Below are 144,179 nucleotides of genomic sequence, written 5' to 3' on the forward strand. Positions count from 1 at the left end.
CATGCAACAATGATTCAATTTAAGATTTCTATTTTCAAACATTGCTTGAAACCTTCACTGTGTTAGTAGTAAAATTGCCAAAATGTGTAATAAGATTTATTATAGATGAGTAGCATTTTATTTAGTATTTCATGTTAACACGCTTTTAGGGTTACCTGGTTTAGCAGGAGAATTCATCTTTCCTTTCTAATCAGAGATAACATTTTATTGTATTTTAAAAAATACTCTTCCCATACACATATATATTGTGGCACAAACTGAATTTTCTCTTGCTGGCAACACAAACCCAAACATTGCTCATGTCAAAGCTCAGTGTACCCTCACACAAAGACGCTCTGATTTAAAAAAAAAGAGAGAGAGAAGAAGAAAGACTTCCCTTTCTCTCTTGTAATCACTGTCCCTTCTCTCCAGAATAGCTGGTAAGCCCTTTTGCTGTATATCCTTAAAATGGGTTCAGACTTTTGCTGCAGATTTGCCCCTTTATAGGGGTCTTGTTGCATTCTGGTTTATACTGTGTAGATGCTTCATGGTGTAGCAGCATAAAAATGTCTAACATTATAAGTTTCCTAGAAGCCACGTCATGCATATGTTACAGGCACAAGAAGTATAGGTTTGGCGGGAGCTCTTACTTGAGGGGCTGTGTTTTTGAAAGAGGCTTGCACAGATGGAAGGGATGTATGGAAACGTGCTTACCTGTGGGCTTATGGATGAGCGACCGGGCAGGTGTGTAACTGTTCCATGACTATACCTGGGATTGTCACAGGGGAGGTGTGAGAAGGTATAAACTCTTACTATTTCTGTGTTCATTATGTGGCTTAGGCCCTTAAGTCTTCTTTCCATTCCAGATTTTCAGTCATTTCAGCAGTGAAAGAGGGAGCCTTCCGCAGACCCATTATGTAGGCATTAAAGGAATGTTCTTCCTCCCCAGGTGTATTGATAAAGGGTACATGTACACACACATGCAGTCAGGGAATTACACACACAGAACAAGGCTCTGAGAAGGTGGGTTAGCTTATATATGAAATACAAAAACAAAAAACCACTTATGCACAAAGCGCATAGTTCTCCATCCAGGAAGGAAATACTAACTTGATTTTCATTTAGCAGAGACCTGTAGTTGTTAACAACCAACCCCATTTGTTGGTGCAGAGCCACTCACAGATGACACATACATACAAATGGGATTTTTTTTTTTTTTTTTTTTTTTTGGTTACCTTAAATTTTATAGCTGAAAATGTTACTGGCAACTGGAAATGCAACATGCTGGTTAGAAGCTTGTTCTGCATTTTGGGGAGGGAAAGAGAGTGGTGATCTTATTAGGCCCCTGGGTGGGCCAAATTTTCCTAATTACATGGAAATCAGAGGCAGCCCCTAGACCGGTCTCTTACCTGCATGGAGTAAACACTCCCCTGCTGTCACTAATGTCCTATAAATCATGTTAAAGAGAAGCATAATTAACATTTTTTATCAAATCAGGTTTCAAAGTCATGAGGTGCTTGAGTGAATAAAGCCCCATTTCAGCATCAGCAGGGAACAGATTCTCCAGAGAAGGCTGAGGATGGTCTGCACTCATCTACCCTACCCTTTGGATACTCATCCGAGGCAAAGGAAGTCTGGAGGAGAAAATCCTAGCAACATATGACATTCAGTTTCATGGGTCGGAGTTCATCAAGAAGGCAAAGGGCATGGGGTAGAGAGGGGATAAGGCAACCCTATGTCTGAGAAAAGTGAGCAAATTTATTTTTCCAGTCCGATAAAAGGGTATTCTTTCATGGCCAAATTGATTCTGCTTGTCTATTAAACCGTTTAAAGAGGATAATATTCCTAGTTAATGGACAGGTGGTTTTGCAAAAATCATTTCCATCTTCACTTTTTATGTATTTTGAGAAATTTTCTAACCGGTTGCCAAAGGCTAATTAGAACTCAAGCTCATCTGGAGGTGGGTGCCCAAGTGGAAGAGTTGGAATGTATTTCAAAAATTTCTAGCCTCCAGGATAGCATCCATATAGAACCCTAGAACTCTTGTCACAGGAGAAGGTGTTTTTCTTTTTTTCAATGGCAAGAGACTTTAGTTGCAAATCTCCATGGAAGTTACTAGTAAACTTGCATTCACACCAAGTTATAAGCGGTTGATAGCAATGTCTTGGTGAAGGGAGTAAACAAGGGATGGAAAAAAAAGAAAAAAAAGTTGCTCAGGATGCCCAACTAGGGCAGTGCAAGGAAGCAGAGTGGAATAGAGGAGATTGTGTGACATGTAATCTTCTACCTAAATGTCATAGTTTTAATCTGGGTTTGGCTCTGGCTCTGCAAAGATCTCAGTAAGCCTCAGTGACAGCAGAAGCAGAGGTGGTAATGGAGGGCCCCTGCTCCCGAGACCAGTGTCCGCACGACAACATGTCCCATGTAACTGGAGAAAGAAATTTTCCCCCAGTCCCCCCATTGGCTTTGGTACTCAGGGAGAAATGGGCTCTGGCACCAGCGGTGGTGGGAGCCTGGGATTAGGGTCTATGGCTTTTCCAGCATTCCTGCTGGCTCCTCCCATCAGAATGATCCCTGGGTTTGCCTCCTCCCAATATCCCATCAGTAAATGCTGGCTTTATTCCTGCTGCATTGGGTAGCTTCTGAGAGGAAGTGATCCTCTCCACTTCCAACTCCATCAGCTGGGTGTGTGGGCTTGGGGAGGAGGGAGGATGGATATGCCTGAAGCTAGGTTATGCTAAAATTCCTTATTTAAATAAACAAATACAGTAGTAAGAGTCCAGGAGCTATGTGTTCTCCAGGAAAGAAGTGCATTTTCTACTAAGGTAATACAGATTACATTGGTGTTGAGGTATACGCATAAGAACCGTGGGTTCTGGATATTCTTTTCAAGAAAATGAATTTTTTAATAGATTTTCTTTATTTTATTTTAGAGAGGAAGAGTGATGGGTGGGGGCAGAGGGAGAGGGAGAGAGAGGATCTCAGGCAGACTCCCTGCTGAGTGTGAAGCCAGAGAGGGTCTGGATCTTATGACCCTGAGATCAAGACCAGAGCCGAAATCAAGAGTCAGATGCTTAACTGACTAAGCCACCCAGGTGCCCCTCAAGAAAGTAATTTTTTTTTAAGACTTTATTTATTTATTTGAGAGACAGAGATCACAAGTAGGCAGAGAGGCAGGCAGAGAGAGAGGAGGAAGCATGCTCCCTGCTGAGCAGAGAGCCCGATGCGGAGTTCGATCCCAGGACCCTGAGACCATGACCTGATCCGAAGGCAGAGGCTTTGACCCACTGAGCCACCCAGGCACCCCAAGTAAGTAATTTTGAAAACTAACAACCAAACATGGTTTAAATTATATAAACTGGAAAATCTTTTTATATAAATGCGCTTACAAATCACAAAAGGGATTCTTCATTAGGTCCCGAGTTCTAAATTATGACTCAGGAAATACGGGCTGTAGAGATACGCATACTGCCCTTTTTTTTCTTGGGTCTAAATGCTTGGAAAGCAAATGACTTAAAAGGTGAATGCAGACTAATTGGTTACTTGGCTGCTCATGAAGACCAGCTCGTGCACTTCCCTCCCTCCTACCCGGTGCAGAGGGCCCACCACAGTTCTTCTTTCTTCATTTTGCTCCATGTTGTTTTACTTTGCTGAATGTAGACAAACTGATCTGTATTTAGAACAAATGAGAGACAGACAACTTGAATTAATCTGAGAAAAAAGTGTTTTCTCTTTGTAAGTGTTCTGTTAACTTGAGTTGTGCTGTGGCACAGGAACCGAAGTCTGTGCAAATCTTCCTTGGTATCCTGTGAGTGGTTTCCTGAGGCTATGCTTGCAAGGGGTTGCTGGATCAGTTTGATCACCTCTGTCCCTAAAGATGAAAAGTTCATTCAGCCAGATAGTTTGACTATGTTTCTATCCGGATAGGCCTACGGTTGTGGCTTACATGTTATCCTCTCAGGGAGGTCATTACTGACCTCTTTTTTGTGTTTTGTCTCCACGGTACCTACTACCATCTAAACTACTATATAGTTTAATTATGCGTCTGTTGTTGGTCTCCCTTCCTCAACCCCCAGCCACGCTCGTCACAAATAACATAAACCCTGAGAGAGCGAGGATTTCTGTGTGTTTTGTCCACCATATCCACAGGGCCCAGAATATAGTGTCTGACACACGGTGGGCACTCAAGAAATGATTGTCAAGTAAGCAAATGCAATAAGTAGATTGGATTTATCAACTCAACTGGTTTGAATTTAAATATATGACACAAATTTAAGTTTTATAATTGAGCTAAATTGATTTTTCATTTTTGCATTTTCTTTTTGTATTTACTGTTTTGGTCATTTTCTTTCTAGGTCTTGTTCTCTTGACAATTTATGTGACACCTAAGTGTGGCGAAAGGAAACAAAATATCCATCATAAAAGTTATTTTACCTCATGTAGACCAAGAAAACTGGCTATGTCAGCAAATTTTTCACCTTCCGACGGGTTGTTTTGACACTTTGAGGACACCACTTCTGTTTTATGCAGTGTCATTTAGTCTTCGTGGTTTCATAGTACAGGAATTTGATCATAGTTCACTTGACACATTCCCCACGTACCAGACCTGGAATGGGTAGCTTGGGGCTGCCAAACAGGAGTATTAAAGCCTAAAGATTGAACGTGCTGAATTGTATGAACCTTTATATCCTTTGACCCTTGATGACACAGATACAATTTGTATCATACATAAAACAGTCATTAAAACCGTCATTAAAAACCTGGTTACCTTATCGTATCCTTTTTGTATTTCTGGGGATGGATATATGTGTGTGCGTGTGTTTTTGTGTGTGTATGCATATATACACACTACTTATATGTAATATGACCATATATATATATATATATATATATATATATACACACACACACACACACAGAAATTATACATTTATGTGTATATGTATGAGGGGAGGAGAAAGAGAGGAAGAGATAGAGGGAATGAAGAAATGGTATGTTGAATAATGCTTGAATCAGCAAAACTGCATAGTTCTGCTTTTCACTTTAGGCTGCTTTTACCCTGCATGAGGAATCCACACCTCTTTACTTTCTGTCCCTCTTAGGCTTTCTTCTGGATAAAGAAATATGCCCTACACCTGCTAGTGTGTTTTTATGAGACGTTTGGTATTTTCTGGGGTCTTCCCCAGAGGTGACTGTGTTTCGGTGGTGAGTGAATAATGCAAAACAGTCTACAGGTCGTATGTATTGAGTAATCACTGGGAATTCTTCAAAACAATCTCAGGTTGGTAAAAATTTCCACAGAAAATAATAGTAACAGTCACAATGGCATACCAGTAACAATAAACATGATATGCCCTGAATGCTTCCACCCAATTATTAGCTAATAATGCATAATTATGATGAATTCCACTCTTTAAATGTAGACTCTAAATAGCAATAACCGTTTATTTTATGTTTTCACGTTATTTTCCTGCACGTCCTTTATGTCAATTATGTGTTTTCAGGCACATCTGATTGTGCTCTACTGTGGTTTCGATGGTTTGGTAATTGTACATTAAAAAAAAAAATAACAACACGTGTTTAGTATAAAAATTAATTACGTTAAGCATTCCTACTAATTTTGCTAGGCAAAAAATGGCATCCCACAAATTTTCAGCATAAAGCTGGTGGCCAGCCCACTTAGGAGCTTTATGATCTGTGGCCGGGTTTTGTGAGTGAGCTCTGTCAAGGCAGTTTTTCTCAAAGCTGGAGACAGAATGCCTTGGATGGCAGCATGGCCCTGCTCTGGTCCCCGTGTTCCCTTAAAATTCGTCTCTGGTCTCCATCTAATCAACCACTTCCTAATTACAATTATAATAACAGCGCTGAAAATATCATTTTGAAATGTTGCTGCAGTCCAAATCGACAGAGCTTCTGCCAGCAAGCTGGACGGTCGGGAATATGGCTTCCTTCTTTTGGTTTGGTCACATTTATAAGGGGTTGGTCCCTGGTAATAATGAAGAAGAACATTAGATATGCTGTATACCCAGAAAATCCATGGGAGCAGGGGAGCAGTCAGTAATGGAGGGGAGAAAGGAAAAGGAGGGACAGGACCACAAGGAATTAGATGAAGAAAGTCTGCTCGATACTGCAATCTTTGAGGAATATTTTCTTATAATGCATTCAAAATATCTGATTCTTAAGACAATTTTCTGCTTCTGTAACTCAAAATAGGGCTCAGTTAGGGGGAAAGGAAATGTAACAATTAGTTGGCTTTATTTCTGAGGTTTTATTACTTTGATTCTTTTTGATTTAATCAGCCACGAATGCAGCTACTAGCAGACGGTGACTTTTCCCTGAAATGTGCTTCCTGCCCAGAACAGTGGCTTGTGATTGTGGGTTAATGTTAATGAAACATGAAAAGGCAGACCCTTTTTAGGAAAATTTGTTATTAACAAATAAAGACTGGGTAACATTTAGAATCACACCAGAAATCACACCGTCGAAAATATGGCCGGAGCAGATTCGGGAGCCAGCCCGCCATGCTCAAGTGATAAATTTGTTTACATCCTTTAAAAGTTCTAACTCGGTACAGACGAGGTGACGTCCTACTTTTCACATTCATGTTCAATTCACAAACATAAAGAGACTCTGAGCCATTAGGGAAGCTTTCATTTTGGCTGGGGAAGGATGAAATGATAGTGATAGTGGCTTTCATAGCAGAAAATAATTGTATACTTTTCTTATTATTATTTTTGGCAAGGCGTGCACATTTCGGCTTTCCGGTGTATTACATCATTACATTGTATAATGCATCATAATGATAGAGTGAATAGAGATGAAGAAATGCCAGCGTCTGCTGCAAGTTAAAAGAGAGAGACATTGCATGCATTTTCAGCTGGGGAGGCTGCTGTTCAGCGAAGTGTTCTCTGAGATGAAACAAAGCTGCCTTCCCACTTGGCATTCACATTAATTGTGGACTTGCCAACCGGCCAGTTTCATTGGTGTATAAATTAGTGGGGAATAATTCCACTTGTCTCAAAAACCAGAATATCTGAGGAATGCTTCCTGAGATGGTGACTTATCTGCTTTTCTGTGGTTTGTGCCCAGCTCCCAGCAAACCTCCAGGATCTGCTAAACACAAAAAAAGCTCTGTGTCCTACCCTGGCATACCTGTGTGAGAGGTAATGGCTGTCATTAGGACAAATACAAGTTTTATTATTTTCGGCGGCATGTTTTGCAGATGTAGTAAAATAAATCATTTCGCAAATCCTCATTATTGAAAAATGAAAATCCATTGACATCTCCTGAGAGGAAATTTAAAGATGCTGGTTGTTATTAATAATAATACTAGTAAATGCTAATTGAGAGTTGATGATCGTCTAGGAGCTGCCAATCAGGACGTGTCAACGGATGCTAAGATAGCCAGTTACAAAGGAAAAGAAAATTCTAGTCAGCTCATTTGTTTTGTTATGTTTGTTTGCCATTGTGTTGCAAAATAGATTCTTCTTCAGTGACTAAAACATATTTTTTAATAATCTAGATTTAGCCAGATGTATTTGACACTGCCTCCTAAAGGGTCCTGTTTTTCTTAGTTCCTGCCTCAGACGATTATAGTGAGGATAAATATATGACCCAGGACTTTCAATGTCCCTTGAACATTTTACATTAAAATTAACGGAATCTTAAACATTCACTCTTTCATTCCTTAACTGCTTATGTAGTGGGTGCTTTCTGCTGTGCTGGTGGCCGAGAGATAAAGGTTAACAACAGACTTGGAGCCTCTGTTCTTGGAGCTTGTGGTCCAGAGATCTAGATGTCCTTATGCCAGAGCGGCTGGACGATTCTGGCCATACCGGGCTTTGTCCACTTGCATCGAATCTGTTCTGAGAGTCAGTCTTGGACCAGTTAGCCTTGAATTTCCAGAGAGAGGCCACATTGGTCTTAATATTTATTCAGTCTCCTTAAGCCTTAGTGGAAAGGAAAAAAAAAAAGTGTTAAACCATTTAGTTGGAAACAAAGTGCATGGGTGTTTCCATTGTTAACTGTTTATATGTAGGCATCAAGGAGGCTCACATTTTTTGTCCTTCAGGTAGGAGAACATTTTGGATTTTTACCAGCCCCGCAAGGCAAGGCTTACATAACCCAGTAAAATAGAGATGTATTTAGTTATTAAGAAATTTGAATTTCTTAGCTAGCCAGCCAGTCAGTCTGTTACCTGGGTATTTGACCATATCCGCACACATTGTAGCTATCAAGTGCTTTACAATTTATTAAACGTTTTTGAATGCAGTACCTCATTTGCTTACTGGTGAAGATCATGGGCATTGGAGTCATTTAGATGAATAGGGCTGGGTTCAAATAGTGGTTCTGCCATATATTTATGAAATGACCTTAAATTCTATAAGCTTTGGTCTCCTTGTAAAATAAGGATAATAGCTATTTCACCGGGTTGCTATGAGAGACAATGAGATAATCCATTAAATTAGCTTATGGGAAACACTCGATAGATGGTAGCTGTTTTGTTTCTTTTTTTTTTTTTTTTAATAATTTCCAATCCTTATTAAACAACTTCATGAAGAAGCCTACTAATGATCCCACAATATCCTCCCATTTATTTTCATCTTCATGTGGCTGTTCAGGCAGACTTCTTTCCAGGAAGCTTCCCTTTTCTTCCTTTAAGTATTTCCTGCCCATTCCTGAGGGCTCAGTTGGAGGTTTTCCCCCTGACTTCAGCACTTGAGTTCAGTACTCCACAAATACTTATCTAGCTTCACTGTATGGAAGTCACTACATTAAGTGCTGCAAACACAGTAACAAAAATGGGAGAGATCATTGTCCCTGCCTCCATAGAGCTTATGTTCAATCAGAGAAGGCAGCCTCTCAACAACTATTGCAAAGATAAGTGTTTACATGGGTTGGATGAAATGCTCACAAGGTGAGGGGTATTAAGGAGGCAAATCCCTGGGGACTGACATAGTCTGGGGTTGGAAAGATTTCCCTGAGGAGGAGGTATTGGGTTAAGATCCAGAAGGTGATGATTAATCCAAGGAAGAGGGTCAGGTAACATGCGGAGATAATCTACCACATTCTTTACCTGTACAGAGCCTTGAGGAGGATGTAACCTGCCTTGTAAGAGCTTCTAATTTAGGGGAACACCTTTTCTGGCCACCAGTGAACAGTGAGCTGCTTTTTCTTGGAAGCCCAGGAATGCTTACTGTTGGAAGCATTTTTTTTTAAACTTCTTTCCAGATATGCATTGTTTATCCATTCATTCATTTATTTGAAAAATATTTATAGGATATCTAGAGAGATTGTCCAGTATAGAAATGTCCTCGCTTTACATGCATTTATGTAACCAACTACCTTTAAGGTATATGTTTATACCTCTAGATCTGTCTTGTTTACTCCATTACAGTCCTGACTGCAGAATCCAGGTCTCTCATCACTTTCTGTCCCATTCAGTACCTTGCACACAGTAGGCACTCAGTTGATATCGATGACCTCAGGTGAGCCCTGGGCCGATCTTTCACATGGCAATTTTCTGCCATACTTTAAAAATCCCTGGCAACATGTTGTGATGTTGAATGTTTCTAGCCTAACAAAAAACATAATTAGGAAGGTAAATCTGCTGAAGCTGAAACAAATCATTTAATTCATTCCACAAGCCAAATGGAAAATGATTTTGAGATTATCCACCGTATTGGGTTATCTGCTCTACTGCTCCGTACCATTAGCTCAGGCAGTTGGGAATTGCTTGCAATTCACAAAGAAGCAGATTGTGTTTGGTTTGCGTTGGCTGTGTACCCTCTTCTGAAGTGGCTGTAAGTCCTCTCCAATTCGGCGAAGGCAGCCAGTCTGGATGGCCAGTAGGCTGAGTAGGGTTCTCCCATGTTGGTGTTTCTAAGTAATGTGGGGCTCGTGTGCGCAAGTCTATGCCTGCCTCATTCCGTTCTAGTTCCCCATCAGCTGAAGGTGGAGCCTCGTCCATGCTTCATCATCTGAATTTCTAGATGACCCATCGCTTCCTATTAACATTTCATCTTTCTTAGGGGCAAAAGTGACCCGATACTATGTTATCCAGGTCATTTTCCTTTTGCCTCTGGTTCCAAGAGGCTCTTGAAAGATATCCAACCATATAGAAGCCCCCTTGCCTGTGGGAGGGTTTGGGATGCTGAGCTTTTTGCACAGTTGAATCCAGTTACGTACTTTAACCTAGTTCACAGTGTTCTGAGATGTCTTCCTGCTTCCTTAGCTTTTGAAAGCTCACATGTCTAATATGGCAAGGTAGGGTAGCGCCATCATGGGACACTTATTCCAAGCTTGGTGGAAACCTGCCTTAGACCAGCTTGCTTTATTCAGAAAGAGAAGAGTGGATAGAAGCTGTACTTCTGAAAGGTGCAGTTTTTAGGCATGAACTTTTAAGGGCCCTGGGGCCCAACACTGCAGTTTTAAAGAAAGTTCAGATGTCTATTCACAAAACCTGGGAGTGGACCCTTCAGTAACTGATTGACGGAGAAGATGGGGAACACATAGATGGAAAGGTAGAGAGCAGATAGCTGATTATTAGAAACATACATCACTGAGCCCTTTTTGGACTTCTCCCTGTCTCACTAGGGATTTACTTAGGTGGTCTTAAGAAATTTTCTTTTCGGCTCTGCTCAATAAATTTGGGGGCCCTTCCCATCCTTTGGAGCTGTGAAGAGCACAGTGACACTGGTACTTTGTGGACCCAGAGGCTCCTGCAGGGCTAATATGGGCCATTCTGGCCAGGCTTCTGTGAGGCCAAGACAGGCAGACCCAGGCATTGGCAGGTGTCACACTCTATTAGAAAAGCTGCTTATGAGTTTGGCTGCATGTCCTCAGAATGTGGGAAGGCTGAAATCTTGGGGGAAATAAGTTAATAAAAAGAAAACACCTGACTCAAAGCAGGTTACTTAAATAGATTAGGCAGTTTGCTAATATCACACTACAAATGATGCTTTTCTTTTGTGAACCCAGATAGAATAAAAGACAACTGAGACTGTCTCATAAAAAGTATCATAACTTTTGTATCAAAAATGCTGTTGTAATCCAAATGCTTGGTTCCATCTACATTAGCATGAGAAAGACCATGGACTTCTAGATCTAGCATGATGGTAGTGTGGCTCTCCACAATAGAGACTTTTGCCTAGATTTTTTTTTTTTTTTTGCTCAGGTAGAACTCCCAAGCTATTAAAAAAAAGAAAAAAAGGACAAGATCATCTTAATCTGTAACAGCACTGAAGGACACTGGCTCCCGAACTGTGGTAGCAGTTCCGCCTGGATTTCTGTCCCCTTTGTGTGTTCTCATTACCTATGCCTCTGCTTGGAAGTTGACTAAAAAGGTAAATTAGGGCATCATTCTTATGGTGACGACTCTTGGTCATACAATCACAAGGAATTGAATTTGGCCAACAACCACATGAGCTTAGAAGAGGATCCCAAGATCTAGAAAGGGCCACAGCCCTGATGGACTCTGTGATTGCACTGCGATCGAGTAGAGAGCCCTGCTGAGCCAGAGCCAGACCCCTGCTCTGCATGCAAGCAGAAACTGGGAGATAATAAATGCATGTCGTTTTAAGTCATGAAATTTGTGGTCATTTGTTCTATGGCAATAGAAAACCAGTACAGTGATTCTCTTCAGAAAATATCCCATCATAATACTTAAGTAACAAAATCACTGGGTGTGCATCTAGGAGGCAGCGTGTAAAACTGCAGTGGACACACAACTTTTAGCCTGTAGGCTAACGTGTGAAGTCAAGTGCGTCTGTGCTTCTGCTGCCTCCAAGGGAGGAATACCTTCAGTGTGCCTGGGAGACTGGCCTGTCCCCTGTGCCCCTGCTGTCACAGACTTCTTTTCAACTCTCTTTGCAGGCACATACATTTGATCCGAGTGGGGATTATTAGTCCTGAGGGGCCTGGAGGGAGGGGTTGGTGGTGACAAGTCTCTTTCCTCTCCTACCAGTCCTCACCCTCCTGGAATTTCAACGAAAGCCGTTCACTGAGAATCCACAGGGTTATCCAGATAGACTTTCATGCTGGTCCTTTTGTGTTTCGCCCCAGGGAGAATCTGGCCAACTATATATTCATTGATATTTTCCCCATTATTTATTACCTAGACAGAATAGCATGATTAATTATTGATCATAGACTAGTAACTGATTAAAGTGTGGTTCTGATCAGCAGTCAAAAGTCATTTGTTTCCAGACATTCATGGTTCCTGCATAGAGAGTGGCAAAACAATACTCTCTTTTCAGTGCATAAAATATGACACCTGTAGGCAGGCTGTAGTTATAAGCCAGCAACGGAGCTCTTCGCCTGTACTTTGTCTTAATAAATGGGAAATAATGATTTGCAGAAAGAGAGAAACTGTTTGGAAGATTTACATGTAGAGAATACAATGTGAAGTATAATTGGAGGATTCTAATTAGAATTGTTTCTCATGGACTGAATGCTTTGCTGAAGAGAAACTCACTAGGAATAGCTCTTTACCATCTGGGAAGCATATCAAATTTTGCTTCATTCTGACTTTATTTCTGGGTTTATTCTCCTTCTCCACCTCATCTTCAATCTCCCCTTCTCTTCCTCTCCTCCTTCCTTCCTGGTTGCCTCCCTCCCTCCCATCTTTATACCTTTCATTGGATAGTCTGCATCAGGGGTTGGCAGACTGGGGCCTGTGGGTCAAATCTGGCCACCACCTGTTTTTGTAAATAAAGTTTTGGAGCACGGCCAGGCCCCTTTGTTCTCATACTGTGTGTAGGTGCCTTTGGACTACAATGGCAGCTACACAGTTGTGACGGGGACCATGTTGCCACAAAGCCTAAAATGTTTACTTTCTGGCCATTTACAAAAGAGAGTATGCTGACCCCTATTTTATGTTCCAGGCACTGGGGACACAGTCCCTACCATCCATGGTTTCTGTTATGTGACCGTCTAATTATACTATGTTGTGGAGGGTAGGGTGATAGACCTCTGAATGAAGTACCGTGGGAACCAGGGGATATATTTAAGAAGTGGGATGAGAAGATGACATCTGCAGTGAAGGTAATATTTGAGCTGGGGGTTTCCTGGCAGTTTGGAAGTGGAGAAAAAGAGTCAGGACTTGAATCTTACAGCTCAGGTATTTTATTTCAGCCCCACAAAACACCCAACCCAATGCTGCATTTCCTTCTTTGGATGATATACTTTTTTTTCTGGACAGTTATTAGTGGGTCTCCAACATAGAGATATCTCAAGATGTGGATGGTTTTGTGGAATCTAAGTTTTCTCTTGGATATTAGAAGCTAGTGAATTGATAAAGAGTCGAGCTTCCAATGGTGGAGAGTGGCAGGAGGTCCTGATTGGCCAAACTGTTTCAGACCTCCAGGGTTGCTTACAGAAGACACAGCTTTTGTCTTGAAAATTTTAAGGGCATGGCTTCATTACTCTGTTAATTGCAAATGGAGTCAGTTGGCACCAGATGAGGAGGAGACTCCCACATGCCCACAGACAGAGGTGGCCTTAGGGTTTGTAGCAGTCTTTTCTGCAAGAGAGAGGTGTCCCTGAAGTTTTAACAGTGAGGTCCCTCCACCCCCTGCTATGAACTTGGCTGGAAGCTAAGTTCATTCCAGAAACAAGCAAACAGTATAATTTTTCTTCTGTCTTCTAGAAAAGTGTTCAAACCCAGAGTGGGGTTCATTTTAGGAATCTAGTTTCAGTCCACCTAGGATTCTTTCCAGGCCAAGCAAAGACAGAAACCCAATTATAAAAATCAAGTAAAGACCAGAAGCCAAGTTCAGATTTAGGAAATCTTTTTCCATCAGAGTAAAATGTAGAATTGGTACAAGTTTGCTTTCTAGAAAAAAGGAAATAGTGGAAGAATTCTAGAAATTACTTGAAATTGAATTTTTAAAATATTGGGCAAGCAAGCCTTTGCCAAAGAAAGAAAATAAACTGACTAGAATGGGTGAAACCATCCCACTTCATCTCCTAGTTCCCAAGATGTCAATTCCTGCATGAGAAGATTTTAATCCAAGATTTCTAAGGCAAAAGGAACTCCCCTTTATTGAATGTGGATTGAATGACAGTTGAGTGACATGACATGTGCTGACTTTTCAACTTACACATAAACCCCTGGATTTTGTCCCTGGAGCTGTTAGGTTCTCTTCTCTAGAAACTGTAGAGACTTCTGGCATACCTAGGAAAGGTAATGGTGTCAAGTTAGGAACCTAAAAATTGAGCCAATTTTTTTTTTTTTTTTTTAGTAAAATTTCAACTTTATTTGGCCAATGTATTCAATTCCAATATCGTGGTAGAAGCGGCTGCAGAACAGCCCGCACGTGGTTCGGCTCAAGCACCCTTGGCCATCGCCGAGCCTGGAAATGGAGGGTTCTGGTTGTGCCTGCCGCAGGCCTCAGGCGGTGCTGGAAGTCACAGAGCACCGGGGAGCCTGGCTCAGGGAGGAAGGGAGGCCACCCGGGTCTGCCCTGGGCTCAGCCAGCATCCACCCCCCGCCCCTCCCAGACTTGCTTTTGAATCTCAGCTCTCCATTTCTTAGCCCGAGGCCTTGGTCAAGTCACCTGATTTCTCTGAACCCTGATTTCTTCATCTGTAAAAGGGGGGGGTAGTAATAGTGATATGATGTAGCAATTGTGAGATTTTTATGAAGTAGTTAGCATCATGACCAGCATATAGTGGGTGATTAATAAATCCTTGCTATTCTTATTTTTAGTTCGACGTACAGTAATTTGATTTCCTAGAAGGTTTGGAATATTCAAGAGTGACATGGACTTTCAAGTTCATTCTCTTGCCCACATGCATTTGGAATGTGCTCGCCACATCAATTTAAATCACTATGGTGCTTACCAAGCAATTTATGAGCACAGATTTCTGAATGTCTGCTTGAAGAATGGACAACAGAAAGGACAATGGCGTCTTTAGGAGACAAGTCTATTTACTCAACAGCCATTGAAAAGGCATTATGCGTCAGACACTGGGCAATGGCTCAGGAGACAAAGATAAATAAAATATTGTTCTTGGCTCATAGTTTTATGGTCTAGTTACTCTATGGACATGTTAACAGAAGATTATAATTCTGTATAAAAAGTGCCATGGTGGAATCTGTGGGATTCAGATGGCAGCAAGCGGATAGGAAAGGCCTCATGGAAGAAGCTTTTGAGTTGAAATTCAAAGAACAAGCAGGTGTTTTTCAGGCAGGCAGGTGAGGGGAAGACATGCCAGGCAGAAGGAACGATGCAGAAAGACACCGCGGTAGTTCAGCACTGCTGGGGTAGAAAGCACATCTAGGATAGAGTGGAGGGAACTGCAGCTGGACAGGTTGGCTGAGCCCTATGTGCCCCACAAAGGCATTCTATTTTAATCCTGTAGGTGGGAGGGAGCCATTGAGAACTTCTGAGCAGGTGAGTCACATGATCCAATATGCTTTCTAGAAAGATAATCTGGTTGGCAATGTGTAGGACCAATTGGAGAAAGGGAGGCAGGGAGATAGATGAGTTATGAGGCCTTTGCTGCAAGTACCTGGGCAAGAGATGATGATGTGCCAACCCAGGATTGTGGCAGTTACGAAGGGAGGGCATGTGAGTGATGTGGCAGAGATAGGAACTGATTCAGATGGACATTATTGGAGTAAAGTCTGTTTCAGGTACACAGGTCATCTGAGATCTCCTGTGATTTGTGGTGGGATCTAGACCACAGAATGGGCTCTCGCTGGTTTCATCTGGAAGACCACTATTGGCCTGCTTACGTTAGCTCCTTGAAATTATAAATGGGACCAGAGACTCATTCCTCCAAGGTCAATTCTTGCTGATTGATGTGAAGTTGCATATTTCACAATGGGTCAGTCTAAGTACAGATTCAGTGCCCACGGTCTGTGGGTCTTCATTTATCATCAAAAGGAAGTAGTCTATCAAAAATGGACAATTCACATTTTCCCTACAAATTCTGGGTTTTTGGAAGGCAGCTATGCTTACAACTATACCACCAATGTAAATTCTGGGTTTTTGGAAACTGAATAAAACTCTACTCTCTCAAAGATTATATTTAAATATTATACTATTTACCACCCACCCATATATCTGTCCATCCATCACTTAATATTGGTGAAGAGCCAGAATAACTACCTGTGAATTATAACAGGTAGATGAATCCATTTACCAACTGTTACTAGCATGAAAGAATCAGGAAAATTCAAAATATAGATATGGAAACATCTTTTGTCAAATCTAAAATCCACAAAGCCTCTTTGTTTGCTTGCTCTCATAATGCAAATTTTATGTTTGTTAATATCCAGTATAATTTTGTAAACATGACATAAGCATTTTGCACATATAAGATTGTGTGTGTGTATGAGTGAATAGAATGTTTCTTTTTCAAAAAGTACTTGCTAATGAAGTAATTAGTAGGGACATATTTTTTTGCTTTGTGTGTATATGTGTATATAAATATGTGTGTGTATATATATGATTATGTGTGTGTGTATACATACACACATATATATTCATATATATACACACATATATATTCAGTCTGATTCTTAATATATGCTAATCTTCATAGCACATGTAATATTAAAAGAAAATTTGGTAATACTTTAAATGTCCTATCATTGTGAATTCATTTTATATTCATTGTAATAGCATTGATCAAAATGAATTCATTTGGTATTCATGTAGATGTCACATGTACTTCCATAGGTGTTTCATTGTAAATTAGCATTTCTCAGAGGACACTTAAAATAAGTGTTACTGAAAGTCCTCATTACACATATTGCCGAGATTAGTACATTAAGGATCATGTACTTACATAGTACTAATGCATTTCTGCCACTTAAAATACTGCATTACCCATTTCTGATATCTAGCAAATATCTAAGGCAATTTTGAGAATTACTGATATCCTAAAGGAAGTGGTACTTTTATGATTAAGCAGGTTACCTATATTTTGCTCTGACTTTTTTAAAAACTAAAGTTCTGTTAGATATAAAAAAGAATTAAAAATGAAATTTATGTGATAACAGTGGTTTTTAAGTAATTTTCATATAGTCAGGCATACAAAGAAAGTAGAACCATATGTAATCTTATTTTTGATCAATAACCTTGCTTAAAAAAATCAAGTGAAATGTAAATTTTGTGGACCAGACTGTAGATGTGTCAAGGAAACACTGAATTTTTGGATGTACCAGTTTTGAGCTTGACTTATCTCAAATACAACAAACATAAACAAATTAAGGGCCACTCATCTTTGTGATTTATGCTGTCTTTGTAACTCTCCCATTGCTCTTTTTGGTAAAAATATGTGTTGTGATTATCATGGATAATGATAATCCATGGAGGATATAAGTGGTGGCTCACCTGGGTGGAGTTTGGCTGCGGGGGAGTACATCAGTAAGTCAGAAGTGTGGTTGGCTCTTCTCAGCTTCCTGAGAATTCTGACAGACAAAGGGGGAAGGTTCTGATGACTGACATGGTGGTAGCCACAGGCTTGCAGATCAACCAGGTACAGTTGGGATAAATTTGGGATTTATCACAATATTCAGAGTATTGGTTGGGATGTCTGTCTTAAAGTCACACTCAAAAGATGTAATATATGCTTTGAAGAAAAGCATTTCCTAGTACACTGTTAGTGGGAATAAAAAATGGTGCAGCTGCTACGGAAAACAGTATGGAGGTTCCACAAAAAATTAAAAAGAGAACGACCATATGATCCGGCAATCCAACTTCTGGTATTTACTCAAAAGAATTAAAATCAGCATCTCAAATATTATTTATTTATTTAGCCTTGATAAAGAGGGAACTTCTGTGATATTTGACAATATAGATGAATCTTGAGGATATTATGCTAAGTGTAATAAGCCAGTCACAGAAAGATAAATGCATGATTCCACTTCTATGGAATATCTAAAATTGTCATGTTCATAGACCTAAAGAGTGGAATGATGTTTTCCAGGAGCCAGGGGAGGGAGGAAATGGGGAGTTACTACTCAAGGAATATACAGTTTTAGTGAAGCAAGGTAAGTTCTAGAGATCTTCTGTACAACATTATATCTATAGTAGACAATACAATATTGTAAACTTAAAAAAATCTGTTGAAAAGGTAGACATACTATTAAATGTTCTTACCAAAATAAAATTAAAATCAAGTAAAATAAAATTAAGAATGCACTAGGTTTTAGGATCATGCAAGGGAAAACCTATAGATAGTGCTTCTAGGACATACCCAGTCATCAAATGTAGGTCCCAAGTTCTTTTCCTTTTTAGATTCTTTTGTTTTTGTCTTCCTCTCTGCATGGGCAGTTTGCTGTCTACACCTGGTACTGCACTGAAGGACTGCCCTGAGAAGGACTTTCCCCCCTTAGCCGCACCAACACTGTGGGGAGACAGCACCTTATTTGGCGCTGACTCAGGGGGAGCCAAGTTTCCAGCAGGCTACCAACTCACACCTGCAGAATTTGCCGCACATCCGTTTTGCAAACACACAAAATGGGTAATTGGGCACACAAATGCCTATTTGCATTGCAATTTGGCATTTGTATACACAGTGATGGATTTTTTTTCATGTGCAAATGTGGGGGATGCAAGTGCAAAATGGATGTCCTCAAGAAGGGGCGCCTTTAAAAACATATATATCTTTTCAGAATCCTGCTAGAAATTTGAGGAGTGCCAGGGAAATAGGTAGACACATGGGTGGATGTCTTTTACTTTTTTTTTCCCCTCCATCCGGGAAAAGCCCTGATAGCATTTGTTCTTTTTTGAGGAAGGGGCTACTTTTTCCCAAGTAGGCAGAGGGACATTCAGGCTTTTTTCACCATAATAAAAGATTTATCTAAGGTATTACAGAATCAGCTAATAGATAGTAATTACTTTAGCTCTAATGAAATGTGAGGAGTTTTTACATTCTTCAGGTGGTTGGCATTTTATCAAACGTGCCATACACTTGTTTTGAGGTGCCTGGCTCTGTGTTTATGTTACACTCCCAAACACGGAAATGTTCGGAACCATAGATTTTTTTTTTTTTTAAACAACTAATCAGAATGATGCAGAAAAAAATAAGGGTGGCCCTTTGTACAAAGAATGGAGGCAGTGTGGAGGTGTTCCACATGTTTCAGCTCATTTTCTGGTTTCTGTTTGTTTTGTCTGGCCCTGTCCCTTTATGCTGCAGTGCTGCTCATTCAAATCTCATCATGTCTGGAGGGGCTCAGGAAAAGAAGCTGTTGAGTACGCACCTGAGGGAACCTAGGCTACGGCCCAGGACTCTGCTTTGCTGGTCACTGACCTGTATCTGTCTGCTGTCCCTGGCTCTTGTCCCTGGTACCACTTGAGTCCATATTTTCCTCAAATCTCTTCTGCTTTTAGCAATTTGCAAGACCATATCTTGGCTCTTTTGGGTGCTGGCTTTCCTGCTTGGTTGGGCCTCTACTTTCTTTGCTTTGGCAGTGCCTGTGACACTTTGTGGAATGTGCTTCTAGGAGATCTTGACCTAAGGCCAAGAGATGGTTCAGACTTGAACTTCTGCCTGACAACTACGGGTATCGATCAAGGCTTTGGCCCTGGCTCTCCACTTCTTTCTCTGCATGTTCTTACTCTTTGTGAGCTGGGGCACACTCATGCCTTCCATTACCACCTGTAGTCTGATCTGCACCGCCAGCCCATTTTCTTCCAGCTTCATTGTGCAGTCCTTTTCTCTCATTTAACATGCCTACAACCAGATCTGGTTTCCTCCGCTTAATTTCCTCTTACTATAGTACTTGACTTGCTGTCTCAATCTTTTCCTCTTCCAGGCTTTTTATCCTCATTGGTGTCTGTCTTTTCTTGCTGCGTCTCATCCCAAGGGCCATCAAGTCTCATCGAGACCCCTTTTGAAATGTCTCTTAGGTTCTAAGCCTTTCTCTTTACTACAGCCTCCACCATCTGGTGATATTTACTGCCTGAGATGTCTTCTTGCTTCACTGTTGTTTCATTAAATACTCTGGTTACTATGGCTTTCATCTGATTATGAACTAAAGAGCTCCGTATTGTCTGATCAAGTTCCCACTACCCATTGTGATCTTCAAGGCACATATTCAACATTATTTCCCACAGTAATCGTGGTAAATTCCTTAACAGCTCTCACTTCAGACTTTTCTCTTCATTTGCCCCCATATGTGTCTCTCCCACCCACCTCTGTTTTTTTCCGTGTGGATTTCTCAACTAGGAATGTTTTTCCTTCCTCTTATTTATCTGACCCCCAAACAACCCTTGAAGTCTCCACAAATCCTAGTTCCTTATTAAAAAAACAAAAAACAAAACAAAAAAAACTCTACTTTTAATTATCTCAGACCAATACAATTTTCCTGACTCTGCATAAGGATAGTTATTCTGCTTTATAATTTCATGCCCTTTGCAGTACTTAGCACAGTGCTAGTCATATGGAAAAATGCTCATTTAATACTTCTTGACTTTGTCTTCATATTTCATAGGGCTAGAGGTTAGAAGAGGAGGTTGAGGAGTTGGTAGCGGGGGATGTCCTAAAGCTCTGCTAAAAATTCTCTATTTACAGTGCTGCAGGCACACCAGGTTGTTGTTATTGTTTTAAATTTAAACTCTGGTTCCTCCCCTTTCCTCCCCCTCCAGAGTAACAAGGGCCTAATAGGTTTCATGAGTAAGTGCCTATTTTTATTAAAGACAAGTGTAATCTTTTGTAGACCAAATGTCCCTATCATAAATGCTAACGGAGAAAAATATTAGGACTCATTTATTTATGAACCTGTTAATAATGAGGTGCAGTTATGAAAAAAGGCTTCCTCAGCAAAAGCTCCTGAACAAACAATGCACACTGGGGAGAAAGTAGCTAGTTAGCCTTCTTGACTTAGATAAAGCTATGGAGAAATGACAAGTGCCAGTAATTAGCCCAGCCTCTTCAACAAGATAACCCTATACATCTTTGTCTATTTCAATCACCAAAGACTCCGATTCAGTGTAAAATTAAACCTTGGATGCCATCAATTTCTGTTAACCTCTTTATATTGTTCTGTGTTCATGCCTATGTGATAGATTTTGTCATTTTATTAAATGGTGACATCTCTACAGACACGTGACCTAAAAAATCTGTTTGCTCCTTAGCAAAGTATTCCTGATCTTCTCCTAGTGTGTTTTACAACCAGGAGACTAGGTTTATTCCCACATCCCATTGGTGAACTCCTAGTCTTTAGGAACTTGACACTTTTGTTTGTTTGAGCTACGCTGCTCTTTTTTGGCTATTAACCCCAAACCTGTCCTTCCCCGAATACTAACAGCTTCTGGATCAAGCTGTTATATTCACATACCTATCAAGAAAACTCTGATTTGAAGCATCTTCTCCCTTCATGTTTATTTCCTTCTTCCCACTCAATGCCAGTCTCTAGGCTACTTTAAAGGCTCCTGATTACCTATGACTTCAACTGTTCACTTTAATCTGGGCTATTTTGAAGTTGTAATGTCTAGTATTCTTTGTTGCCAATAGACTTTTATTAATTTATTTTTTTATTGTTGTAAGGAGTAGCAGTAAGCTATATCCAAATAGGGAAATAACCGGAAATGATACAAAACCACAGTTTGACTTCAGGGTCCAGGTTTATCTACAGTGTCTTGGGTAGACTCATGTTGAAGCCAGTGGAACCAATGAGCATTGAATATTTTCAGTTGTTCCCCCAGGCCCAGCTTAAGGTCAGTGTGTTGCTTATGTCTGAGGCACCTCTGTGTCCCGGCACAAGGGAACGTCATGCAGTTTAGAGGAAAAGTACACAGAGCTGTTTCCTTCTAATGTGTGCTAAATTCCCTACTCTTCTTCACTAACTTTCTTCTGAAGTTTATTTCATTAAAGTGTTTATTACCATTTAATTTGGCTCAGATCTGCAGTCCCTCCTGTCCTTTTCCTAGGGACCTCACTTTTCTGGTTGAGTAATATTTGAGTTTTAATGTGCTTACCCCACCTTTTCTTAACTATGTTGTGATCTTTTCTCTTTCCGTTCCATAGACAGTATCGCAGGCTTGCTCCGTCATGGTGAGAAAGGTGCCAAAATTTAACTCCTGTAGACTCCTTTCCCTTTGATCCCTGATTGCAGGGGGTTGTGGGGAAATATTACAAGCTATCATTTACATATGTATTTACGCAGTATTTTAAGATACACGTTATCTACCCAGTAGAGCAAAACAGCTTACAACAATAAATGGAATAAAACACACTTAGTGTTTAAAAGCACGGGTTGCTTTATGGTAAATGCTGAGGGAGCCTTTGCAACAGAGCCGCTTATCAAGGACACGTTGTTCAGGGTCTTCACCTTGTAGTGATTGTTTGCTGTGACCTGCAGCTTGGCCCTATGGCTTAGTTAGAGAGGAACTTTGAGTAAAAAAGCCATTATATTTTACATTTGCCAAGTTTTAGGTAGTTGAAGAAAGAGATAGTGATGGGAAAAGAAAGGCAGAAAGGAAATTAGAAAGGGGAAAAGATTCAGAGAAAAGAACATTGATACTTTGGAAACAAAGAAAACCCACCTAGAGAGCTCTTCTGTGTGAAAAAGACATCACCATGGGAATGACATACAAAATGCACCTTTTGCTTGTAAGTGACTGTGATGGAATATTTGGATGATTAGCCAGCCTCCTGAAAAACCATCTCCAACAAACTTAGGAGAGGACACCCTGAATCAGCACAAATAAGAATTCTGTCTGAGAGCTCCACCAGAAAAACAAACAGTACAGCCACAAAAGGAGTAATTTTTAGAGGGGGAGTGGCTGTCCAGTTTGTATCTCTAAATGTTGAAAAGTTTATGGAATGCAGTGCTCCAAGTCATATTCACATTTTTCTTCACTCTGTTCTGGCTCCTCTGATTTCTGATTATTTTGTTTCCCCTCTAAAATGTCCAGGGCTAGACAAGACTCTTTGATGTGACTGCCATTTCTCCCCTAGCCCTCCCACCTGCACTCATCCTCCCTATCTTTTCCCTGTGTGGCCTGAGCTTTAATTCTCTTCTCCAGACACTTCTCAACTTTTCATGTGTTCCTCCCCTATTTAAAAAAAAAAAAAAAAGAAAGAAAAGAAAGAGAAAGAAAGAAAGAAGAAAAAAAAAGCTCGTGTGGTTTAATTTTCATTATTTTTAGGTGTTAAGTTTTAGATTAGCACACTATGTCTTAAACCACTGTATTAGAATGCTGCTTGACTCACTTCCAAATTGAAGACCTTTTAAAAAAATTGAAGCAGTCCAATAATTTTAAATCACTCTACACTGTGCATTGCAATTTAAAATTATTGGAGTGCTTCAAATTTTTATAAGCCCTTGAATTTGGAAGTGATCAAGGTTCTAGGCATACTCAGTGTAGAGCAATTTAAAATTATAAGAGCTGTCAAATTTTTATATAAGCACTTCAGTTAGAAAAGGGATTTGGGTTCTGGGCATGTGCAGAGAAGAGCCATTTAAATTATTAAAAGTACTTCAATTTTTTTTTCCCCAAGCACCTGATTTTGGAAGAGTTTTGGTTTGTGCAGCCTAAAGTGACAACTTCTTTGAGAGAATCTGTGTAAAGAGACTTTCAATCTTTCAAATAAGGCCAGCACTGTGGGGATGTGAAGTAGGTAGCTGCCTTTCTGGGGTGAGCTGGAGGACACAAGGAGAGTATCTCTGTGGCTTGGCTTCTTGTCACTTTTGAAGTCCTTTGTTTGGTAAAGGCATTGCTAATTTCTATTAACTCACTGATACACTAAGAGCATGGCTCTGGGGGACTCAAGACTCACAAATATTTTGGTAGAGAGGGGAGGGAGACAGGTCTCTCGATATGAGCCCTGTTTCTGGGGATGATGTTTCTGGTCATCTCGCATGGGGTCTCTCAGACCCTGAAGCTCTGGCTGAGAAAATACCAGGTGGCCTCAGAGGTAGGGCAAGAACGTAAAACTGACTTTGCGTGTCAAGATTTTATTGAGAATTGATCCCCTCCCCCACTTAAGCTAATCATTAAAAAAGGTAGATTCCATGGTACTTTTAATGTTCATTTGCATTACGGCTTGCCCAGGATATCAATTTTCTCTTTTCTGAGAAGTGAAATATTATTCATCTGAAGCATTTTAAGGAGAAAATTGAAAGGAAGTAGAATCGATAGGTTCAGCTTTAAGGTTGATTTTCCTTATTTCAGCTTTTGGTTGGGAGGTTCAATGACGTGAAGGAAAAAGAAGGGAAAAAATTTAACAAAATGAAAATAATATTTCTCTTTCAAAGGTTTACTTACAACAAAGGAAAGGGAAGATAAACAATGTAAAATTTAGGTACTTTGCAATTGTGATTTTTATTAATTTCTCACCTCAGCAAGATTTAGATGACCATTTCAAATATTTACCTTTATAAGAAATATGTCAGTCGTGTTGCCATATATGACTATGCCATTTGGAAAATGTTTGTGGGTCCTTGAATTTCTTAAAGGGGAAATGGCTTTAAATCAGGAAACCCGAACATGAAAAAAACATTCAGTCTTCCGAACTTCTTCAGAGGGACACAGGTTCTTTTTGAAAGTTGAAATGCTCATTGTTGTGGAGTGTGAAGTATTCAGTTATCCAAAGTTCTTATAAAGGCACAAAATGAAACTTCCTATCATCTTCTCTCTCAGGAACATACAGCTGTGACAGCAAGCCAGCAACTACACTGGCCTCACACAGAGCTCTGGGCCTCCTTGTCCTTGCCTGCAGGTAAAAGGGATGCCGGTCCTTCCTTTTTCTTTGAGCTGGGGACTGAGCTAGTGTTTGGAAAATGGAAACCACTTAACTTGGTAATCTGCCCTTCCTTTAAGAGTTGTCCAGAGTGTAGCTTACGTCCGTGCCTTTGCCAGCAAACTCATGTGGGCCCTGTGGAAGTTCGATTCAGAGGTCAGCAGGCTTTCCTCTATCCAGGCCATGGGCATGGGTCAGTGTTGCGCCTCACCAGTCTTTGTCCCTCAGACAATGGCATGAGACACTGTTTTAGAGTCAGCAGTGCAAGAACAACTTCCTGTGTCTCTCAGGCCCAATGAGTTTGGAGTTAAAATGTCATTTTGTTAATCTAAAAGTTAACATACTAAAAAAAGAAACCAATAAAAGTTAACACATTAATAAATATATTAATTAATTAAATTACCATCTGTTTATCAAATATGAGTCATTGTATCAGGTGCTAAAAGATACAAAGATAAATGAGAAATAGTCTTTCTCAAGGAAAAGCAATAGAAAGACATGAACACAAAAGGCTAGAATATAAGGTATTATATTTTATTATTTTTTTAAAGATTTATTTATTTTAGAGGGAGAGAGAGTGTGAGGATGGGTGGGGGAGGGGCAGAGGGAAAGAATCTCAAACAGACTCTGGCTGAGGGTGGAGCCCAATGCAGAGCTGGATCTTATGACCCATGAGATTAAGACCTGAGCCCATATCACAAGTCACATGCTTAACTGACTGAGCCACCCAGGTGCCCCAGTATTATGATGTATTTTTTTTAATATTTTGTTTATTTATTTGACAGAGATCACAAGTAGGCAGAGAGGCAGGCAGAGAGAGAGAAGGAAGCAGGCTCCCTGCCGAGTAGAGAGCCAATGCGGAGCTTGATTCTAGGACCATGGGACCCTCATGACCTGAGCTGAAGGCAGAGGCTTTAACCCACTGAGCCACCCAGGCGCCCCTTATGATGTATTTTTATTATAGATTATAAAACATGATAAAATATAATGCCTATTCAATATTATTATTGCTTTTTATTTTGGGGGCCTGACTCATTGCAGTATTCCTATATAGAGCAGCTATGTTGTTGTTCATGGTATTTTTAGTCAATAAATAAATACTAATTAGGTGTAAAAAGTAGATGGGATACAAACCAAATACTTGAACAAGTCTTCTCAAATCTGGGCAATATGAAAATAACCTGGGGGGGGGTGAAGAGGGGGTTTGAAAATGATGACTCCCCAGGACCTCATTCCTAGGGATTTTGATTGAATTAGAATGGGAAGTTACCTTTTTAAAAAGCTCCCCAGCTTTGAGACACACCATTCTAGGGACCTCATGGGGGAGAATAGTGAACCACACTTGGAAAGCAAGCAGAGGTAGTTTTTAGGGGATGTTGGAACCTGATGGATGGGTATCCTTTATTTAGACAAGGTTTGATGGAGGTTGGGAATAGAGAAAATGGCATTCTCGGGAGCAGGAACATCACAGGTAAAGGCAGGAGCCAGAAAGTACAGAGTATGTTCTGGAAGAGTGAAACCTAGAATGCGCCTACCATCTGCTGTGTGAATGGGTGTAGTGGAAAAAAAGAAGGGGCTGAAACAGTAGGTTGGGTTAGGCTGCAGAGGAACAACATGCCTTTGCCAAGAGTTTGAACTCATTCTACACCTGCTGGAGAACCATCGGAAGTTTGGAAGCCAACAAGTGGCATGAACATACCATTGCTTTAGAAGAACATGGGTACGTGGTGGAGAATGAACCAGAGACGGAAAGCTGGCACAAAGAGAAGCAATGTGGAAGCCAGAGCTTCCAGTAGACCAGGTTAGGGAGGAGGAAAACCTGTGCTAGACCAGCTTGGACAGAGTATAGAGAGGAGAGGGAATTTGGGAGACATTTATGAGACTGTGTTGAATAGATTTTTTTGGATAATTGTGTACTGAGATTGAAGACCATTGTGCAGTCAGTGAACATCCAGAGGGAATACAAAAATACTGAAAGAGACAGTTACATTAGCTGGACTATCATATAGAAAGGCCTAACAGACACTTGGTAATAATGGTTCAGAGCCCAGGGTAAGATTCAGCCTAATATTCAGTGTCATGACCCAGAACCCCTTCTCTCTCATCATTTGGGCCTTTGTTTTGGTTTTCCTTTTATCTACATTACTTGAAATAAGTACACATTTTAACAGCATGCATCAAAATGCCAGTGCTCTGTTTTTGATCAGCAGAACTGCAGTTTCACTCAGGGCTTCTAGAAGAAGGCCATTTGCGCTCTTACACCTTCCTCAAAAATGAAAGTTTTGAATAAAAGCCAGTCATAGAATTAAGTCAGGGCAAAGTGGTGTCAGGGGTGAAATTCAAAAGACAATACGTAATAATTGGTTTTAAAACAGGAGCCAGATGAATCATAAGGTCAGACATATGAAAGGAAAAAGCTTTCTCGAGAAGACTTCAGGGCTAAGGCTGCAAGGACCTGTTAGAAAACAAAATGGCACCGGCTGTGATGGGGCCTACACGTGAGACCTGCGCAGGAAAAGCACTCACCATTTCCAGCATGTCTGAGAACAGTTGATGAGAAGAAGGAGATCTTTCTCTCCCAATTGTCTGTGGCTTCCATAGAAAGCTATTTTCCACCATGTCTACAGGCACTGCTTTGTTTCCTCCAGAGAACCCATGAATCAGGAAAAAGGAAGAGAGGCCCTGAGGAAGTCAAAACATTACTGTTTCTGCTGGAAATCCTTGGCCACCCAGGAGAGTAGCTCTAGGACTCAAGTACGGAGTCTTTTAAGGGGGGCACAGATACTTAGAGCTGAGAGGGAGAAAAGATACTAATGCTACAGCTTGGAGTGGTGGGCACTGAGGCCAGAACATGCAGTGATTGGCTCAGAGTCAGGAGGCTAAGGAGTAGTGGGGTCATATATAGAACTAAGGCCTCCTGGCTTCACCGTCAGGTATGGTTCAGCTCACCACTGCACCAGAGGCAGGCTGCCCCAGGACCCTGCACCAGGGTGAGTGACTTTCGGTTGAGGAGGATGAGGAATCCCATCCATTCAAAGATCTTTTTTGTTGTGTTGCTCTTTTGTGTCACTCACTGATAGCTTTTCCTCATTGCTGCATTAAACCGAAGAGAAAATTTGAGATGACCTTTGGAGTTGGGGTTCAAGAGGTTAAAACGTGATCCTACAAGAAACCTCTAGTCCTGTGGCTACCCAGACTTCTCTCTTTGAGCCTTTTGTTATGTTCGTAGAGTCCTGATTTGAAAGATTTTTTTCAGTGAAAATGCATAAACAATGTTTACCTCTTAGGGCTCCTCACACTCACATCCGGCCGTCACCCCTACAGCACGACATATAACCTGACACAATGCCCCTGACCTTGCTGAAGAGTGTCGGGGGTGCTCCACACCTCAAGCTGCCCCATTTATTCCCTCTTACAGACTGGCAGCTGGGACACAGCAGTTCTCCTCTGCTGGATCTGTAAGGTCATGGGAACCAGCGGGTTCTGGGCAATCTAATGTGGCTGGTGGAGCACAGTTTGTGGGACTAGCCTGCCAGGGCCCCCGTGCCAGCCCCACCACTTCCCAGCTGGCAGCCTTGGGCATGTCAGCTCTCTGCGTCGGCGTTTACAATTTACAATTGGAGATAGTGATACATAATAATAAGATAATAATAAATAATAAATGAATAATATAAATGAGGGAACTAAAAAATAATAAAGGATAAAAATAATAAGGTTGTGGGCGCCTGGGTGGCTCAGTGGGTTAAGCCGCTGCCTTCGGCTCAGGTCATGATCTCAGGGTCCTGGGATCGAGTCCCGCATCGGGCTCTCTGCTCAGCAGGGAGCCTGCTTCCCTCTCTCTCTCTCTCTCTGCCTGCCTCTCCATCTACTTGTGATTTCTCTCTGTCAAATGAAAAAAAAAAAAAATTAAAAAAAAATAATAAGGTTGTTATATTCAGTGAGTTAATATGTGTTATGTGCATGGAACAGTGCTGATAATTCTTCAGTTCCTTGCTATTGTTACTAGTAGTAACAGGACAACCGTCATCATGGTACCTTCAACATGGGCTATAAGGAAAGTCAGCAAAGGACGTGAGGTTGCAGCGAGAGATGGGGAATACACAGATCTAAAGAGAGAAGCATGGTCCTTATCTCGTGTGCTCCCTGAGCAAGACAGAGATATAAATACGGAGACAATGAGAGATTGGAGTTTGACGCCTCTCCAGGCCACAGTTCAGTTATCTCTTGAGGTCCAAATGTACTTCTCCCTTTTGGGTTCTCTGAGTGCCTCCCACAATAAAACTTCTCCCTTGAGTTTCTTTGAATGTCCCACGTGATCAAAGGATTCCTAAAGAAGAAGGACATAGGTAAATCATGAGAGGTTGAAAGCAGACAAATTTCCCCTGTATCTTTTGCCTTCTCAAGGACGGTGTCCTGGCTTAGCTCCGCCTCCACGCTCAGATGGATCTCTGGCTAAGCCTCATTTTGGGTGATTCATTCCAAATAAGCAAGGCTTGATTCCAGGGCAGCAAGTTCAGCCTTGGCCACTGAAGTGAACACTACAAGCTCTAGGACATGTTCACAAGGAGCTGGTTATCTCCTGGAAAGCAATGTCAGCCTGCCCGGAAAAAGTGTGTCTTGCTTAATTTTGTATCCCCATCCCCTTGCAGAGAATCTGGCATGCAGAAGGGCTCGAGGAATATTGACCGTGAAATACATGAAAAAAGCTTGTGGCTGTGGCTGAGTGGTCAGGCAGTCAGAGGAGGAAGAGACAGGGCTGGGGCTGAGGGGAGGGAGTGGGGACTGTATTTTGGGGTTTTAATCTCCCCAATGGGAGTATATTGTGAAACAACTTCTGGGTATCCATTTGGCCCATTTTTATCCCCACTCCTAGACCCCCTTCATTCTCCCAGTCATTCACTATTTCAAAGATTTCCAAAATATTCAAAATGAGAAAATCAGGATTTGCACATAGATTTACTTTAGATTTTATTTTATTACTTGTTATTTATTTATTTTTTTAAAGATTTTATTTATTTGAGAGAGGGTGAGGGAGCACAAGTGGGGGAGAGGCAGAGGGAGAAGCAGACTCCCCACCTTGATCCAGGGCCTCTGGGATCTGGACCAAGCCAAAGGCAGAGGCCACCCAGGCACCCTATATTTGATCATTTATTTATTTATTTATTTTTTTAAAGATTTTATTTATTTATTTGACAGAGAGATCACAAGTAGGCAAAGAGGCAGGCAGAGAGAGAGGGGGAAGCAGGCTCCCTGCTGAGCAGAGAGCCTGATGCGGGGCTCGATCCCAGGACCCTGAGACCATGACCTGAGCAGAAGGCAGAGGCTTTAACCCACTGAGCCACCCAGGTGCCCCTGATCATTTATTTTTTAATTAATTAATTGCATTTTGGATTTCATGGTGGGTCAGGGTTTTACTATAATCTTTAAAGTGCTTGGAGGCCCTCTGTGCTATGGAGAATTTTTTATTCTCCTTACCTTCACACCCTGCTGAGAATGGTGGGCCTGTGTGGAGAAAATCTTGATCTAGACATCAGCTTCATTTCTGGACTTTTCAAAGGGGTGCTATTTAAAATATTTAGCTAGCAGTACCATGCAGGCCCCAACACATGAGGACATTTGTTACTGCCGTCAGAAGGGAGCTGGCTGTGAGCAGCCTGTCTGGTGAGTTCCCCCTGAGTACCAACCTAGCTATCTCTAGATACGTTTTGCAAGAATTTGGAAGTTTTTTCCTTCTAGAAAGCCACATGTCCCAGTGCTGGACTTCTTAGCCCGAGATATTTGAACACCACGAGTGCACCTCGCATAACAGGAGGGGCCGACCGGCCTGCATGCAAGGGTCACCGAGAGAAAGCCCCTTCTCCTAATGGAATACAATCCTTCGGATACTTTGTATCTCTTCTGGTCAGGAAAATGGAGGCAATTTTCAAGACTTGCCTCCATTTCCTTACGTTGAGATTTTTGGAATGTGACTCCTGGCCTGTGGCTTTTTGAGTCCCTCTCCACCTGCCTTTGTACAGTGGTCCTGTCATACGCCCGACACAGATGCACACATCTAACCGGACCGAGGGGGAGGACGCAGGCCTTTTCGCAGCCCATCTCCGGCATGAACAATGAGAGTGGTCCGACTCCGGTCCCCACCTCCTGTGGTGCGCTCCACACAGAGACACATGCATCTGCCGGCCGGCTCCCTTTCCCCTTTAACTGAAACTTCCCTCCTTGATGATTTCACTTCAGACACTGCTTTCCCTAAACCTTTCCTTGACTAGAATCATGCTAATGTTGACAGTTCTTCCCCCCACCCCCACCCGCTTTGTTACAGCGTGCAACCCAGAGAGAATGTGAGGTGAGCTTGTCGGAGGAGATGAAAGATGGCAAGAAATGGGTGTTTGGGGACCAGTTCTTTGGTGACATCGACTCTGCAATCCTTTTTTCACTCTCAGTACCTTACTCCCTGTCTGCCTTCTCCCTCTCCCTCGCTCCCCCTGCCTGCTCTCCCTCTCATTCTCTCTGAAATGGTGTGTGCCTCCAGTAATTTACATAATACTCTTCTGACACCTTTACTTTAGTCATCAATCACGGTACCTTCTCTCAGTCTATCTTTTGTCTGAGCATGTCTCTTCTTTATCAGGCCATGCACAAAAGATTAATTTCACAGTTTTTCTCCCTTCTTTCTTTCCTCGCAAGATACAAAGCTCATGAAATGACAGAAGCAAGATAATGAAAACAACAATGCAAGCAATTTTTTTTTGTTCTTGCAGGTTGGATCTCAAGATACTTTTTCTAACCTCATTGTGTGCCATCTGTCTTAGAAAAGGTCTGCTCTGTATTTTTTTAATACCTTTCTGATGCTGCTCAGTAGACTACCTGGGGGGGGGGATTATATATTTAAATCAGGTCAGAGGCTTTGGTTTTCAAAATCTTTGGAACAATTAAAGCAAGGGCCCCATCTCTAATGGAGGCATGGACTACTGCACAATGCCCACGCCCCAATTAATATTAATGAGCTCTTATGCATAGCCAATTTATGACATTTGATTGACTCACCCAACCACCCTTCAACCTGTCTTATAAAGTGAAATATATGGCAAAGAGGGACTTATTTGCATATGCATATGTTCTTAATATTAATTAAGCTAATGGATCTAAGGACTTGGAGATGATTTGGGACTGGTGAGGAAGAAAAAAAATCTACCACCCACAAAACAGAAAAGTGTTCCATGTCCTGTGTCTGTACTTGAACAAAAGAAGTTGAAGTGGAAGGTAAAAATAACTCGTGCCAGTATGTCCCCTTTTCCTTGTATTCCACAGGAGTGATAGTTTTCAAAAAAAAAAAAAAATACTAACCACAGGCATTAGTATTACTAATGTATAAGTATTACTATCTTCTTTCTTCCATTTAAATGGGGAAAGTTTAAATAGATTATGGAAAAGCATGAAAAGAAAAGCCTCGTTCAACCGTATGCCGGTGGCTGTAGGTCAGCTCTCTCCCGTCCGCTCGGGATGCTGCAGCTGCAGGGGGATGTGGTATCTCGCAGGGACACATGTCAGATACAGGACGGGGGGTTATGTCAGGAGGAAGTGTTCCCAAGGATGTCTGCGTTAGCAGGGTCATTAGTGGAATTTATCCCCGCAGTGGAGTGGCTGAGAAGAGCTCTTTTGATGTAGTCTAGTTAAGCCTAGAGAAGAGAGTCCAACTTCATGGATTTTGTTGTTGAGACCGGGTAGGGGGGTTAACACACACCCTGATTTTTCTTTCAAACCATCCTTTAAAGCCCAACTGTGATTATTTTTGACACCAGTGATAACAGGAAAAACATTCAAGTGTCTGCTCACCCTCTGTATTTAAAGGTCACTAGCAGGCCTTGGACAGCAGAATAGCATATGGCCTATGAGCTTCTCTATGGTACCATAAGTAAAAATCATCATAAAAAATGATAGGGACTGTTACTTGAATGCTTTTTCTGTACCAGATGTTATGGAAAGCACATTCTGTGTTCTTTCTATCTCATCCCAGTTGTGTAGAGTATGGCTTTTGGAAGTGCTAAGGCCAGGGTTACGCCTAGGGGGACCGTGACTGAAGTCGAATCTCTTTCCCTTGGTTTGACAAGGTCAGGACCATTTAAGGATATTGTAAACTGGAGATAGCCTAGCTTGGAGTCAGCACAAATGGCAACTGGCACAACAGGAAGAGGGGCCTGCCACATCCTCCTAAGATAGCCAGTGGCTTGGCTAACTCCATGATGTCCAAGTAAATAGTTACATTCAGAGGTAGAAAGGCTCGTTTGTTGCCATACAGATAAAAGAAAGTGAAATATGGAAAGAAACTTGATTAACTGGCAGTTCAGTAATGAGCTTAGGAATAAAAAACACTTGTATTTAACATTTATGAATGAAAACTCTTCATGAGATAAAATCTTACTGGATAGAAATCTTCCAGAGGTTGCTAGAATGGTTACATCCATGGAAAGAAGATTGAGGCAAATAGATGGGGACTGGATGAGGCCTGTGCTGGGAACCCAAGGTGGTGACGTTAGAGATAAGCAAAGAATGGAGGCCTCCAGTACCAGGGATGGCTTCATGGATTCTTCTTATCTTGAGTCCCCATCTGCTGTCGAAAACCTGGTGGCTGGGCACAGCTGGATGCTGAAACTCTGCTGGGGGTTTTGCCTTCTAATGAAATTCCTAATGAACTTCTTGGGCTGTCACACTTCTTTGCCTCTTCTTTAGTCCAAGTGTATGTGTGTGTGTGTGTCTCTTGTGAGTGTGCATTTGATGGGAGGGATGTGGGAGGACCAGGGAATGGTGAGGAGATGCTTTCAAGGAGAAAGGAGGACACCCCTTCTTTCCAGAGGTCCCAGGCCTGAGTTGGGCACTCACAGGACTGGTGGGGACAAATATCAGAGAGTCCTCCTCTCTGATAACCATTTGTTCTGCCCAAACTTGCTACTTTTTTTTTTTAATTATCTCTGCTGCTGAAAATGCTTTGACTATTTTATGAAGATGTGACAGGTAGTGAAAGAGTGTGTACGAAGTGATTAAGGAGCTGATATGCTTTATTCTCTTCTCCCATTAAATATATGTTCATTACAGCTAGGTTTATTCGCAGAAAGACAGTAGGAGAAGGAGAGAAAGGACTGGGGTGGGCCTGAAGTCCTTTATTCTCATCCATGTCCAGCTCAGCAAGAGGCAGCCTAGCAGAATGGTTCCAAGTGTGAGCTCTGGATCCAACTGCTTGGAATTGTGCCATAGTCCCACCCCTTATGAGTTGGGCACCCTTAGACATACTGCTTACCCTTCCTTCACCTCAGTTTTCTTCTTCTTTAAGAAAGGTATAATAAGAAACCTAACTCATATCATATTGTTGTGAAATGTAAAGGTATGCACAGTGTTTGGCTATCGTGAGGGCTCAGTGTGTATCAACTCTCATTATTATTATTACCAGGTTTCTCCATTCAGTTGATAACTGAACTGCCTACTTTTTTCACTAAGCACTTTTGGGATTCACTCAAGAATGCTTTCTTTCACTAAACATGTCATTGCCATTGGCATGGCAAAACCATTGGGCCACACTTTGTTTCTGGGAATGAGCAGGGTAGATGTGATCTAGGCCCTCACAGAGCTTCTGTTTTAGCTGAGCAGAAAGGCAATTAACAGCTGAATACCACAGTGTATGATGAGTGTTGGGAGTGAGGACTTATGTGAGTCATCGGAGGGGTCAAGAAAGGGAACTGCCCATGTTCTAGATGTCTGAGAAGGTCCCTGAACTGGGATCCGAAGGACAAACAGCTCGGAGAGAGCCACGGGAAGGAGGTCAGAGAGGAGTGGGTTGGGGAAGGCGGTAGGAGCAGGATAAGTAAATTCCTCAAAGTGGGAAAGGTCAGAAGGCGGCTCAGGGGACTAATCGGAGGCCCATGTGGCGGGACCTTAAAAACTGCAGGACAGATAATGCTGAGGGGAGGTAGGGGGAGCAGGCAGAGCCCAGCTGTGTGAGGTGTGGTTAGCCATTCAAGGGAATGGGACCTATGCCATGAGTAATGGGTAACCACTAGTGGATTGAAAGCAAGACCCTTAGATGTGCCAAGATACCCATTTTACAAAGATGGGGAGGGTGGGAAGCTGGGAGAGGGGGGGTACACTGGCTGGTGAGGAGTCAGCTATGCCATAGCAATTAAGGAGAGGGCCAGGGCAATGTGAAAGTCCAGGGTAAGTACCCTCCAGTGCCCACTGGCCAAGCCCTTGTCACTTGAGCCATCACTGGGGCCCATTTTAAGCCAGTCCCAAGGAGGGCAGGTCATGTGTTTCGGTGTAGGAGTGGCCCCCTAAAAACTGGACACCCATCTGTGAGCCCATGGGCCATTTTTACTTAAACCTTCCAGTTGTAGGTTTTTGTCACCACCTGCCAAAAGGAAATGTATTAAGAGCACTTTAGGAGAAAATACACTAGCAGTTTCTCCCCCTTCAGCTCCTCTGTCTCTGCTCCCCTGTCAGTGAAAAGGCTGAGGCATGGAATCCTTTGCAGTAGAAGAAAGCATGCGCTTAGAAATGCCAGCCATTTCCCCTTTCCAACTGTGCCAGCCTCAGGGCTAGACACACAGTAGGTGCTCATTCAGTGCACGTTGACTCACCTGGTCTCTGATCATTTTCTCTCCTCCTGAGGAGCGGCCTTAGTCAAGGGACAATGATGCTTCTGTGATTGCCAGATTCTCCTGTTCCATCTGCTCAGCATTTATCAAGGTAATAGCGGTCAGGCTTCTGTGGAGGGGAGGACATCGCGAGAGGAAGCTGCATCTGACTAGCCCAAGATGCTCGGCTGCAGTCAGAGGACAAAAATGCGGTCTGATCCTAAGCCTGTCATTCAGCTCAACTGCCTGTCAGGCCCCTAGGGGTTCCCAGACCTGCAGGCTGCCATTTGGACCAACATTTGGGAAGCAGGATACTTATGGAATCCATTTTGGGTTTGGCAGCCAGAACAAAGAGTGAGGCTGGAATGGCGCGAAGAGGTGTAAATGTAGCCCAGAGCAGGGGGCTATCTGGTGTCACATAGCTGACCCTTCTGTGGCGAGGGCGGGGTGTTGGGGGAGAGAGTATGTAAGGAGACCATTTAAGCTCTCCTCATGAGCCAGAAGAGGGGGAGCCAGATTGCAAATGAGGTCTCTCCGACAGCTGCCTCCCAGAGACGAGCAGACCTAATCTTTGTTCATCGATAGGTCTAAGGGTTTTTTGTTCGGTGCTGTACCATTCGGCACGCTGGAGGTGAGGTGGGCATCATGCATTTCGGTGGGAGTCCCCGGGATCTCTCTAGCTCCTGAGAACAGGGCGTGCTACTTCCTGGAGCGGTTACAGCGCTCCGCTGCTGGGCGCTCCTATGGCCCCACATCTGAGAAAACATGGGCATTTGCAGGCAGATTTCTGGGTCCCATCTTCCCAGCCCCCACCCCACACGCACACTCGCATACACACCCCAGTGAGCCCTGTTCTGCTTGAAAAAACTCTAAAATAGTCTGTGTCCTTCATATACGGGGAAAACCCTTTAGGCGTTAGATACTGCAGTAATTACTATATAATGGAGTAAATACTATACTATAATAATTAACTTGTAAACCTTGAAATAACATTTACTGTAATTTAGACCAAATATGAACTGTGAGTAATGAAGCTCGATCCAACATGAAATCATTTGCAGGGCGCTTTAAACATATGCCTAGGAAAGAGAGAGTAGCGGTTTCCTGTCGTTACCAAAATGGGCCCAAACAAGGCCCTCACATACTAGGAGTGCATGCAGCTGCCTTTATTTTGAAATATCTTGTTAGCATCTCCCCTCCCCCCCCCCACCCCTTTAATAAATCACTTCTCTCTTGTGTTTTCCTAAACTGTCCTTTTGGGCCGTCAGAAAGAGCCTACGATTTGGTTTTGTTTTGAATTCAGTTTTCACCCAAACGATTGCAAACACTCTATGCAAAGGTACTGTTTAAAGCCTGGGTGAGAATTGGGAGGGGTTAAGAAAGTTCTTGGGTTGTTGACGTCAGCAGTCAACTATGGATACTTCTGGAAAGTGGGTCTATGAGACAATGCTGCTTCTGACCACTATGGTGTCAAGGGGTCTGGGAGACCTAGAAAGGGACAACACCTTTGGTTTACTTGACAGGTCATACCTGTGCCTCCAGATCTCTTTTACACGGGCTTGCTCACCTTCTGAGGAAGCCTGGGGGAGGGGGAAGTACAGAAGGCAGATTTGCCTCCCTCTACTCCCCCACTCTCCCTACGCACCTGACACCTTAAAGGTAGGGAAGGACTTGTATGAGGTTGAACCAAATGAAACTGTTGTTATTCCAAGTTAAAAGCAGTGCAATGTCAACAACAGCGTATGGTTCAAGCTAATAGACCACGCGTCCATGCCCTATGACTAAGAGCCCCATGCTGTCCTCTGAGCCACTGTTTGGGCTCGAAATTCAGTTAAAATGGTGCCTAGGCAGGTATCGTGTTGCCCACCTACCCACCCTCCCTTCTCATAGTCATACTGTTGGGAAACATAATCTAGCCTTCACTTACCTTTCTAGGTTTTTCTCTGACTGGTTTGCACACCTTCTACTCTAGTCCGACCGAACCATTTATTGTTTTCTATTTCAGCATTTCCAGCTCCATTCCTTTGTGCTGTCAGGTCCTAGTCCCGAGAATGCTCTCTTGGCTATCTTGTATTCTGTCTCTCCTTTTGAAATGAAAAATTTACCTTTTCTCTGATGCCTTTTCTCGAACAAAGCATGTTGAAGTGGGGAATAATAACAGGCGGCATCGGCTGAGCACTCACTGTGTGTCGTCAAGCGTTGACTCAGGGCATCATATGGATTATTTTATCTGATCATCACACAATTCATGAGATAGGTACAGTCCCTTATCCTGTTTTAGAGGCGAGAAAACTGTCTAAACCGAAGTTTAGTAACTTGTGTAACGTGGCCAAGGTCACACAACTAGTCTGAGAGAGGATTTCTCTTTGGTGATCATGGCCTAGAGCTGACGATCATATCCTTGCAAAGGACAGTCCAGTTTAAGAGCAACCACAGTAGCCATCTCCAGGTACCTGAAGGACTGAATAGAGAAAAGTAAGGGATGTTTGCTCATATTACCGAGAGACCTAGAACCACTGCAAGGTGTCCGCTTGGCACAACATGCAAATCATTCTAAGTCTTTCAAATGGACTAACTACTGAAAGCAGAATGGTTGCCCTGTGAGAATGAATGAGGTGTCTGTCATTGGAGATACCTTTAGTAGAGACTAGGATTCACCATAGAAATGGTCTCTGAGGCCGAACAGCTTGGCGGCTAGGAGCATGGGTTCTAGAATAACTGGATGGTTTCAAAATCTCAATTCCACATTCACACTCTGCACCTGACACTTTTTTTTCCTTTAGCACATACCCCCTCACACATATCCACACCGTGCCCCTCCCCCAACACACACACACACACACACACACACACACACACTCCCACACCCACCTTCAGTTTCTTAAATCCAAGTATACTACTTATGCTTCTCAAACCTTAGTAAAGTTATAGATCACTTCAACCTAGACTTCGTTATAATGCAGATTCTGATTTAGTAAGCCTGGGTGGAACCTGATACTCTTCATTCCTAACAGGCTTCCAAGTGATGCTGAGATGCTTGGGTCTAAGGCCACACTGGGTGGTGGGGCCTTATACTGGATGCATTATCTCTACCTCCAAAAAATTGTAACATTCACTATTTTGCCTATTAGGTTCAGGTAGATGATCGTGACTGGTTGATTACGTGCTTGCTTGAACTCTCTAATCTAAGAAGGCCAAGTTTTGGTGATGAGAAATATAACCCTTTAAGTACCCACACCCCTGTAGGGTCCCCCCACATCCTTCCTTGCCTTCGTGCCAACTAATCAATTGTTTAAAAATCTGTGTGATTTTCTTCTTTCACTCTTTTATAAAAATTGCTCTGACATCTCTCGTGGTATTTGCCAGCGGAGATTTTAATTGGGACATGGATAAGGTTTTGAGCAAATGGCAAACAATGGGAATTTAGATCCGTTAGGCTAGCAGTTTCAGTGATGGTTGTCTCTTCAGAGATAAATTATTTTCGGACAAAACACACATTCAAATCTGTCAAGTTATTCCAATACATTTTTATCGGTTTTTGTTTTCAAGTAACTCTGCCCATATATATCAGATCTTTTTTCCACTTATGTATTTAGAACAAGTGACCACTGAACTCTTAACTTCTCAAGAGACTGGAAAGTGTTAATGTCCTCTTTCTGTCTGTTGTAAGTAGTTGGCATCACAGATGGGCTTTTGCTCAATGCTGGATCCAGAGACTTCTGTGTGTGCATCCTGATATTAACACAATGGATTGAAATCATATTTATTGTTTTCTTTTTCAGAGAAGGATCAGAGATGGGGGAGTTGAATGCTTTTAAGCAGTTTTTCAGGAAACAAAAGGCTACATTTTTGAAATGCCAGCTATTACGAGTCCACAGTTCAGACTCTAGGAAGACTCGTTAGCACTTGCTCGGGTCCCTCCCTCCCTGGAAACAGTGCAGGAATTACACTCTGAGATGTGACTGTTGAAACAGACTCAAAGTCAGTGTGCATAATTACTTACCACAACAGTGGTTAATGTGCCCTGAAATATTCTCAGCTCCCCTCGGCCTAGGGCTTGATGGTTGATATTCAGATTTTCTTGATAAATGTCTTAGATTCTTTGCTTATACCATTTCTCAAAATGCTTTTGGATTCTAATGTGTGCACTTTCCCTGTCCATCTCAATGTTGGCCTGGATGGAGGAAAGGAAGCCCCAAAGGCTGTCAGGTTTCTGCTGTGATGGGGAGTGAGTGACATTTTAGAATGTTGGGGCTAAAAAGGGCTGTATAGTAAGTTAACCGTCTCTGTCTGGCTCAACCCACTCATTCTGTAAATGAGCAAATGGAGGCCCAGAGAGGTTGAGTGACTTTCCCAGGGTCACACAGCTACTTAGTGGCCCAGTCAAAATGAAAGCCCAGTTCCCCTGAATGGAAGTCCCATGCTCTTTCTGTATGAGGCTGCTGCTTGTGTGCATGCCCCTGGTGTAGTGAGAAGGACTGAGTTTTTTGTCTGGACTCACGAGAAGGCCTGCTTCTCTTGCATTACCTTAGGCTGTGCCCAACTGCTGCTCAAATCCTCTGCCTCAGGGAGGAGGAGATTTTCTGCATCTGCCGCTCCTTTTTTGGTGATATTTCCCTCTTCTGTTTTGAAACTCTGAGCTATAATGCTTCTTCACATGCTCTGAGGCCTTCCAGAGTGGTGCTAGCCCACAGCTGCCCTCGTTACTCTGATCCTATCTCCTACAATTGGGTTGGTTTTTACTCCTTCTATGTCAAGGCTTCTCCCTCCCCTGTCTCATTCCCTTGGGTCATGCTGTCTGTTGTGACACTAGAGAAAATGGACGAGTGTTGTCCCCTGCCCAAGTAATGTACTTGCCCTTGAGCAGCCTCTCCAGCAATAACCCAGAGAAATGACCAGGAGAGGTACTGAGGGTTGGCTGCACCATGGAAAGAGGTGGGCAGGGCTGAGGTTTGAAGGTGACCTGATATTCATAAGACATCCTGACATTCCCTCTTGTGTGCAGGGTGGCCCTGCCCTACCCCAGCTCTGCTGTCTTCATCTGAGGAGTATTTGTCTTCTCAGATGTTCCGGACACTATGAGGTTCCCAGGGTGAAAGCAAACCATTACAAAGTACACAGGGCAACAAGAAAAGTTACTAAATCACAGTTCAGCAGAGAGTTGTGTGACCACAGGGGAAAGAGGGTTGGGTCCCCTGAGGGGGTCAGGGCAAGCTTTGCATAGGAGGTGGTAGTTGGAGTAACCCTTTTTGACAGTGGGAATCTTGTTGGTTATCTCTGGGGGTAGGGGTGAAGGTGGGGGATGCTGAACGGGGTTGGGGTATGTATACAGAGAAGAGGTTATACAAGGATGAAAGCATGGACAGAGCCAAGAGGCAGGAAGGCATGAGTGCTTGGTAGGGATCAGGATGATCCCCAGTGTTCTTGGCTCAGAGTAACTCTTGATAACATACTGACACAGCAGGCTGGCAAAGCAGGCCTTAGTGGGGAGGGGGCCGAAAGGCAAGCCTGTGCCCCTGATCCTAGAGACACAGCCTCCGCACACTCTCTCTCTCTACAGGCTTGATTCCCCCACCCTCATTCTAGCCTGGGCTGCTCTTGGTCTCTGCTTAGGATACGTGCTTCCAATCTGTCCTTACAGGTGACACCTTTCTGGCATCTGCCCAGATGCTCCTGTCCTTCCTTCTGCTTCTCTAACCTTGACTCTTTCTGGAAGTGCCCAAGTTCCTCCCTTCTCTGCTGTGAAATCTCTAAACATTTCTTAAGGAGTAGAAGACTCACTACCAAGTCAGGTCTGCAAAAATGACCCATTTCATAAATTTCCTTAAGTCAAATAAAATTTGACTATAAACCCCTGACTGCCGAGAATGATAGTAGTTCAAATTTCAGAGATTGTTAGGGAGATCCTGGGGGTTATAGGCCTCCCTGTAGCTGGACAATGGAGGAAGGGCCTCTGGTTTTCAGTCTGTGTTGTTTATTTTAGATCTCTTTCTCTCAAATTCCATGTCCTCGATGAAGGTGGCAGACTCTGTGTCACTCTCAGGGCCTGCCCTATTGCTCAGCTCAGACCTTCCAGGGAGACAACACAGATATTGGCCTCTGGGGTCTTGCACTGCCGAGGCGTGGGGCCTGGGTCTCTGCCTTCCCAGCACCTGTGCGTTATCTTCCTTGTCCCCATCATAGAGCCGTCTCTCTTCTCTCTAGCCCTGTCAAAACGGTTCACTTCTCTCTGTGCCCCCCAGGACTTTGGCATAACCTCTTTAGTGAATTTAGGCTTTCATGGAAGTCAGAAAGAGGGGGCCCTTCTGAATCTTCGGCTTCCAACCTGCTCCACAAACCTTGCAGAGCCGAGGGGTCACCGAGAGCTTGGCTTCCTTCTTAAAAGAGGTAGGATTGTGCAACAAGGTAGAGAATACATAGAGAATGAAATTCAAATTCTAATTATTATGTCAATAAATTACCTGAATCAAAATCCCATCCATCCTTTGAATTCTGGGTTTAGATGAGTTATCCACTTAGACAAACTCTCCCTGCCCTAGTTTCATTATCTATAAAATGGCAATAATATTAATAATTACTTCCTAGGGTTGTTATAAGAATTAAATTACCGAATACCTGCAAGTTACGTAGAATAGTACCTTGATCAGAGTTAAGCTCTTAAAAACTCTGAGCTGCTTCATTAGTTCTTATCCGTTTGACCATTAACACGCCGTGGAGGACTGTTAATGATTTTATTACGAGTGTGGCAGTAAGCATGCACACATGATTAAAACCCCTTGCGTATTTCAGTGCTCAATACATTCTTGGTGATTCCGACTTGACAGAAGGAGCAAGATTTGTCCCATGGATCCCAGAGGAGAGTCTGCGCCCTGAATAACCATTCCAACTATTGCTCACCATATGTCCACAACCCCCCCAAAAAAATAGTTTCGGAGGGCAGGAAATGAGCACACATGTGCACATCTGCAGAGAGTCGCCTGCTGAAATCGACACGTAAGACATATTTACCACTGAGGCAAATGCCTTCATGTGTTTGTAAGTGGCTATTTCTGAACACCCAAAAGGGAAGAAGAGAGAAGCTAAATTCAAATGGCATCATGTGTTTGTTATTTTGGAGCAAGGTTATGTGGAAGGAGAGCTTCCCTTATGCCTGGAACACTTTAAGGGGGAGAAATGAAGTATTTAAAGGTATTTTAATGATCATGAAAGGCACTGGCTTAATAGGGCAGGAAACTACAGTTCTCTTTTTAATCCCAGAAGGAAAATAATAAGGCTGGAGCTTAGACTTCCCTGAAGAGTCATAAACTGGACTGCAAAGAGGCAGCCCCTTGAGACGTCCTCTCTGGGTCTCTGCGGCCCCTTAACTGTGGGTCTGTCTGCCCAGGTTTTCAATGTGCTTTTTAATTAATGATCATAGCACTGTGCTTAGGTAGCAGCAACCTGCACAGGGTTCTGGGAGAAGCTGTTGTTTCCTGGCATGCTGGGCTAGGGACCTTTCTGAACAAGCCAGTGTATTTAGTTCCATGTTTCCTGCTCCCCAGCCCTCTATGGTCAGGTCCCCCACTTACCTACTCTGTCTTCTCTCTTTTCCCTGCTGAAGCAGGGAAGTCCCCTATGCTGGTCCCTACTTACTCACCATCAGCATCACGTGACTCCTGTTATTTACAGCAGTTATGTTCTGTAAAGTCCCTGGGAATGCTGAATTAAGTGACTAGTTGACCACTGCTCCTAGGGGAAATACAGCGTTAGGTTCCTGTGAGCCTCTGGTCATAACATTTCAGCAATGAATACATAATCCTAGTGTGTGTGTTTCAATTCAAAGACATCTTAAAAGCAGCCAGCTAAGTACTCTGGGATTATCAGTGACATAGGACTTCACGGGAGAGACACCTTAGGATGTGCAGGCTCTGGACTCTCTCCGCTTTGACCTGAACTGCCACAAGCCTGATGCTTTCCTTCCTGGAACCCTGGATCTTACAGATTTTACCTCCTCTGAATACATTTTCTCACACTTCATATCTGTGTCACAGACCATTGATAAGCAGACCCTCAAAACTGGTTCTTTGACTTTGCTCAAGGCATCCACTGCCATTCTGCCTACTGTCCCAAAGCCTATGACAGCAGACCCTGTCCATCGTATTGCCCCAAGCACTTCCTGTTGACCTTTCTCATTGCGGGATGGAATTATTTTTTGAAAGTGCTAATAGTGTATTTTTCATCTCCTGAATTCCTTTCATCTCCAGAATCACTTGCCTCTCCTCATTAAACAGAAACATGCGTTGGAACTGCTGTGGGGCTTTCCAGCCAACATGTTAAGGACACGTGTTGCAGATATCATGTGGAGGTCGTCAGCAGGCAGTGAGCCTGGCTAGCATCAGCTTTTTTCCTGACAACATCCCCAGTGACCATTCCGTGGAAGGTGTTATGAGAGAGAGGAGAGACCAAATAGTACAATTCCAAATGAGATGACCTAATTGTGGAAGGCTAACATGGGCTTATAGAAGACTGGGCATCTTAAAGAAACCAGGTCTTGACATAGAATATGGAGAACACTTGGCAGATGACAGGAAGGCTGTAAACATGATTGTGTTTTAACAGTCATCACCTTTCATGGCAGGATTTGTCTCCAGATTCTTAGAAATGACCATACCATAGTCACTGGTGGCTTCTCTGAGAGAAATCACAGCACGTGTCCAGGTGAGTTCCTCCACTCTGATTTCTTGAGTTTAACCCCATTTGTAGTTTTAGTTGCTTTATCTCCAGCTGGCTTTTGTCTCTATTTCCATTCCTCATTTTACTTTTTAGCCCTTCCCCTTCCATTCCACCATTCCTCCTTCCTTGTTCTTCATGCACACAGGGGCATGTCCATGTTTTAGATTAGAACCCAAAGCTGATCACCCTCCAAATATGTGAGAAATCAGTTGTCACTAATGACCTTGGGTAGTGCTTTCTTTGGGGCTACATTTGTGAATGTTCATGGCTTATTCTTTAGCTTGAGAGGAAATACTGGGAAAGTTTTGTTGTAGCCCAGGAAGAAACCCTCCTTGTAGGAATGGCACCATCTTCACAGGGAAGTTTGAAGAATATCCTTATCGTTACCCCCAGAGGGTGAATTTGGGGGCAGAACTTATGTCCCTCATTGGACAGATAGAGAAATAGAAGTGTAAATATTCAGTGACTTTTCAGACTCACAGAGTGGCAGAATAAGGGCGAGGATCTAGGACTCTTGTCTCAAAACCAGGTCTGACCAAACACAGCTTAACTTGCATGTGTCACTGTGCCATCGACCACCTTCCTGCCTGGATGGAGCTGCCTTTGCTCTTTGCCAATCCCAGACCAACTAACTGTGCTCTGCCCAGAGAACCTCACATGTTCCCCCCATTTACATGGTATATAGGCCATGTAAAGTGCCCCTTCTCTTCCTAGTGCCAGGCTACCCAGATAGATGAAGAGATCAAATTATGGCTCAGTAAATGGAGTCTTAGCATGCATCGTGCCTGGTGGGAAATTGGCTGGTGGAGGAGGTGATGTAGCTGGATTAGAGAGCACGCAGCTCTTTAAGTCACGTTACAGTAAATACAGTTTCATGCTGCCGGAAACTTTCCTCTGACAGAGTGCTTGCCTCATCTCATTTTTGCACCCTCCTCCCTCCCAGTTCCATTCCCAGCCTCTGTTTTCTTAACTTTACATTGAAGGATCAGCATACCCAGGATACATCCCCCTCTCCTTTTTGTCTCATCTGCTTGAAGGCAATGAGGTCTCCTTCCTGCAGGGGCGGTAGAAAAAAAGGAGGTACACACACTGATTTATCTCAGCCTGTCAGTTGTTTTGAGGACATCAGCGATGGAGGGCGCCTGCCCCTCCTCAGTCATCCCGGGCTCCAAGGCAGAGCGCCACCTTTCATTAAAAGTGTGCGCAGCGCCTCTTGAGAATGGCCGCCATGCTCATTCCTTGTCTGCTTTCCAGTGCAGCACCAGCATGAGGTCTGGTGCCCCTGATTCCAGGCAGCCTCCTATCAGAGCTGAGCAGAGAGGTAGCGGAAAGCAAATCCTTCTCTTCTGGAGGGGTACTTGATGGTATTGGTGCCATGCCGGAGAGTTTGATTTTGGGTATAAATGAGAAGCAAGCATTGCAAGTGACAGTTATAGCAAATCAGAGTACAGTGGGGATGGTTCCAACCTTTATTCACATTATGTGTCATAATAAATGTCTTTTTAAGAAAGACAGCACACTCAGAATCCGAGAGAATCGCCCAGGCGGCAGCTCTGCAGGGAGTCACAGCAGAGTGTGGCCAGAGGATGGGATCACACCTCCAGCTGGAGCCCTCTAGTCCCCTTCCCCTGTCCTCTAGGAAACATACCATAGCGCAACACACCACATCCATTATTTATAATGTCAGAGTTAGGGAAGATGGAGTTTCATACCCGATTGTAGCTTTGGAACAGAGATGGATGGGGAAGGTACTGCCGAGCCTGGATGTGGTAGTTAGCACCTTTAGAGTGAGAAGCTCAAGGCTTACATAGGTGGTGTCTTGCAGTCTCCTGGGGGCCAGGAGGAAGGCTGGTCACACACCATCTTTGGTTTTGAAGAAGCCAAACATGGAAGGTTCCATGCATACCTCATGTTCTTAGCTAAGAGACCCACAAAGCCTGATTTTTGAATATGGGGGCACTCAGAAGAAAAAGCTAGGCTTCTCATGAGTAGAGGATGTACTCCGTACCAACACATGCCTGCGCGTTGTCCCGAAAGAGTCTGTCTTCTGATTCCACTTATGCAGTAATACTTGTGGCTATATATTCCTGTGTTTGTCTTCTGGGTTTGCTGAGCTCAGAAGAATTTAGTGACTGGAGAGCTCTCTTGACATGAGACCAGAATGGTGTCACATGGCATAGTCATAAAGATGTGGGGCTCGATTGTGTCTCTGAGACAGACAGATGGAGAAGGGAAGATAATTTATGCGGCTCCCAGAGGAAGCACGCCCTTAGAAATGAGTTAAAATAGCAGTGACTATATACTTGGCCATTATTGATCATATCAACAGGCCCAGAGGTGTTAGGTAGCTGCTGGTCCAGAGCTTCATGGCTAGCTGGACTCTGTGCCTGCTTGAGAGGTCAATAGCTTGCCTTCAGCATTTGAACTAGTTGAGGGAAAAGTTAGCTCCTCCACCCAAAATATGGGCCACAGAAGAAAGAACATCCCAGTAGCTTTCCAGGGAAAAGCTGCCCTTGACCTTGACTTCTGAGTTGAAACTGAGCACCTCGTTCTCTGCTCCATCGTGTCCATTTCAGTCTTGGTGAGATGACTAGCAGGGAGCATGGAGGTGGGGTTATGTCTCGAAAAGGCAAGGCCAGTCTCTGGGGGTGTGCAAACTTTCCAACAACCATGCCAGATAGTGGGGTCCGTATGGTCCCTGTTGCAGCTGCTCACCTCTCCCATCGTCGGAAGGAAAAGGTGAGCTGGATTGTCTGACTCTTGATTTATAACTCTAAGGGAGATCATGCTCTGATTCCCTTTCAAAACCAGTACGTTTTCGCCATTGAACAGGGAGTCGGGGTTTCTCGAGGTGAATTGAAAGGGGTGCGAAAGAAGGTGGGACTGAGAGAGCAGCGCTTAAAGCTTTGGAAAGCACCGCCGTTGCTTGCTACGAAAGCTGCGCTCCTCTCCCTCGGTTAATTGAACACACCTACAGGGGTAGGCACTGACACCAGCCCCTCATAAAACCCATGAGTGCAAACACAACGCACACACAGATACGGAAATACTTGTGCAACACCAGATGTTTGTCCTCAAACATCTGGGCGCACATGAACATTTGCACAGGAAAAGTCTCAGGAATTCATCTGATTTGATGCCCACCTTAGGTGTTTCATCCAACTCTTTAAAATCACAGCTATGCTTGGAAGGTTCTCAGGTACCCAAACTTTTCTTCTGGTCCCCTTTGTCACTTACGTCTTCATGCAAAGGAACCGAAATGGTGACACTGGTAGTAGTGTCATTCTGTATGAAAAGGTAAAAATTCCTTCCCATTCCACCCCTGTTTCCCACCCTGCTTCTCTCTCTCTCTCTCTGTCTCTCTCAATCTCTCTCTCTCTCCCCTACAGGCTGTCTTGAGTTACGGCCAAAATGCAGCAGCTTTTCCTCTTCACCCTCTGTGTATGGGGCTGAGGTCCTGGCACGGAGCACTTTTCCTTCTGTGGGCTCAGGAAATTGATTTTCAGGCTCCAGCACAAGGTTTTCTACTTGTGTGGGCTGCTACATTGTGTCCCTTTTCGGTGGAAAGGGCTGGGGTGAGCCTAAGAGTCCAAAGCGCTCATTCTGTTTCCAAACACATTTCACACTTGCTTAGGACAGGAAGCACCAATAGCACCAGAGCCTGCCTGGTCTCTCTTCTGGGTTGTACAGGTGAGGAGGAAGCACAGTGGACAGGATTAAATGATTTTTATTCCAGAATTCATTTAAGGATTTGCATCCAATCTCCTGGCCATCCCAGGAATACAGAATGTGAGTCTGCAAGGATGTGGTTGGACATGGTGATGTCCTTGAAGGGTCAAATGCGCTGGAAGGGAGGGTGGACCGGGATGGGGTGGAGGCATAGTTTCCTAGCAGAAGTCTCCCTCTCCCTTTGTCGTGGGGGAGGGGAGAGTAGGAAGAGCTCTCTTGGCCCAGGTAGATATAGCAGCAGGGTCCTATGTGATTCCCAGGTGACTCTTAGGGATGCTGGCCAAGGAGTGAAGAAAGCTCCCAAATTTAGTTAGAGAGCTACTCATTTAGGGCATTGCCCTCAGGTCAGGGTTTGCTAAACTGGGCCGGGCTTTACAAAGTCTCTGAATGTCCTGAAACAGCATGCCAAATGAAAAGCGAATTTTCCTTTGTGTGTCTGGGAAATGCTGTTGAGTGTGGGTGTGGTGGCTCCACACCTTCTGTCCAATTCTCAGGAGATCTGTGATGTCTACAAGGTTAAAAACTATTATCTGAAGCCGAAGAAATCTTGTCCCAGTGGTTGAATTTCAGGTGCCGTGGTGGGTGGGCGAAGACTGAACTCCTCACTTGCCCTGCATGGACACTGTCACCCTCTGACCCGCAGGAAAGTCACAAATGGTTGATAGGATATCCAAGTCACCGAGCAATGTGGCACTTTGTAGCATGGAAGGGGCTGATCTAACTCTCCAGGTCTTTGGTCTGTGATGGCAGAGCTAGAACGAAATGTGTACTTCTGCTGGATATGGAGTAACTTCACCATATGGCAAGATTTAGAACCAATGACAGTTTTAGCTCTAAGTACCTTGCATGTATTAATCCATATAATCCTCATAACCACCTTACAAACTCACTTGTGAGTTTATAGCTATAGGAACCACTTTATAACTATAGGAACCAAGGCCCAGGGAGAGAGGTGACTTGCTCAAGTTCACTCCACTAGAGATAAAAGGTCCCTTTCATGTGGTCGGACAGGCTGTTGGCATGGGAAGGGCTTTTTGTGTAGGTCCTAGGTAGAGTGTCCCAGGGAAGCTGGCTGCCTCCCCTGTCTCTGTGCTCCCAGGTTGGGCACACATTCCCACAGTTGGGACACTCCCACTGCCTCTCATGTGAGCGTGCCTTTCAAGAGCCCACAGCTCCTCTTTTCCTGACCTTCCCACCTGTGGCTGCATCCCCAGTGGTGTAGCCCAGTGGTCTCTGGCCCAGATAATTCAGCAAGGACACACTTTGTGCTGCCTGCCAGAGTCCCTGTTTGGACCTGCTGGTTCCTGTTTGGAATGCCAAGTCGAAACTGGGACCTGGCTCGCCCTGCCCACTGCTTCTGCTCTGGCTTATTTCTCTCCTTCATGCGACCGTAGCGTAAGAGGACATCTTTCTGATAACTGTCTCATTGGTATTAGATTTCTTTCTTCTTTCAGAACTCATAATAAGTGGAATTTCGAGAGAAGACAACAGATTATGTGTCTCGGGCAGTATGAGTGTGTTGGGGAGAGCAGATTGTGATGTTGGCAAGTTGCTTTACCTCTCTGAGGCTCAATTTTCATTTCTTTAAAAGGAAAGTAATAGTAATAATAGATACTCTATAGATTATTGTGAAGATTAAATGAGATCATGCAGATGAAAAACGATTGGCATATACATGCTTAGCACACAATTCCTGAGGTGCTGTCAGGACTCAGTCCAAGATTGCTGTTAGTGATTGAGGTGCCTGAGAATGAGAGGTCCCTGGAGGCTGGAGAGTTAAGGGGGGGTGGATTTGTAGGTTTTGGTATTCATAGAGGTAGAGGAAAGGCTTATAGCACTGGGAGGAGCCAGAGCCAAAGACACAGAGGCAGGGGGAGGGGTGTGAGTGGCAGTGAAAGTTGCTTCAGTGCCTGGGCTCATTAAGGCTGCAGGGCCAGGTGAAGTGGGAAGGACAGGTGCAGCCGTGTCATTGGTGATGCAGTCTGGGTCTTTATTCAGTAAATAATGGGGAATAATTCAACAAGTTTTTTTTTTTTTAACAAGTTTTTGAATCGAATGGAAATGTGGCAAAATGTTACTAAATGGTATTTGAGAAAGATAAAAATAACAGGAGTCTACAGAAAAAATGGATGGTAGAGACTGTCATGAAGTTGCCAAAGCCAGTTTACTTTTCCTGCTGTGTATATGATGACACTACATTTCCCAGTTTCTCCTCTGGCAAGGTGAGGCCATGTGACTGAGTCCGAGCCAGTTAAATGCCAGTGGAAGAGATGTGCACTGCTCCCAGACCTGCCCTTTCGCTGTGATCCTGTGCATTCTCTTCCCCGTCTGCTAGTCAGAGCAAAAGATCTGACAGAGAACTTCAAAATTCTGAGGCCACAAGTTGTCAGGAGCCTGGATCACTGAATGACCACGTGGATCAGAGCCACCCCCCCCCCCACTTTGTTACTCACTGGGCTTTTTACCAATAAGAAATAAATATCAGCTTTATTAAGTTATCAAGAGTTTGGGATTATCACAGCAGGTAACCTACCCTGTTACAGGTTGGAATAGAGAGAGACCAGAAGGAGAATCAGGAGGCTGGTGATTCAGAAATGAAACGAAAAGCTCTAATTTGGTAGAGGCTGAAGTGAGAATAAGTGAAAGATATTCTCTTGGGCAGATTCACATGACTAACTGACTAATTAGGTGGGGGCTGTGTGTGTGTGTTGGGGGGGTAGGGAGAGTTGAAGACGAGAAATGAGAAAAAAATGCTTGTGATTTTCTAGTCTAGTGACTAAGAAAATGGTAATACCATTGACATAAATTAAGATATCAGAAGATGAGATAGGTCTAGGAAAAATAATGATGAGATTTATTCAGTTTGTGGTGGATTTGAGGTGATGGTACAAAAGGAAATCTCTAGACAAGACCTTCTTAACCTTAGCACTTTCATATTTTGGGCCCAGTAGTTCTTTGTTGTGAGGGGACCTTCTGTGGTTTGGAGGACGTTTAGCAACAGCCTTGTTCTCTACCCACTAGATGGTCCTCTCCATCCCCTGCCAGTTAGGATAGCCCATAATGTCACCATGTCATACTGTCTTCAGAAATTGCCACATGCCCCCCATTTAAAGACCACTGGTTCAGAGGAAATTAGAGATGTTGGTTAATTTGAGTGGCTGGGGTCCTCTGAAGGGGACCATATGTAATTAGGACACTTCTAGTTCTGCAAGCTCAGATTTCTCCTGATTACCAGAAGTTAGCAGGCTCCATTGGAAGGTGTTCAGGCCCCATTGGAAGGTGTCTGCCCCGTTTTGATAAACCTTCCTGTGTTCTGTGCTCTGGGCTTTGGAGAAGACAAAGGTTGTGGAGATCATGACTGGGCACACATGACTGGACACAGGGACCCAGAAGAGCCACGGTGGGGACCAAACCTGGCTTCCCTTCCAACATCTCAAGGCAGGGGCAGGGTGGCCTCTCTCAAACCCAAGACTGGCCCAGGATCTCTGAGGCATGTGTGTTTACTTGAACATATTACCAGCCGAGCCTGTAACAAAGCTTTCCAAACTGCATGAGCAGATCTCTTGGACAGCAACTGGCAGTATGGTTTGGGAGGATTCCCTTTTCATTTCCTAGGTTTTATGATTTTTTTTCTTCCACTTTTCAAAGAGCATTTTTACAAGCTAGTGTTCTATATTGCTCTGCCTGTACTCTGAAAAAAGATAAATATTTTCAATGTGTTTTCTGAGGCATAAGCTCCCATTGAGAAAATGTATCCCTTATGGACGTAGCTATTTTGACCTCATTAGCTGGGTAGATCAGAGGGAATTTGACAAAGAGGCCCCTGTATGCCCAGGAAGCCTCTGCTAGTTTCCAGGGGAGCTGGGGGAGTGGTACCACTGGGGGTACACCTTTGCATTTCCCAGAGGGCCGCAGCAGGAAGTGAACAGGTTCATCAATGAAAGAGGCCTAGGAGAGTAACCCTGCTCCCGGTTCCCAACTCCAGGGTCCCACTTAGCAGGAGTGGTGAGGAGAGCCTGGATAGCTGGCTCAGAATTCTACAGAGGCTCCGGGACCACCCCAGGGAAGCTCACACAGAATGTAAAACCTCCTAACAGGTAACTATGGCTGCTTTCTTCCTGAAAGGTTTCACTTGATGGAGTGTAACCAGCTTGTCATAGTCTGACCAAAACGTCCCCCGTTTCCTCTCTGCAGGTGCATCTTGGGAAAGTCCCCTGTCCCTGGCTGACCGCAGATAGTTGGTCACCCTTGCAGTTGTTTGTGCCCTGAGGAAGGAGAGCAGAGCCTCCTCCCATCTCCTTCACTGTCCCCCAGATGTTAAACGTCCAGCCCTTTGGGTCTTTTGGTAACTCTGCATTATATTTTGGTTCTAGAATCAATCCCAGTTTCAGACTTGCTAAGTGGCGGGTGACTTCAGGTATGTCCCATAAGCTTTTTGTACCTAAAATTCCTCATCTGTGATTTTGGGTAACTGTACCTACCTCCACAGTTGTTGTATGCACCCAGTTAGATGGGTGTATGTAAAACACTTGGCACATAAAAGCTGTCCCAATGTAGAAAGTAAGCAATTGTTACTGCTTCATAGTTAACATCTAGTTCTGGGGATCTTTTAGTAATAGCTGATAACTCCAGAGAAGGGTGATCCTGTCAGCCACCATCAGCTAACAAGCCAGGTCAGTTTCAATCCTCATCTCCTTGAATTACCTGCAGCTTTTGCACAGGTGCTAATGCTGTCCTGACTATGTCCTGAAATGCTTCTGCTCCTTGAACTGCAAGTCTACTCGGTTTCTTCTTTTTTCTGTCTCCTTTAATAAATCTTCCTCCAATTCCAAATGTCTACATGTTGGGGGCCCCCACATTTTAGTCCTTGGACGTTCTTGTTTCTGTCCATCCTCATTTTATAGATGATCTCAACCCATCTCATGGCTTTAAATACCATCTTGACACTGAAACTTCTGAATGTACATCTTAATCCCCAACCTCTGCCCTCATGTGTAGTGTCATGCACTTGAGATATTCTCACCAGCAGATGATAAAAGCCCCCTTTGTTTCACATCTTTGGTGGAACTTACATTGTCAGACTTGTGTTTTTCTCTCCTCTGATGCAAGCGGATCGGCGCTGCATTATTTACTCTTTGTCCATCGTTTGTCACCTAACCCTGCTTCTGGTCCTTGAAGGCATTCTCACTCCCAAGCCTCCTTGCTATGAGACGATGTTATGGATTGATGTGTTCAAGACTCCAGGATCCTTGGGGGCAACTTTGCAGTATTTCCTTGAAACGCAAAGGACGGAGGCAAAAAGAAACAGGCTTCCTGTGGATGAGAAGCCGGGGCTGGGTCCGTTAGGTGTACTCCAGTTCTGTCCAGGGACATCACCTGTCTGCATTTATTTAACCTTTCTTTTTCCTTTTTTTAAAAATTTCTTTTCGAAATTAAAGTGTGTTATGAAGTCAAGTAGCTGTTAGATTAATATACAAGGATTTAATCTAAATCATGGGACATTTCTCCACATTTTATCATTATCATTGTACTCATCATCTTACATGCCTTTTTTGCACATTCCTTTCTAAGTATCTTAAGTTATTTATGGAACAAGGTGGGGATGTAAATAACAAAAGATGCCTCTTTTACTTGTGACCAATTCTTTTGGATAATGGAAATAGTAACCATTGTTTCTTTGAAGGTGGATATGATATTTGGAAATAACTGAAAGTTGATACATAATTATTAATTTAATTTGCTGTGTGACCTTGGACAAATTATTTAACTTCCCTGCACCATTTTTTTTTACTGATTTGTAAAATAAAGGGGTCATGTTTTCTAATCATAAAAGGTCTTTCTGTTATGCTCTGTGGTCTAAAGGATCATTTGGTTATCTGACAACTCAGAGATTTATACTGACCCCATCTTGTTATTTGGGGATTTCTTTGGTGGATGTACGTGTATATGCAATCTGTGTAAAGTGGGTATGGGTGAATATGTGTTTATGGGGGCTGGGGATTCCAGGCTTACATAGTCAAAGACCAACTGTGACTTTGAGATACCATTTTATCCAGTCTCTGTCCTTAGACCAAACCATATCCACAATTACATAAACTGATTGACCAATCTACTTTGAAAATTACAACTCCTTAGTTTTTTGTTTTTATTTTTGTTTTTAAGAAATTCTTTTTCAAGATTAAACAAAATCTCTCATGCAGTCATCTAGTCAAGGTCACCCTTATTCTCCAGGGAGATAGGCACACCCCAGAACACACACGAAACTTGAAAATGAGAACTTGCATCCAAAGCTTGAATATGAAACTTGAAAATGACAAACTTGAAAATGAGAACTCTATAATTAGAGGCCAACATGAGGTGCCTGGGTTGCTCGGTCAGTTAAGTGTCTGCCTTCGGCTCTGGTGATGATCCCAGGGTCTTGGATCTAGCCTGACATTGGGCTCCCTGCTCAGCTGGGGGTCTGCTTCTCCCTCTCCCCTGCCCCTTCCCCCAGCTTGTGCGTTCTTTCTCTCAAATAAATAAATAAAATCTTAAAAAAAAGGAGGCCAACATGAAGGAACAATTGACATCTGATAAATATGAGCACACCAAAAACTCCCCTTGCAAAGAAAAAAAAAGTCTGTCTATCCATCCTGCCATCCACCCATCCACCTGTCTTTCTCTATCATACATCTACATATGCATCTATATCAGCATAAAGGATAAATAGGTAGCGTTCTCTGGTGTGTCTGTCCCATTGTTAGGTTAGTGCTTTCTGTCTTCAGAGGCAAAGAGATGTCAGAGGCAGTCATCCGTGCTAATAGTAGACACACCACTAAACAAAAACTCACACAGAAGTGTGAATTTGAGGGCCATTTAACACTGTAAATTTCCCCCTTGTATAACAATTATGGAAACACGCCTGCTAATTGACAATGTAGCGTGGCAGTGTGTGAATGTGAGCAGTATTCACTCGGCCTCATAATTCCTCTCTTTGTGGCTGGTGGTGAGGCCTGTCCAGAGAATGGGGTGCCCAGCCCACTTATGCAGGAAACTTTCTCCTAGCTGTATATTATCTAATATTCCTATTAGAATCTTCTAATATTCCACATGTTTATACTCCTACTGTTTGCACCAATATCTGGCTCATTGTACTGACAACTTCAGTTTGAGTCTACAAATGCATGCTGCCTTATTTTTTGGTTTGGGGGTTGGTTGTTATTTTGTTTTACTTCTTCCATTTAGTTATTCCCACCTTGGGTAATTAAGGCATATTATTATACTCAAGAGTATAAGCCTGTGGCCTTAAGTAATTGGTTCCCTAGCAGTATTGGGAGTAGACTACTTTTGTATAAAAATCACTTATTGGAGTCTGGGTATCTACAAAGGCAGATTTAAAAAAAAAAAAAAAACCCTAAATTAATCCTGGGTATATACTCCCCAGGATACTAACCCCTGCTAAAGAACTGTGTCTTCTCTGGGGAGTCTGGAAGAGAGGTGAGGCTGAAGGCTGTTTGCTGCAAGCTGACCACCTGAGTGTAAATCTTTTTTCTGCCCTAATGACCACATGTGTGACCTTGAGAAATGTGCTCAAATCACTTTGCATATCACTTTTCTCATCTGTAAAATGGGAAGATGGTTAGAGCTCTTGTGAAGACTCAATGAGATACTCCATGCAGAACACTTTACAAGGTGCCTGGCATATACTGAGTACTTATAAGAGATGTTAAGTTGTCTTGCAGGAGTCTGGAAAGTGAAAGGAGGACTGGCGTCAGCGAGGTGGTCCTGAATCCCAATTTTAGGCAAAGAGCAGACAAGTTATCTCATTTGATCCTGCATCACACCTGAGATTGCATCTCATGTCTGTGACACAGAAGACTCCAGCCCTCAATGCTGGCGTGGTCTCACCTGAGTCCCTTATATCCACGAGCACCCACTCTGCCAACACCATTCAGTTGTTCTGAGTATGTATCAGTGACAAGCAGAAGAATATGCGTGAAATTTTAAGTGCTATAAATGCACCATTCATATTTTAATCTAGGCATTGGGTATTGCATCTTATTTCCTTTTAAGTTATATCAGGGTACAGAATGTGGGCTTGAAGATTATGTGTGTGAACCCATGGTGTGCACAGGCCTTTGAACTTGATCTTGTGTCCATGTTGACAGGAAAAGAAGTAGCAAAGATAGAGGCTGGCCATCGGAATCCAGATTCTCTAGTTCTCTAGATAGGTTCCCCATATGCTTGGGATACTCCTAAGGCCATGACCTTATGAAGTAATTAGCACTTTTTTTTTTTTTTTTTTAAGATTAATGTCCTACAGACAATAAAAATAAAGGAGGGCTCAAACTGAGGGCGAAGAAAAGGAAAAGAGCCATCATGTTTGCTAATGGTATTTCACACTGATCTTAGTTGCTATTAAATTAAAATTATACCTGGATATGAACTGACAGTTTCTCCCCCTGAAAGTGTTTTGGTACCCGTAATAAAAACTGAATTTAGTAGATTGAGAAGTTCTTGGTGGCACGTCATTCGCAGGCCTGTCCTCACAGCCACGTGCTTTGGGGGTACGTATGAGTGCGTAGGCAGCTCAGTGGCATTTGGTGTGGTGGTTTTCCTGTTTTCTCCTGTGCTTTTGTTTACTTGTTTTGTGTGTATAATCTCTCAAATCCAGCCACAGCTTGTTCTTTTTAACATCAGTCTTGTCTCCCCAGTTCTCTTTTTTTTTTTGCACAATGAAGTCTCGGGGGTATGGAGGGTGGGGTATGGCAGAAAAACTATTAGATTATAACATTTTATGGATTGTCAAGGCTCTAATGACATTAGCCACCTAACTGCAAGGTAAAAAACCTTTGTGATGTCACCTAACAGGTTGCCGTGGGTCTGACAAACCTTTGTGAAGGAAACCCGAGAAAAGAGCTGAAATGCCCACAACACGGATCTTTCCCCCACTCCCCGAGAGTCTGTCGCCACCCATGGACATTCCCTTCTAACTTATCAGCCCCTGAAGGGCACATTTAGTATAAAATATATATAAAGTCTTCCAAAATCAGAAAGGTCTCGAAGTCTCCAATTTAATTGGAATGGAAAATGCTAACTAATTGGCATCAAAATTTGATTTGTGGGAGAAACCTCCTTTTCGTTGGAAACACAACAGTGTGTCTGGGAACACAAGCCCAGTCCTTCAAAAATCATCCGTGAGCGCCGCCGAGGAATCAATTAAAGTTGATCTGGCATATCTGCTTTTGACAAATATAAAGAAATTTCTGATTAGGCAGAGAAGAAAAGCAGCTTTCCCTTTCTTGCTCTCTCTTCCTCTCTCTTTCCGGTGCCTCTTCCTCTCCTCTCCTCATTCCCCTTTAAAGGCAGTAGGTGTCAGAAGGGGGTGGGTAGTGATATGCAAAACACGGCCTCCATAACCAAAGTAGCCTGCAAAATTAGGTGTCAGCATGCAAAGCTTATTGATGTATGAATGCGGAAAATGAAAGGCGGCAGTAGACAGCCAGGGCTAAAGGTGAGACAGGCACAGCGAGAGCAGCTGTAGATCCACGTCAAGGTGTTGCTATATGAGCTCGGGTTTTTTCTGGAGGGCCACAGCCTAACAAGGTAAGCCTGGCCATGAAATGATGGAACAATACAATATAGGCACACACAGTGTGAATACCAAATAAATTGACATGGTGTCCACACCCCCCCCACCCCGCCACGCACATACCTCTCCTCCCCCTGCACTGCCACCCCCCTTCAAAGTACGCCTGTGTATTCATTAATAAATTCATATTCTTGAGTTTTCAATAAAAGAAGAAAATGCAGTGTAAACTGGAGTTACTTAGTGACACCCAGCTCATTGCTTTTTATTGTTGCTTGCAGCTACGAAGCCTTCACAGTGCACTAGTAGAATTTATTACTGTCTGTCTCTGTAGCAAGTTGGCGAAGTGCGCCTTTTGAAGAAAATTGACCCACACTTCATGAATATGATGAAAAATGCCAATAACACTACAAAGACGAAGCTCTTGACATTACTCTGCAAAGAGCTAAAAGACAGTAATGAAAGTATTGCAATTACAAATCATTACCCCCTCTCCAGCCAATCGCCCCCTTCCCTCCTCTTTTCGTTCTTTCTTTCCTTTTTCTTTCCTTCCTTCTTCTTTTTTTTCCTCTCTTTCTTTTCTTTTTCTTTCTTTCTTTCTTTCTTTTTTTTTTTTTTTTTGACCACTCTCAGGCTCTGTGGCTGCCCCAGGTGCTGTTTTGCACAGGATGATGGGAGATGGAGGGTGGATGAAAGCTCCAACGGGCTTCTCAAAGAAGGAAAAAGGAAACAAGAAGAAAAGGATGGAAAGGTTGGAGGGAGTGTGATAAAATTGCCCCTCCTGTTGCACCTGGGAAAAGAAGGTATTTGTGAAAAGTTCAAGACAGTGGTCAGAAGGTCTTGTCCAACTGAAAAGTGGGACTCGGAACACCCACCTATTTTGCTAGAACTGTTCCCTCTTGGCAGGTTCCTTTTTAGCCTGGCTTTAGGGAGAGTACCTAAAGATTAGTCCCTAATCTTTTCTTATTTGCTAAAACTCCAATTTAGGCATTGGCAAATGAATGATCAAAAACATATATTGGTGTGTTTTCAAGGTAAGAAACTAGCCTATCTTCTTATCCTAAAGCTGCTGCTGAAAAAGTCAAAGCAAGAAGAGAGAACTAACTTTAGACCATAACTTTAGACTTGAGCATATTAAGAGGATGGAGGCCCTTGTCCTTATTATTTAGACATCTTTCCAATATGGGTCTTCTGTTGCATATGTTTACACTGTTGATCTTCAGAGTTTTGTGTTTTGTTTTGTTTTTAATTTGGTGGGCGGGCAGCTGTGTGTGCAGGGAGTGTGTGAATACATGAATTTCTTGACTCCTTTATGGCTTACCTAGAAGATAGAATTATCTTCTACTTATGGTATGATACAGGGTATTAAAAATCTCAAAACTTTGTACAGAGTGTATGAAGTCAGAAACAGGAGCAGGGCAGAAGTTATGAGGGAAAGAAAATAGCTGCTTCAGAGATCTGCTTTGGGAAGATGAGAAATAGAACAAAGACAGATACTGTGACATAATTATTTGACTTTGAGGTCGTTGTCTGGCCTCCAGGGAGCCCCTCTCAGGTCTTTCTGAAAGGCTCATTTTGCTCTCTGATGCTGTTAAAAAGTCAACTAATTGGACATTCAGTTTTGTTCCACAGTACTCCATTAGAAATGCAAATTCCTCTGGGAAAGATAGATTACAAACCATTTACACTTTAGTATGAACTAGCTACATTAGATTTATTTCCCTTCTAAAATGTAGCTAAACTTTTAACTGGCCATACAACACAGAGTGTTTTGCATCATGAAACACTGAAGTAACGAGAGGGTGGTGACTAAGTCTAGATGATATGGGGCTTAGGATACCCTGGAAGAATTGATTTTTAGGGAGAACAGCAACAGTTAGTGGAAGATATATCTAGAAGAGAAGGTAAAAGTGGGGGTATAATAGCTTAGCCCACATCAAAGTGTTTGAGGCTAGCCCTTTGACCAGAAAATAGGCTGAAGGCACATTTTTTTTTTCCCTCTCTTTCCTCCTGTGTTAGATGTTCCTTTGCCTTTTTCTAAGACCCAGAATTTAGGTTAATTGAAATATTGTTATGAATCAGCTTTTGTGGACTAGCCTGGGAGTCTGGGGACCAAAGTCATTAAAAAAACCCAAATCATTGTTTACATGTCAAAATGCATTGTGGGATCTCCACACCCAATTTATTAATTGCAACTCATTCTCCCAGCATGGTGTGGGTACCATGAGCTGTGGGAGCTGATTGGTTATAAGTGCCTAATGCCTGCCAGATTCTCTTGAGATAAGCAACCATGGCCATTTAATCCATTGTCCTTCCTTTAAGCATAAAATGCTTAAACACCAACAATACTGAACTTTATTTTTAGTAATCTCTTATGTTTATTAGCTCATTTGCTTACCTGATAATCTCACAGCTGACAATATCCAGGTCCAGCAGTCCCTGCCTGTGGACCAGATTGCCAGCTAAGGATCTGTGGCAGGAATGACATTAGCTGACATGCACATCGCCACACTTCATCTGCCTATCCAAGGCATCATTACCAATAGACTAGATAGTCCCTTTTACTAAGCCTCAGAATCCTTCTCCTGCTATGTTCCAGAGAACTCCTACTTGTTGATCAAAGTTGGCATACTAGAGTAGATCTTTTTGTTGTTCTTGGGCTTTACCAGGTCATTTAATGTCAATATCCCTAGCAAAATTGCGTAGGAGTAGTGATTGCCAGTGCATCTCCAAATGAGGAAACCAGATCTCTGGTTGGTCAAGCCAGTGACATAAGGTACTCATCTCTCATTCATTCAATTCTTTCATTCTGTATAAATCCAATGGATTCCTATTAAACTTGCCTGGAGCTCTTAGGGCATGTAGCTACATCAGTGAAACTCTCTACGATTTGACCATGGAGCAGGATCTAGGGGCTAAGCTTTCTGATACACGACTGGAAACTGGCCTATGAAAGAGCAAAGCCTTCTGGGTGGAAGATAGCATTAGATGGAACCACCTTTCTTTGCAGGGCAGCAGTGCCGTGGGCGGAGCCTCCAGAAGCAAGTACAAATGAACACTGGGGTTCCTGTCTAGGACCTGGACTGGTACTGAGAGGAAGCTCTATTTTACATTTTAAAGATGAGATTTGCAATCAGTTGCTAGAAAAGGACAGAAATGACTAGGAGAGTAGCAACCACTAAGCAACAGAGCTGAGATGCATATATAAATACGAATCTGACACAAACTGCATATCTACAAGTATCCATGTCGCTAAATTTGCCCTACCATCAGAAGATTTTGCATATGCTCTTCTACTTTCTGTGTGAGTCAAAACATGCCAAATCCTCTCTTTCTTACAGCAAGAGTGGTAGATGAGGCTGGAAATGGAAGCTGAATGGGCTCCTTGAGGGAGAGGACTGTGTTTGTGTCACCAGGCCTAGGATGGTTGCTGGCACAAAGTGGTTGAATCAAGCTGTTCAGAAGGTCAAAGGCAATGGGAGTCCCCCGAAGGGTTGATTTTTTAGGGGTAGTCCATTAGGCATTCTGCAAAAGTTTGATAAATCGAATTGAATTTGTTACTGATACTAGAGAACTTGCATGAAAGCCCATGGACAGAGGAAGTATTACAGACCTAGACACTCAATAACTATTAGTAGATACTTAGGAATATAGGGTCTCCTCCCGCTTTCTTTCATACATACTCTCATGACGTGGTTTGTGAATTAGACTAACACCAGCTTAGGCTGCTGTGACAACTCACCAAATTTCTTTCTAGCGTAAAAGGTCTGTGTGGGCATTCCTGGCTGTCAATAAGCTTTCCTTTGTCTTATGGTTTTGCTATCCCTTAGGGCCTTGGAATCTCCATAACCAGCCAGCAGACAGGGGAAGAAAGTGTTTGAGGGACACAAACTGAACTGCTTACATTCCTTTAGGAACAGCCCCTTCATTCCACACCCAGTGCAAGTCAGGGTGGGGAATATGGCCCTGGGCTGGGCACCAGCTTCCTAGAGAACGTTGCACTGTGTGGAAGTGGAACAGGGATTTGGGATAGATAATTAGCCATCCTGCACACCTAGGTCGGCGGGCCTCAAACAGAGGTCAATAGTGGCAGCTCCAAGTATAATGTGTTTCAAATAGTCAGGCCTTCACTGCCACAGATAAAATCTCACCATTCGTCATCCCTTGGCTTATTCTTTTTATTACAGTTCCTCATTCAAAATACACAAATGTGAGGAAGCAGTAACACAGTTAGGTAGTTGACATTAAGGAAGGTAGTCAGAGAATGCTGACTTTTGACTGTATCATGGAAGAGAATAAATAGTAAGAAGACTGACTTTAGAATCTGTCCAGGGTCATTCTCCATGTCCAGGCTGTATGCAGAATGTAAGCCAAAAAGAAGAGAGTGTCCTCAGGAATCTGAGGGCAGTTCACGAGAAGCCACCCCCCCACCACCACCACCACTGGCCTCTGCCTGCTAGGCAGGTCTTCTGTAAGATAGTAGGGAACTCTAGGATGGAAACCCAGGCCTGTGCTGGTCTGACTCAGTGTAGCTCTGGTTAGTGAGTCCTCAGAGACACTTCTCAAGGTCTGTTTAATCTGGAGGCAGCCATGTTTTCCTGTTTGCCTGCGTCATTTGTCCCAGCGCCATCTTCCTCCTTTTCTGGGTATTTAGGAGATAGAAAAACTCGAATGTGAGAGGTGTAGTCCGTGGGCTCTGGTCTGAGAAACTCCTACGTGTGAAAGAAACAATCACATTGAGGGAAAAGGCCATCAAGAAGGGTGTCATAAAGCCTGGGCCTCATTTTGGCCTAAAACAGTCATCTGTACCCCTCTTCATACTCTTCTTTTTGCCAGGTTAATCTGGGTTAACATCATCAGGAGATAGCCTAAATCTAGCTTTGCATGTGTTCTGGCTTCATCAGGCTTACATACTTCTTGAATTTGGATTCACTGTAAATACTCCAAGGCCGGCAGTCTTTTTATGCATAGACAGCATGGACTACCTTGCTTCTTAAGGGCGGGGGTAGCCATAGAGCTCGCGTTGGGGCGTATTTCATTGTGGTACAGATGCCACACTTCTTGGTGGAAATAAACACCCAGACTATTGGAAGAATGTAGAGATTTTTTGGCAGTTCTGGGTCAAGGTAAGTCAGTAGTTAAATATTTTTTCTATTCGGAATTACACTAGAGAGAGGCTGGCCTCAGGTGCTCAGGCAATGGCTATAGCTCCTTGTCACTTGGCCACAGAAATTTGAATGGGTTTGTATACATGGCTTCTAATATTTCAGGCCATTTAGTTCCTTTGTAAGTAATGTAGCTTCCCCCTGAAGTTTTGCATTTGCTCTAAACCAGATGGCCATGATGCCTTGGCTAATGCCTTTTAATATCTAAGCCTTGTATATCTAGTGCTTGGTTAATAACAGGGAAAAAGCTCCGGTGACTCACCTTGACCTCTAGAGGGAAAAAACATCCTTTTAATAATCTGGGAGTTTATTTGGATCGAAGGCATACTGCATGTTACACAATCTTCTTGTAGACCCGCGCGGGTCACGAAGCAGTACCCTTGTTTTTTATGAAGTCAGCAAAGATGTAGAGGGCCAGGCTCACTGCTTCTCTGAGAGCCTTCAAATTCATCTTTAATATGTAACCTACTAGCAGAGCAGAAATCCTCGCTAAGTTTAACGGGCTTTTCTCTGACAACTCTCTAAGTATATAACCTTTGTTATAATTAAAGTTACATTTTCTAAATGTCCTTAAAAAGGAGTGCACAGCCCATCTTTTAGGAGTCAAACCACTATCTCACATGTCTTTTTACTTTAAAGTTTCTCTGTGCTACTGAACTAGGAACTACTTGAGGGTAGAGACAAGTACACTGATCAGTGTTCTAAATAAAACCGTGGCTGAACTGGATGTTGTGCAGAAACAATGAACCTTAGAACGCTGAAAAAAAATAGTGGCTGAATACGTCAGTTAGATTTGGTAAATTAATGAATGGATGGAGACTCATGGTATACCTGCACTGGTAGTTCTCCACCAGGGAATAAATGGCAATGTTGGAGATATTTTGGGTGGTTACAACTTGGGGAATGAGTGTGTGTGGGGGGGTGCTACTGGCATCTGGTGAGTAGAGGCCTGGGGTGATGCTAACAGCTTCCACAAAAAAAGAGTCATCTCAAAACATCAGTAGTGCTGAGGTTGAGAAACTGTCATATGCATTCCATAATGGGGTATGCATCCAAAATGTCTAGAAGACGACCATTAGTTTTTAGAAGATTCATTCAGCAAATATTTATAGAACATTTTTCATGTTGAAATTCAACCAAGATGTCCACTCAGAAAGCCCTCTGAGATTTTCTTTTTCCCTCCCATCTCCTCCCCGCCTTTTTTTTGGATCCTCCACCCTCTTCCCTTATCTTTACCACGTTCTGTCCTTACCCACCATTTATCCTTACCATCCATCAAAAAAATGAAAGAATACTGTATTGCAGGGGGAACTGTCTGGAGTCAAGAGCATGACTCTTTCTAGTTACTAATTTAATTGTAGCTGTGTCTTTTCTGGACCATTCTTTCTGAAGATAAATATATTTATGCTGCCCTCGCACAGCTTGGGAAGCCCTTTGGAGATGGGTATTGAAGGTAAAGAAACACATTCACAGGATGTTTACTCTAATGATGCTCTCAAAAGCATTTGGGATGTTTAAACATATGCTTCCAGCATCTCTTTCTATCTTCACATTGCTGCTAAATTGTGGAAAGCTGTAAATAGAAATAATGGACTCAGTTTATTTTTAATTAGAAGGCTGCTGCTTATAGCCGAAATCGTGACACTACCGAGCATGTCTTTCTCTCATTTGGAAGGAAAGAATGGAGTGATCCTAGGGTTTTGAACTTCAGCCAGATTCCCTGAGTGTCTTGGTCTCTGAATCCCTGCATCCAGTGCCATTCAGTGGCATGTGGCCACAGGATGATTCTCTTTGCTACTTAATATCTTTAGATGTAGTAAGTAATGCTGTATTATTTCTACAGTTAGAAATAATAAACACTTTGGAGAGCTGTTTCATTTATCCTTTTTCATCACGTTTAATTATGAACATGTATCCCTCAATTCAAGAAAGCTTGTAGAGTCATATTTAATTTTTTTTCTGGGGAGGTCCTATTAATTTTTTGGGCATGTGGATGGAGTAATGTCATGAGGCTACCATCTCCCAAATAAACTTAATCCTGGGCATATGATATTTATCCATAGACAACACTTCTGAGGCTGTTTCCCACTGCTCCCTCCCCAGGCTTAGGAAAACATGGTTAGACAGAGCTAGTCTAGTGTTCCATTTTTTAGGATCCCCTGTACTGTTAGAAACCTTTACTATTGTCTCAGTCTTCTGCACAAAACTGGAGAAAATGCCCATGTAAACAATGCCCAGCTTGGAATTCCCTGGGAGTGGGACTGGGAGCAGCCAAACAAAGATCTAGCTCTCAGCCCATGTGTTTCCCAAAATATTGTGATTTATGACATAACCACCTACTTTTGAAAGAGATCTTTCTCTCTTTCCCAGTACTTGAATTTTTTCCCTACTGGGTTATCATTTCCTATTCTACAGTGGGGTGCCAACTTTAAATATAATGATTCATGGAGAGAAAACTTTACTGTTTTGCATTCATACTATAGTGAAAAGGTCTAAGAAGAGACTTCGATAGAACATAAGAATCAGCATGTTCAGTGATGCCTAATTGGGTTTCAGAGGGTAATATGGGAGGAAATTGGATTTGGAGAAAAGGAAATATGATGAGATAATTTAAAACTGTGCTGTCCAGTGTAATAGCTGTTCACACATGTGACTGTGGAACCCTTGAAATAGGAGTAGTCTGAATTGAGATGCAATGAAGGTATAAAATACACATCAGGTTTTAAACACTTAGTATGAAAAAAATGTAGAATACCTAATTCATAACATTTCTATTGATTAGGTATTGAAATAATTATGTTTTAGGTATATTGGGTTAGATAATATATATCATTGAAATTGATTTTACCTATTTCTTTTCACTTTTATTACGGGGCTCCCAGAAAACTTAAATTTAGTATGTGCCCCACATTTGAGATGTGCATTATATTTCTCTTGGGCAGAATGCTTTCTGTGAATGGCCTTGCCTTCCAGAGCACAGTCCCATGACCTGAAGGTAAAAGCTTAAAATTTTCCATAATTTGGTTTAACCGAAGCTATACTGTAGTTTCATGTACTTTGAGCAGTAAGTTCCAATGTGCATAAAAGCCCAAGAGTGTAGGGGTTCAGGCTCTGGGGTAACTGAGCCTTTAAGTCAGTGGATACCCGTATGCCTGTGAGGACTCTAAAATTAAGTGCCTAAGGGTGTGTGTGTGTGTGTGTGTGTGTGAATTCCACTGAGAATATTCTTGACTTTCTTCAGACTCCCCAAAGGTGCCTTAACCAACTGTTGTTTTGTACAACTCCAGTGGACCTCTGTTCCTGTAGAAGCAAGTAGTGGCTGGTGTTCCCCCTGAGGTTGGGCACGTTGGTGATGTTGCCTTGATCCCAAACTGTTTAAAAACTCTGACCCATCGTGAGAACTCTCAGTATGGTTGTCACTCTTTTGTTCCTTAGCCCTTGGTAGCTTACAATTGTATTCAGACTAAAGATCACATTCCCTAGGATGGCATTGAAAGCCGATTGATTTTTATGTCCATGTGCGTTCCAGCCACAAAAATCTGCTTAATTTCTACTTGTATGTCCATGTGTGTTCCAACCACAAAATCTGCTTAGTTTCTCAGAGTCTGACCTCCACTGAAAAGCCATGTGTCTTTGCAGATGCTGTTCCCCCTTCTCAAAATTCCTTCCTGACCATACCTTCCTTCATCTAAATTCTATTCAACATTAAACTAGGTTATAAGACAGGATGAAGAGAATATATTTATTTCTTATATAGGACTAATAAGCAAACATGCACAGACTTTCATAAATCTGTAATAAAAAGAAAGTACAAGAAATATTGGCAAAAGATAATAAGAAATTCAAGGAATGGCAAGGTAAGACCAGTAAATATGGAAAGATGCTCCATTAGTAAGAACCATTCATTTAAATTTTGATGTTCTAGGTACCATTTAAAATCTTTTGTCCAGTTAATCATTTCATCTCAGTAATCATTACTACTAATACTTCAATAAATGCATTTAAAAACAATAACAGATGGCATTATTGGTGATGGCATGAGAAATGGGCATTGTCACATAGAACCGATGGACCTGTACATTGTTTTTTGAAAGTTAGCTTGGTTACTATCTCATCAAAATTTTAAATACACATACCCTGTGACCTGGAAATCACATTTTTAGGAATCTGTCCTACACAAATATTAGGAGGAATGCAAAAAATGAAGGTATAAGGTTTCTTAGTGATGGTCTGGATTGGTTAAATGAATTCTGGAATAAGCCTGTAATGCAGTCATTGAAAAATAATCAAATTGACCAATATGGACTAACATGTGAAAAGATGAATAAGCTTTATTAATTGGAAAACATGCATAGTATAATATAAATAGTTTGATTTTACTTTTTTAAAACAAAATTATGCACGTATATGTAGTATCACTACTACTATATCTATTAATAACTAAGTACCAGGTGCTGTTTAGATTCATTTTCTTTTTTAAAATTTCAAAACAGACCTAAAATATGTACTTTTATTGACTGTAGTTTACATATTGGAAAAATAACGCAGAGAGAAGCTAAGTAAGTAGTCTAAGTTTACACAGCTAGCCGGTGGTTGAGCAGAGGCTCAAAACTAGCCAATTAGATTTCAGAGCTAGCTTTCTTTTTTTTTAATTTTTATTTTTTTTATTAACCCATAATGTATTATTTGTTTCAGAGGTAGAGGTCTGTGATTCATCAATCTTATACAATTTCACAGCATCAGAGCAAGTTGTCTTAGCCTCTGTGCTTGTGTTGGGAAGGTGGGGTAGAATGGCATATTTATATAGGAGTAAATTACAAGTCTCAGGGCATATGCCCTGCACTGTTAACCCTTTGGAAGCTGAGATTGGAAGCTGGGAGGAAGGGACTCAAAATTTGTATTTTATACACTTCCGGAGAAGAAGGAATTAGAAGGTAATTTTTATATTTTGTTTATATTACTATATTTTCAAATATTGTTCACTTTATATGTATTCAGACATATTCTTAGATATTGAATATGTGATGCTTTTATAATTGGGAGCATATCTTTTAAGTGCTGTCTTGAACTTTTGAGATTCTGCTCCATCTTCGTGAAGCCTTTCCCAGTCTTCTCACTTAGAATCAACAGTGCTCTGGTCTCGACTGCCTTCAAAATCATCCTGTCTTATATTGAATTAGTTCTGTCCTAGACAGGAAGCTCCGTGAAGGCAGGGGTGGTGCATAGTAGGCATTCAGCTGGTGTTGGTGTGGATAGATGGGCAGGCATACAGATGGATGGATAGAAAGAGAAAAAGGCACGAATGTCACTGAGGGATTTTCACCTCAAGCTGCAGCTTCATTGCTGTTATGATGGTAATATTCAAACAGGTCGGACTGCTGGCACCTCTCTAAATCACTGTGTGTTGTGTCTAGCTTGATGCCAGGATGAAGTAGGGCCAACAATGACAAGTGCTGTTTAGTGTGATTTTCTTGGCACAAGTTTGAACTTAATAATAGGAAGAAATGTGGCAAATAAATTCTTGAAAAATTTATTAGCCTTGGGTGGAGATGATGAGAAATAGCCTAATCATAGCAGAAAAAAGAAAATTTAGGAGCAGCCTTAAAATGTCAACTCTTCTACTTTGGCCTCCTATATAGATAAAACAGCCCTCAGTAAAATGGGAGGATGTGTTGAAAGCTTTCAGTACAGTACCTGGAACTTAGTAGGTATTCAGAAAAGGTATCTGTGTACATACATGTTAATGGGATATAGCTCCCATCAATTTGTACAGTAATCCTGCAGAGGAAATGGAAAAAAAAATCATAGGAATCATTTATTATTTTATATGATTTAAAAATGTACTCAAGAAAATAACTATCACCTATAAAAACAAACAAAAGGAATAGAACTCACTTGACTATTGATCTACTCAAATATCCATTCTCTGTCTCTATCCTTAAAGATAGGGGATTGATTAGTGAACCAGGGAAGCGATCACACTTCCAGATTATCAGTTTAATGCCACTGTAAACTTGGAGTGATTATTTCCTTAAAAATGACAGTGCTGAGTTGAAAGTATAGGCTGTGTCTGTAGCCCTCTGCAACAGACTTGACTGGTGGGAGCCACAGGCAGAATTGGCCTCCTTGGTCTGCTGAGCCTCCCTAACCCCTTGGATGCCCAGCTAAGTTTCAGGAGATGTGCATAAGGATGATCCTTGCAGAGTTCTTCACTGCATGTATGCTTTCTGTCTGATCACTCAGTTAATTATCTTCGTTCTGCCCTCAAGAGCATGGACCCTGGCAGACTAAAGGGTGTGGCCTTTCAGGGGTTTTATTTCAAAATACTTTACAGAGTGCAAGTCAATTCATGGACTCTCTTCCTCAGTATTTCATCAGGCAGCAGGAGCCTAAGTGCCACAGGATCCTACTGTTCACTAGAGAGTTACTGACTCTTTGTGGCCTCTTGTGTCTGCAGGTCAAGAATAAGCAGGGTACTGGCCAGGATCTTATGAATGCGCTAACTGCTCAAAGCCAGGAACAGGACATCTGTGTGTAGTGTGTGTTTTGGTGTAAGTCATTGGTAGAGAAAGAACACCAGTGGATGAGATAAGGAAGGAGAAGGAGGAGGAAGAGAGGGAGAAGAGTAAGGGAAAGAGAAGGGGAAGGGAAAGAAGGAGACAACTAAGATGATGCCCACTTATTTTTTTTTTTAATGATTTTATTCATTTATTTTAGAGAGAAAGAAAGAGCATGAATGGGGAGAGGGGCTGAGCGAGAGGGAGAAGCAGACTCCTCGCTGAGCTGGGAGCCCAATGCGGGGCTCGATTTCAGGACCCTGCGATCATGACCTGAGCCGAAGGTACATGCTTAACCGACTGAACCACCCAGGTGCCCCAATGATGATACCCACTTTAGTAAGAGCCATTCCTAGAGGCTTTCAGCTATCTCGTGAGTGGGTGCATGGCTCAAGGCAAAAAGTGCATTGCTGTCCTCCCAATCCCCCTACCCCCACCCCAAATCTCTAACATTATACAAGGAAAAGGATGCCAGATGTCAGGGAGGTCCTTAAAGGAGGTAGGTCCACAAAAGGTGGAATATATATGTGTGTTGAAGATGGAGGAGACATTTTTGGTGAGGAAAGATACTTCTAGACTGTTTGTTTATGTGTGTATGGACTTTAGGCCATTTTTTACAACCTTTTGGAGAGCTGCTTTGCTTCTTTATGGAGTCACTCCAAGAGTCATTCAGACTGATGGTCCTTGTCATGTCAGCTTCAGGAGCAGTTCTGGTTCTGGGCTTTTGTTGAAGACCATCCCTTAGTACTTGAGTTTTCCAGAAGAGTTTCATCATAAAAATAGAGACAATGTTTGTAGTATAAAGACCACCACAGGTTTTTGAGTACCCACTACATTTTGTTCACAGTGCTAGAAGCTGTATAGGATATAGAAAAAGTTCAAAACCCTTGGCCTCAGCAGATTTACTACCTGGTCTATAGGCAAGATTTTCCTGCAAGATAAATACTTCAGTCACTTAAACATGCAAGTTTTCAGGAGCCATTTATGAAACACTTCTAAATTGCCAGATATTGGGCTAGGCAGTAATGTTTAATAATAAATAAAACAACTTATTTGCCTTCAAGGAGCTGGTAAAGAGACTAAATATTGCATTGTTTTGTATGTGCTGAGAGACCATCAAAATTCAGAACACTGAGGCATCAGGATAGGCTTTATGGTGCAGTGGGACCAGAGCAGATTCCTAGTAAATCCTGTTTAAGTGGTCCTGTCTCAGTGTGCATTTGTGCATGTATTTGGTAAACATTTGGAAAGTAGTACAAGGTATTTGAGCTAGAATTTGATCCCTGGATAGGACTCTTTTCAAGATTTTATTTTTATTTATTTGATAGAGCACAAGCAGGGGGAGCAGCAGACAGAGGGAGAGAGAGAGAAGCAGACTGCCCCATGAGCAGGGAGCCCTATCGAAGACTCCATCCCAGGACCCTGAGATCAGACCTGAGCTGAAGGCAGAGGCTTAACTGACTGAGCCACCCAGGTGCCCCCCTGGATAGGATTCTGATGGCTGGAGAGGAAAGGGAATTTCAGAAGGGGGAGCTGAATGAGTAGGCTGGTAAGATCTCAACTAGGAGCCTTAATCTATGGAGCTACAAGAGATCCTGATTTATCCTCTTTGTAGGTAAGGATGCTGGGGCCAGCCAGAGAGAAAAGATTTTTGAACGGGGACCAAGGACTTGGCAAGCAGCAACACCTGGCCAGATCCTTTATTTCTTTACCCCAAGAATAGAGCACTGCACTCTGAGCACAGAGGAAAGCTTGGGGGTACAGTCCATTCTGGATATTGAAAATGGTAGCAGCTTAGAGTATATCAAAGAACGGATGAAGACGAAGAGAGAGAAGATGAAAGCGGGGGAGGAAAGGAAGAAGGGCAGGAGGAAAAGACGCGCTTATCATGGGCCAGGCCTGCTCCTTGAGTCATCGTATCAATCCTACGAACAAGGTATATTGTCCTCATTTACACATGAAAGCACCGAGGGTCAGACTCATTATGTATCTTCCCCAAGCTGGCACACCTAGCAGGTGGTGGGACTGAGAACCAGACCCACGTTTCTCAGCCTTGGAGTTTGTGCTCTAACAACTGTAGCAAGTGACTGCAATGAGAAGGCTACCTGGGCCACCTTGTGTTTTGATCACTAACGTTCCTCTGAGTCTGGGCTTTGTGTGGTGTGGTTCTCCCTGCCGGATACTTGGAGAGAAGACCAAAGTGCCAGATGTCAGGACTCTTCACTTGAAATTTCACTTAATCCTCATCTCTCTTTAAAGTTGTTATGTTTAGCCCACTCTTGCAGGACAGGAAGCTGAGGCTGGCGAGTTCAGGCTCCAGCCTGTAAGAGGCAGAGCTGGAATTTAAGCCAGATTCCTCTGACTCCCAGGTCCAGGTTGCTTCCTTTATAGTGTAAGTTTTCGAGCTGTGGAAGGGGAGGATCCCTTGCAGGTACCCAAGGACCAACACTCACGTGTCTACCATTTCCAGCTTGGGATGGCACCCAGAACCCGAGAATATTCTCAGATTTATTTCCCTGCTGGCCCTGAAACTCTCCCCTTGCATTTATCTTAGAGGCAGTTTTTAGGAGCTATACTGACCCTGTAATTCAAGAACAAGATTCCCAGGCTCCAGTGTCCTGCTAAAAACTCAACTTCATAGAGTTATCTAGGCCATGCAGTCTGTCTGCATAATATCCTTCCTTTGTAGAGAAAGATATTAGGAAAAAGATGACTTTCTAATGGCAAAGGACAGGACAGGCACCTCCGATATCATATGATAACCATCTGCTTAAGGAGTTAGAGCTACTAATTGGTCTCTCACCTTCAGTATAAAAAATACACCTCCAACTTGGGGTTATTGTACAGTTCACTCATCAAAATCTATATTAAATGAACCTTCAAGTTGTGGCACAGACCATGACTTTTTTTTTTTTCCTCCTGTCATGGAAATTGAAATGACTGCCAAGAAGGCATGGAGAAAGGTTGTGCGACAGATGGTGGGATTTCTGAGGCCAGGGAAGTCTAATTTATATTTTTTTGGGCTAGTTTAAAGTGCTATCCAGATAGCCCAACCTGGAGCACCTAGAGAGGCTGGTCAGTGAGTTGCTAAGTGCAGGCTGTCCGATAGCTTTAGGATTTCAGGATATGATGACCAAAGAGAGTCCTTGTCCTCATGGAACTTAAACTTTGCAAGGTCTTTACATCTCTAGGTAAACTGATTTCTGAGCGAAAGGTTGACCGTGTAATGAGGCAGAGTAAGTGCTACTCACATGGGCGACTTAGGGGCAGCTCAAAGTGTCCTACACCAGACCCCCAACAAGGAGGGAACAATAGTTTTGTCAGCTTGTTACAGTGTCTGAAATACCACCCTCGGACATGCACTGCTGTTCTGGATTTCGAATGTAGGAATTCAGAATAGTACCCTATCTCTAATCCCCAGGTGGAATGTATATACTCTTTCAACATGCATTTGTTTCTTTTTCTTCCCAGCACATACATTGGAGATCAAAGCTCTGGGTGATGGGGATGATATGGGGGCGGGGGGGCAACTTTGAGAGGTAAGGGTAGTAAAAATGAAATAGTTCACAGTTTTGTTGAGGTTGGACCTCCGGGTAAGATTATCCGGTTGGCATTGAGCATTTTCTCTAACCTTGCTATGGCAATGTCGGAGGGGCATGGCTCCACTCTGAAAACCCACTGTCCGGAAGAGAGTGGCTGGCATATATGAAGAAGCTGCCAGGTTGTTTCTGCTATCAGGAGGGTCTAGGACCCCTTGCTTTCATCCTCCATTACTCCCTGACAAGTTGTAGAGTCAAATGCAGTCATGATTACTCTGGCCAACTGATTACCCTGGTGAAAGTGTGCTCTGGTTTCCCCAGAGCCACCAGCCCAGTAGAAATCCATGCAGTACTTGGTTCTTCAATTTCCTGTGGTTAAATCAAGGACGGTGATGGTTGCTGGTGAAAAGAAGGTAGAAAGTCGGTCCAAGCCACGACAAAGGTAACGAGCTAAACAGCTTGACTGACCCCAGGTTTATTGTCTTCTGTTTCTTCAAATGACTTCAAGGCAATGACCTATTTTAAGGGGTCTCATCCTGCTGTCACTCTAAGTTGAAATGTCCTCCATCACCCTTTCTAATCATTCGAATTGTGCCATTCCTTCCAGTTTAGAACATGACTCCTGTTCTCCATAAAGTGCTTCCTTTTCATTCTTGTCTGCATAGTCCAGTCTTCTGACCTTTTATTGTTCTTATCATTTTCTTAGACAGTTATGGTTTTATTGCTCTGCAGTATTATATATCAAGTTCACAGGCATTCTTTGTATCTCTCTAACTAAACTATAAGCCCCTTAAGGAGAGGAACTATGTCTTATATATCTCTAGTGCTTAATGAATTACACGGCACTGTAGCGCTTTGTTGAATTGAATCGAATTGACCCATTTATCTCTAATCCAGCAGCAGTGCTAAGTTGCCAGCCTTGACTTGGAATGAACAGTGCCAAAGGATATAAGAAAAATATTAAAGTTGATCAGGTCTTCAGTAGAACAGCTCCACTAGAAACCATAAATTCCCTGTGAGGATCGGACGAAGAACATGCTCTGAATACATAACCTTGGATCACTGTGAGCACGCGGGTGAAACAAGGTGAAAGGTGATTTAGAGGAAAGGAAGAGAAAATTAAAGAAGATTAGGGAACTCAGGGACTATATTTTGAGACTATAACCAGGAGGACAGGTTATCACCATGTGTTTCCAGGGCAACAATTTTGTAGTAAAGGGTGGTTTTAAAGAAAAAAAAACATTGGGGCAGAGAAAAGGTTGTTCAGCCAATAATGTGAGAGCTCCTGGAAACAACTGGGAGAGGAGGAAAGTTCTGGAACTGGAGAAACACAGTTGTGGAAATGAGAAAAAAAAAAGATTGGCCTAGAGACTAGAAAATGTAGGGCACCCTTTGGTTAAAAGATTGTGCAGAGCCAGCCAAGATCTGTCTTAAAGAATGTTCAGTGGAAGCCTTAGACATGGAGCTTGCCTAGGCCTTTGAGGGGCTTGACTCCTTTCCCCATCCAGAAGTGAGGGGTCTTTCCACAAGGTAGAGAACCTCAAGGGGTGGTTGACAGGGAAATTGTTCAAGTTTGTTCAGCCAAGGGCTGATCATTAGCTGCCCCAAGTTTTCTGCATTAAGGCCCCTGTCCATCCATCCATCCCTGGGTCAGGTTATACCTCGGAAGAAGGCGGATTGGGTTCTGGAGAAGAACAGGCAGGTAGAGAGCACATCTTCACCCCTTTGTTTTTCTCATTCGTTGTCCTTACAGTACAGGGTGTGTCAAATGGATTATTTCTTTGGGCTACATTTACCTGCCTTGAGGTTTACTGTTTCTTAAGGTGGGATTTGTTGTTGCTGCTGGAGAGAAAAAGGTCTAAACTTGGGAAAGGTTCAGAAGCCCATGGCGATGCTTTCATCCTCTTTCTAGGACCGATTCCTATCCATGTCTTTAGGCAAGGTGCCCTGCTTTCCCATCTCTAAAATGGGATAATAACTGCTCTGACAGAAATATCATGGGAGTAAGTCCATTTGCCAGGCTTCTTTCTTTGAAGTCAACAAGGATGCGTTATCATTACTATAATCACTTTAGCACTCTCCCTTTGAAGACACCGGCACAGACCTAGAGGCATCTCAAATACATGTAATTGGGTCCGTTTTTCTCCCAGCAGTTATAAGAGGGATGGCCAAAATGTGTGAGTGGGAAGAGGCAGCCATGTGGGTGGAAGAAGAACAAAATGGTAAGGGCAGATCTTCACAATCCTCATAGGAATCATAAGCTCAGTGATAATGATGTTAATCAGAAACACCATCTGACTGGCTTTTTTAAATATGAAGACCCTCTCTGAGCATGCCGTGGAAAGCTGGCTAGCTTTCTGGGGGTTGGCCGCTGACTTCAGAGGCACAGTTTATATAGGCAGGAGAAGAGGAGACCTAAAGGACCACTGTCAGGAGTCAAGAGAGGAGCAGAAAGTTGGACAAATTTACCTCCACAAATTTATGGGGACAAGTCTGTAGCACCCACATCCCACTTTGGGGGCAAAATGGTACTTCCGAAGAGAATTGCAACTTTCAGCTGCATGCCTTTATTATTCAGGATTCAACCTCCACAGAAACCTGTGCGTGATTTTTCCCTCTTTCCTTTTTTCGTTTTCACTCTTTCTGGGCTGATTCTATTAATTTCCCCCAATGGCACATGCGGTCCTGCACCGACGCTGCCATTGCTGATCTCCTTATTCGTCTCGGAGCAGAGAGGCCATTTAGATGAATATATGTTCCCCATTTTCTTTGCATTATAAATTCAGTGTTGTGGGAAAAGGAACGAAATGTAATGGCAAGGCCTCCACAGAGAAATGTCCCTATTTGAGAAGAGGAGTTTTATAGGGGGGAACAATTGACAGCCTCTCAGTACAGTGGGCACATTTTTCTGTACAACTGCATCACCACTAATGATAAATGAGGAACGTATGATAGCTGGCTCCGTTGTCTGACAGCTACAGTTTTGGCCAGAGGGCCGTGGCAGCCTTTAGACTTCTGTTCAAAATGAGTTAAACATATTAGGCATTATGAAGGCACAGAAGCCTCGAGAATGAGTGCTGAAATGAGTGATCCGGGTAGGCTCCTGGGTACACAACTTGCAAAGCAGATGTCATTCTAATAATGTGTGATATAGGACATGCCTGGCCTAAACCCTGCCGGATGAAATATGAAGCCCCGTTGGTGATATTTAATACCATTTTATGAGGTGCCATCTTATAAAGACAATGCCCGCCGTATGTGGAATGCTTAAGGTATTTTGCCAAAGGCACAGGGAGGTATCTGGAGTAAGTAGAATTTTTATTATTTTATAAGCCTTTACTTTGTAATATTTCTGTTTCCACATTATTGTGGGGGCTCACTGCCCTAACCCTCTGTCGAGCGAGCCTGATGAGCGGCTTGCTGGTAGATTGACGGATAGCCCTCGCTGTTTCTGGAGGAAAAGGCTAGCTCCTATCTAAATGCATTCTTCAGAAAGCCCTCAAAGCAGAAATACAGCTTTGCTACAAGCATTCTTCGAGCAGGGACTTTGAGGCCGGTGTAGGAAAATATTGCCATTTTTCAAGTGGACCATTTCGAGGGTAATGGAGGATTTGTGGGGACTAGAGCTACTGGTTCACATTTTCTCCTTTTTTTACGGTTCCTGATGCTGGCTACCTACCAAAGTTTGGGGTCCCTTTTAGGGCATCCTAAGGTTGATGGGGCTTGTGAGTTATTAGCCATAGCATCAGAGTGGATCTCCAATGCCCCCAAAGTCTCAGAAAAACCTAAGCGTTGAACAGTGATGGTCCAGGGTTGGAAGTGATTCTCGGTAGGTGCGTGTGGCACAGAGAGAATAAGGGCAGGGCTGGAAAGGATGACATGATAAGAGTGGCCAATTTAAAGCACATCACGTTTTACATTTGTTTTCTAAACGCATTTGCATTTACAACTCACATGCCACATAAGGCATTCCATAAGTTGAGAACCATATAATTGACCAGACTCGGAATGCTTAAGAAAGGCGTCACATGTTACATTTCTGAGGCAGTGTCTGTTCTCCTCATGCTCGTGTTGTGAGCAATGACATTTCTTCCAGGATCTGTTCAAGGTGAAGGGTCCTGTATTAATTATGAGTGCAGTGGATGAGGAAGACTAGAGTTTTTTATTTTTTGAAGTACCAGCATACCAAAGAAACTGCTTCCCAGCCCATCCTCGAAGTAACATAAATAAAGTCGGTTCCTTCAGAATTCAGGACAAGCTCTTCGGATGGACCTCTGCCTAGCAGTTTGTGGGATCAAGCGTGCCTTCTCTCAGCTGCCAGCCTTCAGGGCAAGGCGCACAGCCTGCCGGTTGGGCGTGGCTGGGAAGGCTACTCTTGGTTGCGCCATTGCCTCCCCACTGCCAGCAGTGGTGCTGTTGGCCAACACGCGTAGTCTGCTGTGTTTGTTTTCCAGTGGGCTTATGCGGATTGTTCTTGTTCTTGGGTGACTTAGTTAAGTATCTAGTAATTGATGAAATATTGCTGCAAAAAGAACAGAGCTGTGCCTCTGTTATTGAAATGCACACTTTGGGGCTCCTCGATGAGAGCGAGACACAGAAAAACTGTGCTGTTGAATTAGGCATGTGTAAGACATCTGCAGAGGATGGGAGGAAGAGCGTAAAAATTAAGAGCACTTTACATTCAGATTGCTTTATAAGTGTCTTAGTTCTCATTCCATCATAAAGAAGCTGAAATCAGAGATTGTAGTTGATGGGCACTATGGGGTGTGGTTTATGTAAGAGAGACAGTGTGAACTCCAAACAGCTGGTTCAAAGACAGGGTTTAGGTCTAGGTCAGAATATGGGCCAGTAATCGACTTGTAGAAGTTTTAAGCTAAACTAAAATGGTTAAGGTCTGTATAGATGGCTTTTGCAGCTCCGTGCTTCCTCAGACACTTCTCGTCTATCAGCCCACTCTCGTCCTCATTGTGGAGGATCTGCATCTATTCAAGTTCCAACTGTTCTGCCATGCCAAGCAGAATGGCTACTTTTCTTGGATGAGCTGGATTTTCACTCTGATTTTTTGGGAAATGAAGGGAATTGGAAAAGTTCGGTATTTGAAATAGAAGGACAACATTGTAGAGTTAGGGACAAGAGCACAGGATTTGGAGCTTGATGACCCAGCTCTGCTACTAAGTACAAATAACCTTGAGGAGGTACGTCACTTAACCTTTCCAGACCTGTTTCCTCATCTGTAAAATGAGGATAATGATATTCTTCCCTATCTACCTTGCATCATTGCTCTGACTAGCAAATGATATAATGGGAAACCTTTAACATCATCTGTGAATGTGAGTTACCCCTGCTGCTGCTGTTACTACTCCCATCACGCCTGCTACAGCTCATCCTGGGTGTTCAACCCTGCTGCTGCTTGGGAACTGGTGTGACTATAGGGAATGTGGGCACTGGTGTCCCCCCAACTCCATGAGGTCTTTTCTGCAAGGACAGCTTTGCTTCAAAGGAGGGGTGAGTGCTGGACTAGTGTTTCTGTGTAAAACTTGGTTTAAAAAATGAAAGTAAAGTTCTGGAATTAAAAAGAGCTTATAAGTCACGGGGTTAGAGGTTCCTTAATGTCTCTTTTAACTAAAAAAGCCTGTAATTTTGTCATTCTGGAAATTATGATGACCCCCATACCCTGATCAGACCACTGTGGTCACTTAATTCCCAACTTCATCATCAGAACCAAAGAGAACAAATTGTCCAAGTCATTAATTGCCTCCCATATGTGTAAGTGCCAGCATTCAGCATGTGGCCTGGCCCTTCCCTTTATGGACGACAGCAGGCTAAGGGCCACATGACGGTATTTTCTATGGCTGGCCTCAGGTCTCATCTTTAGATGGGACCTGAGACCCCTCACACTTCTCAAAAGAAGTAAAGAAGTTTAACAGATTGATGAGTGTCTGTCATTTTTTTTTTAATTTTTTATTTTTTATAAACATATATTTTTATCCCCAGGGGTACAGGTCTGTGAATCACCAGGTTTACACAATTCACAGCACTCACCAAAGCACATACCCTCCCCAATGTCCATAATCCCACCCCCTTCTCCCAAACCCCCTCCCCCCAGCAACCCTCAGTTTGTTTTGTGAGATTAAGAGTCACTTATGGTTTGTCTCCCTCCCAATCCCATCTTGTTTCATTGATTCTTCTCCTACCCACTTAAGCCCCCATGTTGCATCACCACTTCCTCATATCAGGGAGATCATATGATAGTTGTCTTTCTCTGCTTGACTTATTTCACTAAGCATGATACGCTCTAGTTCCATCCATGTTGTCGCAAATGGCAAGATTTCATTTCTTTTGATGGCTGCATAGTATTCCATTGTGTATATATACCACATCTTCTTGATCCATTCATCTGTTGATGGACATCTAGGTTCTTTCCATAGTTTGGCTATTGTGGACATTGCTGCTATAAACATTCGGGTGCACGTGCCCCTTTGGATCACTACATTTGTATCTTTAGGGTAAATACCCAATAGTGCAATTGCTGGGTCATAGGGAAGTTCTATTTTCAACATTTTGAGGAACCTCCATGCTGTTTTCCAGAGTGGCTGCACCAGCTTGCATTCCCACCAACAGTGTAGGAGGGTTCCCCTTTCTCCGCATCCTCGCCAGCATCTGTCATTTCTTGACTTGTTGATTTTAGCCATTCTGACTGGTGTGAGGTGATATCTCATTGTGGTTTTGATTTGTATTTCCCTGATGGCGAGTGATATGGAGCACTTTTTCATGTGTCTGTTGGCCATCTGGATGTCTTCTTTGCAGAAATGTCTGTTCATGTCCTCTGCCCTCAAATAGCCAAAGGGATATTGAAAAAGAAAGCCAATGTTGGTGGCATCACAATTCCGGACTTCAAGTTCTATTACAAAGCTGTCATCATCAAGACAGCATGGTACTGGCACAGAAACAGACACATAGATCAATGGAACAGAATAGAGAGCCCAGAAATAGACCCTCAAATCTATGGTCAACTAATCTTCGACAAAGCAGGAAAGAATGTCCAATGGAAAAAAGACAGCCTCTTCAATAAATGGTGCTGGGAAAATTGGACAGCCACATGCAGAAAAATGAAATTGGACCATTTCCTTACACCACACACAAAAATAGACTCAAAATGGATGAAGGACCTCAATGTGCGAAAGGAATCCATCAAAATCCTTGAGGAGAACACGGGCAGCAACCTCTTCGACCTCTGCCGCAGCAACATCTTCCTAGGAACAACGCAAAAGGCAAGGGAAGCAAGGGAAAAATGAACTATTGGGATTTCATCAAGATCAAAAGCTTTTGCACAGCAAAGGAAACAGTTAACAAAATCAAAAGACAACTGACAGAATGGGAGAAGATATTTGCAAACGACATATCAGATAAAGGACTAGTGTCCAGAATCTATAAAGAACTTAGCAAACTCAACACCCAAAGAACACATAATCCAATCAAGGAATGGGCAGTGTCCGTCATTTTTAACCAAGGTGTTTTAGGGTCCTGTGCGTTCCTCCTTAAAATACAGACATTAAGGGAGAAAAATGTGTGATGCTACAAATCCTCTCAGTCTCTTTGTATAAAATCCTAATCGATTGCTCTTTTGCTGTGGAAATCTTAATAAATCAATTGGGGAGAAATGCACGTTTCTGATGAAGAGTGCAGAAGTTGTGACTGGGTGTTGCCATAGGGCCCGGCCCCTGGCTCATGTTCCCTCTTTACCTCCCTTTGCTGGAAAGTCCTGAGGTGGTTCTTCCAAGGGATTCACCAGAGGCTGTGATCAGAGCCCCTCGGCTGCTACCCCACTTCCCGGTGAGCCCACCTGTTGCTGCTTTAGGTTCAAGATTGCTCTGTTGAAGAGTCCTCAGCCAGAGTGAGTAATGACTTGATATTGCTTAGTGTGGGGATTTAGGGGAGACTGAAACCCCTCATCTGGCCTCGTTTACTTGAGTCCTGTAATTTCTAAACCATTGTGGTCAAAAGAATCAAAGTGCTCCCTAGGGCAGAGAGGACAGATATCCCCAATTTTCACAGGCTTCTGAAGCAATAGTTTTTGAGTACTGATCCCAACACGCCCAAGCTCCTCATCTGTGTTCTGTGAATTGTCACAAAGGAGATGGGAGGGTCTCCATTCTGATTTGCATTTGTGGTGAGGAAGGCAGCTCTGCTCTGCTTACTGGCCAGGCAGATTAATCTGCATGCGTTGGAAATGTCTCATTTTCCAACAGTAAGGTAAAAATTTTTGCCAGCAGGGTCAGATAACTAACTGAATGATTCAGGTAGACAGTGTTTTGGTCGTTGGAGAGTTTGACAGGTGCTATATGCAGTTACAGATTTCTAATGCTTTAGAATTCAATACTTAAATTTTAAAATAACTAATTCATGGAACATAGTGGTATTAGCTATATCCCGTTGTCAGTTCTTGGGAGTTACAGCTGTCTGTCTAGGGACATATAAATAAGGACAAAAAGAATTCCTCCTGAGGATCAAGCCTTCAAGTCAGTATCTCTTGGGTCAGAGTGCAGATTAAGTGAAATAAATCTCTTTACAGTGATGCAATGACTTTCATGCTTAGAAATGCTTGGCTGCAAGCTGAGTCACTATTGTGGCAAATCTACACAAATAATATGTTTACCAGGGGAGGGACTGATCAGTTATAAAAGTAGGAAAAGAGGAGGACCCCCAGTAAACACGGGCTTAATCTAAGTACCCTTGAGGGGAGAGAGAACCTCAGCCCGGTGGTGCCATGCTGTGGTCCAGATGGCTATGTCAGGGGTTGCCATCGAACACTCTAACCTTACAACAGATTCTCCTTGTTCTAATTCATTTAAACTTCTGATGAGAGTCCATCATAATGAGGCCCTGCTTTGCACAGAAAACTACCTGGGCAGCCATACCCAAGGATTTTGGTTTCAATGAGAGTAATATTTATCTTTAGAAGTAAATAAATGCACCCTTAGGTTTTATACAGCAGATTCTTGAGATTGACTTGCATGAATCTACTGGTGAGAAATAGGCAATTCTTGGTGTGCTGACAAATCAGTTTCCAAGGGGCATCAGAAATGTCGGCCAGACATTAACCATGGGTGCTGTTGCCTGCATCAGTCAAGGTAAATGTCCCAGTAATACAAATGTTGCCCTGTGAGTCACCGGGAAACTGATTACTGGGCCCTCCCAGGCCGGCACACACTCTGTACATTGCATTGGGGAACCCTTTCCCCTAACTGGAATTCTGTACCAGTGCTAGGCAAAGTAGGCACACACTCTGGTGGGTAAGTCGGCTCTCTATGACTCACCTTTCCTGTGTTTTACCACCATAGACAAAGGAATGTTGCATCCTCATGTCAATAGCTTTGTATCTTCAGCTTTGTTATTTGGCGTGCAGGGGCCTTGAACATTTATTCTAGACTTGGGTTTAGCTTTTTTTTTTTTTTTTTTTTAGTTTATTTTGTTTCTCCTCTTCATTTGAGAGTTTTATTGAGGTTTAGTTGGCAAATAATAACAGCGTGCTTAAAACATGTGATTTAATAGGTTTTGATAATATTGATATACCCATGAAACCATCACCACAACCAAGATAACACATCTTGAACCTTCAAAAGTTGGTGATCCCCACTTATCCTGCTCCTGGGCAGCCACTAATGGGCTTTTGTCCTAAGCCTTATAATTTAAAGCAGGCTCTTGTGCTCTATTTTTGTGTTGGTAACTAAGTACCTGTTATTCCCCGCATTGCCTCAGTTGACTTTGCTGGGTCTGTTGGAGACTCACATCTGCATTTCACTTCTGGCTGCAGCAATTTCCTATTAATGATGACTTTCTTGTCCAGACTGTGTCCTGTAGTTTGCTGCTAGAATAATTGTGTTTCGCCTACATTCTAGGGTTTCCACCTGTTTACTCTGCTATATCCCTGACACCAACCCACTACCAGTTAGTTTCCTACTTTTGCTGGCTACTGAGCTCTCCTTGGCAAGTAACTTCACACTGCCACTCCTCTGCTATCAGTCCTTGGTAATGTCTGATGTCTACTGGCTACATTTTCCCCCTTGTCTGCTCCTAGAAATGCCCCCTCAAAGCAACCTGAAGCCACTGGTCTAGCCAGGTGTTAGTGTTTGGTCATTCTGGAATGAATCTATCCCATTATTAGTTGACCCTAGTATTGCCAAGAAAACATTTATCCCTAAAACTAAAACAAGATTATTTTGATTATTTCTTTATTCAGAAAATTCCTTGGAATCACAGGATATCTCAGTAGTACTACTGTGAATGTCATTGGCTGCAGCTGCGTTAAATTGACTTACTGGTTAGTAGAGAATTCTGGATTCTAGAACAATGGATAAATTGTGATAGTGACTATCCCAGCTGGTAAGAGTCAAGGAAGAAGGTCATTGCAAGAACTATGGGGCTGTTTTCAGGAGTGTCACTGTGACTCTGTACTTAGTCTTCAAATTCTGAAAATTTTCTTATAGTGAGAGAAACCCGAAGGGCTGAAGGTAGTTATAGGTCCTCTACCTCTGCCTTAACTGGACCCAGTGAGAAATTAAATAATAAGAAATTTAATCCAGTTATCTTGCATTTATTGAGTTAACACCATGACCAGACACAGAGTTAGTTGGTGATGAGATTGAACTGACCTCAACCACTTCTGCATTTGCGTTGCTTAGAGCTTAGTGGATGGGAAGGAAAAGTTTCTGCTCTAATATCAGAACATCTTTGGTGACTCATCCTTGTTATAAAAGTTATTAATGGACCCTGTGTGCTTAGGGGGGCATTTCATGCCTTAGCTAATCTCCTGGACTCAACCTTATGGCTGACTTTAGAAAAATACCAGCTTGATCGTTCTAGCTCTGACAATACTTCTGGTATTTTGATTTGTGCCTTAGTGGTGACCTTCTGTTCTAGGTTCTGTTCTAGGTAAACTACTTAGCTCATTAGATTCGGGATGATAGTGGGAAATGGTCTGCTGTGGAGGACTGGAAATAGCTGTGGCCCATCTCTGTGTATCACCCACTGAATCTTGGATTTGTATGCTCATACTGCTGTTTATACTCATATGAAAACAGGGTGCTGCTTTTTCCTGAACTCTTTATAGGAGTCAATGGATTTTTGAACCTTGATTTTTTTTTTTTTTAAAGAAATGATATTTTGGAGGTAGGGTCAAGCCAATAGGAAAACTCAGTTACCTCTATCTGGAGGGTCTCCTACTTTTGAGGGAAAAGGGCAATATATAGAAAAGAATGTCCCTATTCATGTAAATATCTTCATGGCCATGGGGTGTAGTTAGTCACTATTTATTAGTACACTTATTGATAATTCTATTTAATGGCCTACTTGGATATTCGAACTGCCTCAGAATTCTTAATACAGTCCTCAAACACAATTACTTTAAATTGATATATTTCAGAAACACATGCCATATGGATATTTAGGAAAAGAAGGTCTAGAGACTTTAAAAATGGTTGAGAGTGTCAATTTTAGTGTGGTGATAATATCTGATACATATCTACCTGAGGCATCCCATGCATGAAGACCTTATAAGATCAGTTCACTTTAAATAAATAAGTCATGGGGATATAATGTACAGCATGGTGACTACAATTAATGACACTATTGAGACTAGTATAGCATATCTGAAAATTGCCAAGAGAATAGATCTTAAAAGTTCTCATCACAAGAAAAATATGTTTGTAACTGTATGTACCTTAATTAGACTTATTGTGGTGATTGTTTTGCACTAAATAGAAGTATTGAGTCATTATGTTGCATACCTGAAATTAATGTCATGTTGTATGTCAGTTATACATCAATAACAATAATAAAATGTCCATTAGCTTTGCACAGAGTAAATCTCTGTAATCCAGTAAATTATAAAACTCTTAGTTTTGGCGAGACCCTACTGATGCCCTTCTGTGATGGAGCTGATCTTGTGTGTCTATGTATGTGTGTGTTATGTGCATGGTTTTGGGTTTTGTTGTTGTTTGGTTTTTTGTGGAGGTGAGTGGAGACTATGAAAGGAAGAAAAAAGTTATTAATAGTACAAATCCTCCCCACAGCTGTAATGGTGAGTCAGTAGCATGGTCATTATATACAAGCATATGAATTTTGATCTCTTTAATCTTTCATGAAATTAAATTACTTCTCTGCCTTTAGGTTCTTCCCTTGAGCAGAATTTTAGAGAGACTGGCTGAGAGTGAAACTTCGGAATGCATTATATTAGTATCTCCTCCTTAGAATATGAAATAAATCTAAAAAATGATATGATAATCTGCACAAGTGCACTTCGATATCAGTCTTTAGATTGTTTCATTCATTCACTCATTCACCACCTACTTTTTGAGCACTAGTCACTATCGAGTGCTAGACACTGTAACACTTAGGTACCTAAACGTGAATATGGCGAAGTCTCTCTCTTTCTACATTGTGGTTGATAATGAACCTTATTTCTCTGAAACACTGAACTCCTGGCACAGAACTTGTCCCATAGGCTAGGTTCAGTAAGTGTTTACTGACAAAAGTCATTGTTTCCCAAAGTGTACTCTGTGGAACACTAGCCTCGAGGTGCTCTGGGAAAACAATAATGAAAAAGAGATTCCTGGTCAAAATGTTTGGAAAATAATAGCTATTATCTTTCTCTCTTGACGAATGGCAAAGCACAGTTATATATTTAAAGCTCTGAGAAATCTTACTGAATTTTGTTTAATCTGGCTTTTTCAAAACTCATTTAATTGGGGTACCCGTCTTTAAAGTAAACTTAATAACCTCCATGGAACATATGTTAGAGGATACAGGGTAAATGAAAGTGAAAATCAATGTCAGAAAGACTTCTAATGGTTTAAACAAGCCATGGAAGCCTTCAGTTCTTCTCCCAACTGCATGACTGAGGCCCCATCCCTCTGAGGCCTCATTATTGTATATTTTTGACTTAGTGCAGAAGAAAAATTTTGACCTAAGCATTAGTAATATTGGAATATATATATTCATATGTATATACATACACACACACACACACATACATACAGTTTATAAAGGAAAACATCAGTAGACAAAAGCATAACAGTCTTTAAAATTGCCCATTTGTACCCCCTATTATAGTTCTTATAAACTCACACTTCAGGCAAATTTTAGGTACATTTCCATCCCCAGTCACCTGGACAATTTTTATATTATTAACCACATGAGTAGAATTTAATGGGAACAGCTCAAATAAAGCCTGCCCTCACACTACCTTTGATTGTCAGTTTCCATTTCCTGAATGGCATTGATGGGAGTTCTACTCAGACTCCTTCCGAAATCTTTGAGGAATCCTTCAACGTTTAAGAAATATAAATCAAGGTTAATTGAAGAAAAATGAGAGAAAGTGTGTTTTTATGTTGCTCTGATAAATCTGTGGCTAGGCAGTAATTGCAAAACAATACATAGGTGAAAAATAGAAGCTGACAACTCAAAGTAGCAAATGCTGATTATATGGAATTACATTATTGCGCAGGATCACTCTGCTCCCTGTCCCTATTCATGTGCTTCCTTGGGAAAAGCTTGGAAACCAGGTGTATATTTCTATATCCGTTATTTTCGTTATACAGGTGGTTCATTGAACAGGACCTTTATTTTTGGATCCCAAAGTTGACTTCATTCCTTGAGTGGTATGACTTGAGTTTCTCTCATATATGGCCCTTGTTTCAGTCTCCATGAGATTTTTTTCCTCCCCCCGCCTTTCCTTCTGGATATTGTTGCCACTGTCAAATGGGAAATACACAGAAATAGGAGATTAAAAATGTAAATTTTATAAACAGAAATCAAAGGTCCTAAATCCTTAGCAAAGAAAAGCCAACATAAGTAAGAACATTAAAAAACATACATAAATAGTGCTTCCAGGCTGAATATGTTAAATAATTCAACAGTTAAGTCATAAGCGTTCTTAAACTTAAGTATAAAAATGCCCTTGACAATATTTCACAGCCGTGCATTTCTTTAAAATATTTAGCATTCTCATTAAAGAGAATGACTTTAGTTTATATATTAGTTACATTCCTGCTTGTTAATATGAAGGAATTTAGGAGCAAAAAGCATTCTTATGTGTATAAGCAAAAGGCAATTTACATACAAAGTTGGACAACTATTCACTTTTTATTTATTTCTGGATCATCAGCATCTACATATAGCTATACAGCATTTAAACAAATTTGTTCCTTAATGTGCAATATTAATATTCTCTGCCCCAAAGTGCCATTTACTAATGCCATTGTGAAGACAGGTTCCTTCAAAGCTACACGGAAGTCCCTGCTTTAGAAAGACTTAATGAACCTTACATTTTTTGGAATACTGCACAGTGTAATGCCTATTACATATTCATTGCTAGAATGGAAGATTTCCTTTAACTCTGAGCTTCCTGGTCTAGTTCTCTGTAAAACATTGTCAAAAGTCACCAGAGACTTTCGTGGAAAATTGTGACTCTTGATAGCAGGATGTAATGGGGAGGTTTAGAGTAGAGAAGCCAGGAGTCTATCGCCCCACAGGGAGACGTTCTGACAGACAAATGGATGGATAATACAATTTTTGACATAATGGGATGAAAAAGTTTATGCCAGAAAGAACTGAATTAAAGTTATTACTTTAAAAGAAAGTCTGAAGTTTGAAATCATCAGAATTTCCAATGTGTGCCTCATTGTGCTGCGGATATGCAGACGAGATTTTCAAACAGAGATGCTGTCAGCAGATTTACGGAGTCACTAACAAGGCCACTGTAAAATTTTAGTTACCTCTTTGGAAATATCCACTATAATAAACACAGTGTTTCCTTCTTTCTCTCACATTTTTAATAAAGGACGTGTAACACTGTTCTTTTATGTTCCTACTTTCCCATTCCAGAAAGCAGAGCGATAATTTTCAGAGGTTCGGGATGCAGTTCAAGGGGACGGAGGAATGGAGGACACCCTGTTCTAGACTTTGACCTTTGTTGAAAAGTGCTTCATGATGCAGTGGGCAGGGCTGGAGATCAGCGGTCACAACTGGGCAGCAGACCTCCCTTGAAGTGGACAGGACTGGTTTGGAAGCGCTACCAGTCCCCTGTCCTTTATATTTACCTTGTGTGTCTCTGCGGAGCCACCACCCAGAACGAGCATCAGATACAGCCACCCGTTCTATGCACCCCACCTCGTCTACTCAGCTCTAGATGTTTGGAAGCAGAATGCTACCTTCAGGGACGCCTGGGTGGCTCAGTTGGTTAAGCAGCTGCCTTCGGCTCGGGTCATGATCCCAGCGTCCTGGGATCGAGTCCCACATCAGGCTCCTTGCTCAGCGGGGAGCCTGCTTCTCCCTCTGCCTCTGCCTACCATTCTGCCTGCCTGTGCTTGCTCTCTCTCCCCCCCTCTCTGATAAATAAATAAAACCTTTAAAAAAAAAAAAAAAAGAATGCTACCTTCATTCTCCTCACATTCTCCCATTTTATTTTAGACCTTTAAAAAACACATAATCTCATCATTGGTTCTTGTTTACATTTGAATTCATATTATTTCACCAAGCACAATACTTTGTGCTTACCCTTATTCTGTTACTTTGTATGAATTTTATTCATTTAGTGTCCATACCCCTTTCTGGATGATTCCATGACGGTGCCACTGTGTCTTTTTGTCGTGATGTCTCAGTGCTTACCAGGCTGGGACTAGGAGACATGCACTTTCAGGATCATGCAAGTGAGCGTCTCTTTAATTTTGCACACTGGGTGCCTCATTTGCCTCGCCCTATTCTTGGCCCTGGTGCTAGAACAATGCCTGGCACATAACAAGAGCTCAGTACACAGTTGGCAAGGGTCAGAATACCCACTAGATTAGTACAATTTAGAGCGTATTCTCTATTGTTGGAATAGATATCCTAATAAAATTATTTTCTTGCCTTTAACATTTTTGAAGGTAGATGTATCTATCAGAGATAGGTTTTACACAGTTATGCAAGAAAAGGAAACCTTGAAACTTAGAGGTCAATACCTCAAGAAGGTGTTTCTCAAACGGTGCAAAGCATTGGCCACTCCTGAGACTGAACTAGTAGGATTCTTACAATACAAAGTCTGTTTTTAAATAATGCTAAATAATGTTTTAAACCATTATTACTAAGTAGTATAATTCATTAAAATTAAATATATGGAATTATGGACATCAAAAGACAGTAAAAGAAAAAAATAAAGGGGGATGCCTGGGTGGCTCAGTCGGGTAAGGTCAGGTCATGATCCCAAGGTCCTGGGATGGAGTCTGACATTGGGCTCCTTGCTCATCAGGGTGCCTGCTTCTGCCTCTGCCTGCTGTTCTGCCTGCTTATGCCTGCTCTCTTGATCTCCCTCTCTCTCTCTCTGACAAATAAATAAACAAATAAAATCTTTAAGAAAAGAAAGAAAAAGAAAGGGGATAAAAGGAAAGAGTAGAAAATAAAAACAAAAAATAGAGGGAAGAGGAAAAACTCTGGTCTTGAATGAATTCACCACCTTGCTTTCACCGAGATGGCTTATGTGTATGAAGAGATAATCAGTGACATGTATGTTGGTGAGAGAGACTCTGATAGTTCAGTATCTAGAAAGCACTATTGTAGACTCCCAGGGCCTTCCCTTAGTGTGGAAGGGGAGAAAAATGTAGACCCTGGGAAACTAACACAGTTTAAAATAATACATAACAAAAAATGTTAGTGTGCTGACTTTTGATTTTTTGTTTGTTTGTTTTTTAAACATTAATCTGCTAAAACAAAACAAAACCAACCAACCAACCAACCAACCAAAGAAAAACCTGCAACTCAGCATGCACTTGGGAGAACTAAACTCTAAACGCTAGTTTTTCTACTTTAGATCACCTGCCAACTTTAATTCTTAGACCTTAGAGGGATATCAGTTTTATTATAACAGTGATATTTAAGAAAAAAGTTATAGTGGAGTCAGAAATACCCACTTAGAAATAAGGTGATGGTGATGTTGATGGTAAACATCCAATAAATTTTTAGGGTGTTTTATAAAACACATTCTCCAATGTTTCCCCATTTGATTCTTTAGGAATCATATGTCATGAAGGTATGGGACTAGTCTGTATGTCAAAAAGGAAACTGAGGTTCACAGAAACCCAGCACTTTAACTGAGGTCAGCTGGTGAGTGCATGTACACCACCACTGAGTTCTCAACCGCGTAGAGAAAACATGTTCTCATTGGATTTTCAAGCAATATGTACTACCATGGAGAAGCATAACCCACAAAAGCCAGACCCAGGGTGGCCCCTTAACTTATTTGGAGACTAGGTTCAGTATATAGACGTGATGTTGTCTACATGCAGAGCTGAATAGGACTTGGTTCCTGCATACCTCTTTACCTTGGTTATCCTGAGAAGTTTAAATTTTGTCCTAAAGAGGAGTTTGGCACATCCTGAAAGGAGTGAAGCATCGCCTTGTTTAGACATCGCACTGCTTGCAATGGCAGACACCATCTGTGAGTTGGGTTCTAGGACTCCTACCAGAATGAGGTTCACTGTATTACAGTTGGTTGTTTATGAGAGGCACACACTGAAAAACCATGTCAAGAGAGGCACCACAGTGACCCTAGAAAGAAAGCGAATCCCAGTGAGATTCTAGTGAATCCCAGTGAGATTTCTAGTGACCTAGAAAAAAAATGAATCCCAGTGAGATTCACCCTGGAGAACCACATTTGAAAGATCAGGGAGGCTGTGCCCTGGAGCAGATTTCCTGTGAAACCTATTGTACCCTTCTAGCTATTTTGAAACACAAATTTTCCTCCATGCTAACTTCTATATTCTCATTTTTTTTTCTTTCTTGGTAGGTTTTAATTAATTAATTTCTCAGACTGGGAATTTTACTATAATATTAGAAGATGATGTTTGTTGAAAGTAGTGCCTCGGATTAAACTGATTTCATGAGTACCATATAATGCCCACCCCCCCAGCACACCCCAAGGAGTGGCCTCAGTGGGGAAACGGAGTGTTCATCTTCAGTCTCTGGAGAAGATCATGAAGCAAGTGCCCATTTGCTCTCTGGGTGCATCAGTCATGCTCAAAAGCATGGGGGTAGGGGCAAAAATTGTTTGTGAGAAATAGCAATATCCAGATGCCATCTGCGTTTGTCACAGAGTGACTATGGGGTGTCCACTCACCTTCCCTGTACCTTGGTTTCTGTCAGTAAAATGGGAATATAGGAGCTGCTGGCTCTCTTAAGATCCTGGCCATTCTACTGTTTTGACTACTGTCCTCCCACTGCTCAGCCATACTACCTGAGCTGTTTATAGCCACAGAACTTCTAACACTAAATGTGGGGGTTTCCACACCTATAGCAAATTCTCCAATTTTTCAGCACCAACTGCATGTCCAACAATTTAGTTATCATGCTACTTGTGGTTAGCACAGACCCACAGGTTAAAGGCTTAGTCACCCAAAACTGTCCCCACTCCTGCCCTTCTGATACCAATCCCAAGTTCCATTACTCTTGGCCAACTGGCTATAAATTTAGAAGTTCCGATGATCCACTCACCTCTCAGGTTCAGGAATTCCCTAGAATGACTCACGGAATTCAGGAAAGTGCTTTGCTTGATGTTACTGGTTTATTATAAAGATACAGGAACAGCCAAGAGGAAGAGACGCATAGGGCAAAGTATGGGAGGGCAGGGTTCATGAAGCTTCCATTATCTCTCCAGGTGCGCAGTTCTCCTAACACCTCAGTGTACTCACCTACCCAGAAGCTCTCCAAATCCCATCATTTAGGGGTTTTATGTAGGTTGCATTTCATAGGCATAATTGATTAAACCACTGTCCATTGGTGATTAACTCTATCTTCAGCTTCTCTTCTCCTTAAAGGTTGGGTGATAGGGCTGAAAAGATCTTTCTGGTGATCAGCCCTCATCTTGAAACTATCTGGGGCATCTCACCAATAGTCCTCTCACTGGCATATTAAAGACACTTATCACTCCAGAGATCCCAAGGATTTTAGGACCTGTGTGCAAGGAACCACCTGAGACAAAAGCCAGATACTTACTTTTTATTATACCATACTGTCTATTGATGAAAATTTTCTCCAGGAGTCCCAGATTCTTCACCCCCTATTCCAAGGCATGTATTTTTACAGTTGATCTTAGCCAAAGCCCAAGGAGTGATTCCAATGCCTATATTTTTAGATCGCCTTTTATTTCAGCTAAACATCCTTGTCCTTATACTGAGAGTCCTGTGGTTCAGCACTACATGTCTCCCATCCCCTTTGTTGGAGGGAGGGCCATGGGGGTATATGTCTGTATTTGATGACTCAACAGCCTTCAGTCTTCCTCATGTATCTTAGACTAGCTTTCAAAGGGCTCGTATGTCTGAGCAGGAAATATCGAAAAGAGCAATGAATAATGGGAGTCATCGCTTCTGTCATTACCAGGGGCATTGTTGTCCTCACACCGTGACACTCAGCTTGGCACTACTGAAAAAGTTTTTAAAAACCCACAGCTTCTGCCTTCTAGGGGCGTAGACACCCAGTAATAGCATAGGTAACACATATAGGGAAAACACAGAGATCATAGAAATTGCATAAATGTCAAATAATTAACCACACTTACTAAACAGGTGAAAAGAATAGCTCAGTTGATGAGACACAGGCCAGAGTTCTGAATAGGGGTGGAGGGGTGGTGTTAAATGACTGAAGGAAACAAATTATTTAACCCTTCTGTGATTTGGGGAAATGATGGCAATGATAACCTCATCTCAAATGTAGGGAGAGAGCAATAGTAAAGATGGCTGCGAACTACTTAGTAACGTGAAGGACATGATGGCACAGTGGGAAGAGTATCGGGCATTTGTGACCAGGCACCAGCTATACTAGGCATGAATACAGCAAGTGAGTTTGGAGAAGGGCAGATAAATGGGTGCTACTGTAAAACAGAGTGGGGTAAGTCTAGGGGAGGGGGCACCCAAAGTCCTCTGTGCTCTAATCACCAGTCACCTGGCCTCCTTGCCCTCCCTGTCTTCTTACTGCACTGACACCCCCTCTCCCTGGAAGTTTCTCTTCCATTGATTCTCTGTAACATGGCACTATCCTGATTTTCCTAGCTCTCTTTTGAACATTGTAGTATAGGGAATATTTAAAAATGTTGACATACATTATTTTTAAGTATAATATGTAAATGGCTGAGTGATGCTCTATCATGTGGATACATCGTAAGTTACTTAAGCATTCTTGTAGGTAGGTATTGAGATTGATTCTGTTTTTACTCTTCTAATTATTCCTTCAACAGGTGAAAAGGTCAGTGAATATGCGCATTTCTTAAAATGTCCTCTGCTGTGCAGAGGCTTGCACCTGTTTACCTGGCAGCCAGTCCTACATAAGAACCATTCCAACACCTCTCTAACTTGTACTTATATCGTAGAGAGTGCAAGTGATTCTTGCTCCCACTCTTTTATGTCATCTCTCAAAATTTTAACCTCAGTCTTCTTTCTTCTTTACTGCAATTCTCCTATAAATGGACTTTCAAGACCTCAAAAACACCTCAGTTGACAGCTCTAGAACTGAACTCTCTTTATTCAACCATCCAAACAGTCATCTGTCCATCCATCTATCCACCATCAATTATGGGGTCCTCTGCATACTCCATTTATTCACTGTTTTTCTAGAGAAACAATGATGAAGACATGGCTTCTGTCCGTAATAGATAGATTAGTAGAGTTAAGGAAGAAGCTACACAGATCTCTGATTAAGTAAAATTTATACAAATTGGATGAATAGTCCTAATTGGAATATCCAGCATGATGTGGAAAGTGGGAGGGCATTTGGGACAGTTTGCCCAAAGCAGGTGGCATCCATGCTGAGTTCTGAAGGATGTGTGAGTGTTTGCTAGCTTAAGGAGGATAACAAAGAGTGTTTTAGTCAGAGAAGTAGCAAGAGAAAAGGGGGAAGGAGGGGCACCTTGGTGGCTCAGTGGGTTAAAGCCTCTGCCTTCATTCAGCTCAGGTCATGATCTCGGGATTGAGGTCTGCATCAGGCTCTCTGCTCAGTGGGGAGCCTGCTTCCCCATCTCTCTCTGCCTGCCTCTCTGCCTTCTTGGGATCTCTGTCTGTCAAATAAATAAATAAAATCTTAAAAAAAAAAGAAGAAAAAGAAAAGGAAGAAAGAGAAGAAGGCATATTTGGGGAACTGTAAGCAAATCAGTAAGCTATCCTCTCTCTCTCTCTCTCTCTCTCTGTGTGTGTGTGTGTGTGTGTGTACACACCTTATGCACAGGTATGAAAAGTCAGTTGAACCACAAAAGGAACAAGACTGTGGAATATCTTGTTCCTCAGCTAAAGTTGAAACTTCCATCTGAAGGTAGTGGAAAGCCATTGAAGGATTTTAAGCAGGAAAGTAGCAAGGCCAGCTTTGTTTTGAGGGAGACTTCTTGGGTGCAGCAGGGGAGAATGAATTGCAGATGGGCAGGACAGGGAGAGAATTTACAAGACAGAAGAGATGAGGAGGATGTGAGCTAGGTGACAATGAGGATGAAGAAAAGGGGGAAATGCAAAAGCTGTTAAAGAGGTAGAATTGACAGACAGAAGAACTGATTATTTCGTGGGGGTGGGGGGGTGTTGGTGAGGGATGAACAGGAGGCATCAATGGCCCCCAGGTGTTCAGGTAACTAACCTTTTGTACAGCTTCCATATAGATTGGGCCACCTGATATCACCCAGGGAGAGCTGGTCAACCTTGAGATGAGAGGAAGGCCAGGGATCAACCCTGGAATCACTAACATTTCCATGGCAGTTCTTCCTCATGAAGGATGCTGAATTCACAAGGGCTCAAGACTAAAGGCTTCCATCTTTAACTCAAGGCTCTTCAACAACGCATAACTGCAGTGCTCTGGCATTAGCTAATACCATGGTGCCTGCTAAAATTCTTGACATTTGTATGTGCCAATAATGGTGTAAGGGAGGTTTTATTATTGTTTTGTTAATGATAATTAGAGAGACTTAAATTACTTTCCCAAGTTTATGCAGCTAATAAATGAAGGAATCAAAATCTCACCCAGGTCTGTCTGATATCAAAGTCTGGCTCCTTCGACTGCACCACTGCCTTGGTTTGATCCCTCAAGATGGCTGCTCTGATCCGTCATGCTAGTCCTACCTGTAACGAGGCTCTGCTTGGTTTCCCTCAGTTCACACTCCAGACTTCCTCTCAGAAGCCACATCTCTCCCTCAGAGGCCTTCTCCCCGACTCGCTTTATCCTCCGTTTTGCATCTTACCCAGTACTTTTTAAAAATAACATTTGTATTTTGTTCTTTCTGGTTTAGAATCTATTGAATGCTAGACGTGTGCCAGGTATGATAAGGAGCAGTTTCTAATACATGCCACACTGTGCCTGAGATCTTGCAGATGGATGCTGTTCCTGGAGGAGGTAAATGTGGTATTGGGATTGGAACTTGGGCCTATCAGACTTCGAAATTCATGCTTAGAGGAAGAGAGAGAAAAAGAGAGGAAGGAAAGAAAGGAGGAAAAGAGAGGGACAGGAAAACAGGGATAAAAATGTAAAAGAAACATTTTAATACAGGCAGTAATTTTGGAGGCAACTATCAGGACTGGCCATGGGTCTCAAGAGGGATCATCTGGCAAACACAGACCAGAGGTGGCTGTAGACGTTCACATTTTCTTTCCTTGGTTCAAGACAAAAAGTGCTCCTCACCAATACGACTTGCTCTAGAGCATATCACAGACCTTAAAAAAAAAAAAAATCTTGGGAAGAGAAATATCATGGAAGATAAAATCCATGTAACCAATGGGCAGCCAAGCTTTCTCAGAGGTGCTACAACTGAGGCTTCATTGATCCGTACACACAGCAGAACATCTGATAATAGGAAATGAACTGGGAAACCTAACAGTCACTTGGCACTACTACACAAATATATAAGGTATCAAAGTTAACAACTTATATAATAATACCAAATAAGATAATGTCAGATGTGGGAGCTGATTTACTCTGATGTCCTAGCTTTGGGGGGCTGCTAAGATCTTTGCTGCACTGGTAGAGTAACAAGGTTGTTCACTTTTATGGAACTAAATGTTCTGTACTTTCTTTCCCTAGAATGAGCACCACCCAATTTCCTCTTGTCTGTGCATATTGCAAAGCCACTTATGAAGCCATGCTTAGCAAATACTCCTTATAAGGGGCCAGATAATCAATATTGTGGGCTTTTATGGCCATGTAGCCTCTGTCGCATCTGCTTAGTCCAACCCCTGTAGTGTGAAAGCAGCCACAGATAAAAAGTAGCGAGTGTGCCTGCATTCCAATAAAACTTTATTTATGGGCACTGAAATTTGAATTTAATAAAAGCTTTCATGTGTCAATAAATAGGATTCTTTTGATTTTTAAACCCAGTTAAAAATATAAAAACCATTCTTAGCTTGTGGCTCTATGGAAACAGGCAATGAACTGGGTTTGGCCTGTGGCCCAGAGTTTGCTGACCCCTACACGACAGTCCAGAAGGCTGAGGGTGGTTCGGTTCTCCTGTGTTCATAGGACATCTTTCCAGAAGGAAGTGGCTAGTTAGCTCTGTTATTGCCGCTGAGCTTCAACTATTAATTGGTATTGTTTCTTATTCTCCGCTATATTTTAAGGTATGAACCTAAGGAATTTTAAAGTCATTATGTGGTGAGGGACTGTTAAAAATAAATCCTTCAGGTTTAGAAGTGGTCGAGAGGGAGTAGAGGATGTTAGCGAATCCAGGAGTTTTCAGGTAAATGGTTCAGAAAGCATTGGGCTGGGCGGCAGGTTGCCTCTAAAGGTCATTGGTACTACTTTGTGTCTTCTCTTTATATACTTTATGTCTCTCATAAAATAAAGTTGAAGCAGTTTAATTTAACAGTCTAATTAGTAATGGATTTTTCATTTTATATTTTTGACTATGCAATACAGAGGTCTAGATGTGACTAAGCCCAAGGAAGGATATGTGTATATTATATCGGGCCTTTCTGACAGCAGGCTACATGGAAATGATCTGTTTCTGTTTGCTTGCCAAAGAATCGGTGGGTGTGGGGAGACATAGCTGTGCATTTTCTCTGAATAACAGGCCCAGGGATTGGGATACATTTTGAGCCTCACTTCAACCATTATGCAGTTGTTTCCTGATATTATATGTAATCAACGGAAAAAATCGGAACAGCCTTGTCCACTGGATCTTGAAAGTCAACACCTTGGGATTCATTTTTTTTTTTTTAATTGGTTTTACACCCCTGAGCCAGAGCACGAGGGGTAGGGCAAAGATGAAGATCCGAGTAAAGACCTGGTCTTGAAACTTGACCGAGACGTGAGAGAGACACCTCTCTTGGGAGTTCAGTAACACTCTGCACACATTCTCATGGAGAAGGCGAAGGTTGGACAAGAGGCCACGGGACTGTGTTTGAGTCATGCTTTTTCTGTATAAGCCAGAGAAGGAGAGTGACTTTGAAATTTAACTTTGTGATTTAGTCTCTCTAAAATCATTTAATTCTCTTATCCCGCTAGAGGTGATCAGCCCAAAACAGCAACAAATACTCCCACAGATGCAATATTCACTTGAGAACATATAGATTTTCAAAGCTGAAAATAGTTTTTTTTTTTTTAATGAACAATCCCATCAAAACACAGATTAAGTCCCTAATCCATCAAAAAAAAAAATCCTTAAAATGTCTATTTGTGTCCAGAAAGCTACATGCTACAAACAATTCTTCCCATTTGGGGGACTTTCTAATATATTTAAAGAAAAAGCGGGGCGCCTGGGTGGCTCAGTGGGTTGAGCCGCTGCCTTCGGCTCAGATCATGATCTCAGGGTCCTGGGATCGAGTCCCGCATCGGGCTCTCTGCTCAGCAGGGAGCCTGCTTCCCTCTCTCTCTCAGTGCCTGCCTCTCCGTCTACTTGTGATTTCTCTCTGTCAAAAAAAAAAAAAAAAAAAAAAAAAATCTTTAAAGAAAAAGATGCCTATAATTTCCTGAGCTTGCAACATTTTGAGAAAGACCAAAAAAAAAAAAAAAAAACAAACCCCAAATTTTATCTTCTTTGGAAGACAAGTTGTTTTCCAGTGACGTATGTTCTTATATTTTGAGATACAGCACTTCTTACTTCGAAACGTGGCACTTTCCACGTAGCCAGTGTAGGAGAGCATGTACAGAGCTCTGCCTCCTCTGGCCATCCTTCTGGTGTCTGGGTTTGGGAGAAGAGGGCCTTCAGTCTGCAGGTCCCAGGCATCACAGTTTACTTGTTCTGTAAGCGCCCCAAGTTCCATTTCTGCTCCACCTTTAAGGTGGGCTTGTTGGGCTCAGTAGGGACTACTGCACCCCAGGGGCCTAGAGCCAGAGATAAACATAGAATAACCAATCTGGTAAATTACTCTGTCTTCTGTTGCCCTCCTGATCTGTTCCAGTGCTGGAATATACTAGGCCAAAGGGATATTATCCCAAATACAGGTGGAAAAATCATTTATGTAGACTGGGCATTGGCTCTGTAGAGCTGATTTTCTTCTTGGGGAGGAAAGAACCGGGAGGTGAGAGGTAGGCAGAGAGGGGGAAGCAATCCCAAAGATGAGGGGGGTGGGTGGGGAGGATTGTGTGGGTGGGAAGGGGAAAGATACGTTCTTTCAGATAAAATTAATTGGCTCTGTAAATGGCAGAAAGGAAGACTTGAGATGGCTTAACCCACTTTGGCTGATTCATTTAATAAAGTTTGGGTGAAGCCTTAGCTGTGTTTTAGGGTCATTTTTATCCATAGTACCAGGCACCTCCTATAAGTAAGCCTAGTTTACAGTAGCTTTGGCTTTGCTGCTGGGCTCACGTGGTCCAAAAACTGCAGGACTTCAACCCCTATATCCAGGGGAGGATGTTTTCAGAGAGAGAGAGAGAGAGAGAGAGAGACGAGGGAGAGAGAGATTGAGGCATGGAAATGTTTGAATTCTTGCGTCCCCTTTGGGTTAGGGGGAATAAATAGGCCATGTTGCAGCCAAAAGAGAAACAAAGGATGGTGCAGAGAAAACGGGTCCACTGAGAGACTCACCCTTATTTACTCTGGGAAGGTAAAGAACAAGCACAAAAAGGAGTGTGAGGGACCACTGGCACCTGTTATCGGTCATTAACAAACGACCATGTACTGCTAATCTGTGATCATAAAAAGGCCATCTGCTAATGCTCAAAGGTCATTAAGATGCCAGCCGTGTTTACTCTATTCTCATTGGTTGGGCCAGTCATTTCCAAGAAAAAAGGGGCTTCAATGGTTATTGTGGTGGTGCTTGCTAATGCCACTCTAGTTACGGGTCTGTCAGTGTTTCCTTTATAACCCCCCACTCTCATCTGATTTAAAACACAGCCACAAAAATAACAGGTTTACCGAATATGCATGTATGTATACATGTATGTGCTGTTTATTTTCACAGAGGGGGAAATTTGAAGTGCACCAGCTTGACTCTATTCATGTTCAAAGATACTCATTAAAAAGGAAAGGTGATTTCTTCATTTTGGGTCTTCTTTTATTTAACCTGACTGATGGGCCTATTTTGTATAATAGCCTTCCCGCAATCCCTAAAAACTATTTTCCTCGATAAAATAAACATCTTTGTGAAGGAGAATCATCATCCCAACTTGACTGAGACTGTGGCTTTTCCATGCCGTTGAGAGAATTGGATGATGTGTGGGTTGACCGAAGACTGGATTAATGCTGGGACTGTGCCTTAGAAAGGGCACGTACTGAATTAAAGCTTACCTCCCCTTTTGCCTGCTTCTCTTGTTCCCAGAAATTATCAGATGGGTTACCCAATTGATTTTGTTTCTCTGACCTTTCCTGTGGGTTTGTGCATGTAGTTCTCTCTAAAGAGGAGAGGGTGAGGGTAAATTATTTTTTCTTTCCTTTTGTTTTTTAAAAACAAAACAGGGTAACAGTGAATTCATAGAAACCTGTAAGGGTGATAGAACATGTTGAGTGTTCAAAAGTGCTACTAACATTAGAGGAGTTATCTAGAGCTAAATAATCTCATTATTATTATGTGTATACACATGTCAGTGTGAGATATATGTCTAGAACTTTAAGGAACTGTTCTTTTTTTCTTATATATTTTCTTGTCTCCTCTTCTAGGATTCCCTGGAAAAGGAAAGCTAGAAATAAAGCCCTGTGTGTAAACTAATTGACCAAAGGACTCACAAGCAAGTTATGTAATTTTAAAATTCTATTCCCAGTCTGTTCATTGCGGCTGTTAAGGAAGGTGGCTCTTATTAGTGGGTGGCCTGGCAGACCATATGTTCTACTACCTGGCCACAGCAGGTGGGCAAGACAGAACCCACTTCTAAAATATGAATTTTAGCAATACTCTGTGTGTGTACATGCGTGCGTGTGTGCACGTGTGCATATTTGGGGGTAAAACAAGCAAAATGGTCAGACCTTCAAGGTCAATGTAGACCTGTATACTTAAGTGTGATTTTTCAAAAACCCAGGCAGTTAGTTGGGTTTGGTTTTTATTTTGTTTTGTTTTGTGTTTTTTTTTTTTTTTTCTCCTGAGATTCTTTAGTGATGGAGGCCATGATTGTTGTTCAGAATTTTTCTCCTTCATTTCTGATAGCATCATCGTTTCTCATCATACCCTTGCCTTTCATCTCTGCCAATTAAGTAAGTAGCCAGAGCCTTGTTTTGAAAGTTCTGAGTAGTTAGTAAGCTCTTTTTTTTCCGAGCCAAGCCAACGTGTCCTCTGGAGGCCTCTGAATGAGGGGTCTGTCCACTGCCCCCACCTCTGTCTGCCTGTTAGTGCAGGCCTGGGCTTAATCTTTTGCTTTCAACGAGTTGCAAGGGGGGTGGAAGTTATAGAGCAGGGGGTGGGGTGGTGACCGCAGGTGGCTGAAGAAAGAGGTCTTGTTCTCATGATGCTAAATGGCTGGTTAGCACTGCTTTTACTGTGAAATTCAGCTTCTGTCACTTCGTGGTTAATTGCTTTATTATTCTCAGATCCAGATTGGACCTGATTTAGTTCTGTCAGGAGCCATGACTCCTCCTGGCATTTGGCCAGGATCCTTTCGATCCTTTGATCTGAGGTTTTATAATCACATTACCGTTCAGATTGCGGCAGGAGGCATGGGGCTTTTGCAGCCGCTTTCTACTTAGAAGTGCCCAGGTTTGCTCAGTAGGTGAATGGAGTGTTACTTTGACGTGGGCAGGGGACGGGTGATTGGGGTCCTATCCCTAACTCAGTTTGTCCTTCCTGGTCTTAGGCTTTATGGGTTTAATTTGCTTTCCTCTTTCTGTTCAGCCCCAAATGGCGATGGTAGCAGGCATATGGACTCGCCTGTCTGGTGGGTTTATTTTCAGCCATCTCTGAGTTGAACCCTGGGTAAGGTTTTGCTCTCCTCTTTTGCCAGAGCTTTTCTACATCAGCTGGCTGTCCTTACCGTGAAACAAGCCAACAGGTAGTTAAAGTGGCCTCCCCCATAACTGTAAGCAGAGGCTGGCTGGCCCCCATCGATTGTTCTAGGCTGAAAACGTCAAGTAGCCCATGGGCGGTGGGCTGTGTTGTTAGTGTGCCTGGTGAGGGTGAGGAGCAGAAGCAACGAAGGCCTGGGCTTTTTAATAGGCAGGGCTGTAAATGTCGGCCAGGCCTAAGTCACAGATGCACCACAGAGCTCTTTCAAGCCCTTATTCCTATGCTCCACTTGTAACTATTTTTAACCTTATTAAAAAGGAGCGAAATGCTTCAGCTTCACAAGCGCATGCTAGAGTCTTGCAGTAAATTTCTTTGGTTTATAACTCCACCTTTGATTCAGAAGGCCAGCGGGCATGAGAACTCGGATAAACATAAATCTCCAGATCTGCTCCAGGGAACCACATGCAGTTAGGGATGTGCTAGAAGCTGGCCCTGGGGCTCCAGCTGGAGCAGAGGGGAAGGAGAGGCTCCCCTCTTTAGATTTTCAGGCAGCCCAATCTTCAATTCAATCTTGCAAAGACAGAATTTGTGGCATTTGTGTAATAGAAACACAGGCAGAAGTCAGAAGCATGCACCCAGGCAGGTGATGTCTGATAAATTGAGCTGCACGTGACCAGTTTCCCGGCACAAGGTCAACAGGCCGTGGAAGCCAACGGCTGGTGTAGGAGGCAGAAATGGGGCTGGCATTACAGGACCAAGGGATTTTTGTCTTTTTTCCCACGTCTCACATGGCAGCTCCTCTTCTATCAGTAGCAGGGGCTAAAATCTCATTTAGAATTTCTTCTAAGCTATCTAGTTGGGAAAGTCTTTGCTAACTTTTGAAAGAAGGACTTTTTTGGGCCAGGCCTGATCTTGGTCCCAGGTCCCCGCCTGGGTCTCTCTATCACAATTTGAAACAGAAAGAGACTCTTGCTGCTATACTGCTTTGAGTTCAGATGCCCATTATGTGAAGAAGCCCAAATTGGACTAAATTTCAGATGGTCAACAAGGAGGCCTCAGATGAGCTGGCGTGATAACAGAAGTTTCTGGTTTAAGACTTTGGTGGTCATTGTGGGTGTACTGTGTAAGAATTGAAGGAACATTGCCTGGGACAAACAAGACAAGATTTCTGTCCTGAGAGCTTGTCATTTTATTAGAGATGCCACATCCAGTTATAGAGCTGTATGGGGCATACATGACTACAGCATTTACACCACTGGAGGTCAGAAAAGAAAGCATTTATGGTGCCAGGCCAGGTCAAAAAAGGCTGATGAGAGCAAAGGCACTAGATTCTCAGGCACCGTTAAGTGTCGGCTCTCATGAACATCTGGCATTTTTAACTGTTGTTGATTACTTCTCTCCTCTCACTTTCTGGCAACAAAATTCTCTTTCCTGTGGGAGAAGTCCATGCCACATGATTGATTCAGCTGAACTGCCCTACCACAGGGTTGTGCATGTGATTGAGGCCTGGCCAATCAGAATATCTCACTGCTTTAGCTATGTTGATTGGTTCAAAGATGGACCTCTGACTCCATCTAGCCAATCATAAGCCTCCTGAAACTCTCTTGCTGGAGCCAGAGGGAAGACTTGTTCTTTCTACTGGGCTTGCCAGGCTGAAAATGTGTGCATGTGGGGCTGCTAACAGCTCTTCTGACACAGTGTGAAGAGAGCCAGTTTGAGCTGAACAGAGATAAGCAGAGCTAAGAGATGGCAAGAGAAACAGACATCTTTCAGTGACGTCATTTGAGTTCTGTATCTAGCAGTGTCTGAAACCATTTATATGGGCCAGTAATTTCTTTAATCTTTACTAACTTGAGTCAGGTCCTATAAGTTATAAGTGGAGGAATTTGACTAATACGGGATGGGGGGGTATGATAAAATGTTTCGAGGAAGGAGGATACTTGTTTCTATGTGAGTGCTGTGGCTTGTAAACAGTGTAGTAACTGTACCCAAAACAAAACAATAACAGAGTGTGTTAGCCTGGCTAACTCTTTTCTCTTGAAGACAAGCTACATGGCAGCATATAGAATTAAGGCCAGATAAAATGCTTATTGGTACTGGGCCCAAGAAATCCATTTTTAGAAATATATTTATCAGGGTGAGTTACTACGCAAACCTTCCCAACTTTCTTCAGAAACCTCATTATCACCATACATTCTGCCAAGAACACACTTTGAAACATGATACTTTGACCAGAACATTCAATTCAATATTTATTGAACTCTGTGAGTCAGTTATTGTGCTAGGTTGGGGGATACACTGAGAAACAGGATAGACATAGTCTCTCTCCTCAAAGAACTTATGAACTCAAAAGATCATATAAACTGGTATTATTTAATGAGAAGAGAGTTTTCCAGTGGCTTTATATTTGCTAAACATTCAATGTCTAAGATCTCTCTCAAGACTTTGTTTTATCTGGGTCTCAGGACATATCTGTCTCACAGTTTTAATATTAGAGATCCCTAACTCCTTCTTAGAGTTTTTCTGCTAGTTAACCTATGATTTATGGCATAATCCACTGGTCTTGGTTTATTTAAGTGTTAAATTTCTAAAGTATTTGGCCATTCCTATAAACTTGCTTTGCACGGTGCCAACTAAAAGGTTATGCTCAAATTAAAAGAAAAAAATTAAAAAGAAGAAAAAAATAATATTGTGCCAATCCCAGCTGAATTGAGTATAATATTTTTGTATTCCCTCTACACATCTTCCCCACTTTCTGTTGTAGCCTGGAATATCAATAATTGTAGCATCAATAGGCTACTTTTATGTATTTTTATGCTTCTCAGTAGTGGTACACTCATGGTAGCAAAATATGATGGCCCAGAGGCTATAAGTAATGGAGATTTTAGGTGCTGGTAGGCCTCTTCTCTCATTTGCTAGAGTAATTGAATCAGACTTAGGTTCAGACCCTGGCTCTATCACTTAGTAGCTATATTTCTTGGGTCATATTGCTTAATTACTCTGAACTTCAGATTCCTCAACGGTAAAATGAGACTAAATAATAGTAATATCTGTCTTGGATGTGAGGACTAAGTCAAATAAGGCATAAAAAGTGATTAGCAAAATGCTGGCATATAAAATTATGCAAAAGATGCTAAAGTCAGTGTGTGCATGTATGATGAAACACAAGATACTTTTACCATCTCAGAGTATTTACCATCTCCCCAAGATACATAGACATTGCAAAGGGAAAAATAGTAATTTTATAGTGGAGAAACCTGACAAAAACTGCTTTTGTCAAGTGGTCAGAGTAACATCATTAATAATAAGGTTCACAATCCAATAATAATTGGCTAAGTAGAAATCATGTGCCTCCTGATACAATACACTGAGAGGGGCACAACACCGCATTTATGATATGCTTGCCAAAAATCTATAACCTGAATTTAATCATGCAGAAGCATCAGACAAACCCAGATTGGGAGACATTAACAGTAAAGAAGTAACTGACCTATCCTTTTTGAAAATATCAGGGTCACAGAAGATAAACAACAGATTAAGGAACTGTCAACATGCCATGTATGATCCAAGATGGGAGACTGGCTAGAAAAAAAAAGGGGGGGATTTCAATAGGATATTTGGCAAAATTTGGATATAATCTTTAGGTTTGATTATAACACCGTTTCAATGCTAATTTCCTGATTTTAGTAATTGTGTGATGGTTATGTAAGATGTTAATAGTTGAGGAATCTGAGTGAAAGGTATATATATATATATATATATATATATATATATATATATATATTCACATCAATTTTATAAAATTTGGGAATCAAATTATTTCAAAGTGGAAAGAAAATGCATGTAGTAGGCATTCAATAGATCATGTTGTGACTGAGGGAATCTTCCTGAATCTGGGCCAGTCATTTAGATGAGGTTGGCAGCTTTGAGTGCTGTGTCTGTATGTACCTCTGCTGGGAGGTCTGGCAGCTCCATGAGGGTGTTAGACATTCGCAAGGGCATTCCGGGGCTGGTTTCTATCTGACTGTCTCCCTATGGTATATCCTTCATCTCCACAGCTCCTTTGAGAAAGAAGTTTGAGACAAGCAGGAAGTTAGTTTCTGACAGTTTTTAGAAATCCAGCTCCTCTTCTGAAGTCAGTGTGATTGTCCAATTGACACAGATCCACCCACAGCTCTCTGTTTTGTTCAAACATTAATTCTGCTCTGGAAGCTACCATCATCCTTTTGCTGGTTGGGCCTTACCTTTTGATCGTTGGGAACAGGAGGAACAATGGTAGACTTAAAACAAAGGGTTAAGTGTCCAAATCTGACATTCACATTGTCAATATAGTACATGTCCGAGAAGAAAGGAAAGGCGACTAAAGCCACCAAAGGGGCATTAATACAAGGATCTACAGAGTTCTAGAAGAAGGCTTGGTTCCGGAAAAACCAAACCAGAGAGAGGTTTTGACCTGTAAAATCATAAGGTCCTGAAATGTAAACATGCGTTCTTTGCCATTCGTGACAGAAACTGGCTGCATGTCAAAATGGGAAACGACCAGATCGGGGGGGGGGGGGGGGAATAAAAGGAAAAGCTACCACCAAAGTAAACAAAGCACACATGAGCCTTGTCATCAAGTAACAAGTAACATCAAGTAACATGTAACAAGTCTGAGGGTGATGAGGTTTGTGAAGGGCTTGAATGAACTCAGGTGATAGATCTGAGAGACAGTGAAACTATGGAGAGTGGAGTTGCTGGCCGGGAGCACGGGCGTATCTTCCGCCGAAGCCTTCTTTCCACCCTGGTTAGAATTGCAACCCAAACTCAGGAATATCCCTCTTCTTAATCTGGCTCATCCACTCACAGCCCCTTGAACGTGGGCTGCTGTGAATCGGTGGTGACGATCTTGCAAGAAACATTGTGAAGTTAACAAATATGATTTGTAACGGGCACTGCAGATATAAAGTGCTATAAAATGCTAATGAATGATAGTGTGCGTCCACTGGTTAGCGGGCCAGCGCAACAGGCCAAGGATAACAGAAAAAGAGACTGCCTTTTGAACACACAAAGTGCTATCCTATTCATCTGGCCTCATGCCTGCCACCATGGGAGGCTCTGGCTCGGCCCTCATTATTCACCCAAACAACTTCCTTTCCCTCTCTGTCTGGGTCTGCAGGCCGCTTTCTGAGCAAAGAAAGATTCCCTGAAACCTTTTGGCGCCATCAACAACAGCAGCAGCAAGAAAAGTTTGGCTTGAAAAATTCATTCATAGGATGAAAAAATACAATGGAAATCTATCATTATGGATGTTTCCGAGAGAGGGAGAAAAAAGACCTGGGCTTTGTTTTGCATTTTGGTAAGAAATGATATATAGCTACCTCGTAAAAACAGTTTTATTAAAAAGATCTTCTCGCCCTGAATTCAAAATACGAATTGTGCCCTCTTATCATCCAGTCACTTTAGAATGAAAGTTGAAAATGCTGATACTGTGGAACTAGCCCTTGGTATTCTATCTCATAGCTGATATATTTGTCTAATACTTTGGTTTTTGAAGGCCCATTACTCAGGACCCGTGTGCAGGGCTGTTCATTTTAATCCTTTCTGCGTACTGAAAACAGGAATGTGAGAAAGAAGCTGTAGATAAGGTTCCCTCTTCTGTGTCGGTAGGTGGTGGGGTATGAGCCAGATAGCAAGACGAATGGAGTTGTTGTTGTCACCTTAAGAAAAGGGTTCTGACCTCAGATTTGCGGGGTTTTTGTTTAGGGAAACCCTGCTCAGAAGTAGGGTTCTCTGTTGGTTAGAACATCCCTCCTTTTGTGGAGTAGAAAATTTTAAGAGCCCAGCAAGTTGTGCAGATATTCATAATGGGGAGTTCAGGGGGCTTCCAACGCCTTAGATTCCTAATAGAACAGTTAGAATCTTATGTCTTATGTCTACTCTGCCCTAATGAAAGGAACCTCTTTTGGGCCTGAAGCAGCATATCGAGGACCAGTCAGAAGGCTGGGGCTATCTTGTGCTATGAAATGTGAGGGGAATTGTGCAGTTCTTACTCCATGGTGCTTCTGGGTTCCTTGAATGGTTCAAAGGGAGGGTGGCTGAGGGTCCCAGAGTAAGCTGTTTCACAGTGCTAATACCTTGGTTTACACAAAGCCATCCAGCAATTATACAGATGCTTGACAGTGTTATCATCATTATTTATTTTGCTATAAGCTAGATTTATAGCATTTGTAATACTAAGCATAAGAAACATTAATAGCTTTACTAATTATATCACTATGTTACAGATATACAAAGCGATAAAAATGCCAAGTAAGTGAACTAGTAAAACATTTTTAAGAGAATTTTAAAATCACTTGCTGATTGACGATGTCTTTGGTGAGTCTTGGGGTTTGAATGGAGAAGAAGACAGACTTCTTTGTAGATTTAAGTCTCGCTTTCCTGCCTCTTCGTGATAAATTGAAAGTAATTCTGCCTTAACCTGACCATAATCAACTGAGCCATGTATTTAATGCGGAGCCAACAAAATGTACTTTGTTTTGGATCAGAGCTAAATGAAAATCCAAGTGTGGAGAAGGAGAGAGGGAGAGGGAGAGAGAGGGAGAGAAGGAGAGAAGGAGAGAGAGAGAGGAAACTATCATAAGTGAAGTGGGGGAATAAAGAGAACTGAGGAACTAACGCTGTGCATCTCCCCATTCTGGTTATTGATCTTGCTCTGTGTTCTCCAGAAAACACCTTGTTATAAATGAGGATATTGAGTGAAGAAAAAGAGTTAATAAATCCGCTGCCTTTGCCACAACTGCTAATGGAAATCCATGAGCAGTTTCAGTGCTGGACAAGTAAAAAGACCAAATTTGGAATGAGGACATAGTGGATAAGAATTGAGTAGGCAGCATGCCCGGTCCGTGAGCTGCAGTGCTGGGCAACATTTTTTGTGGGTTGCAGTTCACAATTCCTGAGGTCCTGTCTATTGACCTGTATAACAAGTCAGCAGCAAGACTACCACTGCCGTCCTAGAGCAGGAAGATCCCTGCTTTTGTAAATAAAGTTCCTGGAACACAGCCATACCCTTCCATTGAAGTATCATCTACTGTTACTCAACCCAGAGTTGAGCAGTTGCGACAGAGACCTTATGGCCCACAAAACTGAAAAGATTTACTATCTGACCATTTATTTAAAAAAAAAAGATGACTCTAAAAGAGTGCCCATTTTTCTAATTATTTCTCACTGGGATGCAGTACATGACCACTTCAAAGTTTTCACTGCTTATCCCAATGCTGTCTGAGCATCAGAAGCCTGAATGGGGGAGGGGAGGGTGTGTGTATAGAAAAAGGCCCTTCTGTTTGTGCAAAAATAAGAAGTGTGACCCTTTAAAAAAAAGGCCTAGGTTGCATTAGATAATCCTGATTTTAAATGTCTAATCTTAAAGCTATAACTCAGGGATAAAAGAGTGTGAGTATTTTTATTTGTGGTTTGTGGTGGGTCTTATTGCATTTCTCCGTCTTCTTAAAGCTAGCTGGGAGGTTCATAGTAGGGAATAACTCACCTAAGCCAACTTGAATGAAATCTCCACCACCACCTCCCCGAAGAAAATTCCTAACGTGGAAAATTCATTTCAGCAAGAGAGGTCTCTACTTTTGAAATGTTTTGACCTGATTTAGAGGCTAGATATAAATAAAAAAGAGGGAGCTGTTTACTCACCAAACTTATGATAAAATATTTGAGAGCTCACCCATACTGGATGCAATCTAACAATATTTGCAAAGTAGACATTGTACTTCTGTTGCTTTCATTTGCCTCTGAACAATTCTGGGATTTTTCCATCACCCTTGATCTCATTGCTGCCTATATAGAATTCTATACCCTATAAAGTTTAGCTGAAATTCAACCACTTTCATGACTATTTCTCAACTAACTCAGCTGAGGATAATGGAAAGCTCACAGGTATTGCAATCAGTTAGAAAGACCTGAGTTCACATCCTGGCTAATCCATGGCAGAGGGGCCACAAACAAGTCACTCAAACCCTCTGAGGTTCCAGTTCCTCATTTGTAAATGGGTTAAAGATGAATCTCTGGGCACCTGGCTGATTCAGTCACTTAAGCTTCTGCCTTCAGGTCAGGTCATGATCTCAAGGTCCTGGGATGGATCCCCAGAGTGGGCTCCCTGTGCAGTGGGGAGTCTGCTTCTCCCTCTGTCTGCTGCTCCCACCCCCACCCCCACCACCCAGCTCCTGCTTTCTGTCTCTCTCAAATAAATAAAATCTTTTAAAAAATAAAACTGAAATCTCAGAATCATTCTGAAAATTAAGTGGGATGATCCATGTAAAGGGCGTGGCGGGCAATAGGCTTTCTTCAATGAATGATGATAATAAGTGTTATTTTCGTGGGTGCAAGACTTCTGTTTTGAATAACAGTAATTGCCTGTGCCAATTAAGTGATACTTTCTGTATACTGTTTTACATTTTTAATTTCTTTTCCTATATATATTTCCCCCTACCTAATTGAATTTTGTTCTTCTAAGAGCAAGCACCACATTTGTGTATCTGTTCAAGTGTGTTGCAAGTATTAGGCGCTGAATAAGTATCTGGATTGATTCTGGCTCTTTGATTTGTTGGGTGAGTGAGGAGAAACCAGAGCAAAGAGATTGTGTTGTTTTGCAAGCTCACTAGACTGTCCCAGGAACTGTAGTGGTGGGCGGTGGGGAGAGCCCTGCCTTGCCCAAGTGTGACAGAAGACCCAGATGTCTCCATTTGCAAAGTGGGAGAGATGGTGTTAGAGCTGCTTTTGACATATACGGTCCTGCTCACAGGGCCTGAATCTGGCTTTTTCTCTGCCCACAGCCCCAGGCGAATACTGTTTTCCCATATGACATTGAGATTTGACTATCAGTAAGGATAGCTTACTTAACAAATTAATTGTGCCTTTAGTAGGGAAGATAGAGAGCACTAAAATTAATATTTTTATAATTGTTTATTATGTTATGATAGTCATCATACAGTACGTCATTAGTTTTTGATGTAGTATTCCGTGATTCATTATTTGTGTATAACACCCAGTGCTCCACGCAATCTGTGCCCTCCTTAATACCCACCACCAGGCTCACCCATCCCCTCACCCCCCTCCTCTCTAAAACCCTCAGTTTGATTCCTGGAGTCCATAGTCTCTCATGCTTCGTCTAAAATCTATCATCTTCAGATTACTGTACTTACCTGAAAATGTGTCACGATTGCAGCAGGGATTTTGGGAGATATAATTTACATGTAATAAAATTCACCCCTTTTAGGTGTCTATTCTATGAATCTTAACAAACATACACAGTGTGTAACCTTCATTACAATTAAGAGAGAATATTTCTATTGTCACAAAAAGTTTTCTTGTGCCTCTTTGTAGCCAATTTATCTCCTCTGATTTACCAGCCCTTGGGAGCCTCCGGTCTGATTACTGATCTTATAATTTTGCCCTTTTGAGAATGCCCTATAAACAGAATCACGCAGTGTGTGTCTTTTCTGGCTCCTGTCACCTAGCAAAATACTTTGGCATCTCATCCATATTGTTTCTTATCATTCCTTTTTATTGTTGAATATTCCAGAGTGTGAATATGCCATGATTTATTTATCCATTCACCGTATTATGGACATTCGGTTTCCGGCTTTTAGTGACTGTAAATGAAAGTGCTCTCAATGTTTGTTCACAGGTTTGTGTGTGTCTATATGTGAAGACACAGGTGTGGGATTCCCTCAAGGGAGGAATTGCTGGGTCATATGGTAAGTGTATATTGAACTTTATAAAAAAGTATCAAATTATACTTCAGAGTGGTTTTACCATTTTGCATTCCTGCCAGAAAAATCTAAAAGTTCCAGTGGCTCCATATCTTTGTCAGGATTTTGTATTATCATTTCCTTTTTTAATTGAAGCAACTCTAATAGCTATGTGGTGTTATCTCATAGTTTTAATATGCATTTCCTTAATGACTAATGATGTTGAGCAACTTTTCATGTGTTTTTTTTTCCATCCATATATCTTCTTTGGTGAAGGATCTGTTCCCATCTTTTGCCTATTTTTTTTTCTTTATTTTAGAGGGAAGAGAGTTGTGTTTGCAATAGGCATTTTTAATTGCACCATATTTTTGCTCATCAACACCTAATATTTCGTAACATGAAACCACAGTGAGTCAACCAGTCACCTAAGAATATTCCTTTCAGTACCTCATATAGGTAAACTGTATTATAGAAGCGTATTAGCTCGAAGTCCAGAGCCAGTAGACTACCATGGTTTTTTCAGCTTTGTGGTGAGATGCTCTGCATGATCTCACCCTCTGTCCCTTCTTTGACCTCATTCCCATCCCCTTTCTTGCTGGTGGGGGCACATGCCAAATATATTTTTGCCTCAGGGCCTTTGACTGAGGGTTTATTTTAACCTGGGAAACTCTACCCCAAAAGCTGCATGGCTTCTTCATGACTCCTTCTTTCACTTTGTTCAGCTCAATGTCACTTTTGTAGGTAGGCCTTTACCCTGACCATCCTGGGCAAAGTCCATCCCTTCCTCCACATCCTCTGACCCCATTCTTCTTTGTACCACTTACCACTTCCTGGTAGGCTGTATTTTATTTGTTGTATTGTTTATTTGTTCGCTCTCCATCTCCTCCCACGGAAATGTAAGTTCTGTGAAAGCAGGAATGTGACCTGGTTTGTTTCTCTGTAAGGTTCTACAGCTAGGAAAGTGCCAAGGATGTAGCAGGCATTCAACAAATTGTAGGCAGAATTAATAAGTCTTAAGGAGAAAGGTGAGAGAAATGCTAATTAGCTGAATTTTTAGATGGGCCTGCACATTGTACCAGACCTGTTCTGCTCACAGCACTTAAAAGTTTATTAAGCTATTTCACATTTGACCCAGGTGAACTCCTAAACTAAGCTAAACTAAATCTGTATAACCTTTCCAAATGGATCTGCTGGTCCTTTAAAAAACAGCCCCAAGATGGCAGCAAATAGAGGTAGCAATAATTGCCTTTGTTTGAGGCCCACAGCTTGATTTTTCTTTGTCTCTAGCTGGTTTACTGTTACAGCAAAGCAAAAAAACAAAAAACAAACTTTGTGAGTCTGAGGATTCTTTCTCTGGTACCTGCTGCGAGTGGGCCTGAACTCTTGTGTTTGGATTGCTCCAGTCTTTTTTTCTCTTGCCTCTGCTTTTTCCTGTTGCACACAAAGTGCATTTAACTGTTCCCTTTCTCTCGTGTTCCTCTGAGAGGACTGGGGAAGGGTGGTGCCCCGTCATGCAGTGGATGGGCTGTCCTTGAGCTGGAGGTCTCCGGGGTTAGGACCATTAAGAAGTTCCTTTACTTGCATGGGGCTGAGATCACTGTGGACTCAGGTTGTTCCTGCTCGTAAATAGTTTTCCATACCTGGTTCAAATATGGACATTTTCCTAAATGTGGATATGGTAGAACCCATTCTGGGTTGGGACTAACTGGGGAGAATAGAGAAGGTCGTAGGAAAAATGGCCAGTCAACTCACCAATCAAATGAACAACAAAATCCACCAAACACATGGTAATAAATGGCTGCTTTTGAAGTCAAGACTATTTTATGGTTACCACTCCCACCAAAAGAGAAAAAAGGTTTCTAAAAATGGACTGTTTCTTTTTTATTTGATACAGATATTGTGATTTTCCAGTACGTTTTCAGATCGAAAATTATTGGAAGAAACTGACAACCTAACCTAAGTTAACCAAACACCAAAGAGTTGGATAACTGTTTGGGCCTTTTTATTGCTGAGACTTCACCAATAGGAGCCGGTGTTTTGAAGAACAGAGGGAGACCATTGGTAGCATTTCCTGTGGGCTGAGACGCTTTATAAAGTGTAGGCTTGCGTGTTTCAGAACTGATCTTTGCCTTCTTGGTGATCTTAAGCAAAATTATGAAAATCTTCCCAAATCCTGATTTTATAACACCAAGAAATACTGACAGTGATGCTTCAGAGAGGTTAATGATGGTCTAATTATCTTGCACCAATAAGGAAAAGGAGTCAGCCTTTTGGCAAGATTATGTCAGAACTAGTCAGATAATATAGATATTTCTACCTCCACACGTTTTCTAAAGGGGGATGTTGCCGCTTTAATTAAATGTTATATGAATACATTTCAAGTAGATCCAAACAGAGGGCAAACTCTGTTTCAGAACCGCTGTTCTTACATTTAAAATGTATTTGAAATGTAGTTTGAAAAAAAAAAAAAGATAAGGGGAAAGAAAAACTAAAATAACTCGAAACAAGTAGAATATAGTAGCTCATCATTACACTAATATATCAAACAATGTGATCTTAGCTTAATTATCCCCTTTGAGAGTTGGGAAAACTAAGCACAACCTTCAATTTACAGCTGTTTGGTGCCGGGAACCTGAATTATTATTGGAGAGGAAGGGGGGAAAAAGTTTATTTATTGTGACCTCCACTCAGTTTTTATTCATTGTGGAAAATCTGTATATTCACAAATGAGGGCTATTCATCCTTAGACCACAGCATCCTTCAGCTGTCCAGGCCCACATCGACTGCACTTCTCCTGCTTTTGTGTTCATCTCGAAGGCTCTTCATCCAGATTGTTCATCATCTTGATGGTCTAGCTTTATCTTGCTTTTGTGCAGCTGCATTCCGCTTATCCAAAGTGCTGAGGGAGACGAGGGAGAGGGAGAGAGAAAGGAGCGAGAGCGAGCGAGCAGGGGAGAGTGGGAGAATAGAAAGGAGAAAAAGCAATGGCCGGTGCACATATGAGGATAATTTGTAGTTTCTCAATAATAATATAAAAAAAAAAAAAAAGGAGGACAGGCTAATTACTGGCTTAACTAGGGCAGCCTGTGGATCTTCATGTCAAAAGGACTGCCCGTAATTATTTGCCATCAAAGCACATTCATATTGTGGCACAAAAGAAGGGCCTTTTGCAAATGGATCTTGCTAATAAACAGGGCTGAGAGGAGCATTATGTGTCTCCCTGGTTGCAGGCACATTAACACAGTGACATGGAGCATAACTCGGGGCCTGAGGAAAAAAACACCAGAATGATAATTATCCCCCCGCCCCTCCCCAGCTCCCTCGCCAGTCCCTTTGTGTTGGATGAGGAAGCCGAACATGACCTATGGAGGGCTCAAGGCAGGCTATTAGTGACCTCGGGGCCCTGACAAGGTGCCTCTGTTCTTTTAAAAGCCTGCCTCTTGATGTCAGGAGGGTCACGTGGACCCGCGGCTCAGCTCGAAATGGTCCAGCAAACACTTCAACCTTAAAGACACCTGGAAGGTCATGACCAATTTAATGCAGATAAAGACAGCCCAGGAGACAAGGCTCCGTTGAATCCTAGTACTGAAGTTCCCTGCTCTCTCCCTTTTCTTTTTCTTCATTGTCCACGCTTGGCTCTTGGGCGTATATTTAAGTCCGCAAAACTAAATCTGAGGGGAAGAAAGTTCTCTCTCTTCCTTTGTTAGTAAATGAAGAGAGTCTTAGGGGAGGGGAAAAGGTGGATGCAGATACATCCCCTTGGATGGATTCTTCTGGCAAATATAAACACCCCCACGGTTTCCTGTAGGGAGGGGTACTGGGGGTGCAGGGCAGGGGGCTGCCTTCCATGCTTCTCTCGGGTCAGGTGGTGAGAGCCTCATCTGCCGCAGAGACTCACCTGTGAGCTGGGCCTGCCTTATGCAGGCTGCCGACCTGCCCAGAAGCCCCTAGGCTTGTTCTGCCTTCACCGAGCCCTTGATGGTAAAGCAGAGGGCCAGTAGTCAGCTTGGAAAACGTACCCAATGCCATTAAGGTGGGGTCCTTCGTCTTCTCTCTTTCCTTCCTCTTCCCTTTCTGGTCTTGTCATTTTCCTGTGGAAGGTGTCTTCTGACATGGAGGGGCCACCCCAGAGCCCAGAAAATGGGGGAAGGTATTCTGTTTTTCACGCACCAGGAGCAAAACCAATCCCTGTAACTCTTACTTTACCAGCAGAGAAATTAAGGATGACGATTTGCGTTGCAAAACAATGCTTGCTTCACAAACGCAGATTTTCCTGAGCATTTAAATATTTAATTATTTGAAAAGTTGGAGGCTGATAAACTTCAAGTTAAAATGTTATAAACCATTTCTAATGGAAAATCTACTGGGAATGACTTAGAAACATTGAAAGATGTGTATCTGTGGGAAAATAGGATTAAGGGTTTTTGGGATTTGACTTAAACTGCCTAGGAGTTTGCCCTGTATCTGAAGCACGTTGAGTCTAGGGAAATAAACACTCTCCGTTTGTAAATCTCCCAATGATCAATCAATCTTCTACCTTCCTCCCTTCCTTCTGCTCCTCCCACCCCTTTCTTCTCCAAATACCTTAGCATAAAGAAATTGGGGTCTTGAAGTACTAATTATAGACATAAATTTTCCAAACTGTTAAGAGTGGTTCGAAGAAGAAAAAAAAAAAAATGGAAACCACACTGTTCCTTATTTTAATCTCTCTAGCCTGGGCCTCTTTCTCTGAACCGTTTAACTCTTATATCCAATTGCACATAAGACCTCTCCTCTACACTTGCATATCCTACAGATGTCTTGAACCCAGCATATGCGGAAAGGGATTCCTCCTCCTCCTCCTTCCACACTAGTCGCTCTATTCATGATTTTTCCAGTCGCAGTGGGTATCAACTGCAACTTTCCAATGCTTAGGTCAGAAACCTTATAATTATTCTTGCCTTCTCTCTTTCTCTTACCACATCTGATCTGTGAGAAAATACTGTCAGCTCTACCTGGAAAAGGCATTTAGAATGGAGCCATAACTCCATCATCTCCAGTGACACCTTGGTCTGAGCCTGAGCCATCTTCATCTCTTGCCTCCATGATTCCTATAGCATCGTAACAGGTTTCTGTTCCATTTGATCTGCTCCTAAATTGGTAACCAAACCCGTCCTTCCAAGCTGGTACATTGAAAGTTTATTACAAAGGCCCACACGGTTCTGACTTTAACTTCTACTTCCCTTCATCATTGTGTTCCAGCCACAATGCCCCCTGATTTTACCCTACATATATCGCAAGGATGGCCTGCATCTTAATACCCTCAACTCCCTCATCTCCAAGTCATTTTTCAGAGCTTACTTTCTCCACAAAACCTCTCCTAGACACCTTACTTAACCCTGCAACTACCTCCCACCCCTAGCATCCTGATCCCCTTTGTCCCTGGCACCCTTAGAAGTGTTGATGTTTTCACTTTTGCTTTAAAAAGTAGAGGGGCACCTGAGTGGCTCAGTGGGTTGAACCTCTGTCTTCGGCTCAGGTCATGGTCTCAGGGTCCTGGGATTGAGCCCCGCATTGGGCTCTCTGCTCAGTAGAACTTGCTTCCTCCTCTCTCTCTGCCTGCCTCTCTGCCTACTTGTGATCTCTGTCTGTCAAATACATAAATAAAATCTTAAAAAAAAAAAAAAAAAAAAAAACCTCCTTAAAAAAAAAAAAAAGTAGAGAGGGGAGTCTGATGGTTTGTCATGATTTCCCCGTCCTGTGCATGGAGACACCCATGCCAAGCAGTTCTCCAGTTCTGAGCAGACCGAGTGCTTACAGCCCTGACACTGTCTACCCTGGAGACAGCATCCCCCAGGGTGAGGGCTCAGTCCCATGAGACTGTCCCCACCCCCAGCCCCTTCACACCCCAATCACAAGGCCGGAGTGTTACCTGTGCTTCTAAGCAGCTGGCTATAAATCAAAGGTTCCCATGGCACCTACACTGGAAGAATTCACTAAAGAGGCTTGCAGACAAACTCTGAGAAACAGTTACTTACGTTTACCAGTGGAAGGGATATTTTAAAGCATACAGAAGACTAGCCAGATGAAGGGGTACATGAGGAGAAGTTCTTTCCCCATTGAACTGGGGTGCACCCCCTCCAGATATGTGGATGCTACAACCAATCTGAAAGCTAATCAAATCTGATTGTTTGAGAGTTTGTATAGAGCTTTAATTTCCAGCCCTCCTTGCCCTTTTTGGTGGGGAGCCGGGGGAAGGGGGGGGTGCAACCCTCTATCACTGGGTCTCCAGTGACCAGCCTCTCCCTGAGGCTGTCTAGGGATTTAAGCTATCTCCCTAAATCACCTCATTAGCATAATCTTAGGTGTGCTCCAGAGGGTCTCCTTGGGAGTGACAAAAGATACTCCTATCACTCCTATCACTCAGGAAAGGGATTTAGGAGCTTGGTACCAGGAACCCAAATACATTTCTTATTATACCAAACCCCTTAATGGTGCAGCTGTGGGCTCCGTCAGCAACCTGGAGGACATTAGCAAATTCGTGAATCAGCTTTGCACTACTTATTGTGAAGGAGAGTCATTTGTTAGCTTAAGTAAAACCTGGATTAATTACAACTGTCTGTGAATATATTGACTAAGGAGGTCTTTAGTATACATTTAAGAAAGGTGAAAATCTCAGACTCATGAAATTCAAGCCCTCTTTTTGTTCATCAGTTGTAGTTTGGGCAGTAACAAGAGCAGACACTTTGGTCCAACTGAACTATGGTACAGGAGAAAATAAGTAGGGTTTCAAATGAATGAAACCAAGCTTTTTGGTGAGGTTATCTGTGAACAAGTTGGGTGTGCGGCAGGGTGGATTCACGAGATTAGAAAATGCCCATAAAGGTAGCTCTCCTGTGACTTTGTTTTTGTGCATCTTCCCCTCCTTTCAGGTGACTTTGGAAGAAGCAATTCGAGGAAACCTTGTGAGAACAGTTTTGGGAACACATCTTTCTTTTCTCTGGGCTAACTTACGAGGGAATGGGGGTGGTGGCATATTGTGAGCTTTGTTTGATGTTGATCCTAAATTTCTGAAAAGTTTGAGCTCGTGTTTGGTTCTCTCTCCACGTTTCCAGTGCCTCAGTGTGTTACCATACAAAATCATATACTTTGGTTTAAAATCATATATGTGATGTCAGTTATTGACTAAGAAAACTTGCCTTGATGGGCATATTTATTGATCCTAGTGCATAAAGAAGCATCTTTGTGGAAGAAACAATAGTGTCTCTTCTGTAAAGATGTGAAAGTAGAACCAGTTGGGGCTCTCCATTGTGGGGCTTAGCATCCTGAGCAGGGCTGACCAATCTTTCCAGGTTACCTTGTCAGGAACCCTCCTGTAAACCAAAGGGGACTTCCTCCCCCACCCCCTTTTTTTTCCTGGTTATTCAAACAAAGTGGAATCTGTCACAACTGTTTCCATAAGGAGAGGCTTCATTCTGTGTCTGAATCCTTTATGCCCTCATGTTCCTGAGCAGACCTTTCTGGAAAGCAGTGTGCTATAAGTCAGTGGGATGGGTGTTACAGTCCAAAATTCCCTACAAAAGACAGGAGAAAAGTAAGAGTCCACCTATAGTGTGTGGATCAAAAGAGAGGCAAATAGAATGGGTACGTTTAGAAGGTTTGTGGATCTGGCTACTCATGAACACCATGAGGCAATATAGATGTATTTAGTCCTTAACAGAAGCTGACCACCCACAGAATTTTTGAGAGAGAAATTCTGAGACTTAGTTCAATTCTTAGTTCTATTAGTTCAATATTCTGGGTAAATTTTTTTGTTATTTTATAGTAGTGTTAATATATAGTAGTGTTAATAGTACAGTAGTTAATATTACTCCTTTCCTAGAGGGTAACGTGGGTTTGTGTCCTCTCCATCTATGTTTAAACTTAACTAAGTATGCGTGCACACACACACACACACACACACATGCATGTGCATGTAAAGAAAAAATATGTCTACATATATGTGTATATGCAGAGCAATATATACATGCATGTGTATGTATTAATATATACGCATATGTGATTTATATGTATTTATATATGCATTTATACAGGTCTTATATATATTAATTTAAAAAAATTTCCAGGCCTTCCAACAAGACTTAAAGCATGCATATAATTTGTAGTGTCTTTGGGCACTATAATTGGTTAGGCATCTGACTCTTGGTTTCAGCAGGTTGTAATCTCAGGGTCATGAGATAAAGCCCCAGTGAGGTCTCTGCACTCAGTGTGGAGTCTCCTTGAGATTCTCTCTTCCTCTCCCCGCCCCTCTGGCTTCTGTTCTCTCTCTTTAAAATAAAAAATAAATCTTAAAAAAAATTTGTAATGTCTTTTATGCCTGTAGTGTGATATAATATGATATAATACATGTTCCTTTAAAATGCACTACAGTATTTCATATTGCAAGTAATACATGTTCACTACAGAACATTTGGGCTGTATAGGAAAGTACAAAGAAGAAATAAAAATCACACAAAAATCATATTCTACCACTATGTAAAGAAAACTATTATTATTGTACTTTGTTGTTGTGTTTTTGTGGGCTACATTTTAGTTTGTGTTGTCCCCACCTATTATCCTCTAAGAAGATAAGTGAAACATATGTTTCTTATGTGAAACAAATAAATGGTGGCATAATTAGTCCATTCGTTTTGGTATATTAAGACAATATTCTTAATATACTTTTTTTGTTCAACAAATCTCCTTTTCTGAAGTACATACTCATTCTGTGTCCATCCACCATCCATCTGTCTGTCCATCCATCCATGTATCTTTCTCATATATACTTACAGATCTTCAAGTGATTTCTTCAATTTTCCTTAGGATTTTGAGTTTTTCTAACTAGTTTCCTGCATTATCATAGGTCTACCCAAACTGCATCTTGGTAATATACTAACATGCTAGTGATTTTATTTCCTTGGCCTTCTTTTTTCCCCATCATCTCCCCCCTCCTTCAGTCCTTTAGCAACTCATCTCAGTGGCTTGTATTGTGATGTTATTGTTTATCCACTTTAACCAGTTAATCTGAGCTTTTCCTTTCTGGGGTACCATGGGTACCATCTATAGTTCTTCCCTCTCATGCCTTCATGTCCTTTCACTCTTCAAGTTCTTTTCATCTCTCTACTTGTCCTTCCCCTCGCTTTTGTAATCACTTCTTCCCATCTGACCAGAACACAGCAGCCCGTCATTTCAGCTACATTCTATCTCATACCTTCAGTTTCTTAATGATTTCATTCCCACAATTGTGAGGAAATAATCTTGTGATTTCATTGATTGGTAAAATTAACAATTTCCAACCTTAACAGAACTTTTATTTATTTAATTTATTTTTTAAATTTTTTATGGACATTGGGGAGGATATGTGCTTTGGTGAGTGCTACGAAGTGTGTAAACCGGGTGATTTAGAGACCTGTACCCCTGGGGATAAAAATATATGTTTATAAAAAATAAAAAAATAAAAAAAATAAATTAACAGAACTTTTAAAGCTGCCAAAAATAATTTGTTAATGGTAGGTCCACCTCTTTGCATTTTTTCTGATATTTTATTATTTGTTTAACTACCAATTCTGTCTTTAGTCCTTTCTTTCTTTCTTTTTTTTTTTTTTAAGATTTTATTATTTATTTATCAGAAAGAGTGAGCACAGGCAGACAGAGTGGCAGGCAGAGGGAGAAGCAGGCTCCCTGCTGAGCAAGGAGCCTGATGTGGGACTTGATATCAGGACGCCAGAATTATGACCCGAGCTGAAGGCAGCTGCCTAACAAACCGAGCCACCCAGGCGTCCTCTTAGTCCTTTCTTTTAGTGGGCAATTTGCCTGTTACTTTCATAAAGAAAAGCAAGGTCATGGATGTTGGTCTGATATGCTGGAAGAATAATGGACTCTGGACTTCACTAAATTTGGCTTCAACAGTTACCATCTTTGTGACTTTCATCCTTAACCTAGTCCTTCTAAATGTTTTTTTTGGTTTGTTTGTTTGTTTCTTTAAAAACCTTACTAACTTCATAGGATTTGTCAGGAGAACTCAATGACATGATGTGTTCAAAAAGTTCAGAACACAGTACATTCTCAGTTGCAGCTATTATTATTATTATTTATTATTTTTTTAATATAATTTTTTATTTTTTATAAACATTTATTTTTATCCCCAGGGGTACAGGTCTGTGAATCACCAGGTTTACACACTTCACAGCACTCACCAAAACACATACCCTCCCCAATGTCCATAATCCCACCCCCTTCTCCCAAACCCCCTCCCCCCAGCAACCCTCAGTTTGTTTTGTGAGATTAAGAGTCACTTATGGTTTGTCTCCCTCCCAATCCCATCTTGTTTCATTGATTCTTCTCCTACCCACTTAAGCCCCCATGTTGCATCACCACTTCCTCATATCAGGGAGATCATATGATAGTTGTCTTTCTCCGCTTGACTTATTTCACTAAGCATGATACGCTCTAGTTCCATCCATGTTGTTGCAAATGGCAAGATTTCATTTCTTTTGATGGCTGCATAGTATTCCATTGTGCAGCTATTATTATTATAATTATTAAGTAGCAGTGCTCCCACTCCCTTTTCCACTGGGTTCCGAGTTTCTTTGTGTCTTCGTCATTTCTTATTCCTTCCCCATTGATTTAGAAGAAGATATAGCAACTCCTTTTAAAATTAATTCCTGGAGACTGTATCCTGCATCCTAGATCCTGGTCCCATCAAGTATGTTTGTTCGTTCGTTCTTTCTTCCTTCCTTCCTTCCTTTCTTTCTTTCTCTCTCTCTTTCTTTCTTTTTTTTCTCTCTCTTTCTTGCGTCTTCAATTTGAGTGTCCATACATCTTCCTCAGGTAAATACCCAGTCTCTCTAAATTCCTTCCTGCTCAACAGTGGTTTCTAAAAACAAGTCTATTTATAACTCACAAGTGTTCTCTTTTCCCTTTTCAGCCTTCTGCTCCTGGCATCTTCTTAACCCCGTTTCTGAAAGTGATTATAAAACTTCCTGTGACTTCTGATTGGCAATTTCAGTGGGAGCTGGGCCTCCGTTTTCAGCCCAGTTCTAGTTCTACATCCTTAGGAAGCACGAGGAGAACACTATGCTTCCAGTGCTTCTGTTAGACTTTATTGCTCCTCATACTGTGGCACTGTGCTATGATACTGTATTGTTGTTGGGGTTGTCTTTCTCACCTGGTGCATGATGAACGTCTTGAAGAGAAGGACTGGGCTTTAATAAATCCTAAAAGCCTAACTGAAGGATAAGCGTGTGCGCACACACACACACACACACACACACAAAACCACATTGACTCCAAAGACTATTGTCACAAAGTGGAAACTTGACATATAAAGATTGCCTTTATATATACCCTGAGGTTTGTAAGTGCTAGGAATGGGCATCTTGTCATGTTTAGTGAGTGTTACCAGGATATTTCTGACACTGCCATCAGCCAGTCAGCAAATATTTATTTATTGACAGTGCTAGATACTATTATGAGTAATGGGAATTCGGTCCTGAATAAGACTTAAGATGGACATGGTCTTTGCCTTTTGGGGCTGGTTGAAGATTCAGGAACTTGAATTCTGTACATCTTTCCCTCTCCATACGACATATTAATCACTTGAATTTTACAGTTTCACAATTAGAATTCTTCAGGGGAGGGAGTTATATTAGAAGTTTCTATCATTTTTTACATGGGTAGAAAATGTATTTTTTTCCAAACTCATCTGGAGTCAGGGCTAGAGTCAGTGAATTCAGTTTAAATTTCAGTGAGTATTTTTGACTTCCACGTAACTGGTTGCATAATATTGGAATATGTATACTTGTTATTTAAATACTGAGCACCTGTGAACTTAGGCAAATCCTTGCGTGAAGGTTTTGTGCAGATGGCACAGGTCTAGAAAGGAGTCATAAACACTAGGAAAACATACCCAGTTTGGAAAGTTTTACTTTTTAAGGTCCTCTGTATATAAGGAATTATGGAACAAATTTTACTTTGAAAGGACCAACTTTAAAAATAGTCTTAAAAAAATATATATATATGTATATGTGTGTGTGTGTGTGTGTGTGTATATATATAGTCTATCATTGCTTTAAATCTCAATATGTGATTTTTTCCTTTCTGAGATTGCTGGAGATATATATATATATATACACACACACACACGTGTGTGTGTGTGTGTGTGTGTGTGTGTGTGTGTGTATGGATTTCATAACTGAGTAACCTGCTTGTTATTGAAGAAGACATATATTTGAAATATCCTTATCACGATTATGTAACTTGTGAAAAACTGAGTACCCTACTTTGAAAATATTTAAGGTGATGTAATGTATTATCAGTACAAGATGATACTGCACAGTTTGTTTTGAAATTGCTGTTGTTGCTGGAGTACAACACATTTATCACTGCCATTGGGGTTTTTGTTTCCTTAATATAATCAGAAAAGATATATGATATGATCACCCCAGAAAAGTGCTGGAAGAACTGAAGCTACCTGTTGGCATCTTCCAGCTGACAACTTTGAATGTACATTAGTCTTATCAAGTCTTTTTGTGCTTAAACCAAACTGTGACTCTCTTATCACCTTCTCTATGTTGCCCATACATTCATCGCTCCTTTGTTTGGTTTTTGACCCCACTTTTTCAACAGTTTGGGGAAATTTTATGAGACTTGTGCCATTGGGAACATGGGGATGATGACAAAGTGAGCTGTGTCTTTCACTTCCGGTTTCACAGAAGTTTGAATAATGTTTGATGCCTTGTAAATGCTTAACAGATATTTGTCATAGGTCTGAATGGTGAGGCATGTTTGCTTTTTAAGTCTGCATGATCTCTGTGGTCTTAGATCATGGTGCTTTCCCATTTGAAGGGCACCTTCTTCATCCTCTGGTATGTGTTTTCAATAGAAGATAGCTTTTCCATGATTCAATAGGGACTGTCTGAGGCTCTGAGAGATGACCCTTAGAGAAGTCATTGCTTCCATAAAGGTTATTTCTAGTCTTCTCTGGCCAATGCCCTATCTCACAGGCCCCTTGTTCTCTGCCTGTGCTGTTTCCTTATGTACTCTGAAGTTAAAAAGATTTTTGCAGGAAAATCCACATTTTAATAGCAGTCAATGCTTTAACTTAAAGGAGTAGCTCTCTAACTCATGTAATTTCAGGTATTGGTCATCAGCTAGGGGAAGAAGGTGTTTGGAGATAACTGGGATTTCCTGGAACTTCTTAAGATCTGTTGAATTACGCTACCAGATCCTCTGTCAACAGATTAGGCAAGTCCTAATAGTGGATACTATTGGTTGCTGGACAAGGGATGTTCTGCATGGGCGTGGAGTGGGATTTCCCTTGTTAATTAAACTTAAAAATATGATTTTGACAAAGAATTTTTCAATTATGTAGACAAAAGTTTATTTTCTTTCTCATTCAAAGTCCCCTGTTTCCACTACCACACCCACACCCATGTATACTCATGCTCACATACGTGCACACTTTTTATATCCATCATATGTCAACACTTCATTCCATCTCCCTTATGGGGCTTATTCAGATATTTGGGCAAGGGTGCAGGTGGGAAATGCACCCCTTACTGAAGCAATCTCAGTCTATTGAACCTGGACAGCATTTATCAGAATTCTAAGACCAGGGACTATTGGTCTCAGGGAGCAAATGCCAGCCATCAGGTCTATAGTATACTGAGGAAACGCTGGGAAATATCTTTTTCACGTAACTGTCTTGTAGAAAATAATTTGGCCCAGACATTTTCATCTTTGAAAGAATGTAGATTTATGGGCTTGATTTCTTAATCAGGGTGAACTTTTGTTAATGTTTCATGGCTAGGATATATACGGTCGTGCCATGGACCCAGTGGTGATATTAGTAATAAAGACAATATTATTAATACCACTACATCAATATAAAAAGAGTTATTGAGTTAACATTTGTAAGACAGAAAAAAAAAAAGAAAGAAAGAAAGAAAGAAAAATCCCAGGTTAACAGTTGCCTTCTCTGCCACTAACCCACTCGCTGGAAATATTTTATGCACTCATGTAGTTTATATACCAGGACTAATGTTTGGCAAGAGCAATCAAAGACACACAAAAACAACCAGTTGCTTCTTTTTTTCTTCTTTTCTTTTCTTTTTTTCTCATTTCTCCCCTCCTCCTCCTTATGATGAAATTTTATTGAAACTCCAAACAGCCTCCAGTGGGGGGGCTGTGTCCTTTTAGAGCCAAAGTGCCGTATTTGAACTTTGCTATCACATAACACTTTCTGAGACTGCTTGTCTAAAATGACTTAATTTGCACTGCAGGACCAGCCCTAAACCCACAAATACTCTAAAAAGCCACAGTGAGCCAGGGCAGCAGACCTATTACTAATTTTTTATTAAAATCCCTGAGGCACCCAACACAGGGCCCCAAAGCAGCTTTAATAATAGACAACATACAGCACATTTTTCTTGTATTGCCATGTAATCAAATCTGAGGCTGCTGTTCACTTTCTTTGTTTTACCTAGAGGACCAGCTTCCAATTTAGTTGTGGCCTACTCTAAACTGATTTTTCATTGTAATTAATGCCTACTTTGGCCTCAGCCACTTATACAACTTTCCATTAGAGGTTTGCAGCCATCCACTGAGTATTTTACTGAGTTACCCTCGCAGACCTGCTATAGCTGCAATTTTGTTAAAGTCTTTCTTTTTATTATTTTTTTTGTAAAGAATTTTTAAATTGCTTAGCTAAATAGTTATTTTTTTTCCTTCTTTCTTGTTTTTATGCTGCACCTATTAAAATATTTGGGCAAAGGTCCACATTGGGGAAACACACACACACACACACACACACACACTCCATTCACCCCCATCACTGCCCCTGACAACCCAGCCTTTAAGTGATTTCAGAAAGGCTAGTGGAACTTATTTAGATCCAGGGTCTGCTGCGGCTAATTTTCTGTCTGTGTTTTGTGCTGTCCATTTCCTCTGAAATAGTACCTGAGGTTTAGGGTTCTTCAGCAGAGGATGTTAGAGACCTCTGCAAACATTCAGGCGGCAGCCTTCCCACCACTAACCTTAAAAAAGATTATGGCAGTGGGCCCAGGGTCAGATTGAATAGATGAAAAAGTATATGCCATGCCTTTGCTGCTCCCTGAACCTTTCTCTGTCAGCTGGGCTGACATTTTCTGTGACTTTTCTTAGAGCCTTGTTTAGACTGTCTTCCTAGAAAATTCTGGATCTGTTTACTACCCATTTTCTCTCACCTCCCTTGGTATTACCAAATCACAAAGAACAACTATCAGAAATGAGAGCCTCTGGCTCCTTGGATGGGGCCTTTTCAACCTGCACATGTGGTTTTTAAGAGGACCCAGTGAATTAGCTAGGTCCATTAACACAGCGTTGATAACATGTAGCTTCTACAGAAGGCAGCTTCCTAGGACAATGACTTTAAAGGCCTTGGCTAAGAACACTGAAATTATGAGATCTTTGTGCATTTTTTACTTTTATATTTTAAACATTAGTAGTTTACCCTGTAGGACTAATGGAGGAAAATCTCCTACTGTCTGCTAATGAGCAATGGATGTCCTTGTGTTAGCTGCTAGCCATTGGGTATAATAATTCCCTTTCTAATCTTCAGTGGTCATTTTTCTTCGGATAACATTTTGCACTATGGTAAAATGCTGTCAGCCTTTTAAATAGCGTTTAGAGACTGTTTTGATCACATCTACAATGTGAGTTGTTGAAATTGAAAAGTACACAATGACTTAATGGAACCTTGTCTCTATGTTGTGGCTAACTGTCAACAACTTGGTTAAGTTTTACAAGGGAGAACACATTAGTAGTTTGGGGAATGTGAGATCCAGGTCTGTTTCCCAACACCACTGCTTATTTATTGAACAAATAAGGCTGCTGTTCCTTGTTAGGTGGTGTGCCCTTATCAAATTTATGGCAAGTCCTCTTTTTTCTTCCAGCTAAGATCCACGGGCATCAGAAGATAAACAGAAGCACCTACACAAAACACTTGATAATTCATATATTTTACCATAGAACATGATTCCATTGGGTATTATTTACATAAGAAGTGAGCCTTAAAAGACAGATTTGTGTGTGAGGCTTAAGAAGTCAGGTAGTGTGCTTATACTCATACCTCGTGAATCTTATGTTTGTTTCCATACATATAAGTTATCTAAAATGTAAATGTAGAATGACACTGAAAGGGAAGTGGACTGGTAATTCATTAGGTGATAATGTTTTCCTTCCAGATTGGAGCAATCTCATGTACCATGGGTAGAATATGTTAGAAGGCCTGAAGACAAAAAAGGAATCACAATCAAGATGGAGAACCAAATTTCTAAAAGTTTACTTGAGAAAAATTCTATTGCAGTGCTTCTATTTTTCTTTCTTTCTTTTTTTTTTTTTTTTTGGTATTTTTTTCGCAACCTCTTCTCCTTGGCATATATAACCAAAACGATCTATCCTATCTCCTTTCTGAATGTGATAGTCCAGTCATAGCTTTACTCATTCATCAGGTTCTCGTGCACCTTCCATTAGCACCCCGCCACCCCCTCTCCTTGCCCAAAACATTCCCCCATCCATTGTATACCAGTTGGCTTCTATTTTAAAGAACTTCCTGGCAGTGAATATCACAGACTGCCTTGTGCCAGTTCTGGCAAATAAAGACAGCCCTCCTATTTCCTTTAGAAACATCAGGATGATTTTATTCCACCCTTATTTTCAAGTGAAAACATGAAGCTTGACTCTCTGCCTTTCAGAACAATTGGGGATTCCTTTTAGGTTTTTCTAAAATCTGTGTGTATGTGTGTGTGTGTGTGTGTGTGTGTGTGTAAGATGAAGGGCAGGGGAACATTCTGTCACTCTATTTGGGTCATTGATCTATGTTAGAATTTTCTAACAAACAGAACTGTTATATATCCTACCAGGTACCTGACCAAAACATCTCTTACTGGCATCTAAGTGGGATCAGATGGAGGCAGCACAAATGCATCTTTCTTCGGTATGTGTGGGGTATTTTCTTTATTTTCTTGTCTCTTTAAGACACAGGACAAGATGCTAAGAATTAGACTGGGGTTGGGCGATTGGGGTTGGCCTGGGCTGCATGGCATGATGTTGGGCTGTTCACGGTCCTTTCACAACACTGAATGCAACTTCAAGGGCTCTTTCTGCATTAATTGGAATGACTTGGCATCATAAAAATATTTGACTGCAAAGGGACCTCAGAGATAATCAGACTCAACACCCTCACTCTGCAGATGGGGATGATGAGACCCAGAGAAATTAATAAAATTGCCCAAGGTCCCATAAGCAGTCAGTGAGTCAACTGAGAATGAGACCCAGCTCTCTGTAGAATGTTCTCTCCCTTGATCTGCACAAATAATTCTGAGGCTTCCCATCAAAGCCCAAGCCTACACTAGAGACAGAAATATTGAATTTTGGGAAAGCAGTTTAAGGTACCACTTAATCTGCATCTACACTGAAAGCCCAGCATGAATCTCCAAATGACTTCCCTGCTAAGGCAGCTGTTTGAAATAGACCAGCGATTTTAAAACCGCAGCTTGGTGCAGTGGAAAGCATGTCCCAGGAAGTCAAGGTGTCTGTCCAGCCCCGGCTAAATTATTTATTATCTGGACTTTTGAAACATTAAAGTGCTTTGAAATAACCTAGGAGAGTATTTAAAATTCAGGTCCCTCAGCCCCTAATCCCAGATAGGAACTGCTTCAGTCTGAGAGGGTGCCAAGTAAGCCGCATTTTATTGACAGTAGGTTTTGGACTTTTTAAGATTTTATTTATTTATTTGTCAGAGAGCGTACTCACACACAAGGAGGGGGAGCAGCAGGCTCCTAGCTGAGCAAGTAGCCCCATACAGGACTTCATCCCAGGACCTTGGGATCATGACCTGAGCCGAAGGCAGATGCTTAACCAACTGAGCTACCCAGGTGCCCCTGACAATAGGTCTTGAATAAGATAGACAGGTTACTGCCTCTGTGAAGCTTTGAGTCAAACATGTGTCCATCTGTGTCTGTGAGTGGGCAGGGAGGTAACTGATATTCATGTCATAAAGAAGTTAAAAAAGATTGATCAATGAGATGAAAAATAAAGTAGATACATGCTTGTGTGGGACTGCAGTTGCTAGTATGGTTGATGATGGCTTTTTAAAGACTCAAATAAGGAGGAAGAACCTTTCATTTGGAGATTTGAGGGATGAAGCAGAGGGAAGAGCCCGTGCAAAGACCCAGGGACAGGAGCATCCCGTGTATGAATGAGGACCACCAAGAAGGGGGTGGTGCGCAGAGGGAAGACCACCAGCCCATGAGGTCTCAGGGTGGAGAGGGGCTTCTCCTGTGTCTGTGGTGAGGATCTGAATGTGGATTCTTTCTAACTGAATGGGCCACTAGTGAGTGTTTTTTAGCAGAAGAATGATACACTCCCATTGATACTGTAAAGAGATGCACTTGAACGAGTGTCCCATGTGACTCCGATGCAGGGCACCCTCAGATGCACACTTGGCAATTTTCAGCCAACCTGTAATCTTCAGAGGTGACTTTCCTTTTGGGATCTTAGTTTTCTTCTTTATAAAATCTAATTCCTGACCATCTCTATGTCACAGGAATTGTAAAAACCAAGCGTTCCCTTGGGAATGTTGTGCAGCGATAAATCTAAAAAAAAATATATTTATTTTTACTTTTTTCTTGAAAACCAAACTAGGAGACTGTTGACTGGGAGGTAATTCAGATTTTGGCCACTGGGTTGGAAAAGTCATGTGCTGCAGAACACCCACTTGTAACCAACTTATTTTTCTTCTTTCCAGTACTCATTGTAAGTGGATTTCCCTTTTGTGTATGTATGTGTTTGAGACAGATGGCAACTTTACAGCATGATGTTAGAAGAAAAAGTGTCTGGAAAGGGAAGAAGGAAGGCAAACACGAAAAGCAAGCCTTGAATAAGCAATTTTTCTTAAAAGGAATACATTCTGGGACAGTTTATTTTTGTGATCTGCCTGGAATTTGGGGACAATGTGCTAGAAATCTCTTTCTGCCTTCAGCTGGCAAGCTGCCTAAAAAAGGTGGGGACTTGGAAGAGAGACACAGTGTTTCTATTAAAATAAGGCTTTATTGAAAGCAGGACCAGTGGCTAAAGTTAGTCCTTGGCTTTTTTAAAGCTCTGTGGCTGGGTCTACAGAACACTGAAGTGGAGAATGGAAACTATTATCCAGCTGGGCAGTTGGGCTCAAATATCTAAGTATACTGTGTTCAGACCAATGCAGGCCAAGCAGAGGGTTGTTTTTGGAAAAGGATATGAATTATTTGGATAATTTTCTTAATTTCCCACTTGTGGGGCAAATATGGTTTATATTTGAGCTGGGGATGAGTTTAACATACTCTCTTCTCCCAGAGATACTTCTCTGTTGTGTTCCTTCCATTTGATTTGTGGCTGTCACACCTAGTGCTTGCAGGAATATCTCCCTACAGCCTGGGGATCATCCTGGGCTCTGGTCATGCCAGGCTCTTCCCCAACTTGCAGACATCCCCCAGGTGTACAGAAGCAAGCTTCTAAGCAATTCTGGTGTTTACACAATCCAAAGACAAATACTTCTCCGTCACTGTCAATCATTATTTTTTAACTTTTCTATATGAATCAGCCTTAAAACATTGGGAGTCATGGTTCGTTCCTCATTTTTCCTGGGCTTCTGTCTCTGGCTGCAGTTCTGTTGATTCTTCCTGTAATGCACTTCCCAGATAACTGTAATAGTCATTCATATTTATGGAGACTTAAGATTTGTAAGTTGTTCTTTGGAGTTGAAGAGTTAATCTGTGTTCCTCTCCATTGTAACTTTATTAGGTTGATACAGCTGCTTCACCATTTTACAGTTGAGAAAAGCAAGACTGTAAGATGAGAAGATACTTATCCTACATCGAAGAGCTAGTCAGGGGTAGAGTAAGGGCTTGAACTGACAGAGTGTTATGTCAGTCAACAAATAATGATTATATGAGCTCTGTAGGCTAGGGATTTGCTGAGCACTAGAAATTTAGTAGAGAATGGGGTAAAAGGGGGAAGCTATATGAATTAAACCATAAAACTGTACTAAGAGACATTAAGATACTTGGTGTAAAGATGCAACCTGCTTATGAATGGGAAGGCTGATTATTATAAAGCTGTCAATTTTCCCCAGTTTTAAAAATTAAATTTAGTGTAGTTTCAAGAATATTATTTAATGTAACAAATTTATGATTATAAAATTAATATGAGGAGAAAGTAGTAAAAAATAGACAATATATTTTATAATGGAAGAGTAAAGAGATGAAAATTCTCTCTGTGACATTGCATCTATTTACTAAACTAGAACAGTCAAAATGATTTAGCTGATTGATACATGGAGTAAAATAGGGAGCCATGAGCCAGACAAATCTATGAAAATATAGGATGCTATACATAAAATATCACAAATCTCCAGAGAAAGAAGTGGTTGATTAGTAAGTGGTATTAGGAAAACTGCTTTACAATTTAGAATTATGAACTTAAAACATTACCTCTTACTTTACACTAAAATAAATCATTAATAGTTTAAAGAGCATACATTTTAAAATACGAATTAAAGAACATGTAAGTAGATATTTGTCATATGTTTAATGGGAAAGGTCTTTGTTAAGTATGAATTATGGGGCACCTGAGTGGCTCAGTAGGCTAAGCGTCTGACTCTTGATCTCTGCTCAGGTCTCAATCTCAGGATTCAAGGCTGGTGTTGGGCTGCATGCTGGGTGTGGAGGCCACTTAAAAAAAAACAAAACAAAACAAAAAACACATAAACCAATTATAGAAGTCAAAAAGTATTTATATGCCAAAAATATAAATGAAATTGAAAGACAAGTGACATATTAAGACACAATTTGGGCAATAATTATGCAAAACAAAAGACATTCTTAGTATATAAAAAGCTCTTAAAAAATGGATGATAGGGGGACACCTGGGTGGCTCAGTGGTTTAAAGCCTCTGCCTTCAGCTCAAGTCATGATCCCAGGGTCCTGAGATCATGCCCCACATTGGGCTCTTTGCTCAATAGGGAGCCTGCTTTCTCTTCTCTCTCCCTGCCTGCCTCTCTGCCTACTTGTGATCTCTGTCTATCCAATAAATAAATAAAATCTTAAAAAAAAAAAAAAAGGATGAGAGGGGGTACCTGGGTGGCTCAGTGGGTTAAAGCCTCTGCCTTCGGCTCAGGTCATGATCTCGGGGTCCTGGAATGGAGCCTCGCATCGGGCTCTCTGCTCTGCAGAGAGCCTGCTTCCTCCTCTCTCTCTCTGCCTGCCTCTCTGCCTACTTGTGACCTCTGTCGGATAAATAAAAAATCTTAAAAAAATAAATAGGGGCGCCTGGGTGGCTCCGTGGGTTAAATCCTCTGCCTTTGGCTCAGGTCATGATCCCAGGATCCTGGGATCGAGCCCCACGTCAGGCTCTCTGCTCTGCAGGGAGCCTGCTTCCTCCTCTCTCTCTCTCTGCCTGCCTCTCTGCCTACTTGTGATCTCTGTCTGTCAAATAAATAAAATCTTTAAAAAAATAAAAATAAAAAAAAATAGATGAGAAAAAAATCAACCTTCCTTTCAAACTATGGGAAAAGTAAATATAAATAATCACATGTATATAGAGGGAGATGAGGGGACAATAAGTGTATTAAATGTATTTAACCTTGTGACTCATCAAAAGTAAAGAAAAAATGGACAAAATGCCACATTTTATTATTAAATCAACATAAATGTAAGCAGTGGTGTTATATTACTCATCATGGTAATGACTGTAGGCAAAGGACTTGCTCACACAGTGATATAGGAATATAAAGTCTTTCCATACAGCAGATTTTTAACATTAACAAAGAACTTCAGAATTTTCAAACCTATGACTTGAGAGTAGTCCTTTAAGATTATATCCTAAGAAAATAATAAGAAACGTATTCAAAAAATTATATACAGACCTAATTTATTGCACCATTATGTATCATAGAAAAAAGTTTAGAAATGACATAAATGTCCAACATAGGGAAACTATTTAGTTATGATATATACAGCACTTTTATGAAATACGCAGCTGTTTATTCTTTTGAAACAATATTTTGTGTCACAGGGAAATGCTTATATTAGGTAAAATAAACAAGATACAAATTTATGTATTTCTTCATCCTTAAAAAAATCTGTGTGTGTACTTCTTTTTTCACTGAACAGACATGGTAAAATGTTTCAAGTAGGTAAATGAGTACTTTATATATGGAAAGTGGGAAAATAGACTCTTTACATCATGTATGGCTGTATTTTTCAAGATTTTTTAAGGAACATATTAGTTTTATAACTTGAAAAAAATGTAATTTTTTTTTTTTAAAGAGGAAGCAAATTGACCCTAACTTTGATCTAAGTCAGTTGCCTAGCCTTCATAGGAAAACTGCTCTCAAATAGTATTTGGCCTGAGCAGGAGAACCTATGTGTTGTGCGCATGCGGGTGTGTGTGTGTGTGTGTGTGTGTGTGTGTGTGCGGGTGTGCACGTGCGTGTATGTGTGTGTGTATGTGTGTTTAAATCAGGGAAACTTGAGTTTTCAGAATACTTACAGGAATGTTTGGCTTACATTGTCATTCAAATTGTTTTAATTTCATTGAATTTTGTTTTATCTCTAGTAAAACATTTTGAAATGGTCTTCTGAAAGACCCTCTACAACCAAGCTATTGGCTGATCAATTTGATTAGCAGTTAGGAATTATAAATGGAAGATAAAACGGGCCTTTTCTTGTTATGCAGCCCTGGTAATAAATGGCAAGTACATATTTTTGTGAAGCTTTTATTCTTAGAAAGAAAGCAAAAGGATATAATAGGTTTTTTAAATACGTGCCACATAATTTATTCTGACAAACAGATGTATTTTGTTGTTGCTATTATCATTTGATGAAATACTTTAAAACTAGTCCAAGGTGGTCCATTTTCAAATATAATACATACAGTACATCTAGTAGTTAACAAAATTTGGATGTGTAGCATAGAATGGTCATTATTTTTACTGAAAAAAAATAAAGGCACTAATTACTTACAGACAAGATACTTAGCACAAACAGATAAGCTTCAAAATGAAAAATTCTCGGTTTATGATAATTATGTTCTCTGCTTTGTTTTCAGAGACTGATAATTTGAGGCTTTAAAATCACCAGGAAGCCATTAATTGGAATTCTTCAATAAAAAATAAATTACATAGAAGTTCATGATGAGTTGTAAAAGCAGAGAGACTGTATTATACAGTGAGCGACATTGCTTCACTATTTATAGCCTCATGCAGATATGTCTAACAGAAAACTGTAAAGAATTTGAGATGTGCGGATAGCAATTATTCACAGATCCAAACTATCTACAGATATTTCAAATAACAGCTTTTAGCAGATCTCTGCACCAATAAAAGCAGGACTTTAATATGAAGTGGGGTCTTGCTAAGGTGTTGCTTCTTGTTTTTGACATTTTCCATGGCTTCCTAAGGCCATCTCAGATCATAGCTCCCAGAGAGAAAGAAGTTCCCATCACGCGGCACAGGACAGCCCCCTGTCAGAGTAATGCAGCCTTGCGTAAGAACAGGAACATTTTGGAGATGCTGCCTGTGGTCCAGGCGGAGGTCTGGATGGCCCTGTTTGTAAGGTTAGCTGCCGCAGTCTCGGCTCCAGAATGCTATTGCCTGAATTCCTTCTACGGAGTACCAACTCACTGTAAATTGTAATCTCTGGTGCTCAGGACTAGAAGTCAGAATCAGGATAGACAACCTGGGATGTTCGCAGAGAAAAGCAGATCTTTGGGTTTGAGAAGCAAGCAGGTAAATCATGATAAGAGGTGCTGCATAGGGTAGGCCAAGAGGTAGCGCATAGGTACCAGGCTATAACTGGATAGTGAGACTCTGATACAGAAGTCTGGGTGCTTTGGAGCCCTTGCCATCTGATGTCACCGTGTGAAGACTGGCATCATTCAGGGCCATTGTAGAGGGACACAGAGAGAATTCTATGATGGTGGCAGACAAAGACCATTGTCTAGTGAAAGAGAATGGTGGGGCCTGGAGGTGTAAGAAGGAAGTTGCAGTTCAGTTTTAGTTTTTCTTAGGATACCTGCCTCAGCCATTCCATCAATCATTCCACAGTGTACACTGCAGTTTGTTCAGAGTTATGGGGGTTACGGGACTATTAGGAATGTGAAGGGAAGCTGGAGAGAGTAGTCAGTTGTACATACAGCAGGCCTCATGGTTCTGTGAAAAAAGCACAAAGTTTATCATCAGTATTTGTCAATATAGGCTATGTGATGCTTCAGTGACAAACATTCCCTAAATCTCAGAGCCTTGATACAAAAAAGGTTGACTTCTCCTTCCTGATGTATGTTTAATATAGATTTTCAGGGAGTTCTGCCTATCATAGTTACTCGGGCACCAAATCCTGATCACCACAGAAGGAAAAAGGGAATGAGATGAATTTTATACTGACTCTTAAATCTGCCACTCAGAACTAACAAACCTGTCTCTTCGGTCACATTTTGTTGGTGAGAGCACGTCCCATGATCACTGCAAGCTTCAGTGAGAAACAGAGAAACACTGCAAGCTTCCCATGGGCTCGGGAGGAGAACTGGAGTGTTTGTGAACAGTCCTAGTGAGCACTATATTAGTTACCAAATCACCACGAACTCTGCGACTGAAAACAGCACAGGTTTGTGTTTTTATGTTTTGGGGGCTCAAAAATCCAGTATCAATTTTACTGGGCTGAAATCACAGTGTAGACAGGGCCGTGCTACCTCTATAGGCTCTAGGGGAGAATCTTTTTCCTTGCCTTTTCTAGTGTCTGGAGCTGCAGGGGATTTCAGAAATTGTGAAAAGATTTATGTACAGTGTTATTTCTATAAATTTGGATGTTTAGATGAAACAGATTATTTTCTAGAAATAACCCAATGAAACTGACCAAATAAGATGAGAAATTTTTAACTTTTTAAAATTTAATAGATAAATTACTGAAAAATGTGTCAAGGTTTTGGTTTTATAAAAAAAAAAAAAAACTTTAGACTCAGCAAGTTTTAGCTTGTGTTCTACCAAAAATTTAAGAAATAGATAATTCCCTATGTATTCTCTATGATGCAGAGTTACCTAAGTGATTTTACCAGGCTTCTAAGAATGGCACACAAGAATAAAACTATATGATATACACTATAATATTGCTTCTACTATAGAAGTAAAAACCCTAAAGAAAATAATAAAGCAAAAACATGAATTAAATTCAGAAGAATTTCCAAAGAATCGTACATCCTTATCTGCTAAGTTTATTTGAGAATGCAAGGATATGCAATGTTTAGAAGTGTATTGTGGAGACTTACTGTATTAACAGATTAAAAAGGTTAAATAATATAGTACTCTAAGTAGTGGGAAGGAGTGGGAAGAGGATTTGATAAAATCATCCCCTATTAAATTGACATGAACATTTGACATGACCATTTAATTTGGTGGTATCTATCAAAATGTAACATTTGTGTACCTTCTACCCATCAATTCTTATTTTAAGTTTACACCTTAGGGGGAGAAATGCTTGCTAGTGTATATAAAGAAACACAGACAATTCATTTCAGTGTTGCTGATAATAAAGAAGTAAAATCATGCAAATGGCTACCAATGAGGAGTACCAGAAGACATGGAAAGATCACCAAAGCTTTTTATTGTTGTTGTTTAAAAAAAAAAAAAAAAAAAAGCGAATGCAGAATAGTCCATACAGTATGAGTCTTATTTATGTTAAAAGAAGACAAAAATAAAACCCATGTATATAAATAATACATAGAGAAAGCCTTGAAAGATACAACCAAACTGATAACTGTGGTTATTTTTGTTAAGGAACATGGGTTCAAAGTGTGCAGGCAGGGCTATTATACTATATACTTAACTTTTTGCTTAATAGCCATAACTATATATGCTTTTTTAAATAACCAAAATTCTTTCAAATATGACTTGCATAAAAATAATTTTAAGAAATAGCAAAGTGGCTAGGGGTTTTGTTTTCCATGACCTCATAGGTCCTGTTTCATCAGCCAGAAATATGTATTTCCTCTGTGGATGAAGGCCATCTGTCAGTTTTCCTAAGCACAGGAGAACCGCCTCTTTTGAACATGTAGCTGCTCTTCCTGGGATTCTGTGTCCAGCAGCATCCTTACAACATGCATTTGAGTTTCTTTAGTGACTCTCCCTCCCGGAAGGGACTGCTCTGTTTCATTCCTTGGTTCTTATATCGAGTTTATCTCTATTCCAAAATGATTACATTGGCCACTGGTTGGTTTAAATAATGACTCCGTGCAAACCAATGCTGGAGTCTCTGGAATTCTCACCATTTGACTTTTTTACTTTCCACCTTTTCAAATGGCTAGCTTTGCAAAACCCATATAGAAGCTTTTCATGATTTTTTTACACATAATGCTAATTCCTCCATGACTTAAAGGTGATGAATTCACATCTTTTCATGACCTAATGACACAGCCAGTGTGAGTTTATGGAGATAGGGTAACAATGTCAAGACAGCATGAAGCAATATTGGCTAGTGTCTGAACATGTTTTCATGTCAGCATGGAGTAGGGCAAAGTCGGGGACAAACGCCACACAATAAAAATATTTTCGGCAGGCACAGAAACAGCTCATAGCTCTTGTTGAGTAAAACCCACAGTAAATTACATGAAATCAGTTGATAAGAGATTCTGGGGAGATTAAAATTTGTCCCCTCTCCATTAATAAGGCGGCTTCAGTCCAGGGTTGATTGCTGATGTGGCTCACTTTGATAAACTCTTTCTTACTTACTAAAAAGAAACTTTCCATAATGAGACATTGTCTTCTGTTTCTTATGTCAGTTTCATATTTCCATGTTGCCATCCAGGACGGAAGGAGAGAGAGAATTCCATTGAACTGACAGCTCTGGCCAGGGAATTGCTTCTTGACATTTTCTAAATTGTTCACGCTATATTCTGTCTTCCTTCACAAATTCTACCATCAGGAAACTTTAACAGAAGTAAAAAAACAAAAACAAAAACAAAAACCCCCCCACAATTCTGATTGTGTACTACAGGATGCCTGCAACTCTGGACTTAGGGACAGCAAAGATACTCGAGGGGCTTTGAATTCTAACTGCTACAAATGATGTTCTCTGGGTAGCAGGCTCTAACAGAAATTACCATGAAAGAAGCTGAGTGGTGAGTGTTCCAGGACTAAGACCTATCAGAGGTGAGGAGAGCAGAGTTGCTTCCAAGGAGCAGATGGACTACAATGCGATGTCCACAGAGGCCTCATCTGATCTGTGAGAAAGCCCTGGAGCGGGAATGGTCCTGTGAGTCACCCCCCCACGTGGTTTAGCGGGCATGTTCTTTAGAGCCTGCTTTGGATCTGGGCTGCTTCAGGAACAGGGCCTAGCCTTGATGAGTTTATCTTCAGCCAAGGGCTCTTGGAAGGGCTTCCCAGCTGTCATTCACCACATACACAGCTGCTGGGGAACCGAGGACAGAGCCTGGTCACCACAGAGCCTACTCACTGTCCAATGTTAGCGAGTGCTCCTGCTAATTGGATTCCACCCCACATATTTATTGGGGTGTCACTGCATTATCAGTCACCTCACTGAAGTGACTTCAGCTGCTATCAAAAATGGAGAGATGGATTTCATGACTGGGTCTTTCCATCTATGAATTCTGTGTGCGGAGGATTTTCTTGCTGGAACATTTTGAGCATCAGTATTTAAAATAGAAGCGCAATGATTGTTACAGTTTTTTATGTCTTTGGACGACAAGCCCACCTCGTTCCTTTTACATGCTTTTGTCTAAACCTCACGGGTGGCTCGGGTGAAAGGAGGCCACATGCATCTTTGACAGTCTAAAATTTTCAGGAACAGCTCCAAAATTTAATTAAGTACTGATTGTCTTCTATGCACATGAGAGAGAAGAAAAAAATCTTCAGAAATAACAGAATTAAGCATGCTCTATTTTGTAGCCTTGTAATGACCTCCAGCAAATGCCTGACCTAGTTCTGAGGGCCTCGAGTCCACTTGCGTGAACATGATGCCTTAAAAAGCTGAGTAGGAAATCAAAGTCAAAAACGGGCACCGTCCATGGTAATGGAGCAGCGAGGGATGTCCTGTGTTATTGGTAGAAAAGCTGAAATTTAAAATAGAATGAAAATTGCCTCCAGTCACTTAATTTGGAGGCAGCACAGGAATTGTGCAGCATTTCAGTCTGATGGTACCTTGAATTAAAAGAACTAATCTTCAGCGGATTTTCTTATTACCCTGATGGTGTTAAGAACAGACAACTTCCCAGCTATATTAGTGCCTAGGGCAGCAGCTCCTACCTGCCCCCACGAGGTTAACTAGTGAGCAGTGCTCTGTGAAGGTCCCCAAATGTTGTATGTGTCAGTCTCTCATTCTGCTGCAACTGGAGCCTCCCTCATTGGTCAGCAGAAGCAGTGCTTTAGCTGTTTTACATTAGAAGGTAAAATTCACATCAGGAGGCAGATTGAGGATTCTGTTTCAAGAAGTCTTGGACTCAGAGTTGACCCAAGAGTTTCTTCCTTTGCATCCGAGGAGAGGGCCTCAAAGGGAATGACTTTTCTACCTTGTTTGTCCTCGTGTAAGTCACTGATGGCATTAGCAACAATCCCCCACAATGTCACTTACTGAACACGCATCTTATGAAGTACTGCCTTGAGAAAACTTTTTTAGCCTTATGTGAATTGAGAAAATACTCTTTCCTATACTCCTGTCTTGCCTATTCAGAATGAACATTAAAAGACCACATGATCGGGCGCCTGGGTGGCTCAGTGGGTTAAGCCGCTGCCTTCGGCTCAGGTCATGATCTCAGGGTCCTGGGATCGAGTCCCGCATCGGGCTCTCTGCTCAGCAGGGAGCCTGCTTCCCTCTCTCTCTCTCTCTCTGCCTGCCTCTCCATCTACTTGTGATTTCTCTCTGTCAAATAAATAAATAAAATCTTTAAAAAAAAAAACAAAAAAACAAAAAACAAAAAACCACATGATCGTGCCTTAAAGAAAGTCAGATGATTCCAGGGTTTTCCAATCTTACGTGATTTGTGATTTGCAGCTGTCCCTCCCTTCCCTCTTCTTGGGAGCAACTTCATAATTCCCACAAAATGTACTGCAGGCCACAGTTTGGGAAATGCTGTTGAAGCTGAACTGTCAGACTGTCAGGCGAGGTCACGACCACTTCAGTGCAGTTCTTCTTGCGAGTCTAACCTGGCTTCCTCCTCCATGAGTCCTCTGATCACCCTGTCACAGTGTACCTCGGGTTAAGTGATTTCTCATGATTCATAGTCAAATCTATTTCCTCCCTACCCTCCCATTCCCTCTGTCTCCTCCCTGCTTGGCTTTTTTCTTTAAGCTGAAGAGCACTATTCTAATACGGGATTCCCCCAGCCGGCTTATAAACACTCACTAGTTACAGACATCTTCAGGTCTAAACTGCTTTGCTTATGGTAAAGCTTCAATAAATATTGATGGGTAATTGAAGAATTCAAAGCAACGGACCTGGCTCATAGGTTCTATCCAGGAGCACAAGCATGATTCAGAAGACCGTTAACGCTGAGGCAGAGGAATCCTGGAGACAGGCAGCGGCTCTACGAAATGGTTTTCACACTTACCTGGAGCTCAATCCAGGAAGTGTGGGGTTCAGAGCAGCATGCCTGGGATCCAGAATGACATCAGATTTCAAGAAATATGTGTGGAGGATGATATATTCCTCTGGAACAAATCACAGTCCCTTTGACTACCTTTCTTCTTTTAGTCAAAAAAGGTATAAGAAAATCTCATTACTTTCATCCCACATCAAGTTTTTTTTAATCCCCCAAGGAGGCTATTCAATCCTGAAAGCCCTTGAGAAGCTCCCCAAGGTACACTGTTTCTTGCTTTCACCACATCCCCCGCTTATAACGTTTTCTTATTTTGGTTCCTTGAAAAATGCTGTAACAGCCTTTTACTGTAAATAGTGGCTACTACCCTCAAATTTACCTCTCCCAGAAGAAAGACACAAAAGTAACTCCAGTGTGAAGTATAAGGAGGAGGTGGAAGCTATTACACCACTAGGATTCATATGGCATTATAAATTTCTATGAAAATGGGCATTATGGAGGATCTGCTTGGCTTTTAGGCAACCTGGTTACCTTATAGAACATTCTGTTTCTTTTCTTTACCGCAAAGCATGAGTGGGTTATATTTCCAGCCATGAATCTACTAGATTTCTCTTTAGATATATTGATAGATAGATAAATCAAGAGAGGGAGATATATGGCTTTATATACTCTGGGATTATCATATCAACTTTTACTTTATAAGCATTAATTATATTTCCTGTATAACCTACATTTATTTAAAAAAATAATAATACACACTGAGCCTGTAAAATTACCTACAGATAGACACAGGAATTCATAAAATGTCCAAACACTTTTATGAATTTTTTTTTACAAATATGATTGTGAGAGATTATATTTTGTGCTGCTCATTACAGAAGGGAAATTTTACAAAGAAGCAAAATTATGAAATTCAACTCTGGACTTTAAGTGACAAGGCCCAGGATAACCAACTAATGTCCTCATTCTTCGCATTTTAATCAACCAGATGATGCGTCATGCATGTCATTCGGTACAGACTCTGTCCCAAAGAACATTATGGATTTTATATAGACTTTGTGTTGTTGAGATGGAGAATGTAGGCTGGTTTCATCAGGGAATGTCTCCTGGTGGAGTAGCATTGGGGCTTTCACATCTGGACAGTTACTGGGTGGAAATGGAGCTGGAGGTATTTTTAGGCCTTGGGGATACTAATTAATGAGGGGTGCAGAAATTATGAAATCACAGGTCTGGTCAGGGCAGTGTTCCAAAATGGGACTGAAGTGCAGCCACCAAGTGAAAAGTAATGGAACGTGATGCTGGGCATGTCCCCTCTGGATAGCTAGCATTGCCAGGTGACAGTTTTACTTTCCTGCTCAGGACGGGCCACTTTTACCTCTGGTATTACAGCGTACTGGCCTGCTGTAATCCACTGTGCAAGATAACAGAGTAGCCTGATTCTAGGAAAAATAACTTCTGGAGATTTTGGCTTATTTTTATGTAAATTCAAGTTGCTATCTTTATAATCATGTGTGATAGGGATCTAAGTATATCATAATGTCTTCTGTTGTCCATTGTTTGAAGTTTGGCATGGCTTGGCCACCTTGGCCACTTGGTGGGATAGAATGAGTAACATGCAGTGACATATGCCCAGCATCCATCTACATGGGGATGAAGAGCATTAATCTAAGGGAGAATACATTAAACATAAGGGCATGAAGGAGTGCCAAAGCCCAAATCATCAGACAGGAACCTATGTTCTCCTGATGGCTGCTCCTGGAATCTTCTCCCCATCCCCCCACCCCTGACCCATATATGGGCCCTGACATGATAAAGCCATAAACACATGTCACACATTGACAATCAAAGAGCATTGCCTTTGGACTCCTTTGACAGAATGGCCTACACTGTGGAGAGAATACTTTGCCACATATCTCCTCACTGGTATAGGGCTGCCAGAAGACAAGTGCTGTGCTTCATAGAGTAGCTGCAAAGACTGAAGCTTAAGGAATAGCTCAGATGCTATGAGATACTCTGGAGGTCTCCAGAAGTACTTGGGTCAGGGGCTCCATCGGATGGAAAAGGACACCTAACAGGCTTTGACTCTACCAAAGCAAGTAAGCTATTAGTGGGTAGGAAGTGTCACTGTCATTCTCATGCATTCCCATGCCACCACTGACTGGGAAAAAAGTGGGTAGCCTTAGAGCTACAAGGCTAATTTTGTAAACGCAGGAGATCCAGTGCCATCTGTGTGAACAGCACCCATCAGATGCACAGTGGCAGGGAGTAACACCTGAGAGTCTCTGTTGTGAGTAACTGGCCCTGGAGCTACTGAAATTTCAAATTGGTGATGTCTAGAGGAAGGTGATTTTCTATGATGACCCTGGTAGCCAGGTGAAGAAAAGATATTTCAGACCAGGAGGCCAACTTAGAAGGGTGGAGTTCAATATAGTCAGCACGGCAGTTAAAATCAGAAAAGGTGTTCATGCTCTTGCTCTCCCTATTGGTAACTGTGTGCTCATGGGTAACTTTCTTGCTTTCTGAGCCTACTTTCTCACATATTAAGTGGTCCATGACATAAGTGTTCTGGTTTACCCTTCCTCCCCTTCTGCATCTCCCATCTCTAGTTCTTCTAAGCAGAATGCTCTACTTCCTTGTCCAGGGCATATAGAGTACTTTTACCTGGGTTGGCTCTCTCCTCAGCTCTTCCTTTGAAAGTATGTAAACCCTTGAAGACTGTTCTAAGACTTTTTTTTCAGCTGTTACTACTAGGGGACACAGGAAGAAGGAAATAAGTATGTGAGAGTTTACGAAGAAATATTTTTCAAAAAGCCTTTCAGTAATTCTTTCTCATCTTCAAATTGAACTTTCCTTGTACCCTTTCAGGTTCCCTGGTGACTCACTGGTTAGTTTTTCTCCTGGAAGTTGGCTGTGCCTAGCTCTGCTCTGTGTGACACTTGGTATTGATGTGAAAGTCTCCCCCTTTGTATAGACTCCTTCTGTCCTTGCATTGGTTGCTAAAAAAGAGTGATAATGAGTGCTCAAGGGGTCATTTTGTTCCATAAGACCCAAGGAGGAAAAGTGAGGTCTCCACTGAGCGCTCCATGCTGGCACCTTCCCAGTAATGTCTCCCGGTCCCTGCGCGGCGTCCCGTGCACATAACCACTACAATGGTTATGTGGTAGTTCTAATCACCTGTCCTTCCTGTGGCCCTTGGAATATTCTAAACTGAAACCAATTGGGTATGACCTAGGGAAAGGTACAAAGAGGTAAGAAAGGAAAAATGTGCATTTGTGTCTGTGTATCTTTATGGTATGCACATATTCGATGGAACTACTCAGAAAATGTGTATGGGGGTTGGAAATAATTTAAAACTTGTATTTCTACTCTTGGATAATCCAAGATAACCAACTGGGCCCACCACATAGTAGGGGGCTAAGGAATTTTGGTTCATTTCCTGGTGAAAATAACTATAAAGTTGTGAACAGATCACATATATTTTGATTCTTGTTACATACTGGAATATATAACACAAATCCTAGGACAAAACATTGAAAGTTATTTCTAGCTCAGCTCTAGCTCTAGCTCTAACTAGTTCCTAAGTTGTTCTTGGTCCCTCCCCACGTGCCACTCCCCCCGTCCCCCCAGCCCTGGGTTCTCCTCTCTTCCCCCTTTTTGGTGGACCGGGGCTGACACTTCTGTATATTGGTTAAGTTGCTTAGAACTTCATGGTCATGGGGATTTTCTGCAGGAAGTTATTTTCCTCTCCTCATCTGACTTGGTGATGGCTGGTGATTGGTGAAAGAATGTGAGAGCTCATTAGAGTTTATTGTACGGTGCAGCAGGGGGAAGTGAAATTAGAGAAGCCAAGGGGTGTAGTGGGGGGGAGGCAATT

The 144,179-nt window shown here is 41.8% G+C and overlaps 3 long non-coding RNA genes across 3 annotated transcripts; 2 read left to right on the forward strand and 1 right to left on the reverse strand.

Moving 5' to 3' along the window:
* Positions 1-7,691: 7,691 nt before the first annotated feature.
* LOC309870793 lies at positions 7,692-17,367 on the reverse strand. Its single transcript, XR_014314819.1, has 3 exons — positions 17,328-17,367; positions 14,082-14,155; positions 7,692-7,928 (listed from the first exon to the last, which is right to left on the reverse strand). It is a non-coding gene; the product is annotated as an uncharacterized lncRNA (long non-coding RNA).
* Positions 17,368-52,332: 34,965 nt separating this feature from the next.
* LOC309872516 lies at positions 52,333-103,692 on the forward strand. Its single transcript, XR_014315931.1, has 3 exons — positions 52,333-52,420; positions 94,862-94,965; positions 99,662-103,692. It is a non-coding gene; the product is annotated as an uncharacterized lncRNA (long non-coding RNA).
* Positions 103,693-105,602: 1,910 nt separating this feature from the next.
* Positions 105,603-117,813, forward strand: LOC309872514. Its single transcript, XR_014315929.1, has 4 exons — positions 105,603-106,272; positions 110,608-110,677; positions 112,566-112,631; positions 117,583-117,813. It is a non-coding gene; the product is annotated as an uncharacterized lncRNA (long non-coding RNA).
* The last annotated feature ends 26,366 nt before the right edge of the window (positions 117,814-144,179 follow it).

The sequence above is a fragment of the Mustela nivalis genome (genome assembly GCF_964662115.1).
Source record: "Mustela nivalis genome assembly, chromosome: 8".
NCBI classification, from domain to species: domain Eukaryota; kingdom Metazoa; phylum Chordata; class Mammalia; order Carnivora; family Mustelidae; genus Mustela; species Mustela nivalis.